Source organism: Aythya ferina (assembly GCF_964211825.1).
Source record: "Aythya ferina genome assembly, chromosome: 3".
Lineage (NCBI taxonomy): Eukaryota > Metazoa > Chordata > Aves > Anseriformes > Anatidae > Aythya > Aythya ferina.
In genome coordinates, this window is record NC_140298.1 from 78,756,894 (window position 1) to 78,901,072 (window position 144,179).

The 144,179-nt window shown below is 40.1% G+C and overlaps 2 protein-coding genes across 5 annotated transcripts; one reads left to right on the forward strand and one right to left on the reverse strand.

Moving 5' to 3' along the window:
* Positions 1 to 7,107: 7,107 nt before the first annotated feature.
* Positions 7,108 to 63,214, forward strand: TPD52L1 (TPD52 like 1). 4 transcript variants are annotated; one of them, XM_084512341.1, is made up of 8 exons: positions 7,108 to 7,195; positions 28,925 to 29,040; positions 34,840 to 34,988; positions 46,013 to 46,114; positions 52,480 to 52,494; positions 55,176 to 55,214; positions 57,226 to 57,286; positions 61,460 to 63,214. In XM_084512341.1, exons 1-8 carry the CDS (start codon positions 7,177 to 7,179, stop codon positions 61,589 to 61,591), a joined length of 633 nt encoding a protein of 210 aa, XP_084368467.1. In that variant the 5' UTR covers positions 7,108 to 7,176; the 3' UTR covers positions 61,592 to 63,214. The 4 variants fall into 4 exon arrangements, with proteins under 4 accessions (XP_084368467.1, XP_084368468.1, XP_084368470.1 ...); XM_084512344.1 differs by lacking the exon at positions 7,108 to 7,195 and adding an exon at positions 12,375 to 12,464; XM_084512343.1 differs by lacking the exon at positions 7,108 to 7,195 and adding an exon at positions 28,659 to 28,786.
* Positions 63,215 to 65,859: 2,645 nt separating this feature from the next.
* On the reverse strand, positions 65,860 to 75,475 carry HDDC2 (HD domain containing 2). The gene is made up of 6 exons (XM_084513887.1): positions 75,204 to 75,475; positions 74,877 to 74,998; positions 73,866 to 73,968; positions 71,486 to 71,554; positions 67,209 to 67,347; positions 65,860 to 65,998 (listed from the first exon to the last, which is right to left on the reverse strand). Exons 1-6 carry the CDS (start codon positions 75,264 to 75,266, stop codon positions 65,904 to 65,906), a joined length of 591 nt encoding a protein of 196 aa, XP_084370013.1. The 5' UTR covers positions 75,267 to 75,475; the 3' UTR covers positions 65,860 to 65,903.
* Positions 75,476 to 144,179: the final 68,704 nt, after the last annotated feature.

The following is a 144,179-nucleotide window of genomic DNA, read 5'->3' on the forward strand; positions in this document are numbered from 1 at the left end:
ACCAAGACTAAGAGCTCCCTGAAAAATCTTGCTCTGGTCTCTTCCAATGCTGCTCAAGCTAATTGCTAAGCCAAGGACCCAGAGTCAGCCTCCTTCCACGGGTGAGTCAAGCTGCCCAGGTAAGTTCATTTTGTCCTAGACTTAAATATAAATAAGAGCCTTGCAAATGGTGAGGACATGATGCTGATCTTGGAAATGAGATGATAACTATGTGGTAGACGTGCTGGCAGGGATGCGTATGAGCAAAAGGAGCACATTAGAGAGCTGTACGTGCCTGGCTGTCATTACCTACTGGATGTAAATACCCAGTCGGTGGGGAATCGAGAGGGGGAGGCCAGATGAATCACTGGCACACATACCCATTTAAAACAGCTTTCAGTGCTAAAGTTACAACAGGTGAACTGTAATGCTAAATCTTTAAATACCCATGATATCAAATGATAAGTGTATGTTTCCTACAAAAATGAAATACGACTCAAGCTTCAACTTGAACTGTATTTCAAACGGTGATTCCGTTTGTTAAGTGTGTTTATAGCATTGCTTAAGAGTGTAAAACATTTAGCACCATCAAGTGGTAAAACGGTGTACTGCTTATTCGTAACAGTCTCGATAAGTAAAAAAGCAGGCAACCATATAGTTGAATATTACAAATATGCCTAGAGAATCTTTGAATACAGTTTACTGAGGTTATATGAAGAAGTTCCTGAGCTTTTCTCAGAAAAATTTCCTGATTTAAATACTTGTGCTTCCACCCAATCTAACTTGTATCAATCATTGTTTCAGCTTTAATGTATTACAGTATTCAGTATTGGTGTTTTTCAGCCTAAAGGCCTGAGGCTGAGTTTATTTACAGGTGATCAACGTGGAAATAAGGTTTGTTAAGCTGGTATTGATTTCTCAGGTATTCTGCTCTTTGTGATGCCTTAAAAATGAAGTTATATAAAATGAGAACAGAACTAGTAGCCTAATGGTCATTAGTCTTGCTTAATTTTTCCCCACTGGCCACGGAATGTGCTTGAATGCAGACAGCTACTGGTAAAGGACATCTGTCTGCAAAAGAGACAACTGTAGACAGACCAAAGGAGTAGAAATGAAATATAGAATTTAAATCAGCACAGTTAATTTGGCTGCAGAGGAATAACAACAAAGTCCTTTGCTAGGCCAAACCCAATTCTGAAATCTGATGAGATTTTAAAGTATGCAGTAATCATGAATCATTTCAATTAGCACCAGCCTGGATACAGGTAGTACTTAATATATGCATAACTTGATTAAAGAAATAATTGACCTACCTGTGGGGTAAAATGATCTATAATTATCCTGGTTGATTGTTTCATAAATGTTTGTAATTTTGTCAGTGTGTGCTTATCAAATAAGAATGAAAAAGACCTTTCTGTGCTAAAAATAAAAAAAAAAAAAAGCTTTACTCCCATTAAAATAACATTTTTCATTTCTGAAAAATTCATTTTAATGAGAAACAGACCTTAGTGGATGGGATCACACAACCAAAGACAAAGAAGAAACAGACAGGCAGATCTCTGACAAGGAGATGGAGATAATTTGTGCTAGGCAGGAATTAAAATTGTGGCAAACCAACCTGAATAACAGTGAACAGAAAATCCTTATGTTACATCAAAGGTAGTTTTCCTGATATCGCTGAGTAACTCAAGGAATTTAATTGGACTGACTCCTCATGCTTATCTGATGGAGGAAAAATTTCAACATTTTGCTGTGGATATAAAAGGAAAGAAAATGATTTTTGTTACAGTTTAAATTCCTTTCTGTAAATCTACTCTTCAGTCACATAAGCACAATATCTTATTAACAGGTGAAAACTTAGTTCTCTATTTCTTATTCTTAACTAAACCTAGGATTCTGATAATGGGAAGTAGAGAGCATGCAAAGCCTTTATACACTCTTTGAAAGCTAGACAAGTCAGTTTTTCTTGTCTGCCTTGGAAAGCTTTTGCAGGAATACTCTAGGAATTGGCATGCCTCACTGGCATCCTCTCATGCCTTAGAGAGGAGAGTGCTTTATAGATCACACATCCCCCAGTTTGATCCTCACATCATCGTGACTCTTCCTGCATGCAGAATTCACAACGCCAGGGAGCGTGCAGGGGTGTCACATTTATTGCATGGATGAAAACATGGATTAACAAAAGGAACCTGCTTCCATTGAGAAAAACACAAAACTGCACAGACATCTCAAAAATAAAGACGTTGCCTGTGATGTAATTGTACTATATTTTGGCTTTAGTGATCCAGATAATAGGCAGGAATGTTTTCCGGTTGGTTCAGTCACTCCTCATCATGTGGCAGGACACATTTCCACTTCAGTCTGGAGATGCAGGATTTAAACCCCAGAAATGCACATTAAATCCATCAATACAGCAATAATTAAATGTGTTAGGCATTCCATCAGTATCAAGAGTGCTTCAAAGAGAGAACTCCTTTAAGAGGCTGAATTAAATGCTTCCCAAACGTATCTTGTGTACCAGCTTCCCAGTGCATACATATAGATGAATGCTTTCTAATCCCATAAAGAATCTAAACAGTCCCAGTCACGAACTCCACTTCTTAGCTACATATGAAAAATAAATTGTACCCTTGCTTTCAGGAAAGCTTATCTTTTGGATATTAAAAAAAAAGATGCAAATAACTGTATGAGTTATGCTGAACTAAAAATCAATTGCATTGGATCTCTCTGTGTCAGAGATTAGTTTTGACCCATTAAAATCTTAATTCTAATATAGATTCACCATTTTGCTGTATTTTTCAAAACAGCGAGTTTTTTGTATAACAAGAGTGACACATTGCTAGGTAAATGGACACAAAGGTGGACCGAAAACTGTCTGAGCTACTGACCTTGAGGTGGTGTGACCAGCAGCATGAAGCACGGGGACACCACAGGACAACGGTGGTGTCCTGGGCTGCCTGAGACAGTGTGGTGCCAGCAGGTCCAGGCAAGGAATCCTTCCCCTCTAATTAGCACTATCAATGCCACACTCGGAGTGCTGCCCCTGCAGTGCTGCACCCAGTGCTGGGCATGGTGCTGCAGAACACAGCCAACCCCACCTGCAAAACTGGAAAACACAGACAAGCTGTCACTTAAGAACATGTGCATGGGGACAGTGCAGGGAAACGCAACGGGATACCAAGAAAAAGATGACATGAACCAGGAGATCCAGCCACTGGGGCCATGAATCGGAAGTTATGCTTCAGGTTTCACAGAGGGTGCCTGGTAGGGGCACCTTCCTCTGCCCCTAGCTGTGGGGGAACGTACAGCTACCTGTGAGACTACTACAGGGTGCAAGCTGGGGCTAGGTGTGCTTCATTATCCTTAGGTCAGGATGCACAAAGGATTTGTCTGCCTGAGTTAAATCGATTGGTGTTTCCTTTCTCATGTATGTAGCAGCGGTGTCTCAGTAGACACATCTACATGTATGCCACTACTTCTGTTAAAGGATATTTACTGTGCTCTTGAGGACCCTTGGGGAGGACCCTTGGGGAGACTCGGGGGTCAATTGCTGGTCTGACCAGAAGCCCAGTGACAACCTGACTGGCAAACCATGACACCTACATGTTACACAAGGTGGCCAGAATACTTTTGAAAAGAAACGAGGTGACTGTAGCAGAGGTAGATGCACGATGACTGGCAGACTTGGTGAATATGTAAGTTTTCCAAACAAAGCAAGACATTAAATACATCTTGACAGTGCTAGACATATTTTCCAAGTGTGCCTGGACCACTGATCTAAAAGGTAAACTGGGTTCAATATAATCATGGTTTTAAAACAATCTGTAGCAGGGGACACATGCATCAAATTGCAGACTAAACAGGGAAAATAATTTTTGAAACAACCTTTAAACAGTTAAAGTATCTTTCTGCTCTGTGAAGGTGTCTCAGATCCCCCAGATGACACTGGATATTTATCTGTAGGTAACTAAATTCTATCTGTATGGAATAACTCAAGTGCCTGAAGTTGGACATCTAGTGGCATTTCAGATATCTTAGGGTATCCTGCCTGTCCCAAGATGCCACTTCACAGATCTCCCATAGATCACATGGCAGCTCTGTGTAGGCATCTCAGACATCAGTTTTGAAGCTCCTCCCCACATTTTGTGGGTTCTTCTTAGGTGTGTGCTGATTTTGGATGTCTTATCACACCCTTCAGGAATGACTGTGATTAATCTCTCTCTCTCTTGTCCAACCTCTGTGAGTCACCGGAATTTAGTCATTGTTTCTATTTCAGAGCTGACACCCATAGGTGTCAGCCACACATGCCATTTTAATAGCCCTTCTCCTGATCGTATTTTGCTCTTATGCATTCACATTTGCTCTCCATCCATATAAAAATATTTGTAATACAATTTTCAATAGCCCGAGATTTCTGAGCTTCTATATTCTAATGCATTGTAGGCACAATGGTACCTTCTGGAAAAATTATCACCTTTCAGCATTCATAGCTTTTCTTTCCAAAAGGCTCCAAGCTTTAGTATTTCAACAATAAATTACAGTTAAATTCCCACTTCCTCAAAATTACAAATGCAAATTAGAATCCAACGCTATACAATCACTTTGCCTAAAAAATGTAGTCTGATACAATCTTCACATTTTATCTCTCTATTTTATTGGATTCTGGTGAGCTTTCTGGTGTGCTTAGCTACTTGCTCAACATCCATCATTCACCTTATGTTTTATCTAAGAAAAACTGGGAAAAAAATGAGAAGGTGGGGAAGAAACACTTTCCATTGACAGGACAGTCAGAAACCTGCTGAGTGGTGCAAAAAAAATATTTATTTCACTTCTAAATATGAGTTGCCATAATACTCTGTTATTGACTGTCATACTGGCCATTTATCACAGACTACCTCAATGGCTAATCAGAATATTATTGGTTATAATAGAGATGTCAGTTGACATCAGATAAAGATCTTGATCCAGGTTCTTTATGCAGCATTTATAGTTGGAAGCAGCTGCTGATTTTCTCCTGATAGCAGTATAGTGATCAATGCCAAATAGCCAATATGAAGTTAAGTTCCACAGACCCCTTTTATGAGAAAGTCAGGATGCTGAAAAGAAAATTGAGCTATAGAAGAATCATACAGGCATTTTTATTTCTTACTAATAAGAAGAAAATAATTTTCTGCATATGGTTCCACCACAGATCATGCTTCATACAATGCTGAACGCTGGAACAACTTCTAATCAACAGAAGGTTTTTATCTTCATCTTACATTCTGCTAGTAGCAGCTGGAGAAAATACATTTCATAGGAAGAAAAAAATAAACTACTTGAATACTTTGTCACCAGACCATTAAACTAATTCTGAAAGTAGTTCTGTAACTATTAGAACAGTCATGAAAATTTGCTGATAAAAGTGTAAGAATGTAAGATTTCAAAGACAGACTAAATCACTGAAGAGCAACTTTTTCAGGCATTTTTATTGGTTAGAATTGTTGACATCCACTTCTAGTTATTACAGAGTTCACATGAAGGTAAAATAAATATATATTTTGAATGCATTCTGTATGATCTTACATGTCCCTAGCACTTCCCATGCAGCCTGGAAGAAACTTTAGGAAACCCTGTTAGACAGATAAGAAAATTCCATGCTGCAGAATTGCAACTTCTTAACAAAATCTTATGAATCAGGTACTCAGGTAAAAGACAATGTTGTCCCAAGGTAGATATACCAGTATGAGAAAATTAATGTAATACATCTAGTTTCCACTGTGCCTTTGGCTCCTGCCCTGTCTTTCCTGCATCCCTGAGGAAGGGCTTAGTATTTGGTTAATGTGGTGGGCTCACCTTATCTTGGTGCCAGGCACCCACGCAGCTGCTTTCTCACTCCCCTTCCTCAACAGGGCAGGGGAGAGAAATAAGATGGGAAAACAAAACAAAACAATAATGACAACAAACAAACAAAACAAAACAAACACCACCACCACCAACAACAACAACAACAAAACTTGTGGTAATGGTAAAGATGGCGAGATCACTTACCAATTAATATCGCTATTGTTATAGCCCTGTTAAAATCCCCTGCTCAGTTTCCATCACACTTCATAGTGTACTTTAGTGTCAAAGTGTACTTTATGGACAAGTACATGTTGTAATTATACCGATAGTTTCACCTGTTGAGAGAAACTTCTCCAGCTGTTTCATACATTTATTGCTGGACTTGGGATTGAGTTTTTTAATGCAGAAGCTGATGGCATTTCCAAGCTCAAATCTTGTCACGGTAGGATGTCTCATTATTTGAAATGATACGAGTACAGGAATTCATTCTTCTGACAACCTCCGATATGCTTTTGTAAGTGCTAAATTCCAGCCTAAGGAGATGTCAAATCACAATGAAGAGAGGCTTGCCTAGAGAAAATAATTCATGTTTTACAATAATTCAAATTCAAAACCACCAGCACACGCATATTAAAGCAAAACATTTTTAAATATATAGAGAAATCAAGGTTGCCTTGGCCTTAATTTTGTAAATTGTTAGAAAAATGAAGCTGGGAAATAAGTAAAGTTGACACTATGCAATGTTCTGCAGTGTTTTAAGGTGAAGGGCTTATTTTCTACCTCTTTAACCTCACTGCATAATCATTTTCTTTTGGATTTAACTTCTCTTCACCTAAAATGTTACCTGTTAGAATAAATTCACAAAAAAATGCCGAATGCTTCCTTGGTGTCTTTACTCTCTTCCTTGGTCACTTTTGACGTTAAAGGTGTCGAGAAGCTTAGGTGTGCTCAGTGTGTCCTGGAAGGCGGCTGGAAGCATCCGACACACAACGGGCTGCCCAGGGAGGTGATGGAGTCACCGTCCCTAGGGGTGTTCAAGGAAAGGTTGGACGTGGTGCTTGGGGACATGGTTCAGTGGGTGACATTGGCGGTAGGGGGATAGTTGGACCAAATGATCTTGGAGGGCTTTTGGAACCCTAATGATTCTATGACACGGAGGCCTCGGGAGGCCGGCAGGGTTCCAGGAGGCTCCTGGGCTGTGCCGGGCTGTGCCGAGCCGTGCCCTCAGAAGCCGTGCGCTGCCGTGCGGTGCCGGCAGGTGTCGCCGCCCGGCTCCGCGGCTCGGGGGCGGGGAGCGGCGGCCCGGCGCCGTCAGAGAGCCGCTGCTCGGCGCGGGGCGACGGCGGCTGCGGTGCGGGGCCGTGCGGGGCCATGGAGCCGCAGGCACGGGGTGAGTCCGGCCGGCAGCGGGACAGCGGGGACAGCGGGCGGGGGCGAGGCTCGGCCCGGTGCCGGGGGAGCTCAGCCTGGAGCCGCGGTCCCCACGGGGGAAGGCAGGCAGCGAGCAGCTCCTTTGGGGACTGCGGCTCTTGGGTACTCAGGGCAGCCGCTCTTCCCTCTGCGGGTGAAACTGATCAGAGGAGAAAGTTTTCCTGCCAGGTTTGAGTGAGGGGTGGGTCGGACGAAGGTGTGCTGCCTGCACAGATCTCGTTCTCCTCGAGGTCTCGGTTGTGTTTTCTGAAGAGCCCTTTGGCTTCGTCGCGCGTGTCCGCAAGCCCACAGCACTAAACAGGTGGTGGAACAAATGTTTCCTTAAAAGCAGGATGCTTGGAAACTGCGTTATCTCATCTGTAAAATAAATAGGGGGAAAAAGGAAGGGGGGAGACATCTGTCTACTGAAATTAAGTGTCAAGGCATTCTTCCAGGATAGGTAAAAAAACTGCATTAAACAAAAACAAAGGAGGCAAATGGGTATGCTGTTGTACGTGAAGGTTTCCCATTGGGAAGGTGCAGCTCCTGATGCTGGGGAAGGAGAAGGGCTTTCTGGCTAAAGCAGGCTGTATGTGCCATCCTCGTGGCTACATTGGCAGAATAAATAGATGTGTTGCTCGGTTCCTGGTGGTTCTAGAAGTCAGCATAAACATTGTAGCGAAAGGCTGTTATCTAAACCAAATGCATCTGTGCAGACAGCAGCGGGAGATCCTGTTCTTTAAGCAGGAGCTTCGCATGGTAAAAGTTCTGCTCATTTCTTGTTTTGTAGAGTTGGTAGAAAATGCTATATGATTCCAAATAGCCAGATAGGGGTATATACTCATTTGAATTGCCTTTCCCTGACTAATAAGCATGTAAGTAAATATGTTAGAATCATAGAATCAAGGGATTGGAACTAGGTGATCTTGGAGGTCCCTTCCAACCCCAGCCATTCTATGATTATGGTTGGAAAAGTCCTTCAAGATCATCTGGTCCAACCAGCCCCCTACCACCACTGTCACCCACTAAATCTAAGCACCACATCCAACCTTTCCTTAAACACCCCCAGGGACGGTGATTCCACCACCTACCTGGGCAACCTGTCCCAATGCCCGACTGCTCTTTCTGAGAAGAAATTTATTTTAATATCCAACCTGAAATGTTCTTACTTGTGTTAGTGTTCTTAATATTCTTAGTATGTGTTAAAAAATCAAGCCAATAAATGTGTCTTGCTAAACTATGTTTTGGTCAGTAGCTCTGTTACTGCCACAGGAAGGTCTTTGTCTTTAATAACTTCATATGAATGAGTATCTGTTGGCTAATAAGAGAATATAAAAGCATTTTGTGTTGCTTGGCTTCATCTAGTTAGAGATTCTTAATTCCCAGTGCAGGATTTTTTTCCTCCATTTTTTTTTTTGTTGGTAATCTTCAACTTAGTTTTAGTTGACAGTTGACAGAAAGGTGAATACAGGACTTTTCAAGGCTATGCAGTCAGTTCTTCTCACTTCTTAAGTCACTTTTTTTCTTCTATTTCTCAACTCTTTGTTTTATTCCTGCAGTTTCTCAGAACAGTCTTCCGTTACTTAAAAAAAATAAAATATAATCTTTCTTTGATACACTAGCTGCACAAGCTAAGAGTTTTGTAGTAGGTATTTGCAAGTCAGCAAGTTTCTGTTCCAAAATGTCCTTTTTTCCTTGTAGACTTAATTCAGCGCATGCTACTGCAGTTATGGAGCCTTTTGGCAAAAAGAGTTTAATATATATGTCTCTAATGCAGTTGAATTCAATGAAGTACATCTAAGCACCAGGCAGGAATCTGAATTTTTCAATTCCACTATGCCATTTGCAGACCACAGTTATGGGAGGTTACTAGCAAAACAGTAGCAATTTGCTTTGGAAAAAACAACAACAACAATAAACAAACAAAAAAAAAATGTTGAATTCAAGTAGCTGCTTAAGCAGCTGGAGAAATATTTATACATTTTAATGAGTTTATGAATTACTTCTAAAGAACCTTCAAATACCCACAGAGAAATGAATCCTGAATAGTTTGTTCCAGTGTGCTCCGCTGGGGGATTGCATTGCAATTGAAAAGACAAAATAAAATCTATACATTTGAAAGCACTGCTGAATTGCTCCTATTTAGCATTTTGAAGGCTTTCTTCAAAAGGACTTTTCTAAATAATTCTGTTTGTGCCATTTTATATCCTCCTGAAGGGAGGCCATGCCTGAGTAGATCAACTTCATGTTCAGGAAATATGAAACATGGATTTCTTCAGAACAGGAAAATATGTTTTGTCAGAATTTTTACATACTGGCATGAATCAGCCTTATAAATCTTACTCCAACTGTGTGGGGGGAAAAAAAGTATTATTCCATGTAACTGAGTCAAGGTACTGCATAGAGGTCACAGCAACTATCAGGAGGTTGTGTGGTGCAAGGCACAGCACGTTTGCCTATGGTCCAAAGATTGTGAAAGTTAAATGCTCTGATATTGAGCTGAAAGAAATAGAGAGGTTTCATGGACTGAAATGGAATTACTCTTATACTTAAATCACAGAATCACAGAATTTTCTAGGTTGGAAGAGACCTCAAGGTCATCGAGTCCAACCTCTGACCTAACGCTAACAGTCCCCACTAAACCATTTCCCTAAGCTCTACATCTAAACGTCTTTTGAAGACTTCCAGGGATGGTGACTCCACCACTTCCCTGGGCAGCCTGTTCCAGTGCCTCACAACCCTTTCAGTGAAGAAGTTCTTCCTAACATCTAACCTAAAACTCCCCTGGCTCAACTTAAGCCCATTCCCCCTTGTCCTGTCACCAGGCACGTGGGAGAACAGGCCAACCCCCACCTCGCTACAGCCTCCCTTGAGGTACCCATAGAGAGCGATAAGGTCGCCCCTGAGCCTCCTCTTCTCCAGGCTGAACAAGCCCAGCTCCCTCAGCCACTCCTCGTAGGACTTGTTCTCCAGGCCCCTCACCAGCTTCGTTGCCCTTCTCTGCACCCGCTCAAGCACCTCGATGTCCTTCTTGTAGCGAGGGGCCCAAAACTGAACACAGTACTCGAGGTGCGGCCTCACCAGAGCTGAGTACAGGGGGACGATCACCTCCCTAGCCCTGCTGGTCACACTGTTCCTGATACAAGCCAGGATGCCGTTGGCCTTCTTGGCCACCTGAGCACACTGCTGGCTCATATTCAGCCGAATATCCACCATCACTCCCAGGTCCTTCTCTGCCTGGCAGCTCTCCAACCACTCATCTCCCAGCCTGTAGCTCTGCTTGGGGTTATTGCGCCCCAGGTGCAGGACCCGGCACTTGGCCTTGTTGAACTTCATGCAGTTGACCTCAAATGTATTAAATATGTCTTGCAGCATTTGATGCCAGCTAGATAAGACAGACTACCAGGTGGAGCATATTAGTAATTAATGTTAAAATTATTTTCTAAAGAAATAACCATACCTTCTGTGTGAACAAATTCACACATAATAAACATAAATTGTACTTTACGTAAGTTGTACCTTTAAGCCTCTGGCTGCTTGTCTTACATCACTTTTTCCTCTGAATGGTCCTTGGAGCTCGGTGATCCTGGGAATGTCAGCTATACTTAGGTACATGCTAAAAAATCAGTAACAATTTATTTGTTTTTCTTCTGGCTATCACGCATTTTTAAAGAGAAAACTTTGGAAGTCAGAAGAGCAGTGCTTTTATCTGAGAGACAGGAAGATCAGAACTGTGTATTTGCATCTCTTGATACTTGTACTGCTTCATGTCTAGATTAACTCACTATCCTGTGTTGTCCTGCTTTCTAGGTTAAAATTGTAAATGTCCTCTAATTATGATAATACCAGGGATGTTTTTGTCTGGCCTTTTTCAGAGGATTCAATGTTACTCAACACACTGAAGCTTTGCTCTTAATACTTTTCTCTCCTTTTGCATTGCTTCTCCTTTTTTTTTTTTTTTTTGTATCCAGCTATAGTCTTACGTCCTGTCATACCCCTCTCGTGTCCTCTCTTGACTCAAACACTGATGAAGCTTTGAGGTGCAGCTTTCTGCTCTTTGCCCTTCTACCTACTCAATATCCTTGCAGCTGTTGCGGTTAAATCTCTGGCAAAACCTGGTCAAATGATAAAATCTTGTATGAAGTACATAACATGCACAGCTCAACTGGGAACTTGCAACAAGGAAGACAGGTAATAGCTCAATTGAAAGACGTAAGAAAACTGCAGCTAAATTTCCTTTTCAGTTTCCTCCAAGCTTGCAATTTATTCTACCGTATAGGTGTTCTTTCCCACCGCTGAAATGTATTTGCCTATCCTTGACAAGGCATCTCCCTGTCCTAGGAACTCTTCTTACAGCTGTTCTTGGCACATCCACTGCCACTAGTTGCGCATTTTAGCCATAGTGGTGTGCCCATCTAGAGTAATATACATTACCCATAAAGTACTGGGGTGAGAGCTGTAGTAAGTTTAAAAGTTAGACTCATCCTCATTGAGTCCTATGTCTCATAAGCCTGTAGCACTGCATTGCTTTCCTCTGCTGATGCAGCTGATGTGTTCCACCTGTGGTCCTCAGGCCAGTCACATCTGGCACATGAGGTTACAGGGCAGGACAGGCAGTACCTGGGCATATGCCCTTTGTCTGGAGCTTATGATCAGAACAAAGTTTTTAGAGTCTGCATCGTTAGCACCATGCCCTTACCCTGTCATACTGGCACATGCCATCACACAGTCTGATGGTGTTAGCCTGGTATGGTGTACAAGACTCCCCGGGACAGGGCATTGGCAACTTGGTCAGCATTCTTTTTCCCTCTTGCTCCTAAACAGAATCACAGAATCATTAGGGTTGGAAAAGACCTCAAAGATCATCTGGTCCAGCCATTACCCTACTAGCTCTACCAAGGAGCATTGACTTTTGTTCTGTGTTAACCTTTCTTGCTGGCTTGGGGCTGATTTACTGCAGAATAAAATCCCTCTACTCTGTGAAGTCCATCAGCGTATAGGTTTATCAGTGTTGATACATGAGCTGAGGCAAGGGGAACCTCAGTTTTCTTGCCCAGCAGCAGCTGCTAGTTCCTTCTGTTGGGAGCAATGCGTTTACATTCCCCACCTACCTTTAGAAGGGTTGGGCGTGCCTGCCTCTGAGGCTTCAGCATCAAATCTGTTAACCAGGAGTTTGTGCTATCTCCTTGCTGCCTCTGGAACTCATCATTGCCTAGTTTTGGAAAGCAGGAGAGAGGATGTACAAAAAGGTCAGGAGGATATTGGGATAATTGGACTGGCCAGTGATAACCTGTATATATGACTGCTTGGTGGAAGTCTCAGCTGCTGTCTTAATAAGATGGCTTGACGATGAGGTCGAGTGAAAACGATAGGGCTGTAAGTTACAGTGAGATTCTTAAATATTTAATGAGAGTGCCCAGAGCTTGAGATAATTGATCTTCTATCATTCATCCATTTTTATGCTAAATGGAGGGGAATGCATGGAATGATTTATCAGAAATAACAGATTTTAATCAAATAAATGTCTGAAATAAAATGCAGTGCTGCTATTTTACCCTTTTGAACCTGTACTACTTGCAGCTTAACGACACTTGTCACAAGAAGAGATTCTGTTCGCTGAGGCTGAGAAAAGCTGAGTGATTTCATGCTATGCAAGAGAACTGAGAATAGAACAACAGTGGGATTTGGAAAAGAAAAAAAGATACCTCCTCTAAAATCCCTGGCCAATCTTATGAGGCATTGTAACCTTGTCACTTTTACAATGATGAAGATATAAAATTCAGAATATAGAAAACCAAACATATCAGACCCCAAAACAAGTTTTTAAATGCTTGCTCATTTTTTTTTCTCCTATATTTTTTTATTTTCACTGGACTGCTGATACGAGTCCTACTATGAGGCAGCTCAAGTACAGTCTGAGTCTACTTTCTGTCAGTCTTCTCAAATGCATTTGTGGAGAGATTAGTTTGTTAATGGTATTCTGATGCGCCTTGCTGGCTTGTCCAGTACAGTACAGGAAAGTGTGGAGGTTTTGAGGAGCTGTGCTTAGGGCACGTGTTGCTTGAAGCTCAAGGATGTAGCACAAGTTTGTCAGAAGACTACAGAGTGGTTGAAGTATATTTTGTATGGACATATTTAGGAATATAGATGCGGTTCAGTAGTTTGTTCTGGGGTAATCCTGAAATTTGGTTTTAGAAAAACTATAGTCAGCTTTTGTTTCAGAAAGTGTTTTAAGGGTAAAATTAGATCTTTCTTACTAATCAGAAAATACCTCTTGGAGTAATACGTAAGTACTAAACCTGGGCAGGCTAATTTTGTCTGGCATTATTTTTATCTTGTAGAAACACAGTTACAATGCCAAATTTTAGAAATGGGGTCTACTGTAGTCATACTGTTGCTCTTTAAAGTATTTTCACTGCAGCATTGTCTAAACCCCTAACATACTAGAAATGGTGAGAGGGAACTGAAAAATCTGGGTTCTAATATAAGACATTGCATCGACCTTCTCCAAAATCTTGGGCACATTAGTTGATTTGTTTGATTTACTTGCCTGGACATCTTTGATATCCATGGATCAAAGTCATATTATAATATTTGGGTAGGCTATCATTACTTTTCTGAATCCAAGTATGGTTTACTGTTGCAGGTAGATAACTGTAAAAGACACGGTAACTTGGCAAGTGCCTGTGCTGCACTTTAGCATTAAATCTACTTCTCTCTCATGTCATCTCTCATTCCCTTTCTCTTTTGATTTGTAAAACGTAGCTGAATATTCACAGTGAGGATCTTTCTACAAATGATATGAAAATGCAAAATAAATGCAAAGAGCTGGACATGCGTGAAGTAACAGTGCCCCAAGTACAGTCTTTATGATGATGATAAAGGTCTTACACTGGGTCTCCCATTCTCCCTCTTCTGCTTGTCACATTTTACTTGCTTGCAGGACTTAAACCATCTGGATAATAATAAATGTTTCTGAAATGCTGTTCTTGTTAATTACCTTTGTGTAGGTTTTCTTGTACTTCTTGATCTTTTTTCACTTATTCCAGTAACAAGGTGTTGTTTGTTTGTTTGTTTGTTTGTTTAATAATGGCACAGCAAAATGAATGATCCGCTACTGGATCCCCTTTATGTTAAGCAAACCATAAAGTTCCCACTGTAAACAGTTGTATAAAATACTAGTTTTGGACTTCTCTCCACAGTATCTGTCAGGGAGTATTTTTACTTAAGGCTGGTTGCTGAAAGACATGTAATTTCTGAAGCTGAGAGCCAGGGCTTTTACAACAGCTAAATAAGAATAATACAGTAGTAACATTAATAAATGCAGGTTTACAGAAATAAGGGAAAGGCATGGTTAAATGTGTATGTCCTGTGACCAGATATAATAGCTTCTGTCGTTTAGTCCAGCTAATGGGCTAACAGATTGTTAGGAACTGCCTAGTCGGGGATCCAGTTCTTATGCAATTTTTACATCTTTGTGTTTTAGTCACAGAAGGAGAATCGGGGGAAGCTCAGCTAAGCAGGTAGTGGGTAGCTCAGATGTAGCTCAAATACCTTGTGTCACATCCAGAAAAGGGAAGGTGACAGCATGCCTTGAGCAGTTGGCTCTTTCTGAAGCAAGGAGGGCTGTCAGGACAAAGTGTTTGCTTCTGTTTTTAGTGTTGTGTTTGGTTTTGTTTTTAATGGTTTTTGTTTGTTCTATTTTTATTTTTTTTGTAAAGTTGCTCTGCTGTCACCATTAATATACCTTATCATGCCATCATCTTTGCTGTCCATCCAGAACCTACTCATTAAAGTGTTTTAAAGCAGTACAGTACTTAAAATCTGTAAAGGAAAACAGTCACTCTAGCTTTGTTCTAGAGGCAAAACTGGACTTTTAACATTTTTGTAAGTTAATAGAATTTAAAGTAATTTTAACAACAATAGATTCCTCAAAATGCAAACTCATGATTTGGCATTTAGTGTGACACAAAAACTGAAGGCTCTAGTGGAGCTTTTAGCAGAGAGATATAAAATTACACTGGAAACCTTGATACATATACTTATTTATGCAAGAATATTATTTTATTGATCTGGTGTTGGTTTACCCAGTAAAAAGTGTTTGTTCAAAATGTTTTTGTAGCAGGCAGTGCAATTGTAATTTATTTTCACATGCTTTCTTGCTGAGAGGACTACTTTTGTTTGCTGGTAAGTGAAATTATTATTTGCTTTCCCAGGCCCCCGGGGACCAGATCTTGCCAATACTATTTCTTCCTCTTTTAAGAGCTATCCTTTCTGTTTTCTCTTTTCATTTGTATGGCCTGACTTCTGCCTTGGTTTTGTTTTAACTTGTGAAACACTGTTCCTCTTTAGCCATCCAAACATATGTTGTCTCTTTCTTTAGTAACTGTGCCTCATTGTAAAGATACATTAATAGTTGCCAGTTACTAATTTATAAATCACAAGTAAAGTATGAAAACATGGTAAAAACTACATATCGGATGGATTTAAAAGTCTGTATGATTTATATTCTGTAAATGTTTATAAATGGTGTCTGAAGGGAGCTGATGCTTTCCATGTTTGCTTCTTCAGGAAAAATGTAGGTGGGTCTGTGCTTACCTGTTTATTCAGGTGTTCTGTGTTCACCAGTTTGTTCCCTGGACAATTGCCTTGTCACCTGGGTGAAACTAAGGTGGTGGATGCTTGTGGTTACAAAAGGGTTATTCATAACCTTCTTAAAGTTTTACAATACTTTTTCATAATTTCCTTGGAATAGTTGCTTTCAGTATGTTGTAGGTGAATTTGCTAATAATTTGTGCTGATGTTGCTTTAAGCATTTTAGGAGCTTGTCTAATTCCTCTTTCTATTCCACTTTAATTAAATGTTATTAACTCCACTGAGTAGATCTCAGGTCAGTCACTCTAGGGAAAGCCAACAGATTTTTAGAGGATGACTAGTTCTTTCTTTACTGGGTTGGTACATGGTAAATTTTAATTAAAAAGTGATCAGAGAGAGTTGTATTTAAACACAAGAAGACTTTCCTTAGAGAAGAATAAAATGTATGTACATTGCAGAGTTAGAGTGGCAATTATGCCAGGAACAGAAGATTATCTTCTGTTCAAAGTATTTTAATAGGCAGATGGCAGCTATTAACTTATTATTGTGGGAGGAAGGAATCAAAGTCATAATCAGGGAGAATGATGTTTGCCATGTAATTAAACTATCTAACTGGTGCTGTACACTATTATGTGCCTCTGAGCATACTGAAGAACCAGTGAAACCATGTAGTCTTGAAGGAGTAGGTCCTTCAGTCATGTTGGGGGTCAGATTGTGCAGAAACATTGATTAAAGGGGGGAAAAAATGATGGTGAAGAAGGAACAATTACTTGAATAGCCTGATTTAATAATAATAATAATAATAATAATAATAATAATAATAATAATTAAAAGTCTGCTGAATGTTGTTATTCCTGTAAACTGATTCATGGTTCAGTTTAGAAGATTTAAGTAAGGTCTTTGCAGATTTAAATAACATACATTGTCAGGAAAGTGGAAGACATATACTATGGGTGGAGAAAAATATTTCTGTCCCCTGTGGTTTTAAATTGCTTCAAAAAATAGAGAAGCATAGATCATGAGCAATGTATGCAAAGTCTGCATTAAGCAAAAGGAAAGGAGGAGTGCGTATAATGGTCTGTACCATTCCGGAGAGGTTCAAAGATGGTCTAGATCCAGAATTCAAAGGCTAGTTAGTTGTGTCCATGTGAACACAGAAATATGAGGGGAGTGGTATTCTTGTTGTAGTGAAGTGCCACAGGTGGGAACTGGACTGGAGAAAGGTGAGCAAGCAAGAATGCAATGTTAACATGTAAGATGAATAGAAATGAAGGCATGAATGGAAGCTATTAGCAGAGATGCAAGCATTGGAGTAAGTTTATTTCAGAAAATGACATCATGTTATGCCCATCCTACAACAACATCTTTAGAAGAATGTTTGTATATGAGGCGGCAGAAGAGTGCAGAAAAGACCAAGACTCTCCTTTGGTCTCTTCTCAGACTTTCTTAAGGTACAGAAGGTGCGATAGGGATGATAGCAGACAGGGTAATGTGTGTGGCTTGGGGCAGAGGTTTGGGTGATGCTCTTACAACTGTGATCTAATGCAATCGTGAGGGCATAGAAACTCCGGTGATGTTCCCAACCCCCTTCCTTCTCTTGTCAATGTGCTTGCCATTACCTGTACCCAGAGCAGCTGTCAGAGAAGCTGACCCTTTTTGGTTCAGGGTTTGTCTTCCCTGTTGATCCACTGTGGCCACAGTGGCTCGTACCTGAGTGTGAATCAGGAACCTGAAAGATGGAGGCTGTACGGTGTGGCTGGAAGCACCTGCCAGTCTCCGTATCCTGGCCTGGTAGGTGGTCACTCATCCTGGAACACATCATTTGTGTGACCCAGCCTGCCTACAGAGGCCTATCTCCTGTCCTCAAACCCTACCCAAGAGAAAAGGCCGAGCAACCTGTTTCTATGGGAACTTCACAGACACCCAGGGCCCTAAGCCCCAGATGCCTCCACCCACAGGCTCACAAAGCCAACACGTTTCTTGATAATTGCGTGCTACAAAGCACTGAGTGGGCAAAGGCACAAAGTACTGATGCCAAAAACTGTGAGGACCTTAGCATGGAGCTGAACATTAGGAGCAGAATAATAAATACCTCATTTCACAGTTCAAGGTGCTGGCTGAAAGACTACAGGAAAAACAAATGAAACTTTGGTTTGAACAGGCCCAGCTATAAGGTACTGTTCTGGTTGAGGAGTATTTTGTGGGGACTGTGTCCAAAGAAGTCATGCCACTAACTCCAGGGATAAACTTGAGGTTTATCAGGTCAGCCAGCAGTAGGAATGGCTGCCTGGCTGCAAGGCCATGCATTTGCAAGCAGTGAGGTGGCACAGATTAAAGCTACTTTTCAGTAGATTTGGAGTATTTGTTTTAACAAATAATGCTATCTTAAAGGGCCTGTGCAAGGGAATACAAGATAAAATGTATAGTTTTAAAATAATATTGACAAAATAAGCTTTATTTTTGTTGGTTTTAATGGGAGTGCCTTTCTATTGTAGATAGATGCTTCCAAGAGTAGGTCAAGTTTCTGCAGGTAAGCCTGGTGGAAGTCTGCCCTATGAGATAATGACCCCTTCAGAAGACAAAAGTGAACTGGCACCATGTAGCTCATCATAATCCCAGGGGGATTAAGGGTTATTACAAACCAAAGCAGGTGATGTTTAAAAACGGGTTTGTGGAAGGAAGGACACAAGAGCTGCCTGGTTTGTGGCCTGTGTTGATTCACTACTGCTTCAGGATAGCCGTGAGCTCTTACGTAGTTTAACATCAGCCTTTAAGGAAAACTTTGGTGGCAAGGTGTGTGCCTTTATCCCAACTTTGTGGGTGAGTTATTGTCAGTAATTTATAACTGCGATGCTGCCTACTAGGCTGAGTCACAGGTCACAGACCTTTTGTGCCAAGCAGTATGCAAAAGGCAGTCCTGGTCCTTAAAAACTGTAATCTTTACTCTCCCAACATGAGAGACTGAGCAGATGTCAGGAGGGATAATTTGTCCCTTTTATTTCAGCACTCCTAATTCTGTATTTTAGCGTTTGTAAAAGAGCTGAGATTTAATCTGTATTAAAGCAATTGTAATTATGAATTTGAGCCTGAAGTGAATAAGACTCTGTCATGTACCCAGTTATAATTGTTTGCTGTGTATTTTCCATAGGAATTTTACGAGATCAGAAGTGGCATATCTGCCTTATAGGTTAAGATAGCTAGTTTTGTTTAAAAAAAAAAAAAAAAAAGCTGCTGGCTGCAAGATTCTTCTCATTTCTAATTAGACTTCTAAAGATCTTGTTACTTATGCTTTCTGTGATCTAAAGGATACAAATTACAGCTACTTGAGGAATTTCTTCTTTAATTAAAAAATAACACTTCATCGCTTCTTGTAACACAGATACTTTGTTGGAAATTAATTGAGGAGACTCGTGTGTTTAATTATACTTCAGTTAGATTGCTATCTAGTGATACTCTTTTGCACCTGGATTTGGGAAAATACAGCAAAATGATCCTTTCTTGGGAGAGGAAGGTTATTAAATCATGCCATTAAGCTTCTGTGATTTTTGATTCAGTGAAGCAGATGTGTGAGCTTAATTATACAGTTGGTGGCATCACAGTCACTTCTGCCAGCTGAGGATGGCACCCAAAATGCCTGTCTGTTCTGAGATTGGAAAAATGCACCTCTCTGTATTTTTAGTGTGAAAGGGTGGGTTTAAAAATTTAACTGACAACTTCCACCTCTGACTGCCAGCGTTTCCATGTCATAGCTCTTATCTTTCCCTACATTTCTTATTCTCGAGTCTGATTATATATGCTTTATTTCTTCATTTCTGTTATGCAGTCTTAGAGCTTCTAGAGTACCTAATTTGTAGAGAACAAGTCTCCTTTGTGACTCAGTGTCATCCACTTTCTCATTCCCTATTATTCCATCGTGACTTCATCTTCTTTCTTTTTTTTTTTTCTTTTTTTTTTTTTTTTTTTCTTTTTTTTTTTTTTTTTTTTCTGTTCTGCCTAAAGAAAGGGAAGAGATGATAGCCCTTCCACTTGTGGCATCTTTTTCTCTCCCTTGACCTCATGGAAGGTTGTGCAGAATGATCAATAGAATGCACAGTAAGTGGTACAATACTGTCATTACTTTCAGTATTGACATAATAGAGGCATCTGCTGTCTTTAAACTGTTGCATTTCACAACAATTGCTTTGTATTTCCATAGCTACAGCATAGAAAGCAATGTCCCCGTTGTCTTCCCCGGGTAGACAGGATTATTATTTTATACAAAGCAAGCTAGATATTTTTGGATAAAATGCTTAATAACATGACAGCCAAACATTTCTGGATGTTTCAGCTAATTATTTTGTTTGGAAAATCAGTTTCTAGGTTGAAGCTTGGTACCTACTTTTAGTAAGTGATATGTATATACATATTTCTGCTATTATTGCTGTTCTCACTTATGTATTGCATTTTTTTTTTATTTTTTTTAGGATGATTATCAAATCCTTTGCCAATGTGTGTGGCTTCTCAGTGTAGTGGTCAAGCTGTGGAGATGGTTCTCTGCCAATTAATTTTTGCACAGGTTGTCTTCCTCCACTGGCCAACTGTGTTAGTGGGGAAAAATAACATAGTGAGATCCTCAAAGTATGATTACTTTTCTGTTTTAGAAAAAAAAAATGAAAGTGAAGAATTAGCACACTACAACTGGCTGCTTAACCAGGGACTTCAAATAAAAGTGTTCCTTTGGAAACCTGACAGACTGTTTCACAGTTAGGGATAGATGCCTGGTTTGAGGGAGTTAAGAGATGGGATGGAAAGCCTAAGGTCTGTAGTGAGCTGCTCCAGAGTGACTGAGAACATTTTTTCTAAGATAGTCAGCTGTGTCCAAGAGCTCTTGAACACCCAAAAGCTGTGCTCCCTCCTTCTCCTTCACACTATGCTGGGCCCAAAGCCCAGTGGAGAGAGGAAACGAAGAGATTTGCCCATCCATATCTACTGCTATGGGGAGCATACTTGAAGAAGGGAGATTGAGCCTCCTTGCTCACAGAAAGGGGGCTTTATGCCTTTGGTCAATGTGACCAGTGTGGCTTGAGTTCTTCCCTCTCTGAACCAAGATAAACCCAGCCTCTAGTTTTATTTCCCGGTCATAGCCTCAAAACCAGTCTTCCTTCTTTGAGTTCTAAGTCCTCTAGGAGAAAGACAGTCTGCATGGTAATTGTGAAGTTCAAGCAGTTTTAGACTTTTCCACAGACTGAACCAAACACAGAAAAGATCTTCCTTCATGTTCTGTCTTTTCTAGTTGGATTAAATGAAAGTGTATCTTCCCATTTAGATCCTCCTGTAGTAACAGAAGCATAGAAGAGGTCCTGGAAATCTTTGCAATATTTTTTTTTCTGATCTTTTTTTTTTTTTTTTTTTATGGTACAGGCTTCTAGGCCCCCTTTCTCCCCACCCCCCCTTAATCTATATATGTGGCATTAATTCTACATTATAAAGAAGATCAAAGATACTAATGCAATGTCTGGACAGTGCCTTTGTTCTACTTACCATTTCATCCCTTTGAAGTTTTAATTGCAATTTAAATTTGTAAACAATTTTTTTTCTAATATTAAATAAGACAGAGTTGTGCATACCTTGCTATGCTGTTAGCTGCAATATAATGACATGGCAAAAGAAGCTGAAATGTTATTTTGCTTAGTCCAAGAGTTAGCAATTAGAAGATGTTTTCTTCCCTTGATATGAATACTAGATAGCGAGGTAAGTATGCTATTTTTAACAGGTCAGGAAACAAAAAATTAGAGCAGTAAAAGGACTTCAATACTCGACTGTTTTGTTAAAGTAAAGGATCATGTTCTATTTATTTCCCTGAAATAAATGCTGGGGAATGTACACAAGCAAAAAATTTGTTGTTCTTGCCTTTAACTTTGTTGTCACTGTGGTTAATACAGCAGACATCACTGCCAATAATGTGATGTGTTTCTAACAAGGTCAATGTATAAGAATTAGCCTGATAGTTATACTGTAATAGTGCCTGTAATGGTGCCTCCTAGAGTTGAGCCTTGATCAGGCTTCTGTGTTGAGCCTGATAGTAAACAGAAGTACAGAGGAGGCAGTGAGGTCTTGTTAGCTGACCATGGAGTATGAGAGGTGGTAGGTTTGTAGAATAGGTTCCAAGATTGCTTCTGCTCCTTCAGTGTCTCTTGTGTGATTAATTGATTGATTTTTTTCCCCATGAAGGAGAATTGCTGGGCACCAGACACAGCAACTAAGATTGAATTCAGGAGAAACATGAATGGCTTGATCTGGACAAGATAGAGTAGCAAGTAGACGCTACTAAGTGGTGCTGTGTGGACTCCCCCTACCTCTTTTCTCATGTCCAACCTGTTGGTGGCCTACTGGAATGAGACTTTACATTAGCTGAATGCTCAGAGATCAGTGTGTAAAATATTGTTATGCTGGGAAAGGACATGAGATACAGGATGCTGTGAATTCCAGTGATGGCTGGTAATCTGCTAGGTAAAGCTCCAAATTAATCCTGGGAAGCTTGCAACACCTGTGCTATGAAGTGAAGTAAAAAGGCATTCAGCCTCCCAATAACCTCTGCTATTCTACACAAGTGGAAATTTCATTCCCAGGTCCAAATCTGGGTATTGGTATGATTTTGGAATTATACCAGCTGTGCATCTGAACATATTTAATAACCTTAACAATCCTAACAGGTTTTTTTTTGTTTTTGTTTTTGTTTTTTCTTAAACCATGGCTAGAAACAAGGCATGGTATTTGGTATTTCTTGGAAAAGTGGGGAAGGAGAGCTGGGAATTCAGCATGAATGCAATTCCTCCAAGAAGAAGCACATATATTCTAGTTGGGAAAAGGAAGAACATTGGGAACATCAGAGCAATCAAGACCAGTCTTTTTTTTTTTTTTTTTTTTTTTTTTCTCTCTCTCTGATTCTGCTGTGAAGTATCCCTCAAATTAGATTTCAATCTCAGCTGTGTTCAGCTCCCTCCCCATAGTGACCAATACTCCATGGCTCATAACTATGAGCTGTTCATCCTTATGAGAGTAGTACTTGTGGATGGGCTTATAGGCTTATATGACACCCTTAGAGTGCACTGGGGGGTGATAGGCTGCTTCTTGGAAAGCTGCCCTTGGAGGATAGCTCAGTTATCATTAGACACTCACAGTATTTCCATCTGTGTGGAGGTTCTAGTTGCAAACGTGAGAGATGGCAGAATCTGTAGAGAGAAAGCAATGATTGGGAGAAATTTTCTGCTATCCTTTGCAGAGCATGACAATGCAGAGATGCCCACAAACTCCAAGCAACTGGTATATGCCTTGATCCAAAGCAGAAGTACTAGTTCAAGGCTCAAGAGCAGTATATTATGTGATGATAGTATATGTGCCTGAGCTGATAAGCATCACTAACTACAAGAAAGGAAGTCTACTGATGCAGCTGTAGCCTGAATTTAAGCTGGCTGATAGAGCCATATGTTGAGCTCCATTTCAAAAATAAATATGTCCTAATTGTAACAACTCTGCTTGTGGTAGCTGTGTAATCGATGGCATTGTGAACGCAGACCTTGACTTTCATTTAGCAAGATTAATCCTTCAGCATAATGCATTATTATGGACTGGTCTGGGGACAATCAGATGTTTTATGGTCGTAGAATTACGTTAGATTCAGGCCAGTGAAATCAGTTTGTCCTGGTGTCAGCTGGGATAGAGTTAGTTTTCTTCCTAGTAGCTGCTGTGCTGCTGGGTTTTGAAATTGGGAAGAGCACAGTGCTGATACCAGAGGGATGTTTCAGGTGGTGCAGAGCAGTGCTCACACAGAGCCAAGGCCTCTCCTGCTCCTGGTGCTGCCTGGCCAGTGAGGAGGCTGGGGGTGCCCCAGGAGCTAGGAGGGGACACGGCCAGGACAGCTGGCCCAGGCTGCCCAAAGGGATGTCCCACACCATGTGGCATCATGTGGAACAATAAAACTGGGGGTTGGCTGGGGTGGGGGTAGGGAGCTGCTTGTGCTCTGGGTGGGCATTGGTCCATGGCTGGTGAGCAACTGCATTGTGCATCGCTTGCCTTGTATATTCTTTATTATTATTATTATTATTTGTCCTATTAAACAGTCTTTATCTCAACCCACAAGCTTTTACTTTTCTTTTTTTCCTGATTCTCTCCACCATCCCACTGGGTGAGGGGGAGTGAGTGAATGGCTGTGTGGTGCTTAGCTGCCTGCCAGCTTAAACCACAACGCAGTTAACTTCAACAATCAGAGTAGGAATCCTAGTAGAGTAGGGTTATTTTAGTGTGCCTACTTTTGTGAGCTTTCTGTTTTCAGCTTTAGTTTCCTGCACATAAAACCAGTTGGCAAGTTGTTAACAATAATTCTGACTAGGCTTTTATTTGTCAGTTCATGTGGAAAACTGTTAGCTGTTGGGAAATTTTGCAACTTTGAAATTTTATGCTTTCTATCTTTTGTCAGATAGGGTCCTCACTGGAAGTTAATGAGTAATAAGTATTTCTCTAATTCTGTAAATTAGGAGAAGGAGTAACTTACATTAACTTTATAGCTTCCCCATACTTTCTGTGGGCTGTTGTGAAAACAGAGCCTTGAAATGTTACCTGACTGGATTTGTGACCTCCCAACAAGTGGTCTTTTTGTCTGCATTTTGCACAACCGAAATCAAAGCAAACCATTCAGGGCCTGGGATTCCATTGCAAGGGAATGAGACTTGACAGGGTCTCCAGAGACTTGAGAGCAAACATGGGTAATTTAATAGAAAATAGCCTGCCTGTACTTTGCACAAACTGTTCATTGTGGTCATATAAAATAACCAATAAAACTGATATTTTAATAAGCAGCTAGTGATCATTTGAATAGTATTATTTAAAGTAATCTAAAGTTAAAGGAAAAGATGGGTTTTACGCAGTGGTCAGCAAACGCAAATCTAAATGCACAGCAAAGACTAGCATATCTCAGTGCTGCAGCCTTCTGGCGAGAAAGATTTGCCTGATATATCAGTATAGTATATACCTATATAGATGTTGATATGTTTAATTCCAGGTGAATTAGAAACCAACTAAGTTCTTTCTACCGCCAAAGAAAAAAACATGAAACAACCAAGAAAAGCTCTGTGTTTGTCTACTTGGTTGCAGCAATTTTCTATAAAGTGTATGTCTGTACATCCATACAGGTGAAGGTCTGGATTAATAAAATGCCTTTTTTTTTTTCTTGGGCAAAGTACGTAATTGCTGGAATTGAATGTACGTGGTCAAGTATAAAAATGCAATGTTATCGTAAAATTCTAGCTTTAGATGACTAAATATAGCACTTTATATTGTAGAATAATACTAGATTCTAGGATTCGGAAGGAACTGTTTAGATCAATCAACTCATCCTTGTGTATGTTTTCATGAGTTGCTAGATTAAGTGTGTTTAACAAAATGTATAGCTAGCTTAAACACACTAAATAGTATCGTACCTCATTCCTTGATTCTTAATTACTCAGGCAGTTAATTGGAGAATACAGGAGCTCACTGAGATTCCTAATTCCGTTATGCTTCTGTATCTGGTACATCTGTAACTGATGTCTGAAAGATGTATTGCTGCCTACTTGAAAGGACCCTACAGGCAAGGTGGGGTGGAGGCTGAGCTTCTTGCACAAAGCAGAAGGTGGAAGAATGCTTTGTGCTAGCAATACTAGCAATAGGAGCTGTTTTACTACCAAAATCAAAAGTCACTCTTACTTGTGTCGGTGTGAATCTCGCTGCAGGTTCCTTTTCTCCCTGGGGGCTACAACATTAAGCTGTTTTATGAGTAGGAAAATCTCTGTAGCATAATTTCCTGTGAATCAAGCTAATGCTGTAGTTTCCCCAGGGGCTGTGATGAACTCCCCTGGTCAGGTGCTGCAGGAACCTGGCAGGAGGCATGCTCTGGTGGAATGGATGCCGTGGTGCTCAGAAGTGCAAACTTGGCCATTTTTTCTGTTGTAAAAGAGATACTACGCATGGCCTTTCTTCTCTGGTTTCTCTGATAACTCATAAAAGAATGAGCACATCTAGTATTCTGTCTGTCTGTGAAATCACTTTACATCTTCTCTACCAACTGACTGTTTTCATTAAGCTTGTTATAAGAGAGCTCTAACTCTGTCTGAGGTCTAACACAGTAGTCAGTGGTTATTAGAGGGGAAATAGGGACGGGCACTTAAGTCAAAAAAAGAAAAGAAGGAACAAATTCTTGTGAACCCTACTTGCAGACTGCCTTGCAATTGCTTGTGGACACCCAAATCTCTAGGGGTTAAGTTCCTTTATTCTTTATTCCTCCATTTCCTAAGCTGAAGACTAAGAGAGACAAACTAGAGAGAGTCTGTGAGGGCAGCCCCAGACACTGAAGAGATCAGGTCAGATTCAAGAAAGGTATTTCTGTTGCTCAGGTGGGGAATAAACTGGGAAGTTCAGCTGAGGTAGCACCAGAATTGGAACATCCTACCTGTGCTGATAGGCCTGCCCCAGGACTGAAGTGGTTTGTCATAAATGGTGAGGGGATACCACTGAAGATGTCCACAGAATAGAGTGGAATGGCAGTGGGAGGTGAAGTTGAAGACTGAAAGCAGCTTCTTGGGGGGGAAACAAGATAAAACAACCAAGGATCGTGAAGGAAAGGCAGAGACTGAGAAGAGCAATGGAGGAGTCAGAGAGTAGGTTGCTAATAGGTTCCTTGTGCTCATGTGAGAAGTTTAAGAATTGAGATTAGTTGAAAGAAGACCAAGACACACAGTATGGTGGAGAGACGTTCAGACTGGTAGTCTGAGGTGACTGAAATAAAGCCGATGCAGAAGGACAGGGACCATTAGGGAGGACTGTGGTAGAGGCTTTAGAAAGAAGGTGGAGGCTGAGGGATCAGAATAGATTTTAGGGGACTTGAGGCTTGTGTGAGAAACAAGATCAGAATTGTGACAGGCACTGGATAAGGTTGCAGAGGGTCATTAAGAAGGTTGACGTGCATGTGCATTTTTTTTTTTTGGAATGGATTTTTATTTCAGTAATATTTTGAAGATCAAACTTGACCATTTGGTCTAATGAAATCTTACTCGATCTTTGGTGATTTTGGTCCGTGCTGGCTTCCACGTATCTGTCTATCCATTGTCTAACAGTTCTGGCCTCTTAACCTAGGCAATCCCAAACTAATACTGTCCCTTAAGTACAGATCTGTCTCCTTTTTAGCTTAAGTATCAGCTGGTCCTAGATCTCCTTATCTCATGTCTTCTACTAATTCAGCCCCAAGACTTCCCTTAAGAGTTTTCAACCTTAACCCTGTTGGCCCTAAGATTCACCCCAGTATTTCCAAGAGCTGTACTTGTACTGCTGCTCCCCCATCTGTGAAGAAAAGGAGACTGCTGCCAGGACCATGGGGGAGTAAGCTTAGCCTGATTCCCATAGCAACTCTGTTAATCCTCAAAAAAAAATAAATCAAACATTTGTGTTTAGGATGGAGTGGGGCTAATAAAGGTAATTTGGGAGCATTCCTACTGAATAAATGTGCTTTTCTTTTGTTGTGACTTTGGCAACCTAGGATATCCTGGCAAGTTGATTTTTTTGGGTAATAGCAAAGGTAAGAACTTCTTTTAAATGCTTTATTCTTTTTAAAAGATTTTTGTGCCTATGGGTGGTGCTCAACTTTTGCATATGGTGCCAGACAGGGGTTCGGCACCTGTGTTACTTCTCTTTCTCTTCCCACTCATGGGAGGTTGTAATTAGTAAGACTGAGTTTGCCACATTGTGCTCTGCGGTGAAGCTGCTGCTAAGAATCAAATCTGTTCTATTCTGTTAAATAGGAGGAAATCCAGGTACGCTGTGGGAGTCTATATGGAAGAAATGATGAAAGGCTGGAGGGAGTTTTGCTTTCTTCTTTTTATTTTTGCATACTGAATGAAGTACTCGGTTTCACGTTGTTGAATACTCTTGGCTTGCTGCTTGTAACCTCTACTCCCTAATGTCAAAACTTAGTTAAGGTCTAATCTCTGTGGAAAAGAGTATACGGATGTCTGTGGAGGCCTGAAATAAGTTAGTCTCTCCTGTATTAAAGAGCACACAGATGTCAGGAGTCAACTGAGATGGCTGGTTAGCCAGCTGAAGAACTGAAATACAGGGAAAAATGCTGTTTGATTTGTAGCCTGGAGGAAAACTTTCTTCTACAACAGGAACAGATTAAGAACTTCAAAACAAGTTCTAAAGGATTGTTTTCTGTTATGCTTTGCATTGTTTTGTTTGCAGACAATGAAGAATGAGAGGCTGCTATTTAGTGAGATCCCAGCTGCCACTCTTCTCTTCACTGAGTGTTTGGGAGATAGGTTATATTGTGGTTCTTCTGAATGTAATATACCAATTCCAGGTCTTGCAGACATTTTTTGTGAATAGTTTGGTTATCATACATACTGATGCTGATCTTGGACACACAGAAGAAGGTGGTGACTGGAGATACAATATAATTATTCTTCCTTTACAGGTTTAGATGAGGAATCAAGGTAAGTTTCTCTCTAACATTTAGAAATTTGCAAGCAGGAGGTATGGCATTTCCTTCTGCAAACTATGGCCACCTGCAAGGTTCTCAAATTGTCACAGAGGTATTCTTAAAGCAAATCCTGCTTGGTAATATACTTCCTGTATTGCTCAATGTGCTATTGCCACTATTCACATACGTGATCCACATTAATCAACTTTTTTTTTTTTTTTTTGAAGAAAACCAGGGCTTTTTAGTTATTGTTTTGTTTGGATTTGGTTGGTTGGTTTGGTTTATGCTTTTTTGTTGTTTGTTTTGTTTTTCTGTATTAGAAAAAAAAAAAAAGATGTCTTGCTATGGACTGGTGGGATCCAAGGTCATTGTCTTCTTGGAATGAGTGGTGCTTTAACATATTAAGTTGCTTTTATTACGGCAGTTACCATCTAATACTTCCAATTGTTTTTCAAAAGTAAGAAGAAACAGAATGCTCATGACCTTTAGCAGGCAAGCATTGTTTTGTAGTTAACTTCTTTTTTTCCTAGTGGGTGAATATTACAGCATTCTTTGCTTTTAGAGGATGTCAATATTACAGTTGAAATAACTGATAGCAAATGTTTTAACTTTTTAACTCTTTACTTTAAGGTCTATTGGAAACCCAGGCTTTGAATGAGGCAGATGAAGACATGGTCACTGATGTTGATTTCACCAATGTGATCTCTGAAGAAGAAAAAGAAGAGTTAAAAATTGAGCTGGCCAAGGTAATGAATTTGAATTTCTGTGAGTATTAATATTTCTACTTCCTTTAACTGAAATATATTCATTGTAGGGTGAAGTACACATCATAAAAATTGCTCTTCCTTTGCGTAAAACTCTTCCAGCGTACAATAATGTGAAACAATTATTTTCCTTAGATGTTTTTGGAATGTTAGCTATCTTTTACCTGATGATTATAAAGCTAAATATGCCATTTTAGTCAACAAAGGCCATTTTTCTTTATTTATAAACCTTCTACAAAAACTGGAAGGTGTTCCTCTATCAGATCTATGAAATTGTTGTTATGGTGGTGTGACACCTGATAGAAAAGATTCTTTGTATGGTGCTCAAAGGAAAAGATGCTGCTGCTGGTTACAGACAAGACTGATGATGATTGGCACAGTGGTTCTGTTTTCTTCATCACCGATGTGTCTGGAGACAGTTGCAATTTTAATTTGCATTTACTATTTTCCTAATTAAAGAACTTCGGGACACCATGAAAAGGTTTTAAAGTAGTACTTAATAAAAGAAATAATGGGAGAAAAAAGGTGTGAGCTCTGTGGTCTTTTGATTACAAAGGTTAAGGTGATTGCCTAGATTCAGCCTCTGATCAGAGTGCTCTGTGAAGTGTTTGCTGCTATTGCACATGGAATGGGCTCATCCAGGAGACAGCTCTTTTGCTGAGAATAGCTCCTGTCTTTTGTATGACAGAAATATTTAAATTACTGTTATAATATTAAACACTCTAAGAAGTCATATTCCTAGTGACTCTCAAGTCATTTACCTTTAGTGCTGATTTAGGATTTTCTAGTGAAACAAAAAACAAAAGATTTTTTTCACCTCAATGTTACATTGAGCCTTGTTTCTGTGTTGTTAGTTACTTTTTACTTCTGTGCTGATCCTGTTACTTCAGTAAATTACAAGAGGATGCTGAAATTTTATGTACTCAGTTCATCACATAGCAATGAGGTAGGAATTGGCATGTTCATTATTGGCCTTCTGTCGGGATGAGAGGCACTGGGCACAACCTGGAACACAGGAGGTTCTGTCTGAACATCAGGAAGCATTTCTTTCACTGGTGGGTGACTGAGCCCTGGCACAGGTTGCCTATAGAGGCTGTGGAGCTTCCCTCCTTGGAGATCTCCAAAAGCCACCAGGACATGGTCCTGGGCAACCTGCTCTGGGTGGCCCTGCTTCAGCTGAGGGGACCAGGGGGGCTGGACCAGTTGACCTCCAGAGGTCTCTTGCAATCTTAACCCTTCTTTTATTCTCTTCCCTTTTCTGAAAGGGACAGATGAGGTATATTAGAGAAGCAAGGAAGAAAAAACACTTCCAGCAGACATCTGAGAAAGATATGTTTCTCTCAAGGGAATTTGTCTGTAGCGTTTCTAGTTATATCTTGTGCATGCAGATTCCTGTGGGAGCTGAGAGTGCTCAGTAGCTCATGATAGAAATGCTTTAATTCCTGTACCAACACACAAATGAGAGATTGCCTTTCAAATATTGTAATCTTGGCTGACCTAGAAATATTATTTTTTTTAATTTGCTCACAGCAGTTTACTGGTATACAACTTATGCTTAAAAACAAAACTGATAATTATGCTAAGAAAGGTTTGGAAAACTTCAACTCAGTGAACAAAGTCAATATTTAAGTGACGCTTATGATTCTCAGAAAAGACTTACAAAAACTGGTAAGACTCTTTCAGAAAGAAACCTCTGTGGCAATTGGGTAACGTTTCCTTTTGAAAAGCTGCTTGTCTTTACTTTCAAGCCCTGAGCTACCGCTACCAGTGGTAGTTTTGTTTTCTTCCATATCCATATATGTTGGATAAGACTGTCTTTTTGAGCCTGTGGGATCGCCCTTTCCTCTTACTGCTCTGAAAGGTCCAAATCTTCCTTAATGCTGCAATCACTTAATATTTGATACAATGGGGAGCTGTTGTGAGGACCTGTTATGCTTGTATTTAAACAGCAAAATAAGTATCCGTGTTGTGTATCTGCTATATATATTCTCCGTGTTTCATCCCTTATTCTCCTTCCCCTCTGGAATTAGGAGGGGAGCTAAAACTACTGTTTTTCTGACAGGTTTATTGTGTCCTCTTTTCTCCTGCTAGTAGTCTTTTTGTACTGGAAGCTTTTCAGAGTGTGGACTAACTCTGTTCTTCTATTTGTAGCATGGCTAATACAGCAGGGTTCTGAGTCTAATCAGGCTTTGGCATTTCTACAATACAAGTAAAATGAATACCTGTTGTAGGAATTTATAAGAAGCATGTGAATTAATAGAGGTCAGTCTCGCACTTCAGAATAATAGCAGAAAATTGTAGCCCAAAAATTTTATGTAAGGCCAGAAGCTTGTTTGCAGAACAGATTTTTCTTCTCCTTCTTTGGTGTGAGGAGTGTGGTACTCCTTCGTCATGACTCCTGACTCATGACGAAGGCTGTGGTTTTGAGCTATTCCACTCACTGCTGTCTGTTGTCTTTCCATTAAATTTATCATTCATCTCCAGCTACTTGTTTCTGCCCCTCGTGCTGCACAGGCACAGGTATTTGTGCACCTCTCAGCAATGGATATAGAAACTGATGTGACTGAAAACAGCAGCTCGTATTTTCAGCCTGATGGCCTTTACATAGTTCAGTTCCCTCTGATGAGGAGGGCTGTGCAAATGCCCAGAACAGGATACTATGCATTGGGTGGTGGTGTGGTAGGAAAAAAGGATGCTTAGTCTAACTCAGAAATACATGATTAATTATGCTGTCTTGTCTTTTCTGCAGGGGCCCCTTAATATTTAATCACTTACTGCCTTGATTGTTAAAGCTAGCATAATAAATATTCAGCTTACTATTCAATTTACCATTCAAGCCTTTCATCCGTATTCTTACAAACAATGGCTGAATCTTTCCACCTCCACATTTTACATAGTACTATGTATGTTTCACAATACAGATAATGCTAATTTACATAATTCCTTATTAATAGCAGTTTATCCAAAATGTTCTGTTTTACTGCCTAAGTACTTTTTTTGAGCTGTTCTATGAATCTTTAATTAAAAAAAAAAAATGGGAAAGGGTTTATACTGGAAAATTAGTTTGCTGTTTTTTCTAGCATTCCACCATCTTAAAAGGATGTTAAACGCTTAAAATGTACAGAATCATAGAATCATTTAGTTTGGAAAAGACCTTCAAGGTCATGAAGTTCAACCATCAACCTGACCTACCAAATCCTATCAGCAAATAATTTGCCCTAAAATAATCAAGAAAGGCAAAACAAGAGAAAATGTTTTCTTGTGTTTCTTTGCTGGAATTTACCATCTTCCTTCTATATTATTAGCCATTCCCAGATTTCAGAGAGATGTCTGTTTTTGTGGATCTATTCCTGAGATCACACCTTTGTGTGATTTACATGTCAGCTACTCACGGGAACTGTAATTTCTTAGGTGGTCAACTCTTTGTTTTTATGCATGATAAATACAATAATACAGGAAAGGAAAAACAGTTATTAACTGTGTTTCTTAAGACCACAAAAAGGCAGAAGGGAACATTGTCCCCATAGGATGCATCTGTATCCTTCTGACTGTTGCACTTAGAAAGAAGGGAGGCATAAGGACTTGAAGCTTGTGTTTCTGTTGACTTAAGCCCTATTTTCATAATACAACCTGCATTTATAGTAATGGACTTTTCAAAAAAAGTGATTCCTGACTTCCATGGGAGTTAGGTATGTAACCTGCTTAAATGCTTTCAAGATCCCACTATAACTCCCTAATCCTTTCTACCTACTCCTGTTTTCAATCACTAATATCTGAGCACTTCAGGCCTCGTGTCCACTATTAGTTTAAAATGATGGAACTTGAGGAGGGCTTTGTCGGTTTTAAACAAGTCTCTAATCTCTACAGAAAAATAATTTGTTATCTTTAACACAGTCAAAAATGTTCATGGTTGCTCCATTGAGCAAAGGGTTAATGCTTGATTAAGGCTTTACAGCTTTGTGTGTCTATTCAAGTGAACAGATGGAAGGACATTTTAATAGAAGCCTTTGAATGTTTATATATCCAGGTACCTAATGATCAGCCTAGTGCTACCCCAAATGGAAAGCATTAATGTTAAATTCGTTAACAATGTTATTCAGGCAAACTTGTGAGAAACAAATAAAGGGAGCTGCCAACTGCCATCTTAGGTGTGCTGAAATTTGTGATTTCTCCTTCCTGTAAGAATTGTACCAGTTATCCTCTTAGAATAGAAACTCATGCTGCCTTCTTGACAGCATTTCATTTGCAGGTTAGGGATATAATGCAGCATAAAGTATATGGGGAAAGAATAAAGCAATTTTGGGTTGTTTGGTGTTCTACCAGTGAAGTATTGGCCTCACAAGACTTGGCGTATGCTGCTATCTGCTTTGCTGAGGTCATGATTTTGCTTTGTGTTCGTAGTCTTGCTGCTTAATTTTCCTGAGCTTCTTGAATAATTTAGATAGCAGGTAGTGACAAAGGAGAAGCTGATAGCTGGTGGATTAAAGGGTGAGATTTTTCAAAGAACAATGAGTTTGCAGCCAGTTTTACAGGGAAACAGAATGCATGAGTGTGTGAGATAAAAATAATGCTGGTATTGACATCCTAAACATAGCCCTGGAGGTCACAACTGATTCTACTGCTGCTTGCCTCATTCATTCCCTGCAGCCTATGGAGTTAAATCACAGGAAAACTGTCATTCCAGGGAACTTAACATAAGGTAATCAGACATGTTACCATATGTTATCCTATTAACACATGGAGGAAGGAGCACAGTTGGTAAGGGAACTTACAAACCTGAAGTGAAAGGCAGCTGGTCTCATGTCACTTACCCTTGTTAACTTCAGTACCTCTGAGTGCTGCTTGTACAATTGGCTTAGGAGAATTCACACCTGTGCTTTCAGGAGTGCTGTCCAAGTGATAGGCATCCTGAGTCAATAGCTGACTGTTTCAGTGGTCCCTCTTCTTAGTCAAGTGTTCTGGTCATTGCCATGCTAAAGCTCAATTTTGTTTTAAACATGATTGAAATAACATCCACTGCACGGAGAATTGTTTGGGTTGAATGTCATCGTTACAACTTGAATTTACATGGTTAGGTTAATGACTATGAGCTCTGAAAATATTAATTTGCTGTATTTTTTAAATGATTCTATACTTCAAGTAATGCCTGTTTCTTCTTGTTAACAGTCTTCCTGCTATATATTTTCAATTTAATTTTCAAGTATGTAAGGCCTAAGCTATAGGGATAAAACATATGATACCCATGATACTCTTAACTCATATGGTATGTTATGATTTTTTTTAACCTGCTCCTAAGAATTTGTATCAATTTTTACATAAGTGCAAGACTAGAAAAATGCACATTTGAAGTTAAAAGCCTGTGCATTCAAAGAGAAATAGCTACCTGAATTATCCAGTCTTCTTTTGTCCTGCTGATTCCCATTCCATTTGTGAATGAAAGGCTGATGTTTGAGATTCCTGATGCTCCTAAGGCAGATCTTGGTCAAGTTGATGAATAATGAATTACGGACTGGAGAATTATTTTGTCTTAACAGGTGCATGGGTACAGTAGTGCACGTGGGTGGCACATTTAGAGTAAGTTACTTAGAACAGTAGTGCCAAACTTGTTCTGGACACTTGTGATCTACACAAGTGCTTGAATCTATCTGCCTCTCTAGGCATCTACAAAAAAAAGCATGTTTGTGCAAAATTCATTTAATCTCCTAGCATAATCTGTGTTTATTTTGCCTTGAGAACAGGCTAACATTTCTTTCCTTTCTCCTTCCTCTTTGTTTTTCTCAGCTAGAGGATGAAATTTCAACTTTGCGGCAAGTATTAGCAGCCAAAGAAAAGCACCTGGTTGAAATTAAACAAAAGCTTGGCATAAGCCTGATGAATGAACTGAAGCAGAACTTTAGCAAAAGCTGGCATGACATGCAGACAACTTCTGCGTGAGTACAGACTGCACAAATTCCTTGTGATGTGTTGTGTAGCATGTTGTGGGTATTGCCTTGATGAGCCCTGGTATGAAATGTATCAATAGGAATACCTGCCAAAAGGGGTAGATGACAGGAACAAATCCTTCAGGCTTCTCAGACCAAAGAGACTTGAAAAAAAGCCTTCCACAGCAGCAACATGCTTTGCTACTGTGTCACACCTCACCCTTGCAAAATCACAGCAGCTGAAGCTGTCATGGAACTGAGAAGGTTATCTGCATGTCCCATGACACGTTCCTACAGAGTCCTTACTAAGGAGAGAAAGAATACTTCTTTATCTCAGTGTGTTATGTATTTTGAAATTCCAAGACAGACAACATAAAAGAAAGACTACTAAAATATTAGCAATCATTAAAAAAATATTACCATCTGAATTCTAAAGAACAACTGACAGAATCAGCTGACGTATGACCGTTGAATTCCTGGTTTTGTCTGTCCAAAAGAAACAACAAAAAAGGTTTTGGGGTAACTGTGCTATCTTTGAGGTTTTCTTAAGTCCTATGCACATCTTTTTTTTTGTTATTTGCTAGCATTGTGGTCTTTGGCAAGTTGCGTATCCCAGCCTTGGCTTACCACTGTGTAGAGTGGGTAACTGGTCCACAAGAGTTCAATGAAACTCGTATGTGTAAGCAGCTTTAGGTTCTCAGGGTGAAAGGTAATGTAGAAATGTGAATTGTTAGTCCACTGCTGATGTTGAAATGCTTTTAACTTGATTTTTTTTCTTCTAGAACAAGACCAATTATACTGTGGCAGTCTGTAGTCTAACCCAGTTACTGCCTTCCAGTAAGGTGCATTTGAAAAAAGTCTGAAATCTTGGGTGAAGAAGCTGGGGAGGGATGTTATTTGAGTTGCATAAGAACTCTTAGCACAAACCTTTTGTCTAGGTTAAAGAAGGAGTTAAAAAATACACATATGGAAATAGTGATAAAACCTGTCCTGAATCTACCACAAAAATGCTTGAGCCTGGAATAAGTAGTGTTTTTTCTAAGTTTCAAACAATTTCTGTTCTGTGTCACTTATGTAAAAGCTGATTGAGAAATAGAGCATCACTGAGAGAGATGGCAAATAAAACTGTGAGTTCCAAAGATGCAAGAAATCCATCATAACTACTGAGGGGTTGGTCTCAGCCAGTACTGATCTTTGAAAATGTGAAAACACCGTATTCTATATTCCTCTAAAACTTTTTTGTCCAAATTAATAACAACATTGGTAGAAAGAAGAACTTAACTTTCATGAATTGCTGTCTGAAAAGTTACTTGTTTTTTTTTATTTTTTTCACAATTGACAACTGGATTTGAGATTCTTAGGGAGAAGCAAGAGTGAGTTGCTCCATGCCAGAGGTGAGCTGGGAGGGAACAGCAAGGCAGGTAGGGCAGTGGCATCACCCATGATGGAGCAGTCCCACAGGACCTGAAGAAACAGAGCAGAGCAGGTGCAGTGACATTAAAAATGCTTTAGCAGATAGCAGAGTTTCAAAATCAAAATATTTTACTTTAAATTGATTTTTTTTTTACCAAATTCCAAGACAACTTTTCATTTTCCTTTCACAGTGTTGACATTTTACAGGAGGATAAAGTGACTTTAATAGACTCTATTAGTATGGTATCTGCTACTCTTTAAGATGAGCTTTAGAAACAGCAAGCCATTAGGTGTTCAGTGACCACCTCAAGACCACCAACATTTAGGATTGAGCAGGAGTTCATATGTGCCCTTGAAAGTCCTATTATCCATAGTCCAACTGCTCTATAATTCTGGCTGACACTTACTGTACAAGTCACGGTAGTTCAGCATTTTTGCGAACGGATGTGTTAAGTAATAGAGGTGATTCATTGTTGTTACACCAAAATAGTAATGGGGTAGTGTTACTCACCAATATTCTCTGACTTAGTACGGTTGAAAAGCTTGCTTTAAAAAATAAAAGTTCAAAATATTTACATTCTTTTATTTTAGGCTTCTAAATCCACAATTAGTCATTTTAAATTCTGAAGAGATGTGGTTTTAAGGAGTATAGTTTTGCTTTCACTGAATCTTATTGGGTTTTGTAGTTGCTATGTTTTTCTAGAAATTAAAACCACTTTTCTTTAACGGAGAGCTTTTCAAACCCACAAGGAACAATTAGGCGCTTTTTTTTTTTTTTTTTTTTTTTCTGCCAATAGTATTAATACTTCTTTTAAAGCCCTCTATTTAGGGATGTATTCTTAGGGCTAAAGTGGACTTAGAGACTCAGTACCTAACTCAAAGGATGGATGCCACCTGGAATGACTGAATATAACTGAATATAAACTTGAAATCCTGACTATTTTTAAGCATTTATGATTTAAAAGGTTGGCCAGGTAGTTTAAAAGTTAATAGTGTTACATATGTACGTCAGAAATTATCATTAAAGAATTCTGTTATGATTAAAAAAGGGGAAAAAAAATGTTTTCATGAAAAGGAGAGACAACTTGAGGTCAAGTAGGCTGATGTCCTTCATTCAAGATTATGGCAGGCTCAACATACAGTTCTGCACAAAGTCTGTTTCCTTGTCATTAATGCATGCTTTGGCGTATCCAAAAGCAATCCTAACCACTTCTAGTAAGACATTGTATTTGCTTTGTATTTCCAAAAGTAACGTGCAGCTTCTTCTGTATCGACCCAGGGTTTTTAGTCAGCTTTAGAGAAAAACAAAGAAAATCTTTGTTACAAACGTTGTTTGTAATGTTGTTTGCCTTTTTCAATCTTGTGTGAAATACACGTGGAAGTCATTCACTTATGATGTTGACCAGAATCATAATAAATTTTTCATGCTCCTTGTTCATTTCCTCTGCTATTCATCAATGCACTGATATTTAGTATAACGCATGTTAGGGAAGGTAGCAGGCTCAGCTGGTATGATTTCCCACACACGCCTTTTTAAAGATCAGGTTTTCAGTGAATAGAGGTGGGTGGATATTGTATTAACTTCAAGCAATTCAGGTTTTTATTTATGTTTTAAACATAGATAATTCATTTATTTAGATGCTAGAAGCAGGATAATGTTGGTAGATTTCCAGGTTATTTATTTTAGGTTAAGGAGTCATTAAAAATATCTTTGCAGTGATATTTAGAGACCACAATTGAGCTTTTCTACTTAACATCCTGCTACAAAGGAAAGGTTTTATCTAACCTAAATACAGTGTGTTCACTTAGCTAAATCTTTTTTTATTGGTGGTGCTTCAATAAAGCTTTCACAGTGCTTTCTAGTCTTCGGTACTTCAGATTTTCACTGTGTAGTGCATACAGGTAAGATGACTGCCTCGAACCTCAACTGTTCTGTGATCCTGTACAAAATTAGGTTAAATATTTACAAAGGCAAAGTATAGAGATTATTTAGTCCAACTCCCCCTCTCAGAGCAGAGTGAACTAGAACAGGGTGCTCAGGACTATATCCAGTCAAGTTCTGAATATATTCAAGGCTGGAGGCTCTACAGCCTCTCAGGGCAACCTATTCCAGTGTTTGATCACCCTTACTGTGAGGAACCTTTTTCTTATTTTTAAATTGGCCTTTCCCTACTGAAACAGAGTAAGGATCTCGTCTTCAGCTACTCACTGAAAACTCAATGCACAAGCTTAGTTCTGCTGGTAGGGAACCTGAGGACAATTGTATGGATTTCCACAAATAGTGGGAACTCGTGTTTTGTAATTCAAATTTCTGCCAGGTGATGAGAAAATAGAAAGTAATAGTTACACTGCATGCGTTTTGGACTTGAAATCTACAGTACTTGGAGTCTCCACTAATATAACATTAAATATATAGCAATGTGTGCCAGAGGATCAGAATCTTCTCAGGAAGTTGGCTATAATTTGTGGGCAGCCACAGGCCTACTGTGACTTTTAAGAACTTGGTATACTGTGTTCCCACACACATGCTTGTTATGAGTGGTAGTAATGGAAATGTGGGTGTTTCTGTTCATTGCAATATGTAATCACCTTTTGACATTTTCTTCTCTAAATTTGCAAGTAAATGCACTGGTTGTGTAAGTGAAGAAATAGGCGTGTTGGCTTTAGCAAGCGCATTACCTGTGTGTGGGTGTGAACTGTATGGAAGTAAAGGGAGCCTTTAACTTTCAGTGTTTTTTGGTGTCTTTTGGGTCAGGCCATTCAATATTCGTGCCTTTTTCAAAGATGTTCTTTTTTTGGCCACTTTTCTACACATACCTATGGCCTTGAAGTTGGAAGGGAGCCATAATGGAAAGTAAGGTTGAAGAAAGGACTTCAGGAAGTTAACATAGTCTATTCTCATTGTCCCATTCCTGAAAAATATATGGCCATTTGTTTACACCAGAAGCTTCATCTAATGGAAATTCCATAGTGACTTCAGGTGATCTGGAACAGATCATTAAATGTAATGTTAGCTTCTCAGAGAAAAATCCACTCTGATTATGGGTTTTGACCCAGAAAATGTATACGCATGTATTGCAGATGTCTGTAAATTTTATATCTCTCTATAAGAAGAGGAGACCCAAATGTAAACTGGAATCTCCGGAATGACCAGGATTTAAAATATCTAGGGTCAAGGGAAGGGAAGGTCAAGGGAAAGAGGGGTAGAAAAAATAAAGCAAGGGAAGTGAATGAAAATGGAGAAATAAGAAGAAAAAGAAAAAAGAGAAACAAAATGAGAAGAAAGGAAAAGGGAGGCAGAGATACATTTAATCTGCAGTTTTGTTTTTTTGTGTGTGTGTGTTTTGTTGTTGTTTTTTTTTTCTCTTTTTTTGATGTAGCTTACAGTACAGAGCCCACAGACGGTATTACTGGTGCAATTTAAGGTGTGATAAACTGTGAAGTTTTGTCCTGGAATGTCCTAAGCTCATCTGTGCTTAAACCAACATATTATGGCTTTTCTACCCAAGTATTAACTGTACTAGAACTGCTTGTTTTTCTCTCATTCTATGCTACACCACACAAGTAATGCCTTTTACCGTTGTATCCCTAGTGTTTTCCATGGTTTTGAAGACTACAGTGCAGGACAGCGCAGAATATTTGTCATCGTTGCCTGGAATCTTTCCTGACTCTTCCCCAGCCTGCTGAACAGCCAAATCTTCTGTGCTGCATGCAGATTTCTGGCTTGAGGCAGGTCCCCTGTGACCTGCAGAGGGTCGGTTCCCTCAGCTCTGCCCTTCCTCTCTCTGTGCAAGAGGAACTACCTGGGGCGTAGTTCCTTTGGCTCGTTTAGGCATACACACTCAACCAGGTGCCAGCACAGTTTCGATTCTCAGCATATCTGGGAAAAGAAAGAATGTCTATAAAATACATCTGTTGTTGTTTTTGAAGTTGGAATGAATTTCATGTGATAAATTAAAGAAAGTAGACACTTCAGAGTGCGTTTAGGAATATGAATGCTCTTAGAGAATGTTTTAAGTATATGTTATCACATACGCATTTATTTCATTTGAGCATTAGAATAATTTAATTAATACTGAGCTTTGCTTTTACAGAAAATTAGCAGAAAAAGTTTTCTAGTAGAGAGTTTCTCAGAGAGTTAGATGCTTTACGTTGATTCCAGAAAATATCGTTCTTAAGCTGACTAATAGTTTGAAAAGTAAAAAGAAGCAAGCTCCATGGGACATGACTTGTGCCACCAGGCTCTGCTCTACAATATGGTTTTGTTGTTAATTGTTTGCATTTTGTTGCATCTAATGTAATCTTTATCACAGAAGTGTGTTTCACAAATGGATTAATTTTGCAAGCAAGCATTGATGGAGAAGAACAACGCTTAGTGAAGATGTGCTAATTAGCTGTATGTGTTGTCATATTTTACAGAAGCTGATTTTAAAATCTCTATTATTCACTGTAGTAGGTCAAATATGCAGCTTGCCATGCAAAATACAAATATTATCTTTGTAGCCTACTTCTGTCAGTAGACCGTGTATTGTGCTTATGACGGAAGGTTAGATTTAACTCTGCCATGTAAAGGGCAGCTCTGTACTGAGCTGAGATGAGATCAAATAGCATACAATATGATTATCCTGTCTTATCCTGCAGATGATGTTGGTCATTTAAAAATCCAGTTCCCTGACCTCTCTATACGTCTGTTGTTTGGCTGTATTTTATATGAAACAGCATTTCGTAAAAGCTAATATGAAAAGAAGTAGTAATCTTCCTTAATTTGCTTTAAGTGGCTGTAAAAAATGAGGCAGTGAGACTTGGTTGTCATAAGATAATACAACCTAAATGCTATATACAAAGCTGTCAGGTAAAAATGCAGTCAAAATATGCTGCAAATCTGTTTTGTCAACAGTGTACATAACGATACTAGAGATGTGAGTTCTCTTAAAAGCTTCTTTTAAATGTGTTGAGGAGAGCATATTGTAAGAATATAACTGTGGTATGTCAATGTATTTTATGATAACTTCTAATAATATCCGTTTTATAGACATTTTATTTCTTAAAAGGAATTCCTTGTTTAAAAAAATATATAAATAACTAATCAAAGTCAACAGATAATTTTTTTTACTTGAAAGTCATCTGAAAAAGCTAATATTTGAAATGACAGTGAGTTTGATTTACAATTTTACAGTTGTGCCAGCAATTCACATATACCATATCTGTTTAAACCTTTTTTTGTCTACAAAATACACTGTAGGTATTAGGAAGTGCTAAATGAAGAGCATGAACCTGGATCCTTGTTAGTCACTATAACTAATTTTCCTGTGCTGTGGAATATGTTTAGATGCCACAAAAACAGAGCAGACATTCCTACTCTAACTGCCTAAATCAAGAGTCTCTTGTACCAAGTTAGCCTGTTTCTGCTTTTACTAATGCTACTGGGCATCTGGCATAATGCTTTAAAACTCACGACCATGATGGTGACATTGTATGACTGTTAGAAAGAAAGGAATGGATCCTGATGATGTATTTGTGTAAAATGCACCACACTGGTGGTATTTCTGGAACTTCTGTGCCCTAAATTCATGGAGTTCCAATTCCTGCTGGAGCCTTTTTGCATTGTGGTTCAGGGTCACAAACCTTATTTTAGCCAATGGCTAACTATTGAGATGCTTTCGCCTGTCCTGATGAGCTCAGTGATCAGTACATGCCTAATGTTTGCCACTAACGGGTGCCAAAAGGATGAGAATCTGAAGGTATTGTACATCACTTGGCACATCAGAGCAGTTGGTGTTGGCAGGAGGCCTTGAGAAAAGACATTCTTACAACACTTTTTTCCCAGGAATGAATTTCAGTAGTTCTTAACTGGAATAGCAAACTTAATTTCTACTTAATTTCTGAAAATTATGTAAGCTGTTCAGTGTGTTAAAACTACAAACTGCTGTGTGTTACCTGCAAATATGAGAATTGCTGGCTCAGATTATTAATGTTATTTTGACATTGACAAGGTTCCCAGAGGTCAGAAAGGATATGTTGGAGGTCACTGATAACAGGGAGGTAATAAGGGTATTGAATGAATGCTGTAAATACAGTACAATTATAATAAAAATATCTGAACCAAATGCTGTGCTATATGTCAATACGGAGTATAACTAAATGTAGTGAGGCAGTGTACTCTGGAAAGGTCATTAATTTATGAAGAAGACATAGTGATAAGAGTAATGGTGGAGAGGCATGGATGGCGTGTTGATTTTTAAGCTAGTTATCTGCAAGGTCTACCAAGATGCTAGTTATTTCTTGTCTCTGCTGGCAGGCATTACAAGTTGCACAGCATTTTTACCTTTGTTCGTTTTGTTCTTTAAAGCTGTTCTTCAGCATTGCTGGTGGAGGGAGGCATGTCAAAGGTCATTTTTGCAAGTTGATGCTGAAAAAAGACCAGTTGCATAACAGTCTTATCTGGATTTACGCTGTTGTGTAACATCAAAAGTATTAGAAACATAAATGCAGTCTCCCAGTCTTTCTTGCTGGTAAAAATACTGGGGAGGACATTGCATTTAGGGGTTTTACAGGGAAAACACAAATCAGAGTCATTTCAGCCAATTCCCAGAAGGTGTATTCTGACCAAAGTAATGTTCAGAACCACGTAAGGGGATCCACTGTTTCCCAGTTAAAGTGATGCTGTCTGTTGTGTGGGGACATTTGGGACTATTCTCTTAATGGTTTTATGTGGTGTGAAGAACCTGCAGCACAAAGGCAGGACATGGAGATACCATCTCATAAAGTTAAGCATGCCCTTGCATAAAATGAACTATGAAGTGTATTGAACAACAACAAAAACTCAGAATGAAGGCTGCAAAATACTTCACTATGTACAAGCAGCCTCTACTTAAATAGTGTTTGTTCCTATATAAATTTTTACATGATTATCAACTTCATTAAACATATATATATATGTATTTCCACATATATATATATATATATGTGGAAATTTGCATATACTTTTGTATGGCTAATGGGACACTTTGATCTTGACAATATTCTAATCCTTATTATGGTCCCAGTTCTCAGAGCATCCCTGTGGTGTTTTCTGATTTCTGACTCTGAGACCCCATAGAAGGCTGGGGAGGTGGCAGGGGAAGGGAAGTGTTGGGAGTGGATCTACTTCTGCAAATGCAACTTAGGGTAAGAGTTCAACTTAATAAAAAATTGTCTGATGATTAAGATTTGGACTGAACATTTCTTAATCTTAACGGACTTAAAATTTGAACTGAATAGCAACACAGTAATTTGCAGAAAGATCCATGCTCCCTCTTGCCTGTCTTCTCGTAGAACTAGCTGAGCCAACTGTCATCCTGAAGTCTGTGATAAGGCTAGGTGAGTATGGTTACAGGTGTTGTGACCAGACTGGATGGAGTGTAGATGAAACGTGCTTTGCCATGCTACCAAGGACCTTTCAGACCTGGAAGTCAAATTTTGGCCTTCATTTTTGTCATCAACAGAATTGTGCTGAATAGACTTGGAAAATTCTTCTTTAGGAAGATGTCTAAAGACATGTAAGCAATAACGTGGGCATTTTAACAAATGCCCATATGCATGTATAAGCTAACAGGTAATGGAAAGGTTTTTTTTGTTTGTTTTTGTTGTTTTTTTTTTTTATTATTATTATTATTATTCTCATAGGCAACACTCATGTTTGTAGTTCGAGTGAGGTATCATCAACATCTATTTTAGGGTCTCATTGCACTCTCTGAGATGAGAGTGTGTCCAATGACAGCAAGAAAAAGGACAGAGATTTAACTAGTCAAGCTAGAGAATGAGGCCTCAGTGAAATAAGAGCATTGCAACCTTGCTTTGTCCTGTGATAAATGGCAGGGCAGAGGAGAAAAGACACCCAGTAAAAAACATCTCTTAGGTCTTGTCTGTGCTCTGCAGTTGAAAAAGACAGAAAATGGGCATAACCAGCGCTCCTTCCTTTCTAATTACACTTTGTGCTCCCTCTGTTACTTTTGCAGTGTTTTAGCCTTTCTTGCCATTTAGCATTAGTGGTTGAGATTAATTCAAGTCATCCAACCAACTCCAGGTTTCTGGAGATCTGGTACCCTCAGCTGCCTCCTTTAAACTGCCATCCTAGTCAGTGGAGACAGAGAAGAACACCCTCACAGACTGACACATTTTGCTTGGCAGTTTTAGAACTTGTTAGGCAGTCTTCAAGGTATTTTGGGGGTTAGGATCATAAAATCAATGTATTTGTGCTGAGGAAAAAAATTGTTGATAGAATTCTGTCTGAGAGAGTAAGGCATTACCTGGCATCTGCTTCTAGCCCATGGTTTGTACAGCAGAGGCCTCATCGGCAGACTTCCAGCTGTAGGTACTACCAGGGCTAAAAGGACCTGACATAAAATCTGATGTGCCCAATTGCAAATGTTAATCTTTTCTTATTTCTCCTCTTATCTCTACCAAGTTATATTGCATTCATATATCTAAAAGTTAGAAGAAAATACTCTGTTACTGTTACAAGAATTAGGCACTGGGATTTTTGTATTAATCTCTGGTGTATTTTGGTACACATTTGCAATCTTACAGAACTTGTTCAAAGGAGAAATAGGACCAAAGGAGTTGTACTTCTGAATTTTTCATGATCGTTTCTGCAGTCCTTGTCTGCCAAGGCGCACCACAGGATACAAGGCTGATTGTAATATGCTCTCCTTCTCTTACTAGGCCAGTACTTCTAATTATGAACTTGTCTGCGTCACTGCTCCCAGTGCCAGATGATTTCCTTGGAAGGAGGTCTCTGACATGTTCAGAGTTAGTTTATTGAGCAAAAAAAAAAAGCATCTGTACAGAAAAGCTTATTGATTACTCTGAGAACATAACTTAACTATACTGAAGGATCTGTGTGATCAGAGCATATAGTCCAAATCAGTAAATTAAGATGATTCTGTGTTTGAATGTGTATGCTACACATGAAATGAATAACGTAAAAAAGGGATCAGTGATCGATGCTATTTAGAATATTCATTCACTGTCTAGATTGTTTTCATCTTTTTTTTCTTTCCTAAAACCTTCTTCCTTTATATTTTAAAAATAAAAAGGTCGAGTTGTAGCATGTGGAAACAGTTTTTATCGATGTTGTCTAATTTGAAATACCAATAAATAATTTTGAAGTGCATCTTTGAAATGTATCTAATTTGTATGTATGCATGGAAACGCACGTATCTTAGCTGATTCTTTCTGTGCTTTAGACCACAGGTTGTGCCAGAAAGTCAGTGTCTGCTGACAGAATGCTTATTTGATGTAAATTTACAGAAATTGTATCAAACGAGTATTCAACAAATCATGCCATTCTGCTTTTAACAGTTTGCGCTTACCCTCTTGGAAGATGTTATCTTCAAGGGGGACAGACAGTGAAGGATTGTTCTGAAGAGTGCTTTGCTCACATTAGGATTAAACTGCACTTACAAAGCTGTGCAGAAGTGGGCATCTTTGTAATTTGATTTGTGTTACGGTTACTGTTTTTCTTAAAGTTTTGATGGGTGGGACCTTAAGATGCAGAAATAAGGAAAAATAATTGCAGGGGATTCTAGTCTCTCTTTTTTAAACTTATCATTATTTCTGTTCTTCATTTTTGTTTCTAGTTACAAGAAAACACATGAGACCCTGAGCCATGCAGGACATAAAGCAACAGCAGCTATCAGCAATGTAGGAACTGCCATAAGCAAGAAGTTCGGAGATATGAGGTACAAGGATCTGCTGCTTCTCTGTTCTTTCTTTGACAGAATTGTTATGTTTTTTCTCCTCAGCCTTTCTTTTCCACCTACATTAGTGTTCTAAGCTTTCAAATAGTTGGTAATTGAAGTATTTTATAACATTAATAGTTTTGAACCAAAAAAGGGGAAAATGATGAATGAAGATGTAATTTTAATTGAGTCCTATTTTTAAATAAATAAAAAATCTTTTTGGAACAGCTTTGCAAGCTCAAGGAAATATACCAATAAAATGGGACTAAATACTGCAGTTAGATCTTTATTAACCCAGTTTTATTCATACATGGATTCTGGAGACAAAGATCGTCTGAAGAAAACAAGCTTGCCTTGGAGCTGTTCCTGGAAAGATAATTTTAAAAAGAAAAAACATTTCAAACTATTTTATATCATCTCTTTCAAGTGTACAAAAGATAAAACAAAAGTAGTACCACATTCTGAAGGCAGGCTTTATTAGTTAGCAAATTCTTACTCCCTTGTCTTTTCTTTTTCTTTATTTTTTTCTCTTTTATTTTATCTGTTTCCCACTATCTGCATACTTTCCATATATTTGTTTCTAGGTGTTTTCAACTTTTAATGTTTTACTTATCTGAAAGGTATTTGACTATTGCGTTTGAGCTTCATTCACTCTGGTAGTCCAGGCCTCCTAAAATAGGAGGCAAATTTTATTCTGTGGTTGTGTTGCATTAAAAAAATAAATAAATGAAAATCACAGGAATTGAGGGTAATAATTCCCATTTAAGTACAACTTAAATGCTGGGCTGTATATGTTGGTGTACCTTTAAAAGCGTTCAACTTAAAATTCCTCAAAATGGAAGCATAAATGAATAAATTTTACTCAGCAAATCACCACTTATGTTTTCAGCTTAATAGCAGCATTATAGAATTGCTTCTCAGGTGTTTCAGGGAGTTTATTTTTTGTGATGAAATAAATGAACTTGAATAACTACAATATACTGTCCGAGCTGCAGAATTAGGGTCTCATTTATTAACAATAATGGTATATATTCACTTTTTGGTAATTTTCACTGTGTGAATTCATTTTATAGTATTTCAAATACTTTATTGTTTTTTAATGCAAATGGATTTTTTACCACTCTCATTTTTAATTTGAATCTTCAGAAATCTTTAGAGTTGTATCTGCCTTTTACATACAGTTAATACACCCTCTGCAGAATTATTGCTGTTTTTCTAGGTGCAGGTGAAAAAAGGAAAAACTTCATCATGGTATGGTCTGCTTTACAGTGTCTTTTTCCACATTACAGTTTAAAACAGAAATCTAGTGAGTGACTTACAACCAGCTTATGAACATAAGCTAAGAACTTTTTGACTTAATAAAGCTAGATATATATTGATAGTATATGCCTAGGAAAGGTTATAAGAGTAAAATGGCATGCAATTACATTTTCCTGGTACATTTGTTTGGCATCCAGCAATCCAAGTTGAAAATTCACTGAAACAGAGGTGGAAGCTTTCATTTAAGAGTCTTTGACAGGTTGTTTTTCATAAATTTACGATTTATTTATTTGACTTGCATGAGCTTTTGACATTCATAACACCTCATGTTCCTTCAGATTAACAGATAGTTATGTGATAAAGAGGTGTGTGAGGTGTGTTTATTCGATCATTCATTCCCTATTTTGGATCTACTTGGTTTTTCCTTTGATGCCTTCTGGCTCGTCTATTATAAGAAATACTGAATGTAGTCCTACTGCTGTCCTTCAATGTCATTTGCTATTTCCTGAGATTTTATCCTGTTGTTCAGTTCCCTCTTTCCAGGCTGAGATTCCAGCTGCATGATTTGTTTTCACGATTCTTTTTTATGCCTTTGCTTATTCTTACCGCCTTCCCTTTTACAGTTGTATTGTGTATTTTTGAGAAATTCATGATGAGAAATTTGTGCAGCATGTGGCATACATCTATTCTGTTGTCTCTTCTGCTCTTTCTAACACTTCCTCATATAAGAAAAACAAGGCCAGTGCTCAGTGAACAGGTCATCATACTGCTTCATCGCTTTGGATCCTACAGCAGTGATCGAAGAGTTGGTGTGCAAATACCTAGTTTTTGATGGTGGAGGGAAGGATGACTAACAATTTAGTACTTCTCAGGTCATATCAGTCGTGCTTTGCATAGCATGTGAGATTTCTTCCAAGGCAGAAATGTCTTCACTGTAATAAATGACATCTTTCCTTTAATATTTCCCTTAATTAATGGCTGCTTTCTTTCACCTATGTATCAGTGCCAGCCCCTGTCCCGATGGTGATCACGCTTCTCATTCGCACATGGAAAGCAGATGGGTGGTATTTAACCCATTAACCCTTTAGCCAAGGGCTCTAAGTAGAAGCTAAGTCCATAAACGTTTCAATTAATTGAGAAGCTTGTTTCTAGTAGCTTTCTTTGATCAAAATGAGTATCTTCAAACATTTTTCAGGAAGATACAAACTTACTAGCACTGCCATTTTTTGTGGAAGCATGCTGTTTTCGGGTAGGAGAGTTTTCTTGGCACATGGCAATGAAGAAGCAGGTGGTATAGCCAGTGTCCCCTAGTTACATAAAGCATGGCATGAATTGGGCATTCTACATCTGCTGAAAACCCTAAATCTGGAGTAATACTTTGTATGTTTACCCCAGTAATGAAACTGGTGTAAGATCTTGGAGCAGGAACAGTTCTGCGACGGGTCACACTGTAAATGTTACCACATAAATGGCTGTGTTTAAATTCTACTCCTCTCCCACTCCAGCCCTTGCCATGGTTGGAGGAATAAGCTGTAAGGAGGCATGTGTCCTTTGTTTCATTGTTTGCCTTGTTGCTAATCCATATATTTTTATCTCATGCATAAGGATTATCATGGCCCCTTCCCTAAATGCTGGTTTAAACACACATCAGACTCTGGCTTAATTCTGTTGTTTAGACATTAAGGCTGATGCTCACCAGTGGCATCCAGATGCAAATCCCTGTTCTGCTTCTGTTCAGAATGGATACTTGAAACTGCTTTCTGAAATCCAGATGATCATCATAATTCCCCATATGTTGGGAGGTCTGGTGTTTTTGGCCTTTACCCCTGCTGGGGTGGTGATGGTTTTGAAAGAGCTTACAGTCATCCTGATGCCATTTTTTTTTTTTTTCTTGCCTTCTACTCCCAGCTCTTATCATCTCTGTTAACGTTTTCTGACATGGAGAAGGAAGGCAAACAAGAAGAGAGGAGTCCCAGGTCACTCGCAGGGTAGTAATGTGGAGCTAGATCTCTAAGAAGCAGAAGTTACACATTTCAACATGTTATTACATTTCAGCATGTCTCTTGCCATGTTGAGCAGATACGACATGTGGCTGAGGGTCTTTATCCCCAGCTCCTTTACATAATGGTGAACTTGGGATCTTGCCCTGCAATACTAATGGACTGCTCCACAGCTGTCTGTGCAGATCCAAGAGTTTCAGATCTGCTTATGGCCTATCTAGAAACAAGTCGTCATACCAAGTGGGAGAATTTCTGTGTTTTTTTTTTTTTGTTTTAAAGAAGAAAAAATAAATAATGAAACTACAAAGTAAGGAAACCACATACATTACTACTATGTGTACACTACCACTTACATTACTATCCAAGTAAATGCATTTAAAGATTAAGCTAACAAAGGTATGCATGCAAATTAGGATGTCAGCAGCTATACTGCTTATACATCCTTCATTCAGTTGTCCCATACATTCTCTTTAATTACATGATCACGCAAACCTCTTTCAAATTCATTGTCTGGGATAAGCAAACTCTGAAAATGAGTGAAGGTAATATAATTCCTCAGTCCTGCCAGGAGCTGAAAGGCATGTGTGGAAAGAGAGGGCAGGCAGGGAGAGCTTGGTGGTGTGAATGAGGCAGATGAATGTGCCTCTCAGAGGAGACTGGAGCCAGCAGGGAAAGCACAGGAGGTCCCAGAGGGGTGGAGGAAAGCAAAGTTCATCCCTCAGGAAAGGGACAAGGGAAGTTCTGGGAAATGTAAACCAGATACTGGAGGAAAGCATTAACCTGTTGCCTTCTAAGCATCTAGAAGATAACACAATGACATACACAAAAAAGGGTTTGTCAAGAAGATTATTTTGAACTGGCACCACCTGTAGTAGAGGATGGAGTGGAGGCACAGGATAGTGTTACTGTTTTAGCAGGAAGAGGGCATAGGGAACGGAAAATTACATTCAGGGAATAGGTCTCATCATAATACAGGATTTTGCAGGCATCTGACATGAGTCTGTTGCTCTTCATCACTTTACTACCTAGTTTAGGTGATGGCATCGTGTATGTACTTAACCCCAAGATGACTGCAGTGGGAGGGAATGCAGGCAACTTTAGACAGCAGGAGTAGAATTCAAAATGAAATGCTGAAATAAAAACTGATGAAGGAAAGTAAGGTGCTGTATTGACAGAGGGCAAAAAAATCAAACATGGAGATGTACAGACCAGCCAGCTGGGCGGTAGCTCTGCAGATATGGGCCTAGTAGGTGCTAGGCTAGTGGCTCACGAATGTAGCACAATTCAATGTTGTCATGCTACTTCTGCTACTACAAACTTAATTCCAACTTCCACAGTAGTGTTGCCTATAAGATCTGGGGGAGGACTGCTTTGCTCTGCTCAGTTGAGATAAGGTCTCAACTGTAGTGTTCAGGGCAGTGCAGGGTATGCACATGATCTGGAAGAAATGTGGAGAAATATCACAGTGATATTCAGAGCTTCAGAAAATACAGCCAGTGACAGTATGTGAACATAGAAAAATGGGACTGAATAAAGAACGAAGAGGGAGAATGTAGTAATGTAGTAAATTTTATGTGCAAGTTCAGGAAAGCATTCAGCTATGAAACTGGACGGTGGCACAGGTTACTTCTGAAGGCTGGGAACTCTCTCTCATTGGATGTTTTTAGAAGCAGGTTAGGCCAATATCTGTTGGAGATGGCTCAGGAATCATTAACCTGTTAGTGCTGTAGGAGCGGATGCTTGCTGTGCATTCTCTTTGTGCATTTCCATCACCTAGGGGTGTTCTGGACACTCAAGAACCATTGCTGAAGTCACTGAGAGCTAAATTCCCTGAAATAATGTAGCTGTCATACACCAAGCTATCATCCTTAAACCTCAGTGTCTCTTAATATCCCCTCTAAAGGAGATGTTGATATTATCTTATTTGAAAATATAATTTCATAAGCATTTCTTTTGGTGACAGGTGAAACAGCTGTTTTCTCTCATTTTTACTGTCACTTGCCCCTCCAGTCAAGCTGATTTTTAGAGCTCTGCAGTAATACAGATTCCCTTATCACCTGGCTGTGCAGATATCTGTGTTAGCATGGAGCAGGGGGTGGCTGGTACTGGGAGGCAGCAGGTAGTAGAAGGAGGTTATGACTGGTAACAATACTGCTGAAGCTGCTCAAAGCAGAAACGTGTTGTGGAGCTAAATCCATATGTGTATGAGAAGTGCATGTATACATGGTGATGAGCCCTGTAAATAACCGTGAATAAATCCTTGCTTTTCTTCAGAGCACAGTGTGAGTAGTGTGCAGTAAATAATGCATCACACCACACACTGGAAAAGGATGTGAGGAATAACTATTGGAGAGATGTTCATTAAGCGTGTGCCACCTATCTGGCTCACTGCGTGAGGCAGGTGTTGCCTTGAAGTGGGCATTAATTAAGGCTACATCAATAATACACTGATGAAGGAGAGGCTGTCTGCCTCATTTTGTGACTTCGGCACCTTAGTGACATCCTTTACATATTGCATATCAGTGTGACTGTCCCAGTGCTGCTACCTTCATTAAGTTTTTTTGTGAGCTGGAAAACAGTGTCAGAGTGTTTCAAGTATTAATTTAAACAAGGAAGATTTTAGAAAATGCAATTTTAGGAATTAAAAAGCTTTTTATTTTTTGCCATATCTATCTCAACTCAGATGATTAAAAAATGTAGAGGGAGGAGTGAGGAAAACATTCACTGATGTACATGTAAATTTCCAGTTAGCCTGTACTTCCTCCTTAATGAGGGTAAGGTAGGACTTTGGGAGGGAAACTGGCTAACGTTGATTAAATCTGATCTAATGAAGAGGACACATGGTTTAGCAGACAGAACTTCTATTCATTGCTGAGCAGAGAGTATACAACTGTGTGTAGTGAAGGAGTGTGTGAAAAATCTTGCCTTGAAGGAATCTGAACTGATCTACGGCCTAGTGTGATTTCCAGCAACAAGATTTGAATGCAAATGATTTTCTTTTTTTCCTTGGGCAGTTTGGCATACTACAGATACATATGTAAATTTTTGTTGCATTTTCATAATACTTCTAACTCTTGCTTTTCTTTTCTTGTGCATCCACCAAAGATCGCATTCAATTAGGTAAGACACATTATTGTCCTCAAAAACTGCCTCTGTATTTAACAGGATGTGTTTTATGAAATGTAACACAGTAAACTCTCTCCTTTCAACTTAGTTATGTATGATAAAAGCATTTGGTACACTACTAAGTGTAATGCCTCATTTTTACAGCATGGTGAGTACAATGAGGAAAGGACTGGGCAAAGTGGCTAGAGTATGTTTGCCTTGCTCTTGAGTAGATTAGTCTCAAATTCAAATAATGAATGCGTTCAAAAGATGCTCTTGGGGAAACCTGCTTATATGTAATACCGTACTCCTAACCGTCATTTTCTGTCAAAGGTTGGAACTCTGCACACCACAAAACTTCTATTCAGCCAGCACAGTTTTATAAAAATTCATTTAAAAGAAAAAATTACCACCTCATCAATAAAGCAAAATTATATTAGTCATGAAGCCTACATGCTGACTGCTTAAAAGTCTTTACCCCTGGGGAAATTTCCAGTGGTAAGACTGATTCTTAACCTAATTAAGAAAAGAAGGTATTTGTATTTTTTGGAGCTTGACTATACCGATGCTGTAAAGCACTTCACCATATGATGAATTATGGATGCTGAGAGATTCTATACGCAGTTTGGCTTTACGTCAGTACACCCAGCAGAGAGGCTGAACAGCCCTCAGTCCCTGCAGTCCATCTGGCCTGGTAGTACTGCCAATGCATGGGGCAGTTCGAGAAAAACTTCGCTCTTCAGCTAAGTGTCATCCTAATGAGGGCTTTTACTTCACTGAGAAAACTTCAAAATGTGGTATATAGATTGACCTTACTATCTCACTCTGACATGAAGCCAAAATGTAGTATCTGGCAGTTTTTGTCATGAAAGATCTCTGTCCTCTGCAGCTGCACTGAGCCTCTGAAATCTTTCACCATCACAGACAGGGATGTCTTTAAAAAAGCTTAGTATTATAAGTTTCCATTAAAACATTGTATGTATTGTCACTGTTCTTACAACTTGCATCCTCACCTTTTTAAGGAAATTAAAAGATGAACTTAGTAAAATATTCACTTAGTATTCAGATCGTCTGTCACATGCCATCTCTCAGCTGTGCAAATTTAATTTGGCACAATGTAATCTTATTCAGAGCTTTGTATTTGAAATGTTTTGCTGCTAGAAGAGGAGCAGTCTATGCTGAAATACTTCCAAACTCTTATTTTCTGCCTGTTCATCGTGTGTTACCAGACTAACATGACAAGCATGCTTGTTTCAATTAACTAGAATTGTTAAAGATCTGCACTCATGAAATGTTTGGGCTAGTCTTTCATAAATCTTAAATGTGATGTGAAAAATTGAACGTGAAAACTTTGTGTTATCTGGTGTCAGTTTCTGTCCATCTGAGTTTAGCAAAAGCTTGAAATGCACACAACAAAAAATGGTTTGTATACATCTCACTGCCCCACCTTCTTGCCAAATAGCTCCCCCCACCTTGAATCTGGAAAAAAAAAAAGTTGTTGTGTATTTATCAACACAGTGCCTCTCTGAATTTGTATAATTCAGAACAAGCACGTGCTGTTTATATGAGAGCTCTCCATTTTTTAATGTTATGATCACGCATTGCTTAATTGCAGCCAAATGTTGCTGTCCCTTAATGCTCTTAAGGGACAGCAACAGCTCCAATCAGACCAAGCTGCGGCTGTCACTCAACACTGAAAGTAGCCACACGTAAATTTTGGAAACAGCACTCTTGTACTCTTGTAGGGTGCAACTTACTCATAATGTTCAGTTGTAAATGTAGTTATGGAGAGTTCTTGTACTTCAAATAAAGATTATTCAGAACAGACTTCCCAGCAGTAGTGAAATTAGGACAGCGGATTTGACTTTGGTGGCTCAGGTAGAAGAATGTGGCTAGTTAAGTCAAGAGGTTAGGATGAGAAGCCAGCTGCAGGGGTAGAGGTGCAGAAGAGGATAAGGAGATTTTTTGAATGTTGTTGTAGAGACTCCATCATCTGCCTTCCAACATCCTGATACACACACTGCTGGGAAGCCTGAGGAGGGAAGAAGAGAGTGTGGCAAGGAAAGGTGGACGAGAGCTTTGGAGAACAGTGCTTTCTATGCTTGGTGATCCCAGAAGAGATAGGAAACTTCTATAGCTGAGTGGCTTTCTTTTCTGTTGAAGAAACCTCTTGTGTTAGGCTATACAAACTGGTGGCTAGTGCAGTCCATTTATATGCATTGTACATGCAACAGAGGCAGGCAGCTGCCTGCCTACCTACTGCTTCCAGCCAGCTCTGATCAGGTTCACAGACCTGAGGCGTGCTGCATTCACCAAGCACAAAGCTTATTGTCTGTGACCGAGGAACATGAATGTAGCTTTCCGTTCCTCTGTCATATCATGAACGTCTGTGTTAGATGGCGGGGTTGGTTCTGTGTCCTTTAAATGGACATTGCCGGGAACTTCATTGTTCTTTGAGCCCTATGCAACTGCAGTTTAGTTGACATGAGAGTGTGGTGGCAAGATCTTCAGTGCTGAATGTGAGCTGGAATTCACAGGTAAGTTTGACAAGCTGTTGCCCTCGAGAGTGGAGTACCAGTACTTTTATGTGAACTTTAAAAATAGATATATTCAAATAATAAAAACAGTATGTTGTGATCGTTTTGCAAACTGGATTTTACAACTTTTTTTCCTTATCTTTTGCTTTCATCCCACAGTTACTCTATTCGCCATTCCATAAGCATGCCTGCAATGAGGTAATACGCTACCCATATTGTACTTGCTATGTTGATGTTCAGCATTGTAATGAGGGGGAATTGCATACCTTGATCCTAGTCATGCAGTTTTTTAGTCAGATGACTTCAGTCAATTAAGGTTATTCACATAGATAAGGTCTGTAGGACTGGCCATCTGTGGCTTTCTTTTTTTTTTTTTTTTTTCCTTTTTAATTGTATTAACTGCTTAACCTCTTGTTTGATCTTTTTGAATGAATGATAAATGGAGCACTTCTGAGATGTATTTGGGTAGTTGAGTGTTATCAGATTTGTATTACTGCACCTGAAATTCAGTTGTTTTGCTGTCTCTAGAACATCATCCAAAGCCCATTAATGTCAGCGATGCTTTCCACTCCAGCAGCTTTGGATCATGCTCCTATGCAGGGATTTTATGAGTGCTTTCATATTTTAATGGCTATAATCATGCTTTACTTGACTGTCGCCAAATATCAATGTCTCTTCAAGTAAAGCTCTTACTGTTTTCAATAAAATTAGGATCCAGCTTCCTTTTTACCCTCCCAGTCTCTAAATATATTAGTATTTCGGCTCCCTGCCAAGCGTATGGGGAAAACAAACCTCTTAACCACGCAATGGATGCCAATTCATTCAACTTCAGCAGGTGAATAGTTTAAGGCAAACACTCACCAGAGTGACCCATGGGTCAAACAGAAATCATAAAACAATTTCTCAAAGGGTCCTTTTGACCCTTCAACAGAGACCCTTTGACCCTTTAACAGAAACCAAGAGTAAATAGGCATTATTTTTCCAACTGGCTTCTGCTTGCCCTGTCCTTAAATTAGAGCCAATTTAACTCTAATCTGATGAGGGATATGATGTAAACGTGCTTGCAGAAATAGAGGTCACTGTCATGCTCTTGGTAAGTTCCCAGTGCATGTAAACAGGAACATGCAAGTTTTAGCAGCCATTGGCTTCATCATTTTGCAGAGTAAACCACAGGCTGCTGCGTATGTTTGCCATTCCCCGTGGATGGCAAAAGTGTATGGATGGGCACCTGACAGGGAAAGATAGTTCCTGGCATCGTTTTGTGTTGTGTGGTGAAGAAAGTATAAGAGGAAGCCTGCAGGACAGCAGTTTCTGAGGTGCAGACTATTCACTAATCATGAAGCACAAAGCGCACTGTAATTGAGAACATTAGGACAGTATATATGTTATGTTCATAATATTAAGAGATAGATAATAGTTGTGGTCAGTGTGTTCTGTCTGCAGGAAGAAATGCAAAAACGGTTGCATGCATTTAAAATGAGAGAGAAGCTATGTTTCAAGTCATGGAGAAAAGAATGAGGTTGTAAAGCAAGCTAGCAAACCAGGTATGCCACATACTTTAAGAAGGAAAATCACAGCTGTTGCTCTTTTTAAGATATGTTCAGCTCACAGTTCTCCCACAACCAGAGCTGTGTTCTTTTCTATGGGAAGTGAAAGCTAAGCAATGCTTAGCTTTGTTAGACAGACACACTAGGAACACAGTCTCCCTAAGATCTTTGAAAACAACAGGTTAGACCTAGGTCACAAAATCATAGGCACAGGCAAGATTCCTCAAAGGCATTTGGGACCCACTTCCTATGTAGTTTTAATCTCCTTCATCATAGCCTCTGCAATGTTAAAGTTTGAACAACTGTCTTTTTAATCATGTTAATTATAAACTTACTCATCAAATGAAAAAAATTGTTAATTGCACTATGGCAAAACCACAAATGGATAAAACTATAGAAATGTAGGATTTAGGCCGCTGTTCACTGGTTCTTCCTTCTGAGAACATAATAAATTTATCAGAGGATAGGAAGGGCAGTCACTGCTTGGTCTCAATTACAAGGCAGGTTTTGCTTTTGCAATTGTTTATAACCTATCAGTCTACAGACCTGTGCTGCCAGCCATTCTTCATTTAGTCCATTGTTGCTTGGTGAAAATTGATGAAATTGTGACATTACCTCCTTAAGTTTGCAACTGACTTGCTTCAACTTTCTTCTTCTCTTAGGAATTCTCCAACTTTCAAGTCATTCGAAGAGAAGGTTGAGACCACTGTCACAAGCCTTAAGGTAATGGTTAAAGACTGTTATATGGCTATGCTTGAAGTGTGATGGCTTCATTGTCCCTGTCATTTGTACAGAAATGTGGTTGAATTTGCTGTTGAATCAAGAATTTCATGCAAATTTAATGCAACTTCAGAAGCATTATTAGAAAGTGAAGACAAATCAGAAAAATCATCTTTCTCTGCTTTATTGCTGTGAAACTACTTCTGTTGTCTGCCAAAGTAAACAAGTGGTCTCAAAAATGCCAAAAATATGCCCATACTAAAGTGGAAAACAGAGACATCTTGGGTGTAACCACAGTTCATTATGCTGTATGAGGCAGAGCCATGTGGAGACACAAAGTCCAGTTTTGCAAACAGTGTGGTCTCATGAGCTTTGTACTGTGCCATGCTAGGCAGACACAACTGTTTGTCTACAGACTGAAATTAGGTCCTGGCTGGAGCTACTCTCCTTGCAGCACTAGAGATGTACTCACTGAGTGCCCCTGACTCAGCTGATGGGAGCTGTCATGTAACTCTGTTTTATCACACCACCTATGCTCTCAGCACTGAAGTAGTCTTTCCTTAATGCAGGTGTCCATTCTCTCTCTAATATCAATATTTTGTCTGTATTTAAAATTTCAAAACTGTATTAACGTATTTGCTGTGGGACAGAAACATCTGATGAGAAAGTTATCAGGCATCACTAATAACACCTGTTAATGCAGGAAAGAGAATGGCAAATTTGCATCAAAAGTGGGAAAAAAAATGATGGTTCTCATTCATCTGGTAAGTGTGCCCATGAAATGGCATTTTACTGCTATAGAAAGATTCTAACATCTTATGTACAGTCTGTTAGTGATAAAGGGCCAAATGCAGCACCTCATTTTATGGGGAACTGACAATACTGGATTAATGTCAGTGGGCATTGCAGTTTGTAAAATATTAAAGTGTCAAGAAGATGGCCATCCACTGGGGAAGGGGCATTCCTTGTTACATAAAATGCAAATTACCACTAGAACTGAAGCAGCAGGTGCATGGTCAAGGTCTGTCTTTCCAAACCTCTGCGAAATCATACAGCAGGTAATATTTTCCAGTCAGTATCTGAGGAAAATACAGAGCAGTAGAGAACTTAATTTATTTTCATGTTCCTAAATCAGCATGTGCATCAAAGAGTGCTGAGCTGCACTATCATATTCAGCTTTTTCATGTTCACTTTTATTAGGAGATAGTCTGCTTTGGCAGCTTTAAGTCATGATAATGTAGGGTCATGGCATCTCCATTGCACCCTGTCAGAGACGGAAATATCATTCCAAGGTGGGAGTCAGCATCCCAAGGAAGTCTAGTGGCAGAGCTAGAACAAAACTCTGACCTTTAGGGACTCAGCTCAGTACCTTTACATACATTCCTGCTCATTCTTTCAACCTTAGCTGAAAATGCTTTTTATGCTCGATCTCCTTGTAAGAAAAGCTATTCATGCAGCAGGGTGCCGCAGCTTGAAAGATCCAAATTTCTGCCTGTTGCAGCTCGGTGTTATCACTTGCTTATGATTTTGTGTTCGCTCTACTTATGCCCATTTAGATAAGGGATGCAGCTCACTGGAATGCCTGAGGTCTGAAGTGGATTATTTTTTTTTTCCACCACTTGTCAGTTAGAAGAAACCATGTTGAAGAAGTGCAGCACTTTCTTTTAGTCATTCAGTCACTAAACCTACTCTCAGGGCTTTTAGTACTGTCAGTACATTCAGCTCCCAAGCTTGCTCTTGGACTCCTCCAGTCTCCACAAATCCACTCTTCTTACAGTTATGGCTAACCTGTGAGAAGGCAGCCCAAAGCCTTTTCACCTCGCGTTGAGGGCTAAAGAAGAATTGTGAGTGATGCTGTTTCTGCGTCAGGGGTGGGGTGGGGTGTCTGTTTCCATGTGTCACTTAGAAAGAGGAAAATCTGATTCTAACTGCTTGGCTCTGAAGACCATTTCTTCTCACAGTGATCAACTTTAGGAGCCTGATCGTATTTTGCTGATTGAGCCAAGGCATTCTTCTAGAGGAATTCCTTGTCATGCCAGCTCTGGTCCTGCCAGGTGCTCGGGGTGCCCTTAGATCCCCCTTCACAGAATCTTTAGTTAAGCAAGGCAAAACAAGAAGTCTTGAGTCTGAAGTCAGCTTCTGCATACCATGTAACTTTCATTTCATTGTCCAGCTTTATTGGCAAACCCACTGACATTTTCTCAAATATTTTTTTGTCTCTCTTCTCTTTCTTTCATTTCTTTGGGCAAATGGAGGAAGGGGAATGGAGTCATAGACCTAGGTTGTGACCAACACAGGCAGTGGGCAACTTGGAATGCCTCAGAACTGTTCATCCTTTTTATTTCTCTTCTGAGGACTTGAGGAAGTCCTATGAGGGAAAAGGACTGTCTTTTCAATTCTAGGGTCCTCCTGTGATCTGAAAAGGGGGAGAATATTCTAAAGAGGCTTCTGGCAAAAGAGACTAGCCTCAGCATTATATTTATTTATTTATTTGTCAGATCTTCAGGGTCCTATAGTGTTCTGTTGTTAGTGAAAACTGCCTTTCACATTTCATTCATTTAGAAGTTAAACTTCAAATTTGATTTCATTTGCTTTTGAGAGTGGATTTGGGTTGGATTTTGGGTTGCAGCTTTCTTGGGAGAGTGAATTCGTTCACCTTCCTGTGGAAATCAACAGGAACTGGATGCCTGACTCTTAAACTTTTCTGAAAATCAGAATTCTGAAGAACTACATGTTTGTTGTAAATACTGGGGTGTTGGCCAGAGGCATTCAGTAAGTGACTTGCATCATTCTTGTTTTCTCATGGAAGAGCAGGCAGAAATGTAAACAGAAAATGAAACCTCATTAATAGTTTTTAGGTACCCAAATTTAGATGCACCTTATTGGAATCATTTGAAATAGTGCAGGAATAGTCTGTACCTTCACGCTCACTATGATCAGTTTGAATCAACGTTATTTTTGTGGAGAATTTTAATCAGGAAACAGTCATGAGCTCTGCTATGAAAACTTAACAGCTTTACTAGGCAGTGGCTGCATATTCATTGCAAGTTCTGGGCCTGCCAGCATTTATCTATATATCTATATATCTATATATATTATTCTGTTACTTGAAAAAAAAAAAGAATAAACTGATACCTTCTAGTGGGCTGTGCTGACTCGCAGAATGGATACAGACTTACCTCTTGAGACAGGACCTTTTAATAATTGTGACTCAAACTGTGAGAAGAAATCATCGCGCATTCTACTACGTTATTGAAATTTCAAACTAGGCAAGTTCCTGTGCTAGCTGATGAAACAAAGGATTACATGGGATTAACCCTTTGGAAACTTAGTCCACAGTGTTCATTTAATTAAAATAATCTTCCTAAGCATTCGGTGGCTGGCAAGCTGGAAAAATGCCATCTTTTCTTTAAATCCTGCTGCAGTTGTAGGATGGAGTGAAAAGTTCTGTCCTATTTTCAGGCATGAATCAACTTAGATCAGGCTTGTCAGCAAGACAAAACCACAAAAGAATGCTCTCTTACCAAGACAACCCGGTCAAACCTGCTTTGTCTCCTCTTATAGTCTTTATCGTTTCCAAATATTTAGGTAAAGTTTTTTTCTGGTTTAGGAAAACTATATTTCAGACTTTCAGCCATATTTTTAATTATTATTTTTTTTATTTTACTTCTTATATTCACCAATTCAGCAAACTTTAGCATTTTGAAAGTAGATGACTTGTGAGCACAGTTACACCCATTAATGTAATTTATTTTTTTTCTCTCAGGAAAATGCTGTATATATACCAGTTCATTTTAATACCCATCCCTTATTCAGCCTGTGCAGAACTGGAAAAACAGAAAAGCAAGTGTGAGGCACTCATAAAGAACCACACTAAGGTCACTGGCACGATACAGGATCCTAATTCAAATCTACTTATGGGAAAAGTTCCTTTAGGTTTATGGTAATTCTAGACAGATTTGACAATTGCAGCTGAGAAGTTTAAAAGCTGGTGGAGGAAAGGGGTTGCTTTATTTGACTGACAAAAAAAAAAAAGCAACAACAAAACACCACCACCCATGTTTTTTGCCTGCTTTAAACATTTCCCAGCCCTCCGTAGTCATGGGGTGAAATGCAAATGGGACTTGCTACAGCACAAGCAGAGGAACTCACTGTTCTTTCTTTGCCTTGTTTCAGACCAAGGTTGGTGGGACAAGCCACACTGGGGGCAGTTTTGAAGAAGTTCTCAGCTCTACAGCCCACGCCAGTGCCCAGAGCTCTCTCGCTGGCACCCGGCTTCCTGAGAGCGAAGAAGAGCTCCAGTGCTAGGCTGATGGCCTTGCTCAGAGACTTGCCTGGACCATGGCTTCTAGGCCTCTCTCACTGCCTGACTTGTGCAATGAGGTTTTGTCAGTTTTGGAAAATTGCCTCCTTAGGCTAGCGCCAGAGAAGCGTTTCTTCTCTCTATTTGTATTTTGGATATGCCATTTTATCATCGGGTATTTTGTACGCCATAGGAACCATACATAAGTAATTGACTCATAACGCTCTAAAATCTATAATGTGACCAAAATAATTTTCATTTTAATATCCTTCCAAAAATTGCTCAGTCTCTCTTACTTAGTTAGGTATACTATTTTCTACCTGCTGGTTTCTAACGCCCCTCTCAGTGCCACATCAGACAGATGGACCTAGAGCTGTGCAAAGATTGCTGCCAGCAGTAGGCCGTAGACCAGCTGTCTACCAGCCATACCAGGTGTCCTTTGATCAGGAGTGTCTGTACATGATCTGTTTCCTAATGGAATTAAAATCACTTATTGTCACCCCAAAAAAAGTTCTTTGTCCTTCACTGATAGTGAAGGACAGTCTGGCGTTGCCCTTCTCCATCCGCTACTCAGTGGAGCTAAGGACAGGAAGGCACACCTGGTTATTCATACAGAAATCAAGCTGATCACAGCTGCTGATGTAAGCTGAACGTTGTAGCTGGAAAAGCTTCTATTTAAAAATATGTTCTGTTGCTTGCTCTCTGTGGTTTGATAAGACTTAATGGTGTAAGCTAATTACAAAGGGAAGTGGAGTGGGGGCAACCTCTATAATTTTCCCTCCCTATCTTCCCCTTAAAAAGAAAGGAAGGTAAATTAATTACGACTGAACAGCATGAGCCTCAGTCAAGACACAGCCTTAAGTGAAATACAAACCCAACAATTGAATAAAGATGTGCCATAGGTTAGAGAGTCCATGCCTTCAGTCCACATTTCAGAGCTGCTAGCTTGACTGTAATATCTTACAATGCACACAAGGAGTAAGTGCTTCACTTTTTGCACCAAATTTTGTCCTGCTTCATTCTCGGGCATAATTCTATCAACTGCATTACATCTACTTAATCACCGAGAGCCAGTCATCTCTCAGCTTTGATTCAGCATGTTTTCTTGCTTCCTTTTAGCACTTCTTTTTAAGAAAAGAGCAGCACACTTGTGACAGTGTCTTGCTGTCTTAATGAGCACTTGTCAGTCTGCATGTTGCATTACTCAGTTCGCCAGACTGAGATGAGCACAACTTCATCAAAAGTATAAACAAAATGGAAAACAGTCTGGCTACTTTCAAAATGGATGCTTGTTTTGAGCATAAGCCAAAGTTTCAAATCAGTGTTAGTGAGTTTGACATTACAGACTGCTTAAAATCTTGTGAGGAAATGTGGCTTTAAGTGATTTTTTTCCTGTGTGGCTTTTGTTACAGTTTTCACAAAGTTAGAAGTCCTTTAACTTATGCCTAGTAGAACATTAAGAACTTTGGACAGCTATCTCAAATGCCTCTTTAGTGTTATTTTTAGCATGGAAGCAAATTTAATTAGGTCTTTAGTAGTTTTCTTGTGCGTTTGCTAGCTTATTTTACAGTAGTTTTGTGCATAAACATGACTTTATTTAAATAAATAAAAATATTAATGGTCACTTAGTTTGTGTAAATGAAATTATTGATATTCTTAGCAAAAATAAATTTCTCTTACTCTTTTACTCCGTGATGTTTTCTTTTTAATTCCATGTATTCACAATTAATATTGCACATCTCTTTTCTAAGCCTTGTTGTCACAGCAGAGTATCAAGGTAAATTGCAAAATATAAATTGCCATTCCTCCAGTTTCTAAAATCTGTTCACTCCCATACAGATCTGAATTTCCCCATGGAAATCTGCAGCCCAACTTTTGAAAACTTTGAGATTCAAAAGAGAAAAATGATTCAACTGCGTTCAGTAAGTGTGAAATGTGCAGCAGAGAACATCTAAAAACATTGAACATTTGAGCAGGGTCAGTAAAGGTAAAAGGTAAGAACATGGACTGGACAGGGAATTAGCCTCATTTTTGTTCATGTGTGTATATATATAATATATTTTTGGGAAAGCAGTAAATTGTTTTTTAGCTACGTTCATTAAGACCACAATTTAAAGACCTTGTATCAACTAGTTGAGGTAGGTTGCCCAGAAAGTCTTTAGTTTTACGTGTTACTGTCATTACAACAGCTACCACCCTGAGTAGACTCTGTCCTGATAGGAATGGGTCACAAGAAATATACGAGAGAAGGAGATTTCCACACAGGTCACACATCCAGGCTGTAGTACGCTCTTCCTACATGTGAACGATACACTTCAGTAGTGTATTAGGAAGCCTGAAGCCACTGGCCTTTCTTTCACCCTGTCATCATGGCTCAGGCTTCCTGATTGCACTTTCTTCTCCAGCCTCTTTCCAACTAATTTCCTATTTCTATTAAAATGCAATGCCCAAAAAGCTGACATATGACTGCAGCAAGTAGATGGGAATGTAGCGTTACATAGAGTACATGCTAGATGTATTTAAGCAAAAACAAAATCCCACACAACACACTCAAACTATGGCTGTTTCCCAGGATAATATTTACCTTTCTTACAACAGTGTGCTGCTGACTCAAGCTCAGTCCCCCAGATCCCCTGCAGCATTGGGTATTGCCAGCCAGGAAAGCCTCCGGCTGCGTTGGAGGAACCGACTGTTCCTGCTGGGGCAGCACTTGCTGTGTGTTCTCAAGCGTCTTTTCAAGACCACTTTTCTGGTTTGTCAGGATTGCTCTTCATTCTGTCCTCCACTGCATCTGGAGTGCTTTTATGCTTGGCATTCAATACAAACTAATAAAGACTGATTGCACGCACCTCACTGGGATAAAAATACTGAAGAACAGTGGGACCTGGACAAAGCTCCACAGGCCTCACTCCACCTTCCTCGCAGTGCAACGATCAGCTACCAGTAACTACTATTCAGTGCTCAGTAAAGTGCAGATTGTTCCTTCAGTTACTCCACAGGGCACAACTGCTGCCCTGTGAGGTTCCCTGAGCAGAGCAGGCATCCCACACCTCATCCAGCCCAAGATACTCTGCAGCTCTTGTGAATTGTGCAGGTCGCTTGAGGCAAAAGCTCCCAGCCCCTCAGGGAAGCACTCTGTGTCTCTGCCACAGGCACCAGCTGCAGAATGCAGTGCGAGCTTCAGTCAGGCCCAAAGGTTTGCATCAAGGAGACATCTCCTGGAGTCACGGTGCCTGAAGACGTGCGCTCAGCTAAATCACCTGCCTTAAAAGGGGATTACAATTCAATTTATTTTCATGCTGCCTCATCTGACATGAGGCTGAATATAGAAAAGCTCACTCCAGGTCTCTACCATATAATTTTTCCAGGGGCAAACTTTCATTATCTGGTAATTGGTACATCACCCTAATCTCCAGCTGCATACTCAGTGCAACAGATAATAACACATACACTGGTCTTGCTTTGGCATTTAACACCACTACAGCTTTACTTTAACATACTGTACTTGAGCGTTGTTGCTTCTGCTAATAACTGTCACCTGCAGCAGAATTGGTACTGGTGTGCAACCGTGTGAACAAGGGAAGGCAAGCTTTACTCTGAAGTGGAGGTATCTGCACTAGACAGCAGCATCCTCAAAGGCCCCTTCCAATCTCAACTGTTCCTTGATTATCAGTTACCTCTGCAAGCGTCCGTAAAGTCACCAGCTTGAGGTGAGTGGGAGTTAGGCATACTGGTTTAATGTAAACCTCACCTCAGCACCAGTCCCTGATAAAACACATAGTAGAAAAAAAAAAAATGTATGAACAATAAATACATTGAGAAAATGTAACCATGAGATTACCAGGGTTTTATCCATCATCACTTAAGGATTGTACACATCAAAGAAAATCTCATCTTTAACTTTGTCAAGAGCTTACAGAGAAGTGTGCTAACTGGTCTTGCTTCCAAGTAGCACAGTGAACAGGTATTAACTTCTGTGATGCAGTGTCCTTAAATCCACACATACTTAGAAGCCACAGAACAAGACTACCTGTCCCAGTCAGTGTGCTGTATGAAAAGATTTGTTTGCAATCAGCTAAATTTTGAACTTACCTGAATTTTGCCAGCAGGGAGCCTATTTGTGAGGCTGCATTGATCAAAACTTATTAAAACAACAACAAAACCTGTTCCTAGCCAAGTGGTCTCAGGATTTTCAGCAGTGAATACACATTTTAAAAAAAAAAATATCTGCTGGCAGAATTATGTTATTGGAGGAAACACAGCACACAGAACGTAAAATAAAAAGTATTTTAATATACTACAGTATTTAGGAACACCTCAGGAATGTGGATGACATGTAGTAGCTGGTTTTTTATTCCTTTCTGTGTTGATCAGAGATACCAGCTGGAGTATTTCTGGGTGAACAAACTTTCCTGCAAAATAAAGAGAAAGTTAATGACAAATGCTCTCATTTTTCTGCATGTGAAAGGTTGGCAGTGATGCTGCGTAAGGCTCAGAATAAAGTCTAAATCGTTCTTTTAAGAAAAACAACAGTCCCATTTTATTTCTACTATGGAATAACTATTGAACTAGTTATGGTCATTTCCTCCTGTCCCTCAACCCCTCCAAAAAAAGCTTATACAGATATTTTTGCTCTATTAAGAAATTTAAGAACTAAAAAAGGGATGCTCCCTGACCAGGACAATCCTATGCTACATACCCTGCTACAAGTAACTACTCCAATTACAGCTGCACTTAAGGAATATGCTCTAGGCTCTACTGAGAAACTAGCTTAGTTTAAGTTACTGAAATCTAATAGAAGGGCAAAGATGCTGCTAAGAAAACAAAGTGTTCCAGCTCTGTTGATATTGAAGTTACATCATTTTTCTGAGAGCTTATTTCTGTGAGGAGCCACCAAGGTATAAATGGGACTTGTCGGTGACACTGGCCAGTCTGGACAGAGTATTAGGTCCTCTCCATACATTTGTTTGTTGTTTTTCCCCAGGACAGGATTACTTGTAGTCAGTCTTTTCGTGGTGTTCAAATCCCTTGGTAAAATTGTGAAGACAACTATTTTACCTATGTTTCCTTTTAACAATTATTTTATTTTAGGAAGGATGAGCAGTAGAATAAAAAGTAGCACAACTGTACTTAAGATTTTTCACTGAGCTAGTTCTCACACATACCTTGGGCAGGTCACAGCTCATGAAGGGATAACAAATTTTACTTCACTAGTTTGTGAAACACTAAATAAATAGGAACAACCTGCTCAGAGCACCAGCGACAACTGAAGCCTTCTTTACACCCCTCTGATGATACAAGGAGATTCTTAAACACATCCTAGTATAATAAAAACTGAGCCTCTCACTAGGACCAAAGCAATGTAAAAGGAACTTGGCATACATGAGATTCAGGTTCAATACATACAGATTAATGCAAGGTCTCTTCACTCTGCAATAAGTTCCCCCAGTATACTTAGGGTATTTGAACAATGAATAAAATAGCTAGTTCACATTTGCTTTGCACGTCTATCAGAAAAGAAGGCAATTTATATATTTCATTTACAAAAACAAACAAACCCCACAAAATAGAAATAAAAAACAACAACCCAAACCAAAACAAACACACAGACAGGTGTCATACCAGCAGTTGAATCATAAAAGTCCTGCAGCCTGCCAGGTGTGTTTTCCAATTCTTCGTACTCAAACGCTTGCAGTATCATCTCACACTGATCCAACTGTTTCACGAACTTGGCTTCTGCAGTACACTGGTTTTCGTACTCCTGAATAGATTTGCAGATTACCAGTTATAAGAAAAAGTTGTTATAGTCTGAAACAGTGTCAGAAACCCTTCATAGATCTAGAATTTTCTTCACTAGTACAAGACACTCCATAAATATTCAGTTACCCCTTTCACACTCAAATTTAAGAAAGCTATTCAGCAAAACACTTACCTACACTGTAAATGTCTATTAAATGTAATAGGATTTAAGGACAAATTCTTTTTGCATACTTTAGCTTAACGTATTGGTTTTACTTGCCAATGTTTTGTTTGCAGTGGGGCTGCAGGGGTGGTCTCTGTGAGCAACTGCCCCATGTCAGATCAGAGCTAGCACCAGATGGCTCCAAAAGGGACCTGCTGCTGGCCAGAGCTGAGCCAGAGAGTGATGCTGGGTGGACCTCTGGGAGAACAGATTTAAGGAAGGGGAAAAAAAATCCCCTGCAGCCTGTGAAGAGGCCCCTGGTGGAGCAGTTGGATGTGGCCTGAAGGAGGCTGCAGCCCATGGAGAGCCCCCACAGGAGCAGGCCCCGGGCCAGAGCTGCAGCCTGTGGAGAGGAGCCCACGCACGAGCGGGGGCAGAGAGGGACCGTAAGGGAGCTGTGGAGACAAAGCATCAGGGACTGTCTGCAGCCCCCATTGCCTGTTCCCCTGTGCCGCTCAGAGGAAAGATGTAGAACAGGGTGGACCGGGGGGAGCAGGGGAAGGTGTTTATAGTTTGCTTTTAGTTCTCACTGCTTGTCTGTTTTAACAGGCAATAAATAACATTAATCTCCATATGCTCAGGGTCTTTTACCCATGATGGTAATTGTGGAGTGATCTCCCTGTCCTCATCTCAACCCTTGAGTCCTTCTCCATCGTATTTTCTCCTGCTCTTCCTTTGAGGGTGGGGAGTGAGAGAGTGGCTGTGGTTGTGTTTAGCTGCCCCTCACAGCGAAACCACCACACTTAAATATGTACCAAAGTGCTTTGCTGAATCAGGGAGAATATGGAGACAGCCCTATAGGACATACAAGCTAATTAACAGGTTCCATTTAACAATGTTTTCTACATAAATATCTTTTTATGCCTTGCTAAGGCTATGAATTACCATAGTGTGTGCCTATGCATTACTATTACCTATTTTCAAGACCTATTTTGCACTTCTCTTCACCACTTGCTCTTTTTATAAGGAGTTGTTCTTCACATTTTTCCTGTCACTCCTCCTTAATCTCTTTGGTCTAATCCGTCTGAGCTGTTTGTCTTTATCTCTCTCCTAGGAGATGGGGAGGGCATTAATTTATGGGTTTCCTCCCCTTCAGACTTTAAATCCTTTAATCTCTCTGCTGTCTTTACCCTCTCCCCATTCACTGTCAGTATGTATCTGTGAGTCATTCACATTTCTAGGCAACTTGAACAATTTTGCTGTCATTTGCCGCTAGTGATGGTTGCAGACAGGCTCACCTGTCTTTTCTAAATCTACTGCGTTGAATTTGAATCCACCGTTGAATCTACTGGTCTTCTCCTGACTTCAGCTGCAGGAAAAGGCTTCTTTCTGTATAAGTTATCATTGCCATGACACCCTCAGCAGGTCTGACCCCACTCATCATCCCCACCACGGATAATCAGACCAGAGGCTTCAGTACACACCAGGCCCATCTGTGCTGCTACATTTATTTATCACACTTACTGCTTTACATTTGAAAGTCAGAAATCCAGATTTTAATAGCCACGATTGGTTAAATACACTACTCAAACTTAAATTATCCTTTAAGTTTTCAATTTAATTTTTATCATTATTTTAATGATCAATTTTGTTAGTGTTTTTATTTTCCTCTCCTCCATTCAACCTGAACTTTACCCCATATTTTACTTGTTTAAATACTGCAGTTTATTTTCTATTTATTTCTACCTTTTATTTTTTTTTTGGCCACTGAAAAGAACAAACACTTCTAGCAGCATTAAAAAGGACAACTTCAGGAGGAGAACGATGGCTTGTAAAGGTCTGTTCCACCTCCAGCAATTAACTGGGAGTATCAACCTCTTACTGATCTTTGTGCCACACAACTCACCCGATCTCATTCATACCTCAGCTTACATTAACCTCAAGAAATGCCAGCTATTATATGTGCAGCTGCGCACAGTGCTCAAATAAACACTTTTTCTTCCCCACAGGTGTTTAAGAATGTGAAATAAAAGCATACTTGGGAAAAAGAGTACCTGGTTCTTCAAACACCACAGCCTGGCTTTTAAAATTACTCCTCTGATTTTGTTCTTGAAAATAAAAAGCAGGACAGAGCTGAACTATGCACACCCATTTACTTTAATGTTTTTTTTCCAAACATATCCTGAACTAAGCTAGGAAATAAAATTATCTCGGGCATCTTTCTGCTACCTCTCCCCTGCACTACGCAGATGCACTTGAAGACTGCCCACCAGTACAAACCAAAGCAGCAGTCTTCCCAGGGCCGAAGGGGAGCACGGGCTAGAGACTAGGGCTGAGCAGTTCAGGAATTCCTCAGTAAGAGTCTCAACAGATCTCGTCCCAGCCACTGTTCTGCTCTGGGCTATAACTTTCTTCACTCACAAAGAGAGAAGAAAATGCCTCTGGCTACCTAAGAGCAACATATCAAACCCAGTGATCATGGGCTTCTTATTTTCTGCCTTTAAACAATAAAGTTTTCTTTTTAAAAAGTACCTACTTGTTGCACTTAAAATAAGACCAGAGGGACTGCATGTGAATATTAGATTTTTAGGTTGCACTCATTGCTATAGATTACACTCATACTGCTACATTGGAGATGCAAAACCAATAAGTTATCCTAAAGGTAGGAATAAAGAACAAAAGATCAAAAGCATGCATATGTTAAATTACAGCCAGTGAGCATGATATCAAGCTAACATGCTGAAGAACTAACTGAATAGAGAATCAGCTCCTATACAGTCAGAAGCCTGAGGCAAAGAAAAACAGTATGGAAAAGAAATTCTGTAAGATTAATCTTATCTAGCCTAAACTCCTGTTCTTCAATTTTAGCAGCTTCCTGAGGAAGAAGGAACCAGTGCTTACTAACCAAATGCACATATTTCCTAGATCTGGTTGTGCTGATTTATGCCCTTTACCTTGAAGTACAGAACCAAAAACCCAGCCCTGCTGCCAGCTTCACCACACAACTACAACAAGGAAAAAGAAGCAAAATAAGCAGGTGGTTATAATCCAAGGCAGAAATTGGCTGCCAGCATCTGGAATTTAAATACAGCCCAAGTGGAAAGGTAAGAATGCCAGCACAAAATACACGTACAGCTTCAGATACAGAGGCCAATTGACATAGCTGTTTGCAACACACTGTGAACAAGAGTTTGTGAATGCATTTGTCTTCGTGCAATTGCATGCCAGGAGAATATAAAGCACAGTAATTACAAACATGAAGTCTTTGGAAATAATCTAATCAACCCCAGTTTTTAACAGATCTTATCAATTAACTTTCTGACGCTTGAGTTCACATCAGAAAGTTAAATCACTTTCAAATCCAGAAGATACTTTCCAATACAAACATTTAAAGTACACAAGACCAGCCAGCAATTTGCATTGCTTGTAGAAAAGCACTATTCTTTTGTCAGTACTTCACAGTTAAGTTTAAGCCAAAATCTACTAGCAAATATTTTAGCTTAATGGGATGTCTAATAAAGAAATGGACGCCACATGAACCATTACATGCATAAAACGCAGAAAATACTCCAAGACATAATCAGTTGTCATTGTTTTTTTCCTCTATCATGAGCTGAAAAGAGCCAGATGTCAACAAAAGAGATAATGTGGTTAAAATAAATAAATAAATAAATAAATAAATAAATAGATCTTTCTCCAAGAGTGCTGGATGCAGAAGATATACCCTTTTTTCAGTTGTACAAACCATGCCCAGGGCAGGTTCATGTGGAAGTTTGAGAGGGCAAAGGCAGAGACTGGTTTTTCTACCAAAGTTTGGGGTTCCCTCTTAAAATAAATTTGTAAGTGACCTTGATTCACACTGTTAACTTCACCTCCAAAGCAAATCAATCTACCTTGTTTGAGATCAAAATAAGGGATGACAGTTCCATAGGTCAACAGAAAGAGCATAATGGGTTACTGTCAATTTTAGCAAAGGATTAAAAGAATGCAAACTTACTTCCCAGAGTTCATAGATTTCTTTTTTGAGGTCTTCTGATAGAAGCTGGGTCAGCTGTTTCATAGCTGCCTGAAAAATAGAAGCCATTTGTACACAGCCATTTTTGAGTGAAAATATACTCAATTTATCTTTTTTTCCTGAAGAATGAATTACCTATTACCAAGTTTGTAGAAACATATACTACACAACGTATTACTTGGAAGTGCATGTGTACATGAAATCTTCTACAGGAACAGCAGGACCCCTTGGTATAGGAAACTGTTTAAGTGAATTGCTAGAGAACTAATCTGAAAAACTAAAAAAAAAAAAAAAAAAAAAAAAAAAAAAATCTTAAAGAATCCAAAAAGAAGTCCAGAGCAAAACAGAGCGAGTCAAATGCCAGGCAACTACCACCAGCCACCAGCTCTGCCTTCCAAATTTAACAAGTCAAGGCAACATTTGTACTCACTAGGTAGGTTATAGGTACAGTTCATAGATGTAGCTTCAAAATCCAAACTCCTAATGCTGACAAACAACTGTCCTCACCCAAACTCGCCACTAGCACATTTGCACTAGTAGGGCTGAGAACAGCTACTGACACAGGCAATGCAACATAAGCCTTTAAAAAATCTCTGATTTTGAAAAACAGACAACAAAAATCCGTTTAATACTCTGAAGCAATAAAACACTGTACTCCCAGACTGAAATACCATCTGTTCAATAACAGTTTTGGTAGAAGATTTAACACAATATCGAACTGATGGCATAACTAGCAAGCAGAAATTGTTCTGCATGCTCTTTGTATTCTCCCAGCTAATCAGCCTCATTTCTACTGTTTTCCTAGCAACACTTAGGGCTGCTTCTGAAACGACCAACATCACAGGGAAGACAAAGGTTTTATGCCATAATTGCTTCTCCACTTGAAACATAGGACAGAGTTATACAATATGACTGAGCTGCATCAGCTGCTCCCCAACACTGGGGAGCTCCTTTCAGCTCAGATTTCATCAAAATTCAAGGTTAGCAGGGCAAAATACAGGTAAGGCCAAAAAAAAAAGGTATTTTTTTTTGTTTGTTGGTTTGTGTTTTTTTGGTTTGTTTGCTTCTTTTAATTTTCTGCTGCCTTAGCCTTAGTGAGACTAGCTGATTAAACAATGCACAAGCAGACCAGCTTGCTCTACAGCTTACACTGAGCTGGTTGTGAAAGGGAAAAAGAGAAGTCAGAAGCAGCAGCATATGGATAATTCAGTTCAAGCGATCTAAGCTCATGAAGCTGTTACCCTTACTGTGTTTTTACAGCAAAGTACTTCAGAGTTAATCTAAATGTTTAATGCTTGATGCTGCTTCCCACTAAGTCAACAACAACAAAAAAGTCTTCAGTGAGCTAAATGAGAGCTGCAAGGAGCTGCAAATACTGAAGAAAAAAAAAATATATATATTCTTAGGCATCAAGACATTTTTTTCATTTCCTAAATACAAATTAGAATTTCCTCTATTGAAATGTGAACCCTGAAGGCTTTAGGGAAAGAGGTGTTTTTTTGTTCAGTGTAAGGGCACACTAGAAAGTACACTGAAATAAAGAAAAACTAAAATTACAGTCAGTAAAGATAGTACTTCAAGAACACTGAACACTGCTTTGATCTTTAAGTTCCACTTCCTTAGCAAAAAGCTTACTCCTAGAATTAGTCATAACCCTTACTCTCAAGTTTTAAAAAGGTATTCAGAAAAGTGGAAAGGAAAAAAAATCATTGCAACATTTTTTACACTTTGAAGAGCTAATGGTAGCCTCACAAGAAATTCCGAGGCATCATGTTGCCCTCTAGCTGTGACTGAAGGAGTGGTTTACATTTTCTTCAAATAAAACATTAAAGTAGAAATGACAAGCCAAGAGTTTAGATATGTACAAGGCCAAAAATAAAATAATTCTGGCCACACTGCACTCAGGAATGAAAGACAAAAGAAATGATACCCGTGTTTGGAGTCCTGTGCAAATTGTTTAAAGCAAACAAACAAACAAAAAAAACAGTGTATGTCACAATCAAATTTTCTGGCACCACATGTCTGCCACCATGAGAACCACCATATGCTGTTCTCAGTGAACCTACTCCCTGCTCCTTCCTGCTTGATAAGGCTGTCAGCAGGACTAACTCAGGCTACCAAAAAGCCTGCTAGCTTGGAAACAAATTATCAATGTGATTCAAAGATTCTCCTTCTGTAACTTTGTACTTTATGTTACATGTTAAAAAAATATTTAACAAGCTGAAAACTTTGGTTGTTAGTGGCCTATTTGTGCAATGCCAATGTCAGTATTAGGTTGCTTAGAGAGTCTCTTCACTACCACCAGAGCATTTAAAACATTTGAAACACTTGGCAGATGTGGTTTCACAGCTTATGTCTATACCTCTTCTCTCCTGTGTTTCTCCTCTTTTGAGATGTTGTCTGCAGGAGCAATATCTCCAACAATGCATTCAGCCATATCGTGAACCAACGCTAATCGTATGCATCTGACAAAAAGCAAAGACAGAACAATCATTTTTTCGTCACTTTAAGTTATGTCTTATTATTCATAAAGCTAAGGGGCCCCATAATTTATCCCCTTCATATATAGGGAAAGATTTTACATAATACATTTCACTTCTTTGCTAAGGGCCTAAGGGCCTTGTTTTCCATTTAGACATGATTTTAATTCCCAGTTTCTGTCTCCTGCTGCTTATAAATATAGATTTAAGTAAAAATATAGTTTGCACAAGAGCACAGCTTTCAAAAGTAACAGATGTAGTTTTCACATCTCAGAAAATCAAGCACACAAGAGCTACCTACATTATATACGTTACATTCTACCTGCTGCAGGGATAATATGATCTGCCACCACCCCAAATTCAATTTATAAGCTGACAAAACATGCTTGCAGCTAAGCAGCTATGTCAGCCTGTAGCATGATACTCAAGAAAGCCCTCGCTGCTTTCATCAGCTCCTGAAGTGACAGAGCCAATATGACCCCACACTGTCCCTGACAACTCGTTCAATGCTAATGATGCTCTCTCTTCTATGCTGTATGATTTATGAGGCTCTGATTGCCGCTGAGTACTAACTCAGCCTGCCCAAACCCACCGAGCGTGCCTTTGCTGCCTGTTGCTTCAAACTGCCTTTTACCTGGCCACCTTCAGCTTGCTTATCTCCGGCTTGAGGGAAAGCCAGCTCAGAGCCTCAGCACTCTGGTTTTAGTGATAAAAAGCCTTCCTCCCGCTCACCTCTCCAGGTAAACAGCTCAAAGGATGGAGGGCAGGGATGTGGGGAAAGCGCTCCAAGCACCGCCCGCGGGCCTTAGGAGCTCCTCCTCAGCAGGACGGCTGCTCCCAGCGCCGTGCCCGCAGCTCCCCCGCGGCCAGGGGAACCAGGGGGTCTCTCTCACCTGTCCTTGTTAAGGTTTTTGTCCTCGCTCACCAAGGCCATCACCGCCATCCTGTACATGTGATCCGACACGCTCTCCGGCTTTGCCACGTTCCTGTACACCCATCCCGTCCGCGGCACCCTCTGCGGGAGGAGAGCACCGCGGTCGCTCAGAGGGGCAAACCTCAGGCTCTGAAGCCACACGTGGGGAAATCCCGCCCCGCTGCCACCTCGGCGCTCCGGGGCGCATGGATGCAGCCGGCAAGCCCCCGGCACCCCCCGGCCCTGGGCACCTCTCCCCCGCCGCCCAGCCCAGCCCAGCCCAGCCCTGCCCTGCCCGGCCCGGCACCTTGAGCTGCCCCAGCAGCCGCAGGAAGGCGAGCAGCCCGCCCCCGCTGCCCCCCGCCGCCATGGGTTGCCTGCTCCGCCTCCCGAGCGTCCTCCTCTTCCTCCTCCTCTTCTTCCTCCTCTTCCTCTTCCTCCTCCTCCTCTTCCTCCCCGGTCTGTCCCGGGGGGGCTGCCCCGGCAGCTGGCCGGCGCCTCCCCGAAGGCCGGGGAAGGGGAGAGCCGCCTGGTGGGGTGGGTGTAAGGTGCAGCGGGGAGTTGTTACACACAGCTCCCCGGCTCCTCTGTGGTGATTAACTGTTTGATTAACCCCAAGGAAGACTGATAACAACAGCTCAGGCCGCGGTTACGAGGAGGAAAGCAACGGGAGAAGTCCGGGTGCTTGCGGCCATGGCTGCTGTAATAACGGGAGCATGGTGACTTACCACGGCCACAAAAAAAAAAAAAAAAAAAAAAAAAAAAAAAAAAAAGAATAAATCCTTCCATGTGCAGGAAAGAACAGGAGTAGATAAGATTACAAGGGGATAATTACTGGTGGTGGTGAGAGAGGGGACAGGAGCCTGAATTACTCCAACAATGTGACACAAGTATACACACAGGTCACATAACTCTCTGTTGCGATGAAAGAGTCAAAATGAAACGTAATAACAGGCTGCACAATATTTGCTCACCAGCATGTTTTCTTCTGATTAAATTCCACATACTCCAGAACCTTTTCTTCAAATCTTAAAATTGCCACAAATGTAGAGAAGTCAGGCAACAGCAAGAACTGCTGGTGAGGCCTCTGGTCAAAACTGATAACATCAATGACCATTTAAGCATGTAGTATGCTTTTTTATTATTATTATTATTTTATTTTCTCCCCTCCTCCCCCCCCCCCCCAAAAAAAAAAAAAAAAAAAAAAAAAAAGCAGCATCATAGTAAATGGAAAGAAGCTAATGTAATTATTCAGAGAAAAGACTGTGGTTATCCCAGCTGCTGCAATAAATTTTAAGGTAAGAGACTCCTGAAATGTGGCTACAGGCCCTTCCCCTCACTTTTGCAAGTTAAATAAATACACTAAATTACTTTAAAATCTGTAACTTTTCAAAATGCATTGCATTTCTTTGCTATTTTTATGTTACCAGTTGAAATAGCAGATAATGGCTTAAATGTGGCAATTAAATATTCTGCTTTCAGAAAAGAACATCTGCAGTTTGCCAGATATCAACAGATGGCAGAGTATTTTTATTTTTTGCTCCCATGTATACTTAAACACACTCCCAAATAAATAATACAGCCAAGGCGCATTTTGATCACACTTTAAAAGCTATCTTCCGACAATAAACAAGGGAAGACATCAGTTTTACATTTGTATACAATCACAGAAATGTTGGTTGGAAGGGCCCTTTGAACATTGCACAGTCCAGCCTCCCCACTGAAAGTAGGTCTGATTACAGTGTTGCCTTGACAGCTCTCAAAACCATCCAGTCCCTAGTTCTCCCCTCCAAAACAAAACAAAACAGGACAACATTTTTTTTTATCTGGGTTAACTGTCTTCCAAGTAAATAATATCCTCCTTGGACATCCCAAGCCATTTCTGGCCATTGTGCGTTGTTCTATTGCCTAGTATTACCAAGAAGCATTTAGCTGCCTTATTTGTAAACCCCTTCAAGTAGCTGTAGGCTGTTACTATGTGACCCCTTGCATTCTTCAACAGACAAGATAGGCCCAGCTCCCTCAGCCTCTGGGGGAAGTGATTTAGACAGTGATCATCTTGGTAGACCTTCTCTGTAGACACTCCACTTGAACTGAAGCAGCACCCAACTGGACACTGTCCTGGCAGGGCCTCACCACCACCAAGCAAAGGGGGACAGGTCAACTGTCCCCCTCTGTCAGCTGGTCATGCCCCTAATGTAGGCCTACTCTGTGGTTTGCCCTCTTTGGGATGAGCATGCTGTTGCTCATATTGGACTTGGGTTTCACATAACCCCAGGTTCTTCTCAGCAGAGCTGATCCCCAGCTCCATTCTTCACAGCTGGTACCAACAGAAGGGCTTAGGTGCGGGGTTGCATATTTCTCCTTGAACCTGTTAAGCCTTCTGGCAGCCCAGCCCTTAAATTTCTCAAAGTCCTTCAGAACTGAAGCTCTATTTTTTAGTATGTCAATCATTCCCCCTACCCTAGCACTATCTGAAAGTAGGCTGAGGGTATGTCCTATCTCACTGTCCACGTTTCTGATGAAGATAATGAACCATGTGAGCCCTAGTATCAACCCCTAGAGTATTCAATTTGCTGTAGGCCTCCAGGCAGGTTATCAAGCCATCAATTGCTACCCACTGAGCCCAGCAGTACAGGAGGTTTTGTCCTTCATAAATTCATACCAGCTGTTTTTGATTGCCTTCTTGTCCTTCACAGGTCTCTTTCCACCAGAGCTTCATCAACTTTCTTTATCTTGCAGTCTTTGTGGCTGCAAATGGATTCTTTCTGGTTTCTGAGCAGTAGTTGCATACCTTCTGAACTTAGACAAACACAAAAATAACACAGAGTAATTTAATTTGTATTTTAAATAAGATGTTGTGTCTAGTTCAACAGTGCTATTTTTAAGTCTAACTAATAGCAGATATTTTGTCTTTTAACTCTTTCTGAAGGTTTCTATATACTATGTTAAGTATATACAGCTCTTTAAATCTTATAACCCACTTGTTTTTTTGCAATTTCTTTAACACTTTTTTAACACAGATCAGTCTTGTACTATACACATGAGGAGGCATGTTTTTCAGTTTTGTGTGATAATTTCTTTGCCACCAGTGTACTTAAGATACATTTCTGGAACTAATTCTCCTGCGACATTAACAAGGCTATGCTGCAGTCCCCAGGTGTAGCTGTCCTATAGGTTTAGAAAATGCTGTCAAACTCAGCATGCCCACATACACAGTTTGATTTTCTATTGCACTTAAGAACTCTGCTCCATTTGAAGCATTTGGAGCTGTGAATGCTCTGGAGACCTGAAGTTTCCAGCCATATTCAGAAGAACAGAAAGCTGCTATGTAACGGTTGCTGAACACAGCAACAGCATGATTTTACATATTGATGGGGAACAATTCCCTAGGCATCAGCTAAAAATAATGCCTTGAATTACTTTTTACAGCATGCAATAAATTTATTTAAATATATACATTAGAACATACTGCTTAAGTGGATAAAATATACATGAGATACACTTGTACTTAATACAACCATTGTAATTCTTTACAATTTTTAGGCAAACAGAACTGCTTATTTACAGTATTTTGCTACCCTGTCAGTACTTGCTCTCAGGTTTTTACCCTGGGACAGTACTAGAGCTATAATTCATGAGTATTTTCAAGTACTAATCATATGTATTGTGCGTAGTATTAAATACATACAACTTCTATAGGGCTGGGGGACCATAATATAGTACAGATTTTATCTCTCTTAAAATCTGACATAATTTTATTCTTGACTAAGTAGCCTGAAAACAGCAACAAATTTGGGATGCCCAGCTCCTTACAATTTTAATCGGTTTTATTTATTTATTTATTTAAGAAAATTTAGCAATGATTTGCCAAGTCTCTGTACAGGATATTCAGATAAGGTTTAAGGATATTGATGTTAAGGTTTAAGTCTTAATCTTCCATCAGATGGCTTTCTTTCCCCATCTTTCACTGTAACAGATGGCAATCCAAAGGAGAAATGATAAATTTGCTGCTGAGTAAATATTATTTAGTATCGGGAGATGGCGCACTTTGCCCACAAATCCTTCGACCACATATTATGTTATCAAATGCCAGGATAAAAATATGCTTTAATTTCTTTAAGGAAATAACACTGGGGAAAAGAGATGTTTTACACACTTGGCACAGTAATATGAAAATTATTTCCACAAATGCCAGATGAATGGAGAAAGAAATTTTGACTCCTTTGAAGGTGTATCTTAATCAGCTTGTGCTTCACTTAACATAATGCCAATAGTAGCACTTGGGATTTTGAAACCTCTTGTGTGTTCTGCCAGTTTGGATTCTGCAAGCTCCATGTTGGTGAAATATCTTGAGAAAAATTCATTAATTGATTAGATTCATTTGTCATCTTCTGGCAGATTGAAAAAAAAAGTGTAGTTCACTAGATGTAAGATGATTACGTATCACAGACTATTGAGGAGGAACAATAAACCCTGGTGTCCTCTTTAAGAGAAAAATTGTTGATAAACACTTGCCAGATGCTGTAAAATGTTTTATTTTTTTCCAAACCTTATTATATCTTCCTTTACATGAGGTAATCTTAGCAGCAATGTAGAAGTAGATAGTAAAAATCCTAGCAAGAATCCTGAGTAATGCTGCAGACAAGACCAAACAGCTGAACTTACCTGTGTGTGTGCCATGGGGCTCTTTCCTCTCTGCCACATATTTTAGCTTTGACTTGCTCTATAGTTCAAGCAGGCAAGGTTCATAGGAAGGAGTTCAACACTGATGGTGTTGACTATTGGCTTGTTATTATGTGTAAATATTGACAAAGTCCAGCCCAGAGGTAAGCAAAAGGGGTAAGAACTCAATTGTGCTAGTCATTAACACTCAAGACTGCACTTGACCAGAGAGCTGCATATTTCAGGAGGTTCTGGCCTTTGGATTTGTGCAGAAACTCAGATGTCTGTGTGTTGCCTGTAGGAGTAAAGGCCATGTTCAGGCTTTGTAGAGTTTTAGTTCCACATGCATGAAGGGAAGTGGTTAATACAGTTAAATGCATGTGGCCTAACAAATTGGTCAGGATCCGCTCATTCAGCTTTCCTTACTCAAAACTGCTGTGGAGGTCAGTAGACACAACCTGTGCTGATGGTCCCTCTGTTGGTGCTCGGATAGCTCAGGAGCTCTCCCATTGTTAATGTCAGCAAACCTGCCAAGTCTGACAGGCTGTGTTTGCGGGTCACCCAGCTGCACCTTTGCTCATGCCTGAATGAGGCAATGTCCACCGTCAGGTATGCAGCAGGCATATATATTCCCCTTGTTGCTGTTGTATAACATCTTAGTCTTTTTTTTTTTTTTTTTTTTTTTTTTTTTTCTGTCAGAACCCTTAGGAACGGCCTACCTAAACCTGTAAAATGAAGAAAAGACAACTGCAAATACTTTATTTGCAAATACTTTATTTGCGTAGAAGTAACAGATGTGAGGAGCATGGAACAGAACTTTGAGAATAGCACATTTAACAGAAAAAAAAGTCAGTTTAAAAGCAAACTGATCTTACATGAGCAGAACATTTCTAATGTAAAAAGGCATCTGAATTAGAGGATTAGGTCACACTAGCTGATTAACATCATTTGATCTTCAGCTATTGAAAAGCCACTGGGCTTCTCAGAGAATGGAAGCATTCAAACTTTAAATGAAACCACAAGCCTGGCTTAGAAAAAAACCTGCTAAACTGAAAACAACTTGCCTTGCTTCAGTAATTGTCATCTTTTCTCTGCTGCTAGGGGATGCATCCAAATCAGGATTTAGAAATCCCTCACATTTCAGTGTAACAAAGAAGAAATGCAAAACTGAATAAGTGCATCTGAGACACTACCTGGGAGAGGCTTGTAGCATGTGAAGCTTGCCTTGCTTTGCCATATCGTATTTATTTCTTGTTTCAGAATGGAAGAAAGATACTCAAGGATATCTCTTTTGTTTATTTACTTTGTAATAGATTCATTATAATCTGCCTTTTTAATTGTTTTTGGGGGGAGGAGAAAAAAAAAATGAAGCTCACCCTGGACCACAAGGCCCATTAAGGATCTGAGAGGGACACACTGTTGACATTTGATAAGAAAGCAAGAAAGGAAGGGAGTTTTCGTTATTTGTTATTTTCTAAAATTATATTTGTTTTAATATGAATGACTGTTGAGCATTTTTAATGAAGAAAGTTTTGTGAATATTTTAACTTTTCTTGGGAACCTCCAAGCAAAATCATAACATACCAGCCTTGATCTTCTGGAATTCTCTAAGGTAAAGCAAGAAGAAAGGAGCCTTTATATGGTATAATTAAGCCCTTTGTCATTGAAAACACCAAGAACAACATGAAAATCCATATTTAAAAAAAAAATACTCTGGCTACCTCTCATTTCTTTTCTGTTAAAAAGCTTATAATGTTTTCACTTACTAAACTTAAATGAGTTTTGAAAGGATTTTTACAGTCCCTTGCTACTGTCAACACTTAGTAAGCAGACAGAAATTAAAGAATTTATTTCCTATCTCTAATGATCTGATGATCAGATTGCTCAAAGGTTTTTTCTCTGATCTTTAGAAAGTATTAACTAGTACAGATGAGCATTCTCTCTCTCTGTCCTTTTTTTTTTTTTTTTTTTTTTTTTTAATTTGAAAAAAAATGCTTATTTAAGAATCATGATATTATTTTTGGCCATGGTTGTTATCTCAGTTGCTTAATCTGGAGCAAAACAGTATTTAAAAATATGGAAAAACAGTGAATATTCTTGTTTGTACCCCCTCCCAGAGTCACGCTGTTGGGTACTGCGCATTCATATAGTAAGTTTAGTTTAAGCTCAAAGTTTACAGCATTTTCAGCAGTCTCCCAAATGCCAGCCAAGTCAGACCCTGCTTAACTTCCAAAATCAGATGTGATCAGGCATGTAACAATGTAAAGAAAAATAAACCCTCAAAGGCACTCTGAATTATAATGTATTTTTTTTTCTGACATACAAGAAAGTACAAAATGGAAGTTTTATCACAGCTTCGCTTCCTGCTGAGTTCCCCCACCCACCCTTATTACTGTGAGCAACATTTTTCAAAATAAAGGCACACTGATTTGTTTGTTATTTTAGGCTCTGAGAAGGAGGTCAGACTGGAACACTGTCCAAATATATGCCTCCAGTCCCACTAAGGACCTATAAGCACGCTTATCTTCATCCGCTGTAAACCAGTTCATTGTCTTCCAGGGAGAGCTCACGATACCATATAGCTTTGCATGCAGCATTATAGCTGTAAGTGCACGTGCATGTTTGCAGGACCTGAAACTGCTTCATTCCTCTTGCTTCTCACAAACAAAGCTGCACGCAATTAGCCGCAGCCGCACACTCTCCTACCGCCAGGCTATTATTTTGCAGAGTAGGGAGTGAGGCAGCTCCAAATACTCCCTTCTCTTCTGCGACCTCACATAGCAGCCACAGTTGGATGGCCCGATCTGTGCTCCACCAGTCCTGTGGGTCTACAGCCCTGTGGCCACCATGCCCTACTGTGGGGCTGCAGCCTGGAAGGAGACTGCTAAGGGCACAATCTGCAGCAACAGCTAGGGGCTGTGGTCCCTCCTCTCTCATGTGACTAAAGCATCATGTGCACTAATAATAATAAAAAAATAATAATAATAATAATAAAAAAAAATCCACTTGCTATATTTGTCTGAATATTTGAGCTCCTCAGATATCCCAGGAAGAAATGCACCAGCTCTTGGCATTCTCTTGCTAATCCAAGGAAACCTTTTGCACGGGCCTCTGCTTTCTAACCTGAGATTGACTTTAATTATCCATTATTTTGTCTTCCTCTCTGTGAGCCTCCAGCTGAATGCATTGTGCCACCCAGCATATTAGTCAATCATCACAGCTTACAGAGCGCTCTACTTTACATCTTGGCTTCAGTGTCATTCATGTGCACTGAGTGGAGACAGCAAGCAGTTTTAAGACGCTGGGTAGATTTAAGCATGCTAGGGCCTGTCTGCCCCGATAGTAAATAGCTTTTCTGACATTTAAGCTGCACATGGCTTGATGTTAGGTCAAACAAAAATGTCACATTATAATCACTTTTTAAATAGCTGTTTCCGGCTCAGTTAGTACTGTATAGTTCCAGAAGAGAAAGCACTTACAAGCTGACAGACAGAAAGAGGAACCGTCTGTATAGGATGTTTGCCTAATCCCATCCCTGCCCTTGCCTGTCAGACTCGGAGGCTTTGTTTGTTTAAAAAAAAATATCTGTGTATACAGTTTAATGCCACCGCACTTTTCAGCCGGGCAAACTCTGAAGACAACTCGTGAATGAGCTCTGGGGAGAGCCCTTTGATGTAGCTGAGAGGGGTTTGGGTGGCCCAGGCAGCACAGTGACCTCAGCAGCATGGGGCGCCCATGCTGAGTCTTGACGCGGGGACCCTGCACTGCTGAGATGCTGCTGCTTGGAGGATACTTGTAGGCAAAATCCTAATGAGCTCTGACAGCAGAAAATGTGAGAGTTTTCACATTCCATAACACCACTCCTTAAATTAGGCTCTGCCTCTGAATCTCCCTGTGTAGGACGTGGACCACGGGGGAAGCCATGCGAGACTAACTTCCTCTCCCAGCCACCTCAGCTCAGTGGCTAAAGTTAGATGGTGTGACCGTCTGCATACCGTTTCAGTGAGGCTCTGGCATCCTGCACTGCCCTAAATGGCCCCTGTCATCCCCACAGGGCACAGCCATGCCTTGCCAAAGCACACAGCAGTACTCCCTGAGGGCCTGCCCCAGCCCACCCAGACCAGGCAATGCATTGGAGGAGCCAGTGAGGAGGCAGAGATGTGGGCATGGCTTCCCTCTCCACAGCCCCCAAATGGCTGGAAGTGAGGCCTGCACCCCGCCACCTGGAATTGTGCCTGAGGTGGCTCCTTCTTGTCTCTCTCTCCCACTTCTCCAAAACCTGTGTGAAAAGCTGCCCACCTGTGTCTTTTGTCCACTGTGTTGCAAGCCCTGATGGGGGTTATGGGTGGTTTGTTTTGTGGCAATGGATGGCACCTTTCAGAAGGTGACAGCATTTTCCAATATAGAACAGGTCTAGAAGGTAAAGCATGCTCCAGAAGTACCTGCCTGCCACCCGGAGAGTCCTGCCCAAGCACCGCATGCCCCTGATGCTGCTTCAGCAGGGCTGCTGACCCCAGCCTGTAAGCCTTTCTTGTAAGGCATTTCCTTCCCCAGTTAGATCATAACTGTGGCACCAATCTGAGCTTGTCAGCATAGAAATTTCCTGCTATGGTGATTTTCCTCAGTATTCTGAAGCCATGCATACTCGATACTAAGTCAAAAATCAAGTTTATTTCTGTAGAAATATATTTCCAAGCTTCATTTAGACATTCAGCTGTAAATCTTCACAAATTCCTCATTTCACTTCAGAGTTACAGAGTGTGGTAGCTACTGTCTAATCACATAATAATGAACGTGAGAGATAAGCAAAATTCTTCCACTTTCAGACTGTGGAAAATAAGCTTTTGCCAAATGTGGTCACAAACTACAGGGCATTATAAAAGGGGAGCTGGAAAGAATATTATAGCCACAGAAAGGATGATCTTTTGTTTAGAGCCCTCCAAGATTTCTTTACCAAGAAGTAACTTTGGTTATGCCTCGAATTTGTATGAAGAATTCCTTCTCTTTTTGGCACAGTTTAACATCTGTGAATGAGGAGTGCACCCACTCAGCCACGGACATGAAAACAAGTAGTTGCAGCTGCATGTGAGCTTGGGGCAGATATTTCGGGGCTGGTGGAGACTTCAGCCCAACTAGGAGATGGGAAAGGAAGACAGGGGCTAGGTGAGGATTATGAAACAGAGGATATATGGTGCACAGTATATTTATTAAAAATAATCATGCATTTGAAGTCCAGGCTCCCCGGTTTAAGCCATCTGCCAATACAACGAATGAAATGGGATGAGAGGAGCCAACTGTGGGTGAGGGCTCCTGAGACAGCATGAAAAATAGCATGCACTGAAAAACAAATGTGATTTGTGATCTTACGTGGTACAGATTAGCTGACCAACAGAACTTGGACTGGGAAAAAGGAAAGGCCTCATGGAAGGTTCAGATAAAACTTTCTAAATATGAGTTTACATTTTGTTTTGTGTGATTCTTTCTTCTAAAAAACACAGTGCAGATAGTAGTGAGGGAAAGGGAGGAACAGCTTCTTGCATTACTTTTTTAATGACCTTTGAGGTGAGATCACTGTGAGCACGAACTCCAGCTGTTCAGCTGATCACACCTAAGTGGATGGTAGTTTGTTTGCATGCTTCATACGCTCTGTTGGTTGCAAATGCTTAGCAAAACTCCCTGGGTTTCACATATGTCATGAAGACATATTTGATAGCTCAAGACACAAATTACCTCACCCTTAGACTGTGATCTAGTGTTACTACCTGACAATGGCAGTTATGTTATGTTACATATAAAATCAGATCTCATGTCCAGGTTTTCACTATACAATTAAAATCTGTGCTATGACACCATAGGTATGAGAATATACACATATGAATGTGTGTGAGAGGACAAAAAGCATTTTTTTTTCACCATTAATGATGTCCGATATTGTGGTATTTACACCTGACAAAACGTGCCAATCACTGAATAATCAACTTCTGTGTCTACATTTCTACAGATTTGCTTAGACTTAGTTGTTTGATACCAGCATCAAGGCCTGGAGAAACCAGTAGAAAGATGCACAGGGAAATTTTTGGGTATCACTTCAAAAATCATAGTGGTAGAAGAATTAAGCTCCATATTTCTTTGTGTTGTGAACACAAAAATTGTATTTATCATAACTGGTGATAATTATTGAAATTCAGTTTAGCTTAATAGAAAGATGTGAGTTCAACAGGTGAACAGAAGTATAATGTATATTTTGGAATAACAAATCTTCATACACTTTGTAAATTTAATGATACATAGCAATCATTGATTAGATGATGATGATGATGATGATGATGATGATGATGATGATGATGATGATGATAATAATAATAATAATAATAATAATAATAAAAGTTATCATGGGAGTTAAAGTTACCTAGATGGGAAAGGAGATCTTTTTCCTGTGTACATTTTGAATTAAGTTAACAAGACACACACACAAAAAATCAGCATGGGTGTCTTCAAAGGCGTAATATCACCCCTTTGTCTCATCTTTAAAACAGAGGAACTTCCCATACGGTGCTGTTTAAATTAGAAAAAGTCACACTAGAATGAGAAAGAAAAAGATGTTAACATTTTCACGTTTTGCTTTGCTGACTGCACATTCTTTAGGTATATGTAAAAAATTATGCAAGGATTTTATGAAGTGCTTCTTTACACCCACAATTTTACTGTTTCTTTGCAAGTGGATCATAAATCCTCCAAAATTTTTAAAGCTAAGACATGCAGCCATGCACCATTGAAATTTCCTGGGATTTTTCAGTATTATGAATTGTCTTCTGTAGTAGATCTGAGGTACCATTCATTTCATATCCCATATTTTTTATACAGGGAATCAAATACTGTAGTACCATAATGAGTTTCTGCTGTGCAGAAACATACTGATTTTAACTTACCTGCCTTTTAAACTAAGTTTTTATTTTAGGTGAAGAAAATGTTCAGACATTTTCAGGGTCTTTTTCCTTCCTTCCTTCCTTCCTTCCTTCCTTCCTTCCTTCCTTCCTTCCTTCCTTCCTTCCTTCCTTCCTTCCTTCCTTCCTTCCTTCCTTCCTTCCTTCCTTCCTTCCTTCCTTCCTTCCTTCCTTCCTTCCTTCCTTCCTTCCTTCCTTTCTCCCCCCCCCCAAAAAAAAACAACTCTTTATTTGGACACCCGTATGCTGTTTCTAATTTCTTGGTCTTGAATATTTTTTCTATTTTAATGCAAATTTATAGTCATTTTACAAGGTTTTCTGGACAGATCTATATCTATATCTATATCTATATCTATATCTATATCTATATCTATATCTATATCTATATCTATATCTATATCTATATCTATATCTATATCTATATCTATATCTATATCTATCTACCTATTGAATATATATAGAGAGAGAATATATATATATATATATATATATATATATATATAAAAATACAAGCTGTTTTGTGAAGTGTCTATCTCATTGGCTGAGAAAATTGGCAGGTGTCATATATGCCTTCCTGTGTGCACTTGCTGAGAATATGCTTTTTTTTGTTTTGTTTTTCTAAGTGTGAAATTACTGAATGTTTTCATAAGCACAGGAGCAAGATTCCTGTTAGAGAGCTCTCTGAATGTGAAAATGGCATAGCAAGAATACAAAGACTCAAGAAAGCATGTCAAGACTGCTGCTAGTTACAATATTCCAGTGCAAGGCACTCTGATAAACCGCCATGCAAAAGTGTTCCTTTACAGCATACTGACATGTCAGTGTGGTGACATTAGGAAGAAGACAGCAATGCTTGGATGATGATCCAACATGAAAAATATTCATTGCTTTTTGGCTATTTGGAGGGAATTCCACATAATGCTGCAAAAGAGGCACGTTATCAAATTGTTGGGGTGAGATTTGCAATTGTCTTGGATAACGTGGTTGGCTGACCTTTGTAAGCTTGTTACTGTGCAATTCACAATTCAATAAGCCCACCCCAATAAAATGTCTATCTGTTGGCTTCTTTGTGGAGTGCTTTTTTTTTTTTTTTTTTTTTAATAGGTTTGATTTTTACAAGGCTTGTCAGTAAGACTCCTGCTGTCTCAAAGTTCTGGATTTTTATTTTTATTTTTTTTACTATGTGAACATTTCAATCAAACCAAATATGACAACTTAAAGAGGCGCAGATGGCTGTCAAGGAGGAGAGGACTGTCTGAATTAACTGGTAGAAAGGGGAGCCTTGGCTGACTAAAGTTCGGCTCTGCTAATTTAGTAATGACTTTTTACTTGGCCTCAGTTCATGGCTTAAAGTTTTATGCCTTCCCTGGTGTGGATTATTACTCTACTAGTGGTAAGCTTTTCTTTTTTGTTGTTTAATTTATCCTGAGGAACAACTGTAAATTCCTGCCCAAATTCCCAATTTCATACATATCTTTAATGTTACTTTTGACACTGGGGTATCAGTTATTCATTGCTGTTATTTGACTTTATCTCTCTTGTACAGCTATAAAAAGGAAAGAAAGAAAAGCGTTCATTGAAAGATGCAAGTTAAATCCTTACTTTCCTGCTAGCCTTGTTTTTCAGAATCTGAGATTTATCTGCTTTTTCATGCTGACTCACCATTGTTCTTGTTGATTCATAACTTAGCTCTTACTAGTTATGTTGTAAGGTTGATCATTTAGGTAGGTATTATTTTGAAAGGAAAAAGTCTCCTGCTCAAGAAAAGCTGCAGTCGGGTTTGTCGGCAAAGGAAAAAATGTTGGTCTCATCCTTCATCATTAAGGAACATCATGAGTGTTTTAGCATCCAAATTAGAAGCCTAAAGAACTACCAAGCAATAATGTTATTTACAATTTTTTTCTTCTTTTCTTTTCTTTTTTCTTTTCTTTTCTTTTCTTTTCTTTTCTTTTCTTTTCTTTTCTTTTCTTTTCTTTTCTTTTCTTTTCTTTTCTTTTCTTTTCTTTTCTTTTCTTTTCTTTTCCTTTTTCTTTTTCTTTTTTCCTTTGTCAGCATTGGGTTACAATTAAGGGCAGGTCTTTGATTTTTATTTTTCAGTGTTTCAATATGAACTCTTTTTATACATGGATTAATTGAACATTCCTTCTCTTCTGGCCAGTGGCCAAGATACTCAATTCATAATTGAATTACATATTTAGATATAGAGTTACAGCTTCATTTCATGCAACTTTTTGCTTTGAATTTGTGATTTGCTGCCTATGAAAGGGGAATACCTTCTATGGCAAGCTACTTCCATATGATCCCATATTTCACTGCTATCATGTGCTTACGTAGAGAAGTTAACCTCACTGCTTTAAGCTCATTCCCTTTTGAGGAGCCCTTACAAGTTTCCCGACAGTACGCCAAGACCTCACCGAGAGAAACATTTTCTTTACCTCTGGACAGAGCTGTAAGAAACAGGCTGTACTATACTATACGCAGTTTGTGCTTGATTCTGTTTATTTTTCTGTTTTCTACATGGAAACATTTTAGCAAACCTTCCTGTTGGCTTCTTGGCTATAATACTCCTGAAAACAGTTGACATTTGGTGGCTTGCAGAAAGCAGAGATGAGAAATTTCAGTTAACACAAATTAACTCCAGTGCCTCCAAAAATCTTGATTGCAGGTGTTAAGTCAGTCACAAAGCAGATGCCACAATCATTGTCTGCGATGAACGCCGCTCAGATAGAGCCTGGACAATACTCACAGTTTGTCATAATCTCCTGACCAAAAACATTTTGGAAAATAGGCTAGGAGTAATTTTTAGTCTATGTGAAGTGAATGGTTCACAACAACAAAAGACAAATGTGTCACTTTTTGAAACCAGTCATTGGAAATCATTTTCAATCAGTCAGCCTTGTCAAAAATAGCCTATGAAAATAATGCTAAGAAACACTTTTATTTTGGGAATGGTCTTCACTCCCCAGCCATCAGATATTTTCAAAAAAATGTCATAAAGAAGGATCCAAAGCCAAAATCTTCAGGATGCTTCCAGTCCCACTGGAGTTGTGCAAGTTTAATTCAGTGCTATTCTATTATTATACATAGCATAATACTCACTAATGAAATAATACATTTAAATGCTTTGTCCAAAGCATTGCCATGTATTTTTCTTTGCTGTCCAGATGCCTCTGTTTAAATATCTCCTTCATTCTGTCCTTAAAAACTTTTTATGTTCTGGAGAGGACAGACACTGGCAGCATGTGCTATCTATTACCACTCTAGCTGGGTGTGAGAACTGGAAAAAATATTTATCTTCAAATCAACAGAGTACTTTGGACTCAGGAATTTATTTTTATTTTTCAATTAAAATAGGAACATTAGGTCATGATCTTGAGTTCCAAAATTAAATACATCTTTCTGAAAATACATTTTTCTTTCTCAATTCTATCTCTGTTTTTTCATCCAAATCTATTTGCCAAATATGATGTACATACCTGCATAGTTTCAATATGTCTCTGCTTGTACTGACAGGTAAACTCTTTAGGTTAAAAAAATAAATAAATTAAAAATTTGACTCATTTTAAAGGTATCACTAGCATATTAGATATGTATCTGTTGCTTAAACAATTTTTAAAATGACAGTCAAGTTTTCACTAAGTCCTACAACACAAAACCATGTTATCTTTTTTTGAGAAACGTATATTTATATATGGTTTGCTATTTGCTTTCGAATCATCCATCACTGCTGCTTGGTCACAAATTTTAATTACAGAGATGGTCTCCCAGACCCTGCTAGTAATTAATTGCTGTAACTCGTGTGTGCCTTTGTGAAGCCTGCAGCATGCCTTCAGATAAACAACTAATTAACGCTTTTATACAAGTGAAATGGATTTCCAATTATTACTGTCTTCCCTCTCCCCCCTGTTTTTCACAGGCATTTTGCTCAGGAATTACGGATGCCTCATTGCTTACCAAACTAGATAGCCTCGTGTTTCTTCCTCCACCATTCAGAAATGGCTTAATCACAGCCAGAGCTGCTGCACCTGCCCCCATGCTGCTCTGGCTATGAGAGAAGCCTTTTGAGTGGTAGAAAGAGCTTTTTATATAAAACAAAGGAATCATAAAGAGGGCTGGGGCAAGAATAGCAGTAGCAGTTTATAGTCAGTGTAACAGTGCCAGGGAATCTGCGGTGATGTTGGGAGTCTGTAGAAGTATCTCGGGTCACTAGATTAGCTCAGGCGACTAAAGTGAAAAAATGTGACCACAAGCATCCAGTGCATATGGGTACAACCCAGGAAATACAGAGGAATCTGTAACATGGTGTATTACAAGCAGCAAATAGGTGCAAACTAATCCTGTGACCTGCTTATCTGCAGAAAGCTGGGACTTGATCCAGCAGCTTTGATCCTCTGAGAAATGAGGGAATGCAGCACCGTGTACAGCTAATTTGGTCGAGTTCACCCGGAGTACAGCTGGAGCCCCAGTGTGGCCAGGCTGCTGACCCCAGCTGCTGGGCAGCCCCAGCTCAACTCCTCTGTCAGGAGCTCAGGCACCTTTCAGTCAAGGCAGGTTTTGCTTTCAGAGCTGCGTGACGGAGAAAAAATGAAAGCCCTGCACTCCTTTTGCTCCAAAGAGGGACCCACCTCTCTAGCACAGTAGTTCTCTGTTTCCACCAATGTGTTTGGAAACCTTGACAGCGTTGCACTGGAGCCAGGGGAACTTCGATGCTTTATTTCTCCAACGCACGGCGAGTATGGAACATATTACCTTACCGGGGAAAATCCTGACTTGTAATACTGCTTTGGCACTTCCCAAGTGGTCTTCATGTGCTGTATCCCAAAGCGCCTCCCAGGGTAATAAATTATGTTACCCGCAACCATTATGACCTCGGTAAGATCCACCTACAGTCCAAAATAGCTGCATGTTACTGTCAGCTAATTAGTGGTGGGATTCGTTAACTGAGGAAGTGAGAGCCAGGAAGCTATCCCTTACTCTCTGTGGTGCTATGGGATGCACAAAAGCCATCAAAACAGTCACTGACAGGAGCTCAGACACCCCCAGGAGCTCATTCCCCTGGCCCAGCGAAGGGGCACAGGCACACACAGTCACCCCTAACGCACACCACGTGTGTGGGGCTTTCATCTCGCCCTCCTGCAGCCGCGGCCAGAGCAGCCAGCATGTTAAACTGACTTTAAACCCTAACCCTGAGTAATCTCTGAAGGTGACCACCCTATCTGACTGCCCAGTCCTGCAGCCTGGCACCCTCCTGGCTTGGGATAAAGCTCACGCAGGGCATGTTCCCGGCACAGCCAGGGACTGTTATGTCCAAGCACACTTGGTGGCTTAATATAGCACTAGGCAAACCCAGCTAAGCTGTTTGCTGCCTTTCTGTGAGTCATCTAAGGAGCCCTTCTGGAAAAAGAAATCAAATCGTTCATATTCAGATGTGGAGTGAAAAAAGCATTTGTGCTTGTGCGTGCTGACATTGTTAGTGCCTGGCCTTGATATTTACATGCCCAAGTGATTGATGAAGAGAGGCTGATGCAGGGCTGGAGGGGAAGCATTCAGTTTCTTGTGCTCCAGAGGAAAAGCACTGCCAGCAGCACACAATGGGGGTGATGCTGCTCATGTCCCCCACAGGACATAGCCAGTGCCCCATGATACCCTTCTGGCTGAGAGTGCCCTTCCCTGCAGCCAGAACTGGAGCTGAGACATGAGGGGGATTAGAGGCCATGTGAAAGGCAGGCAGAGAGCAGGGCAGGGACAGGTGTGAGCCTGAACAGCTGTCAGTTGCAAGATATTGCAGATATGCAAGATATGCTCTTGTGGATTGCTCCCTTCATGATTTTGTCTTTCTGCTCCTTCCCAACTTTTGACACCTCTCTGACAGCCTACAGGGCTCTTTGGTATCACTCCTTCTTGAATTTAGAGTCCATCCACCTCTCTTACCCTCCTTTACTCTGTCAGCAACCTTCCCCACCCTCCCACAGGCAGCAGATACCCAGATCCCTGCTAGAGCATTTGTTTTCTCCACATATTAAAAATGCCTTCATGCTTTTTCTTCTCTTCCTCCACTCCGCTCCGCACTGCATATTCTGGAAGTCACCTTCAGACCGCACTTGAGTGTTACCTCTATTGCACAGGACCGGGATCACGTTACAGCTTTCCCCTTCTCACTGAAGATGTGTGCTCTGATTTGAACTTCTCCAGAGTTCAGGGATGTTTGGAATCCAGGCGTTTGGCTTGGACGCCTCTCAGTGCCTCATGTCAGCATCTGGGAGCTGATAGAAGTTGGTCGTGGGCTGGGAAGCTGGGCCTGCAGGATGGACGTGACAACAAATCAAAAAATAAAAATCCTACTACTTTTACAGACAAATTAAATCTGGCCTCACACTGAACTGTGTGGCTTTTTTAAGCACTTTTTGGAGCACCAGTAGTGCCCACCTGGTTGCTGGAAATCCCAACAAGCAAAAGGATCCGGGGGGGTGGGGGGGGGGGGCAGGGTGAGGCCATGCACCCTGGCCTGATGGCAAAGGCTTTCATGGTCCAGTACAGGAGAAGGTGGTGGAGATTGTCACAGAGAGACAACACCAGGCTCCCAGGGACATAGTCACAGCACCAAGCCCCTCAGAGTTTAAGAGTTTGGACTGTGCACTTAGTCACATGGTCTGAATTTTTGCGTAGACCTGTGTGGTGCCAGGAGTTGGACTCAATGATCCTTGTGGGTCCCTTCCAACTCTATGGTTCTAAGCGAGAAGACAATGGGCAGAGCCAGCATTTTGGTTTCACCAAGGCAGGGTTGGACAGCTCAGCTTCGCCCTCAGCTCAGGACCCAACAGGCACATGGGAGGAAGAGGAGACACATTTCCACACACCTTTCAAGCCACAGGCTGCAGGCCCTTTTGGGCACACCCAGCCTGGGCACTGTGGGGTGGCTGGAGCACTGCTGCCCCACGAGGTGCTGGCCCTGTGCCCCCAGCCCAGGCGGTGTCCGTCAGGATGCTGAGCAAACACCTGCCAGCCCAGACAAGCAGAGCTGCAGTTTTCTCTCCTCCTGCTCACAGGAAAGGAAAGCTTCCTTCCTGCCCCTTTCCTTGTCACAGAAAATAGGCAGCCAAGATACTGCCCTGAGACGGCAGAGCACACCGGCGCCCACACAGAGCTGTTGCACCACAGGCTATTTTTAACCTATTTTTAACCTATTTTTGTTGTACACTGGCAGCCGCATCCCCTGCTACTTTCTTCCTTCTCTGTGTCTCTGTATGTCTTTGCATCTCCTTCCTGCTACTGTGAGATGTGTGAACTATATATGGCCTGGGAAATCTGTGGCAGTCAGTATTTTTAACCCGCCCAGGCCCCCAGTTTGCACGCTGCTGTGACGCAGATTACCCAGCTTTGCAAGTTTCTCATGGGAATCCAGGGTGCCCAGCAGCAGCCTGCGATGCTTGGGTGTTTATTTTTTACCCTCAGTGACACAGCTGACATCTCGAGACCTGAGAAGCAGCAGCCCTTCTGCATGACCGGGCAAGGGATGAAGCCTGGCTGCTGCAGAGATGTGAAAGGAGGTGGCTTTTCCATCTGGCCACTTGTCACCAGCTCACCTGGCAGGCTGCAGGCACCCAGAAGTACTTGGTACATAGGCTGCCCTCTTGCACATTTGCTCTGCTCAAAACCTGACAGGAATATGGGCGATGAAACCCTGGTCAAGATACATTCAGAGTATAAAAGACTGAATAAAAATGTAGGAGAAAATATTTGGGAGTCAATCCTTTGAGGAGCTGCACTTGCACAACAGGGCTTAGTTCTTGTTCCTTCTTCCACAACTAAAATTCTCCCTGAGTTAAAAAAAAAAAAAAAAAAAAAAAAAAAAAAAAAAAGTGCTGATGAGGGCAAAAAGTTTCCATATAATTTTTTTTCTTGTTGTCACCTTCCAACTTCTAGTTTATATTAAACGGAGAGAAAGTAAAAGACTGTTTTGAGACTCCATCCTGTCCAAAAGCATTCTTCCTGTAAGAAAGGGCAGGAGCCACTTATATACAGCATGAAAACACATTCTTCTCATGGTGTTATTTCTTTGTTGAAGTTCTTTGAGAAGATAATGTTTTAGTCATTCACAACCTTGTACATTAACAGTCCCTATCAGATTTTATTCTGTGAAGAAATATTGTCTCTCTTTTTCTTTTAATGTTTTTGATGCATAGAGACTCAAATTAAATAACTGCTACCTGAAGTACCTTGTGCGTGAATTTACTACTATAGAAGAATGAACTTGCCTGCCAGCATATATTTGCACATATCTCTCAGTTTCTCTATAAACATGTGCCTTTATTTGCTATTGTCTTCCATACTGTGTTTCCTCAGCAAGCTTCATAACTCTGGTGATGAGGAAATAATTCCCAGTTTCCTCTAAGCCTTTGGGATGCAGGAGATTCTCATAAAGTTTAGTGGGCTTTGGACCAGGCCCTTCTAAAAGCTAATTTTATTTGAGACATTTGATTTTAGGTTCATGAAAGCAACTGCAATTTGTTAAGATTATCCGTTCAAGCTTTAAGTATTTACACAGTTTAAGGAATGCTAATCAGTGTTTATATGGTAATAATTTGACCCCTGCACTGCTCCATTCAATTTATTTTAATTGCGAGTAAGGCACAATATTTCAGTCTGCCAAAAAGTGAAGGGTCCCAGTTATTTTCAGAAAAACCCTAGTTTTAGTACAGTTGCACTAGGCAGTATTATGGTGAAGGCTAATTTCTCAGGGTTTCGATTGGACCTGTGCAGGAAAGCCTCTTGTCCAGGAAACTGTTTTTCATGGATGATTAACTCCTTGGATTTATAAGCATTCACGTAAAACAACACTGAGGACAAGAGTTTAGCAGGATTAAAAGAAAGTGTGAGGTGAGGGTACCTGACCCCAGCAGGTGAGGAACAGGAGACAGATCAGTCCTTGGGATTGTGCTGGCGAATGATACCTCCAGGAATGACATGGGTGTACTGAGTAAAATGCACTCCCAGGTTAGTAAAAAAAATTCAGAATAATATTCTGTCAAAGCTGGAATACAGGATTAGATAAAGCAAAGATTTTATCTTGGGAAGTGGTGATTTTCAAGTGATTTTTACTCATGAAAACTGAAGTTTTTCTTGCTGTATTGAAAGTTGCCTCTAATTGTCATCTTTCTATCAGAGAAGCCCTTAGTTTAACCACACATTATTTTGGGATCAAAATGGTTTTATCATTCCAGAGATACTTTCCCAAGTGTTCCCATGACATGGAGTGGTCAGTGGACTTTTAATTCTGCGGATGCCAATTATAAAACAAGGCACAAGAGGAAGTTCATTTCTGGGCAGAGAGAGCACATCATGGGTGGCCGCAGACGCCACAAAGCCTAAGACTTCAGCCACCTGAGAAATTAAATAATGAACCCTGACTGAGGAAGCTTGTGGGCATTACATCATTTGCACATAAAAACAAAAAATAGATTTATAGGGCACACGGGTGGCTGTGACATCACCAGCAGCCAATCTAGAAGCCTTAGCTACATCCAGCAGTCTAATGCCCTTTAATACCAGTCTTTGTAGACGGGTATCCCGCAGACCTACCTCTGCTTCGGGTGTCTGCTTTTCAGTCGTAGCTGCAGATTGGCTGTGACACGTTGACTTGGGGCTGAATTGCCTAAGCCGCAGCTGCGTGGAGCGTGCTTCGCATCGGAGGCACAGGATGTGTGCTGAGTGTTTTTCAAAGCAAGCATAGCCCCGGAGAGATGAACCGCTGCTGCAATTTTAACGGGGATTGGGAACTGACTAAAGGGGTTTCTGGAGATCTGATGTGCTCGAGACATTTTATTACAGTGGTACTGGCTGCTCAGAAGTGGCGATAGGAGCACTATGGTTCATAAATTAACCTAAAGAGTTTCTAACAGCATGAAAAGCAATTATCTGTAAGAAAGGATTGCCTGTTACGGAAGCCAGAGAGCAGTGCCGGGCAGCGTCCAGCCCGCAGCCAGCGGTGGCAGACGGCATTGCTGCGGTGCTGCTGCTGGCAGCAGAGAGAGGGGAGCCCTAGGACAGGCGTGGAGTGAAGGAGGAATGGTGGGGGAACCACAAGGTTTCCGGAGAAGGGGCATCATCAGGCATGGGGGTAGCTGCTGGCGACAAGAGGAGGGAGGTGGGAGGCACTGCGGTTCTTGGGGACTGTGGTTATTGCTCCACGCACACAGAGAGCAGCTGTAGAGTCCACGTGCAACATGTCTGTGCCGCTTTAGGCTCTGCACAAGTGTGCCCTCGCCCTAAAACACTCCCTTCATCTGAGAGAGCGTGCTGGACCACGACAAGTTCATATTCCTGAAAAAGCCCCCCCGCACACTGACCCCCGGCCGTCTTGCTGAAAGCGTCTCCGAGCTTTCTTTAATTAAGACTTTGATTTGGGCTCCAGCATGAGAAAACAGACACGGTCCAGTTCCAGCGCCCAGATCCCCGTGCGCTGCCAATGCAAACCAGATGTCAGGGCTGGCTCGTGGCATGCTTGCCGTGCAGCAGCCATAGCCTCCTCCCGCACGCCACCGCAGGGCAGCAGGCAGGGCTCAGCCCGCTCACTCCTGCCGGGATGTGTCTCCCTGTCACAGTTAGCCTCAAAACACGTTCCCTGGCCTTTGATGTCCTAATGCCTCTCTCCTCACAGTACCAAAAAATAAAAAATAAAAATAAAGGAGGAAGGAGAAAAAGAAGCGCGGTGCCAAGGCCCGCAGGTACCCCGTGGGGCCTGGCGGCAGGCCACCCACGATCTTGCAGGGTGGCTGAAGGCCAGCTCAGGGACAGGCGGGTGACACACGTGTCTCAGGGGGCCAACTGAGCGGCCAGGACATGCTCAAAACAACGGGATGTGAAATAAATGACTTCCTCCTGCCGGGGCTGCTGCTGGGTCACGCAGGAAGGGGGACAGGATTATCACTGCAGGAAGGAGAAGATGCATTTGCTGGTTACAAATTTTACAGGAATAGATAAAAGAAAAGGCTTTTCCTTCAGTTTTCCTGAACTTCCTCCACCTGCCTCCATCCTTTTTAAATAACCATCACAGAAGGGCCCATAAAGCCGTGGTCACAGTCCAGTGACCAGGGCAGGAGGACACCCAGAACAAAGTGAGGTGAGGGTGGGCAGAGCTGGACGCAGCTGAGCTGTGCAGGTGCTGCTGGAGCCATCCTGGTGATCTTTCAGAGGCTTTCCAGGCTTTCCTCCAGGTGAGGATTGGGGAACATTTTTGTGGTAGAGGAGGTAGCTGTCAGTAGGGCTGCTGGCACAATCCGGAACATGGCAAAAGAAGATGAAGTCTGGGACCAAACTGTGGTGGAAGTGTATGAGGCAAGAGGAGACTGATTAGCGGCAGGCTGTGGGGGCTTCACCCCTTCCCTGCCTTTCCTTCTCTTGCCCACTCCAGCACCATGTGATGTGGGAATGCAGACAGCCCCTACCCCATTAGATGGAGATTGGCGTCACTGTCTGTCCCACTGACTGTGACCTTCATGCTCCAATCCTGGAATTGCCTGCATGCTTCTGATTGTTTTTGGAAATTTATTTGAAAAGGTTTCATTGCGCTGACCTGCCTCCATCTTCAGAGAAAAGCCCCATCAGTTTCCTCATCACTTTTTAACAGTAAATTCATTTTCACCTGGCTCTAGGTGATGTCAGCAGAACCACCAATGCCTGCAAGAAAACTAAGTAGTTTGTAGGATCCATAGGGAATGCAGGAATACAATGCCCAGCAATAAGTAATTACATGTCCAGACATTGCTGGGTAATCTATGAAAACAGAAGTGGTACAGGTTAATGCTTACATGCTGGAGTTCTCTGACAGCCAGTTGTTGTGGCTTCAGAAGCTGCAGTAGGAGCCTCTCCATAGGCAGGTGTGCTGAAATCCTAGAGTTACTGTCAGGGAACTGGAACACTCTTGCAATGCCTGACAATATTCCTTTCCTAGATTATGATGGATAAATTGAAGCATGAGGCTAATAAGTCACATCTTACCAAGTTTACTTTAGGCTTCCATATTTAATAATGACTTTTGCAGGCAGACAGGTTTAGGTTTTGGTAATGAATAACTGGCAGCAAATTTTCCAAGATTGTATCTGTATATGGATGTGTGACCATGGCTGTGTGTCTGGAAGGTGTGAAGCACGTGTGAATTTGTGCTTGCTACAGGGGATATTTAATGGAAACAGTGGCAATAACAGCATGTAAGAAAAATACCCTCTAGGTGAAAATTATAGAGATCCACCTACATAGCTGCACATACATGCTCTTCTAGGGCTTGCTATTATGGATGTTGTACCCAGGCTAAATTAAAATAATTGGTTGCAACTAACCTTATAACCAACTAACCTTATACAAATAGAGAAAAACACAATTTTTATTTATTTTTTATTACATTTACTTATCATTCTTTGATACATGTTAGAAAGGTCAACAAGTAATTCTTGGACCAGTAAAACTTGGCTTATTTTAAAAGTTTACTTGTCTTACCAATGTAATGCCTTCTATTTCTAATTTAACACTAAAAAGACATACTTAAATATACATTTTAAAACTCCCTTAGGCCAAGTTACTTGGATTTATGAATTGGAAGCAAGGATATAACACAACTTAATTCAGGCTCCAGATATAGTTTAGCAAGCTTCTTCAGAAAGTCAATAGATATGTAAGAACAGCCTATTGCTCACAGAGATCTAGAACTTCAATTGATTGGCAATATAACATAAAATGCTAAGATGTAGTGATTTTGTTTGTTTGGTAGTACTGTTTTGTTGTTGTTGTTTTGTGTGTGTGTGTGTTTTTTTTAATAACATTTTGTAGATAATGTGTCCCATATCTGTTGCACCTCATCTTTATTTCCATCCAAAACTCATGTTTCTGTGAATCTGTTATTCTGTAGTGTGGCTCCTTTTGAAAGAAGCGTGATAAGAGAAAAGTGAAACCCTCGTATCCTCTAGTTGTCAGAGGTAAAAAATATTAGTTTTTATTTTGCTGTATGGAGCAAGATTGCCTCACAGAACAGTTTACAACACCGAGCTTTCTTACATTCACACTCTCTTTGCCTCTGTTTTTCACTTTCTGCCATGGGATTGTTTTAGAATTTCCCATTTTCTAACAAATCTGCATGTTGCAGACATGTTGCAAACACTGCCTGCACCAAAACAAACAAAAAAAATCACAAGCTGATTTTTCTTTACAAGACATATAAAAGTAATTCAGGGACAAATGTGCTAAGCAGTAACAATATAATTGGAAAAAATGTGATGTTTTACATGGTAAGAGGTAAATTAAAAATTAGTCTTTGCCCGAAACAATACTCACAAGAGACACTTGCAGAACTCCTGTGCAGGTCTGCTTGGGGATCAGGCAGAGGACTTCACGTCTGTGCTATCCCATTCCTGAGAGACTCCAGCATAACCTGAGCAGCTCTGAGTTTCTGTTTTCCATGGCATGAGGAGAGGTAGCAACTGGCTTTATGACTCCAAACTGAGGAAAATGTTGAAGTGCGTCCCAAGTTAAGCACTTGAATAATCATGTTACAAGTCAAATGTTCATACAGAACTGCTTTACAGTTCTCATAATATTTGGCTCATAATATTTGGTGTTTGGCCAAATGCATAAATTAAAAATTACTTATCCGGACTCCTAAGGACACTTTTTTTTAATTATTATTATTATTCAGAGTAGATATAATTTATATATCTTTTGATTGCCTCAAAGACCTGTCTTTAAGAGATGCTGATTCAAGGTGTCGCTTCAATTTCACAAATAAGATGACACAGGAGGGCTCGCTATGAATCCAGTGTACAAGCACCAGTGTGTTAAGTTCACTGTCTGTACAATGACCATAATAGAAAAAAGGTTTAGGGAGAACCACTGCTTCTAAGACAATTCCCCTTCAAAGTCTGTTAAGAGTCGAGAGTGTCTGCTGGTCTTCTTAAACCAAGGAGAGTTGCTCAAAAGTCTCCACGGGCAGTGCCTCACAGCTGCCCAGGGTGTGGGGGGGGTGTCCTCTCTCTTACCCTGGGCAGTAGCGCTGGGGCTGAGGACCTCTTTGTGATGCACAGTATAAACAGCATTACTGCTCCTGCCAGCTTTGGGGCTGTGCAGACCCCATGGCCAGCTCAGAGGTAGCTCCTAGGATGCTCCAGCAATGGCTGGGAACCCCGAGCTAACATGCCCATAGCACCAGTGTTTTTTTGTTTTTGTTTTTTTCCCAGTGAAGACAAGGCACAGTACAGAATGTCACCCAGAAGGATCAGCCCAAGAACATCATTCCCCTGAGAACTGAATAGCCTTTTGAGCTAGACAAGTGCCTTTGGCTGGAAATGCCCTGGCAAGCACATTACCAGCAGTCTGCTCCCACACTGGCAATGGGACCATCGCTAACAGAAGGACAGCCCCCTCCCCCTGCCCCCTGCATGTCCTGCTTTAGGTTTTACTGTAATAGAAGTAAACTTTAAACTCTTTTAAGAGTTAAAATAATTTCCGGATCTTGAAAGATGAGAAGATGAGAGACCAGAGTCTAGTAACTAAGGCAAATGCAGCAGCAGGACTTGCTTTTGCCCCTTCTTGCCCTCGAGCCTCCACCTGAGCTACAGGGACCAGCTCTGAGAATGAAAGCCCACTGGTGTTTCCATCACTGCTTTGTATCAGCTGAGCTCTCTCTGAAGGGACAGGGGGAAGGCAAAAAACTTCAGCTACTATTATGCTTGTTACAGGGATTTTCAGAAACTTGAATGGCTGTTTCTTCACTCTATAAATTGCCTTCTATTGCCAGATTATAAATTACCAGTATTATTATACCTCTCCTTTCAACATTGACTATACTCTTTGCCCGCTGAAATTAAGATGGAAAAATAGGGGGAGGCACAAACACTGTTTTCCAAGGCCTGTTCTCATGTTCTCAGGATTTTGTGCCCAATAGCTTTCTACTCAGTGAGGCATTAAAATGCTGAGCTTTCAAGCCAGTAAGTTGCAGAAATGATCCGCTAGTCCCCTCGGCACAGAATGAGCCTGTCCAGCTGGACCATTTCTACATATGCTGTCAGGCAGAGAAAGATGTCCACCAATTGTCACCTCCTCCTTTGGCTTCTGAGGCAACTCTGCATAATTCACTGAGTGTGCATAGATGCTGCTGGCACTCACAGCAGTGCAAACATCAGGGAGGAAGGCAGGCACTACCAGAGGAAACAGAGCATAATGAGAGCAAAGCTTAGCACCCTCCCACATATGTGTACGCACGCACACGTATACACCCGCGTTGTGAAATATAAGAAAGGAGGAATGGGAGGGCAATGAAGCATAGCGGGTGTCCAGGGAGAAGGGGCTTGACTGTTGTGGCTTCTTTTCAGCCGCGAGGATTTAATGCAACGTTAATCTCTGGTGCTCTTGACGTCTCTGATCACAGTGGTCTAATTGCATTCGAGTCGGCGTTCCTAGCGCAAACATCTTTTTTTCTGTGGGAGAATTGGTTCCACGGGAAGAAAGACCCTGCAACTCAGCTGGATGCTGATTTTTATTCTCCAGTTAATTAAAGCAGAAAACTCTTTCCACCCTTGAATGACAGGGGAAAAAAAAAAAAAAAAAAAAAAAACAACTCAGGAACTCAGAGATCCCTGAGGTTATTTTTAATTTGCTTGATCTCTGGCATTTAAAAAGAAACATAAAAGTTACCAACTTAAGTGTGTTAAAAAAAATAAGAAATTGAACACAAGGAAAAGATTTCAAATAGATTATCAGCCAACTGCCTGAGAATCAAACCTTCAATCAAAGCCAATTTGGCTCAGCAGCAGCAAGCAGCAGTCTCTCTGGATGGACACAATCTGGTACCTGTTGCTGCGATCACATCATATTCCCCAATTTATCCAGGACCAAATAGATCCAATACTTCACAAAAGTCACCAGTGAAGCCCGAGACTCCTGCCTTGCCTTGCTGTGACACCTGTCTCTGCCAGCAGTAGGCTTGCACTTTCAGGGCTGTGTGCTGAAGCAGCTGCTGCATTTTGCACAAGGTGTAAAAAGTGCTTTTTCTTTAGAAAAGCCACTGTAATGGTTGGAAATACAGGTTTGCAGCTTCTTTTCAGCCACAAGAGCACTGACCAGAAGTGTGACCAAAAGAAGACCTCAGGCCTTTTAATTGTTTTCCAAAGCAGTACTATTGCCCTGTAAGTTTGTCATTGTCATTGAAGAAAACAGAACTGTAGGGTCTAATTTAAAAGCAGGCAATGCGTAGATATGCTGAGCTGTCAGATAAAATGAGAGGAAACCAGCTACTCTAATTTTATCTTCCTAAAATGTTTTTCTCTGCCTGATTTTCAATAGGACAGCTGTAAGGCAGCAAAGCTGGATGCCCATCTAGCTGTGTTCTGACCCCCTGCTCTTACAGAGCTCGTGGCAGCAGGCTTTGGAGTTAAGAAGCTGCGTCCCTACTTCAAGGGATGAGCTACTCATCAATACATTTCTGCTGCATGTGAGAACTGATGAGCAAAGTGACATTTCTTAGCACCTCTGAAACATGACTGGTAACTGTTTGCAAAATCCCAGTGGAAGGAGCAACTTATTGGGAATATTATACAGCAATAACAAAACATGAGTACTTGCCTAAACCATAATCTTCTTTGATCCAAAATATTGCCAGTAAATATGGTTTATCCATCAACATGGTTGTTATGCGTGGCTGACAGTGGAAGTCCAACTGCTGGAAAATATCCTCCATGCATGCTAAATAGCAGCTATGTATAAGGTAAAATTGTTTATTGTTGAAACAGTCATAGAAAAATGTCCAAATATTTATTGTCCAGAAAAATGTACTTATTACAATGTATTTACTGTGCAGCTTAATGTTGTTTTAGCATGGTCATATGAATAGGATTTAAAGCCACATGGAAAAAAGTTCAAATGAGACAAAAAATCATTACTGTATAGAATAAATTGAGAGTGCAAAATCATTATTTTTCCCTTCAAGCTGTGGTTTCTTATGGCCTGCTGGAGCTGACTAGTAACCTGAAAGCTGAAAAAAAATACCATGCAAACTTAAAATGTGTATCTGAACACTTGGGGTAAGCCATCCCTTGTGCCAAGTTCTCTTTCACATATGTTTCATGAGAATTGATTGCCTTTGTGATTTTTATCCTAGCTGAAACAAATGCACATGCTGTTCTTATTTGTATGAATGGCTAATCCATTTTAATATGCTGTTTTGACACATGTACATGACTTTTGCAAGTTAATAGAGGTGACTCACATCTGTCATGCCTTCCCTTTGGTACTTTTTCCTCCATACTGGATTGTATTAAGGATAACAGGGAACTATGTCCTTGTGCCAATGCTAGTGATGTGATTTTTTTGAGGCCTGATATGGATCAGCTTGGTACAGTACCAGTAACCCCGACTTGCATCCCTTCTGGAATGACCCTTTACAAAATCACCAGTGTATGAAATTCCTTTAGGCATTTTATCTCACTTCCTCAGCTTGCCCCCAGAATGTCTTCTGCTGGAACTTCCTGCATGGGAGTAAGGATGGGGATAATTTTTTGTACAGGGAATAGGGAGATTCATAGTGACTCCGCAGAATTGTTTCTTGCCTCAAGGCAAGGGTCAATCAGGCATAAAGTGGCAGCTGAGAACATTTCTTTCATGTTTTATTTGTACATGTCTATACCACCTCTCTGGACGTTAAGTATTTTCTCTGAAAACAACTATCTGTCCTAGCAAATGTCCCTCAAGTTGGTCCATTAGCCAATGGAAAGAGTCAAAGAAAAATGCTGACTTGGCCTTATCTTATGCACCTAATTTTGGTGTCAGATTCAGAGCAGGAGCCTGCAGTGGGAGCTGTGAATCAATGTTTGGAGGATCATCTGCCAGTCCCCAGATTACAGTGGGAGTCTGTGGAGATTCACCTTGGGCAAGATGTGGGTTTCCTCTCTGAAGAAGTCAACGGTTTGACTGAATTCAAATCCGTGCTCCTAAACTTGTAATCAAGATATTCTCAGGGAAGAAGGTAATCTCATGCTGCAAGGGATTGGAGAACATCAAAATAAGAGTAATCAAACTATAAGCTTTGGGGGGGGAAAAACTGCTAATGGAAACTGAATATTTTCCTGAGCCCTGATTGTTTCCATCTGCACTACACCCTGGCCATCCCATGTAATTGTAACCGATTAGCAGGGAGGAGGAAAACAATTTTCCAGAAATATTTTGCTTCACTCATGCAATAAGTACATTCCGGTTCACGATTACTTTGTATGTAAAAGCCAGATCCTTCTGTATTTGTATGAAAAGAGTTATCTAAACAGGGGCTGCGTATAATGTATCCGCCAAGGTGCTGACCACATGAATACCCTGTGACACAGATTTGGCAAGAATGAGATTAGCCCTATTATCTTGGCCAGGTTCCAGAGTAAGTAACTAAAGCTGGACAAACTAATTTTCTCGCAGTTTTTGTAGGAAAGACGCAGAGCATGATGTGCTGCTTCATGTTTTATGTAGTTGTTCTCAGTATGCATGGAGATATAGAATACTGCAGCTCTCCAGTAGTAGAAATGACAATGTCACAACAGGGCAAGCACACCTTCACGTATGCATCCTCTGACACTTTCCTAGTGCTGCTTAATAGCTGCTTCTGCCCAGTCACACAAGGGGAAGGTATCTGTTCCCAAAGCAGCCTTCACCCTGGCATACTTTCTACTGACTTCAGCAAATTACCTGCTTGCAAAGTTGCTGAATGGATCTAAGGGTAAGTTTGTCCTAGGACTCTTCGGTATAAGAGATAGCTTACAGTGTGCTGAAACTCATAATAATATAATATACATAATATACACTACTAGATTTGAAGTTTCCATTTAATTTTTTCCTGGTGTTGTTGGGCATCTGTCAGTTGGATAGGTTGTTAATGTTGTGGTAGGTGGCACTAAGTGTCTGCACAGGGGGGTCTAGGATCCTTTAGGCAAAAGGTCCACCCCCAAAACACACCCTGCATGTGCCTTTGTGTAGGTGAAGACTTCATGCTAATAGCACATGCAATTGGCTCTGTTAGTTCTTTTAAGAGAGCTGCTGGATAAATGGAGCTGGGCATGAACAAGGGAGACTCTGCGTTGGTCCCTGATTAGAATCAGTGCTTGAGACAATGCTGGTCTTGGAGAGCAGGCATTGGCATTGAGTTAGGATTCCTAGGAGATGGAAATGACTTTTTTTCCCAGGGCTACCACTCCCATTAGCTGGAGACACGAACCCCCCCCCCCCCACCCTTGCTACAAATTTGACTTGATATCAGACTCATTACTCAAGTTTCCTTCATTCAGGCAGTTTGACAGGCAGCAGAATACTGGCCAAACATCAAGCAGTGGGTATAACCACCCTGCAGCTAGGATCACCAAGTTTACTAGCCAGTCTCTCTCCATAAACAAAACACTTCCAAAAGCATAGTGTTATGCCTTTGCCAATTAGCTACATAGATAACTGTACATATTTCATATGTATGCACAGTAACCATTGTGTACAAAAATTGTTGACCACACAAACATCCTCATCATTGCTACTGGAGCTCATTCATTTCGCAGGCATTTTCAGCTAAAGCTGCAGGTTTTGGGCTAGCTGGTTTGTAGACCTCTTGCTTTCATTAACCTGTCAACATCCACAGGACTCAGCATTACTTGGCATCACTGTTTCACGCAGAGCCTGTAGTAGCTGACAGGTTCCCTGCTAGTTGTCACATACCATTGTCCTGCGCAGCAATGCCTCAGCTTATGTCCCAGCCGGTCTTTTACCAAACTAGTGTTTTCTGTGCAAATAAAGCCTAGATTTTATCCCAAACCTGTACTATTTGAAAATCAAATTGCCATTAGATGCAATGCTGCAGCACAGCATGGGACAGCCTTGTCATGTCTGGCACAGGCTGCTGCTCTGTAAATCCCTCTGTCCTGGAGGACGAGTGCTCATTTCAGGGCAGGTCAGCAGTGGCTCTCCCTCTAAATGTCCCCAAAGGGAAGGAAGCACGGGGCTTCTGCCAAGCCTCCCATGTGAATGCTGCACAAGAGCCTGGAGCAGGCTGCTAGAAATCAGCCCACACTCGAGGTGGACTCTACCAAATGTTTCTTGTACACTGATGAGTACCCTGGGCTAAGCAGCAGGAAAAAACGGGGGAAAAAAGAAAAAGAAAAGAAAAAAAAAAAAACACACACGAAAAACAGTAAACAGGAACCATGCAAGATTCACTGTTCCATACAGTTCAGTTAAGCTTCATCCTGACAGTGAATTTGTTTTAATATGATGCCAAAGAGGAAATGCAGAGGTACAAGTTCACGTGAACCGAAGTGAAAGAAAGAATCACAGAATCTGAGAAAAGCCCAGGTTGGAAGGGGCCTCAGAGCTCAGCTGATCCAACCTTCCCTGGTGAAGAACGAAGTTTGGTTTTAGCAGTAATGATGATAAATATCACACTTTAGCACAAAACTTTCCTAAACTCCCTCTGACATGAAACTAAGTATTAAAAAAATGTCTATTTTAAATGTAGGTTTTAAAAACTTGGAAGTGGCCCTAAACCAGGATATGCTATAGCTTTTTAGTAAAGAAACTTTTGGCTTACCTCTATATATTTCTTAATATTAAATCAGTCAAGGCTTTCACTGGGAATTGTCTTGAAAAGTCATTTTACAAAGGCTGTAAAATCTGTTTGATTTGATTAATTTTAATTACAAATAAAATAAAATAAAAGTCATCTAAGTCATCTTTGCTTCAGTCATGTTGTAACCATTAGTACTTCTTAATACTGCTTAAGCAGGGATTTAGATGAAAGACCGTATGGAATATGGCTTTTGTTAACATTAGGAGAGCCACTGAAATTCCATTCTTTCAGTTTTAGATCTGACACTTCGTGCAGGCTAATACAAAGTCCCAACGCGTACATGCAAGTACATGCAAAAAACAATGCAGTCAAAAGAACTGGATTGCAAATTAGTTAAAAATTACTTTTTAAAAGTAGAGCAACTGTGTCAGTTCATGCCCATTTAGTTTCCCACCCCTTCCATTCATATATTTTATTTGCAGTTCAGGCTCTCTGCTTTTTTATTTAGTTAAATAGAATATTTTATTCAAAAATTATCCATGTGCCAACAACTAATGAAATCCAAAGCTTTTCCAGCTATGGACAAACATCCCATTTTCAATGGGCCAAATTCACCTTCTGATGAAAACCCAGGATGAAATTACACCACACATAAATGTTATCCAATATACACAGCAATTTTGCCTCAGTGTCATCAATTCTAAGAGGCTTGTGCCAAACACAAAAACACAAAAAAGGAACTGATGTAAAAAAGGCAGTTTTCCAAACGTCCTAAAAGTTTATGATGTCAATTTATTATACAACCAATAACAGAGAGCATTTCCTTGGCCATATTATTTTAACTTCTGGGGGCACGTGTTGCATACTCGAATCTCAGCCTCCATCTCAAGTCAGAGATGTGGCATGATTTAGATAAATAATATTCAAAATACTGTTGGCCACTTTTTCTCTGACATTACTTTATCTTAATGGTATGCTATACTTATTGGTGAAAGAAACATCACATTTTTCCAAGTGCTAAATACCTCTGTGGTGCACATCTATCCCTTGTGTATTATTTCCTGCTTTGCTATTCTTTGTTTCAAGCAATATTCCCTTGTAGCTGCTGGAAACCCCAGCAGACTGGTAAGATACATCTCAAGCCTTTTTTTTTTTTTTTTCTTTTAACTATGAAATTATGGTAATTTTTAATGCATAATTTCTTTATGTGAAAAGGCAATTCCAAATACTGAAAATATGATTTTGGGTATGATAAAAAAGTTCATAAGTCTTACTCGAGGCTGAAAGTGACAAAGCATATTTGGAAGCTGACTTTTCTAAGCTTTGCTTCTTTTTTTCTGGTGGAAGAGAAATCAACCACAGACTTCTGACTTTTGCAGAGGGAACACACTTGTATTTCATAATGTAAGTTCTGTTTTCTTCTGCTGATATATGTTTTCTTTTTCAACCCACTATCAACATTTCAATAATTTCAGATTAAAATGATGCCTTATAAGAACTTAATTTTTATAAGGCTTTTATTTATTTATTTATTTATTACTTATCTTTTGTTTCTATGAAAGCATGCTACCAAATCAGATCTCCACAATAAATCAAAAAATATACATTGTAATAATTATTCATCTGTTTAGTTTTTCTCAGAGTTCAGGAACACATTGATTACTATTAGCATGCAATTGTTAATGCACAGAAAGACAGACACGCAGAGAAGAAGCATGTAAAGACAATAAGGAATACAATTATTCATAGTATCAAAGTGGCTGAGCCATAGCAATCAGAGAGCAAAACTATATCATGGTCCATGTTTCCATATTAATAACCAGAATAAAATAGATAGAAGGGTTGCTCAGGCCATGTCTAATTGAGTTTTGACTACAAGGGTGGAGATTTCACTTCTCCAGATGCCTGTTTCAATGTTTGATGGCACTCGGAAGGGAAGGGAAGGGAAGGGAAGGGAAGGGAAGGGAAGGGAAGGGAAGGGAAGGGAAGGGAAGGGAAGGGAAGGGAAGGGAAGGGAAGGGAAGGGAAGGGAAGGGAAGGGAAGGGAAGGGAAGGGAAGGGAAGGGAAGGGAAGGGAAGGGAAGGGAAGGGAAGGGAAGGGAAGGGAAGGGAAGGGAAGGGAAGGGAAGGGAAGGGAAGAAAAACACAACTCCTAAATGGAGCTTTTCTTCTTACAATTTGAATCTGTTGCCTCTCATCCTACCAGATGTCCTGTGCTCCAGTCCTTGACCAGCTTGGTGGCTTTTGCTGGACTCAGTCCAGCACATCCATGTCTCCCTTGTACTGGGGAGCCCAGAACCAGACCGAGCCCTCCAGGTGTCTCATCAGTTCTCAGCAGAGAGGAAGGACCACCTCCCTCAACCGCTTTGCCTAACACAGCTCTGTACGAGGTAGAGACATTTATGTACTACTGCAGAAGTCAAAGGGTCTATTGAACTGTTCTTTGCTTAGGTAAAATGATTAAGCAAGGGCAAAAAGTAGGGGTGAAAAATGACTTTGAATACAAGACAGAGTAGGATTACTGGAAATATAAACAAAAATGTATTTGCAACAAAAAAAAATGTTTTGAATACCTCTCAAAATCACTTCAGAAAAAATAGCAATGTTACGTAAAAACAATATTGCAAAAGTCTGATGGACATATAAATTTTATTCTGATTTCAACATAATAGTATCAGAAGATGAAAGAACGATACTGTAGTGAAATTGGCATCAGGATGATCACAGCTGCAAAATATCCAATAATTCAAGTAGAAAATAAAGGCCAGAATCTTAATGAGCAATTTCAAAGCAAAAATATGAAACCTGACAAATCAAGAAACAAACAAAACATACTTTCTACATGCATACAAGAAATGTGTAATTTTCCTCATGAGTTTTACCTGGAAAAATCAGAAGTTTCAATGTCTCTTTTTTCCTGCTTTCAAAGAAAATCTTCTAGGTCATCCCATTCAACTGTTTACAGAGAGTTTGTGCTAAACAGATGTTAATGACAAAAAAATACACAATGAATTAAAATCAGCCCCTTCAAATTGCTGAGACGCCTTAGAGATGCCTTACAATATTTGTTCTCCATTCACACAGATGGTCTTGGGGAAAAAATATAGTCAACTCTGGGTCGGTAATGTGGAAAACGTGCATGTGTACACACTTGTGCACACGCAAACATATTTAATGAACCTTTTAATATTGGCTTAACTGTCCTTTTCCCTCTTTGCCTCAGAACACATAGGGGAAAAAAAAAAAGATGACAAACCTTTTAATTTCATTACACAATGATGACCTCTACCATCACCTCTCTGTTGCCCTCCAAAATAGAAGGCCAAACTCTAATCAGGTTTGCAAACCCCTTAGAAATGTCTGAGTTACTGAAATCACTGGTGGTAGAATCATTGCACAACCAAATTACATGAACTAAGATCCCTCTTAGCCCCAAAAATCCTGGCTTAGGGAGGGCTTGCCTGCTTTCCATGAGACTTCACACTTTCACCAGCTGTCAATATCAATTTGCCATTGCAGCAATATGAAAGACTGTGAGAGCCCTGTATGCATGTCAGTGCATAGTGAACAAGGCAAGGGGGGGTGGGGGGTGGGAATTATATAGAAAACGTCCCTTACGTGGACAAGGATTTGGAAAGTGAAATGACTGGCCTGGGGGTTACAAACCAAAGGCAGCCCAGTCCCACTGCTGGTTGGGCCTGTGTTCAAGCCTACAGTCACGTATTTCTTGCAGGAGAAGCTCCTCCACTATGGTCTAGAGACTCTCGCAGACTCTTTGATTCAACCAGTATGGTTGCTCATAACAATTTCATTAAACTATTTCTGTGCTGTCTCTTGCTTGTTAGCCTTTCCCCTGGTAGAAGACTATGTTGAAAATAGCATGTTCTGTGCTCCACTCCTAAAACAAACAACATGCAGATAAATATGGTGCAAAGCACTTACCACAACTGAAAAATAAACTTCTAACCACAGTGAGGGAGGGGAAAAGAGCTGGGTATTTTGTGGTCCTTGAAGGAAATTGAAATCTGCTTTTTGGTGGAGACATGCTTCAAAGGATGAAACCCATCAAATGGGGAAAAATGTCTCTTTTTCTTGGGTATGCACACAGCACATATTAATGGTTGCCATAAGTTAAATGGGAAGTATTATTGATATTATTGTCTGTTTGTTATTAAATAAAAACATTTAAGCTTTGTTCTCTTCTCCAGTGGATTAAAGAAAGACATCACCCTGAATCAAATCCGATCAAGTTGCTTTTTAGCATATCATGCCTTTCTAAAATACACTTCAGACAGTGGCTGCTGCAAAACATTTTGTTTAGTGCCTTGTTTATTATTGTTTTTCTAGAGGAAAAATTGTCCCAACTGTAATTTATTTTTCTCCAGAATTCCAATGGTCTGCTATACTTTAAAAGAAAGCAGATGATAAAGCCTTCTTATAAAATTTGGGGTCTTCTCTAAGATACTTCACAAGCAAACTGAAAGAGTGAAAGAAATAGAAAGAGAGAGAGAAAGAAACACAGGGAAGGAAGGAAGGAAGGAAGGAAGGAAGGAAGGAAGGAAGGAAGGAAGGAAGGAAGGAAGGAAGGAAGGAAGGAAGGAAGGAGAGGAGAGGAGAGGAGAGGAGAGGAGAGGAGAGGAGAGGAGAGGAGAGGAGAGGAGAGGAGAGGAGAGGAGAGGAGAGGAGAGGAGAGGAGAGGAGAGGAGAGGAGAGGAGAGGAGAGGAGAGGAGAGGAGAGGAGAGGAGAGGAGAGGAGAGGAGAGGAGAGGAGAGGAGAGGAGAGGAGAGGAGAGGAGATTTTAGTTCAGTTGATATAGTTAATGAGGTTAGGGTTTTTTTTAAATCTAAAATGACTAGGTTTTCTAGACTAGCATTCATGTAAACATTCAGAAAGATGTTTGTGTGTGTACTTCAGAAATCCCCAAAAGGATTATAAGAAAATAATTTATATATGTTATTGAACCAGACATTCTCATGTCTTCACAGACTCTCAGATGATTCATGTCCTTTCCTAATTACAATAATGCAGTAGACTTTTAGCCACTAGTCAGCAGGGCTGGCTTGGGCTGGTGACCTGGAGATGAAATGTTTACTGCCAATCTCCTGGGCAACCATCTCCCCCTACAGGCACCTTTAAATAAATCTTCCATTCCGTATTTTCAAAAGACACCGGAAATATGTCATTTGAGGCTACCAAGAATACTTCCAAAAATCCTTTTGTGTAAAGTTTGTTTTCACAAGTATTCTGCATAATGCAGTCAAAGTTTTCTTTCCTTAAATTTTAAGTAACTTGCAGATCTTAACATGGTTTTCTTCTTTTCATTTCTCAATGTCTTATGCCATAGACTGTGGCATGGCACTTTGCCCGTGACCATTCCTGCTTTAGACACCGCTTAGGCGCATGAATCCCAGCTGTCATCTCTGCTACAGGGAGGAACCCAAAAGGCTCTACATGCTCCCCTTCCAGCTTCCTCTCCACACTGCCTCCCACACTGCAGGTAACCATACATCTGCAATCCCCATATTAAAACTGAATGTTAAGAGAAGAAAAAAAAAAAAAAAAAAAAAAAGGAAATATAAAACAGCTTCTAGTCTAAGCTACTAAATACAATTTTAAATGAGGTGTTATGGGAGTAAATTGTTCTAGCCCAGCGTACATGCACACAGAGTATTTATGCATAGAAAAATCAACATGAGAAAACAGAACCCAGCACCAAGCTATGTTCTTGGAGATCAGCTCATAATCTCCATGTTTAATATTCCCGAAAGGCAATGCTTAATGTTCCTATTGGTTTCATTTAAAGACATACCCAACTGTTTGCAAAACTGCCATATAAAAACTATGGTTCCCGTTCTCTATGCCTTACTCAGGCTTTTGTGAAACTAGTTACTGGATTTTTTTCTATCTCTGTTAAGGAATTCAAAACAGCAAATTCATTTTATATGTGCAATCCACTCACAGCTTTGTTTTTTCTTAAACTTCTGAACCATACATACCTATCACAGACAACTGTAACTCTGTGTGACTATGGTAAAAGCAACAGCAATGCTCCTTCTGCCATGTGCAGCGAGCTCATCCCTGGGTAGAGGAATGTCTCCGCAGACACTCCCCCATCAGGATCTGAACTTTGAGTTGACACCCATCATGTTTCCCTTGCCAGTTCAAAACCTGTGTTCTAGGCTCATCACATCGCTGCATCAGGACTATCCATGGCATCATCTCCATACACTAGTCAAGCTTGTCTGAGGCAATGCAGCTCATCAACCAGTCAAATGTATGACAGCTCCACATTTGGAGGAATTGGGCTTGGCTGGTACCTGAAAATCCAAAGTCTTTACATGACTTTCATTGCTAACAACCACCAGCACAGACTTGCACATCCCTCATCTCTGATAAAAACAGGACATTTAAACCAGAGGGAGAAGGAAAGAAAAGCTCTTGCTTTTCCCTCGTCTCCCAGCTAGATGTTTTCAGACTCCCGTGGGGAAGTCAAAGAGCTCTCCTGAAGAGAAGGTTCTTCAGAAAGTTCTCTTGAAAAGACCCTGTTCTCATTAGGGTCTGGGTAACCTGGTGCTGCTTCCTTGCAGCTGGAGGCAGAAATTACTTCCCAAATGTGGCTGAACTCACTAATTTACCCTCCCAGGTTATGAGCATTGCTGCTGTAACAAGTGGTTCATACCCTGTGGTGAGCAGGAACTCAGAGGCATCAAGGAGCAAGGGAACCAGAAGGAGTGAGCTGAAGGGAAAGGAAGATCTAGAGCAACCCTCATTTTGTTTGCTACCTGTGAGTGGTAACTGGGGAGTGCTGCTGGAAAACTGGAATTGTTTCTAGCGGTCTGATACTCCTAGGAAACACCATATGTGTCTTTAGAAAGTGAGCAGTGATCTCCACCAGCACCATAACATGCCAGAAATGTATGCACACACACGCACACACACACACAAAACACACACACACACAAACACAAATAAATAAAAAAGTTTGCCAGCTTTTTGTCTATAAGCATGACCATATCCACTGTAGGGAATCTTCATGAAGTTGGCTCCTCTACTCAAGAGGTTATGAGAGCCACCAGCATCCTGAAGCAGGAGATTCTCAGAATATGAATTGGATTCCTTGTTTTCATTCAAATCTCTGTACTAAAATGAGAAACCATGAGACCCAAAGCCTGATATCCTGTTGTGAGTAAGCATCAGAGATGGCAAACAGCTTCTAAGTCTTCCCTTAGATATGTAAGAGATGCCAGAAAGAACTCTTGAGCAGAATATCGCACTCTGGCTTATGGTTATTTCAGCAAAAAAGTTCTCGTAGGATGTTGTTGCACAAATGCATGACTTGATTCCACTACCCATGGACATGGATGCAAATCCTATTTGTGTTTTCTTGCTGTGACTCATTTGCTGAAATTATTAGGAGTCTCTCCTGGTGTAGAAACACAAGTAGGTGGCAAAGAATTCAAGGCCTACTATACTGTTATTTTCTCTGGATCCGATTTCTAGGATGATAAAGCAACCATATCTTTAATTCACATTTCTTCACTTCTGACAACTTTTACAACCTCTCTGACAGATTTGGGTAGAACAGAGCTTTTCTATGATAACACAACACATAGTCTTCTGGTGAATTCCCGGACTATTTCTATTAGTCATCTAGACTGTACAGACCTGTTTAATCTGCTGTTCTGCTGAGCATTGTCTGTGCCGGATATTCTGGAGTGAGACAATTCATTGAGGATGCCTTTGATATAAAGAATATGGAAATGGAGATTTGTGGAATATGTGGATACATCATTTGAATTGACAATAATTTTTAGAGTTCACTTCATAAGGATCATTTCTGTAGTTCAAGGTGACCTATTTCTGAGCAAACGGCAACCACTGATCAAGGTCTCATTCTGAATGAGAAGATCTCTGTCAAACCCAGAGGAAAGGATATTTGCTGATACAGTGGAGTGTGAATGCTGCTGAAAGGAGGGAGCAGCGGACAGAGAGTAAGACTATTACAGAGAATCCAGAAGAGTGGTAGAGTGGAGAAGACTGACAGGTAGCTAGTCAAGAAAACAAGAATAAAATGTGAAGAAACTTCCACAGAGAAAGTGTACGGGAATCTCAAATCCTAAAGATGAATGGATGGGCTATAGGAAATTTTTCATCTTGACAGACCCATTTTCATGTATTGGAGCATGTTCTGAGGCAAAAAAGAAAGGAGGAAAAACAAGGAAAATGTGGCATATAGTTACTGTGAGTAATTTTTTGCCTACAGTGAGGTGACAGTAATACAGCAACACATTAAGGAATTTGAAATGATGAAACAAATGTAGCATCCAAGGGCAGAAAGCTACAGAATGTGCTTGAATGCTGCCTCTGGAAAAAAGGTAATGGATTTTACTTTTTAGGGGAGAATCAGGTATTTCATTAAACTTCCTGTGTATATCATGATCGAATGAAGAGTTGCGCAACCTACAGCTTGCTTGAAGGAAAATTTGAAGAGATCGGGCCAATGGCTGTTGGCTGGATTTATTAGAAATCCCATACTTGATTGCTTAACAATGCAGTTGTAATTAGAAGAGTAAAGACAACTTTATGGAATAAGAAACAATTTAAATGTTTTATTCCCCCCAAAGGGATGGTGAGAACTGACAAAGCAGAGCTTGGTGGCCTCCCTACATTCTTTCTCATGAAGCATTCCTGCATTCTCTGTTATAGGCCCGGTGTGGGACTGCAGAGCCTTTTGAGACATCCCCAAGGCTCACTGCAAGCCAGGAAAGCATGGACACAGGTGGGTATCAAAGACAGTGCTGGAAAGGAAGACAATTGCTGAAATTTGAATGAGAGAGTTGGAATCAGTCCTATTCACAAAGAATATCAGGAACTCCTCTAATCAGGCAAGTCATCAGGGATCTGGATGCATGGAAGGTAGCTGAAGGATATTCAGTGATCTGCACTAGTGACAAGTTTCTTTTCAACACTTTTTTGTTCCTTTTTGACCAGCAATACTAGATTTTGATCAAATTTCTATATTAATATGTTTTCTAGGTTTTGGTAAGTAAAGAACAGGTCTGTTTTTGAGGTTACTAGAGAGAAGGAAGACCTAGGAAGAGAAAGACACAATTCTCAAAAAAATATCTTTCTTTATTGACCCTCAGGACTTGAAAACCAAACAATTTCCTTGGCTCCAAGTTCAGTTGTTTCTAACTGTGCAGCAAGTAGAGGAGCATGAGATTCCTCCTTTACACAGGGCATTTTTGATATTTTTTTTGGCAATAAGTCAAAGTATTGGTAAGACAGTAGAAAATGGAAGCCATAAAATGTAGGTTTTCATTCTAGGCAGAAGTCTGGATAAAGCAGCAGGGAAATCTTTTTGTCCTAGTTAGATGAATGTGGTCAAGGCTTCTACAGATTCTGGATGTAATTTCTAAGAAGGCTTTCAAGGTGGACAACCAGAAGAACAGGTTTTGTTCACATCCTGTGTCCTGCCATGCTGTTTGTAGATTAAAAGAATAAGGTTCTAGCTGGCTGTCTCAAAATTCCATCCTCATGAATTTTATTATGCATCTGTGGGTCTTTTGTACGTAGTCTTTCACAGGTGGTTGAAGAGAAAAGATTTATAGGGCTGCAAAGTACCACAGTGGGTTATCTGTGCCATCCTTTTACTCAGACATAGGATGACATTTACCAAGACAATCTGAGTGGGAGGTTTATCTTCCCTTCTTTCAGAGATCTCCAATGGATGAAACCCTCTACTCTCTAGTCTGTCTGCTCCAGTGTTTCAATATTTCTATATTGGAAAGTGTTTTTTCCTATTGTCTAACTTAAACCTCTTCACTTAATATTAATCTGATTATTTCTTGTCTTAAGTCTAATGGATATGGGGAACAATTAATTTATCTTCTTTATAACTGTTTACATATTAGAAAACTGCCATGATGTCCTCCCTCACTTTTGTCAATTCTAGACTAAACAAATCCCTTCCTCTGACCCTTCCCATAGGTCAAGTTTCTTTAACCTCATTATTTTTTCTCCTTTGTATTCTTCTTACTAATTCTTTTACAGGGGCCAGTGGGGTCCCAGGTTCCTTCCATTTTCCTCAGTGTGGTCTGGACAGCTGAGGTCTCACCAGAGGAAGAGGACACAATAAACTCTTACCTTTGACAAATGCAATCTGAAGTTGCATTCCAGGTGTATTACACCTTTGCAATAACACTGTTTATCTATGACACACAACAACAAATTGTTGTAGGTGAGAATTCAGAGATCCTCCTTTGTCTTGCTGGGAGATGTAAGGACCTTAATGAACTCTTCTCAAATTGGGTTGTAATTTTGTAATATGTATTGGTCACATTAATATTTTAGGACTTATCTTCAGTTGTGGGTCAGGAACTGAACTGTACTGTGAAAATATTTTTGCCTGCAGGTGGGGTAAGATGGTAGAATGACAGAGATAGACTGGTAATACTTTCATGAAGTCAGTCGACGTTGTCTTACTTCTTCATATTCCTATAGCGTCCTACACACAACCACCATAAACATGCTGCCCAAATTTGTGGGGGTTTTGATTATTTTTCAGGTTCTCTCTGTCAGTACAGGTAACACAGTAAGGAAAGATACAATCTATCTGGCAGTTAAGGAAGGAATGGCATGCAGCTTGGACTTTAATTTTCAGACAATTCATATGGCAAAGAGTAAGAAATGGGCACTCAAAAAAAAATAAAAAAATAAAAGGAATTTCTACAGAGAACAGCTCCTCATACAAAGGTTTTTGTCCTCCAGTAGCTCACCAGGCTACTTTTACAGGGGACTTTTTTACAAGAGGTTTCTCTTTTGGAAAAATTCAGGCAATTGTATTCTACCACAGGGAGCAAGTTCAAGAAATAGCTATACTCAACAATCCTCAAGGAATATTTTTCAGAGTGCCATCAGACAGCCTGGTATTGACTACATGGCTGTCTCAGTGGGGCATTTTGTGCATTCAAAATGTAAGTGCAGGGATAATAGTGACAGACATTTTTAAGGCAAACTGTTTACCAGAAACAGCCTATGAGAAAAGTGCATAATAGACAAGACTGTCCCTAGGGCAGTTGCTGTGGATTGAAAAAGACTCAGAAGGTTTTGTTCTGTTTTGTGTTTTTGTTAGTTCTGCTTCTTTACTACCCAGGATGAAACTGAGAGATCCAAGACTCAACTTGTAACTTTTGGACTTTTTGAGCTCTCACAGGACACCTTCTGCGCATTCAATGAAGGAGATATTTTTGCCAAGTACTTTCTTTCAGATCCTCACAGTTATTACGGAATTTATCTTACCTGTGGCTGTGTTGTCTTAGTTCAACTTGGGTGTTAGGTTAGCGGCTAGCAAAATCTGGCAAAAAAGAACTCCAAAGAGGTTGGTAGACATAGGAGCAGAGAAAAAGGGCAACAGATTTTTACACTCTCAGTGTGAAAACAGAAAGTATTTGACATGCTGCCCTGGCATCTGTGTAGTGTCCATAGCTGCAGTTTTGTCTGGGGCATTATGTTTCCATGAATGTGAAAAAGAGGGAGGGAGGAAGAGAGGGAAAAGAGAGAAATATTCTAATCAGAGCCTCCTACAGTAGGAAAGAGAAACAGAAGACATGCAATAAAAGCCTGTTTCAAAAGCAAATTATTAAAATCCACAGAATGCTCCCATTTACAGCAGTTGATGCTGGGCCATGTCCTGAGCACATTGATACAGGGATTTATTCATGAGTGATTTACAAAATCTCAAACATCATGAATTAAGTAATCTACCAATAAATCACCCAGATGGGAGAAACGGGTATTTATTTGTTTTCCATGATTAGTTGTGATGTCAATCTGCAGTAACTTCAGGTTTAATCTTACAGAATTGAAATTAGTGATAGTTCTTGTCATTAGTGATAAAGGAGATGGGGATTGAGCCTTCCTCAATTCAGAACCTTGGCAAAGGCCATATAAAAGAGAGACATTAAGCAGGATGGACGGGGACAGTCTGAAGAGTGTAAATTAGAGTCCCATTTAAGCCCCTGCATGATTGCTTTTTATTTTAAGAATTTTCTGTTTAAACAACATGAAGGTTGTGAGACTAGAGGAAAGACACTCAAAGGAAGGATGTAAATATTTTTCCTCTGCTAAAGTTTCTCTGGAAAAACAAAATTCCTGCAGTAACATAAGGTGAGTCTTCTTTTTCAATTTCTTACATTTTCCTTACATTTCCTACATCTTAGTCTTTTATATTATTATATATCATGATGTTTACCATAAATCAACATATTAGTAGAAAAGTTGCCTCCTGATGTTCTACTAAAGATGCTGGTGTATCTGGTAAGAACCCCATAACCAAAACTCAGCTTCTTTTTCTAGAACCCCACACGTACACTTCTATCAGACATACACATTTGCATGTAGATTGGCAAAGATGGGGTAAAACTGACTTTCAGTGCTACATTCAGATTTTCTTTTGCACTCATGAAATTTGCACAGAGGAAACACTGGTTTTCAGGTTGGTGGGTTAGACAATTTTGCATTTACCATATATTACACTTACCAAGATTTAAGGTAATGTTGTTTTGAGCTATTTAATGCCAAGTGATTTACAGTAGGGTATGAAGGGAGTACTGGGTTTCATGCATTTTTAAAATTAAGTTTTTAGCCTTTTCAGTACAAAGAAAGACAATGAAAATATAAATTATTCCCCCAGGGAGAGGCATAAACAAATAAATGGGAATAGAACATTAATTACAATGGTAATATTAAAAGATAATTAGCATTTGTAAACCAAGGGTGAGGTTTCATGACTGGCTTAGTTCAGTCTATGAAGAAACCTGTGCCAAAGCCACGGTCCCTCCTTCACTACCTCCTATGTGTTTCCCAACCTCCCTTTACTGCCAAAAAAGGTCACACACCAACTTGGATCACTTAGGTAAGCAAAAAGAAAGTGAGAAAAAAATATATCTGCATTAACTCTGCTCCCTACATAATGATTTTTGAGGGTGAAGGAAAATCTGCGGAGCTTAAAGAAAAGCATGAAGAGGGGGAAAAATGTTGAACCATTCAGGCAAACAACTTTGGCTGATATAAATCTAACACCCATAGATTCAAGCATATTTGTATCAACTGAAGCTGATAAAAACAACAAACAAACAAACAAACAAACAAAAAAAAACAGACATTGTTGTCAAATGACTCCTGCAGCTAATCTCTACTAAGTACTGCCTTTATCAGAGCAGTAATTTCACATGCTTCTACACATGGTGATGTGTTTTAATGTCTTTCTTTACCTAACATCACTTCTTTTCCAAACTGATTGAGAAAGCAGCATTGGATTATTTGACAGTGAAATGAATCTAAGTATAGCAATCTCACCATGAGTCATCTACCCTAATACCTAAGTTATTCACCTAGATCCCCAGGTAGTCCTGGTAGAAACCATCACATGAAGGTGGTAGATCCAGGTTTGGAGCAAACAAAAGGAGATGGTTCCTCATGCAACACAGATGTATAGCACTGCCCTTACTAATGTTTTAGTCATCCATTTATGGATTGTGCAGAAGGAAGACCAACAATAGGTACATTCGCTCTCAACTAGTACTGACATTTCTGTGGCCACTTCTATATCCCACATTGATAAAATGTCAAGAAGGCACTACACAAGTGCCTTATAATTTAATTTTTTAGATTTATTTTTTTTTTTACACAAATAAAGTAGGTTAGGTGAAGCTCTTGTCTTTTGTCTGTAAGATGTAGAAATCTGCCTTTTTTTAAAAAACAAAACAAAACAAAACAAAAAACAAAACAAAACAAAAAAAAAAACGACTGGTGATTCTCTCTTGAAAAATAAATTAATCCTTCTTCCATTTTCAAGCAGTTCACAGGGTCACAGGATCTTGGACTGTCCTTCCCATCTATTTTCCTCATGTTTTCTTGTTAGGCTTTGGGAGATTTTTTTTTTTTTTTTGCATTGTTTTTTTTTTCTCAGGAGAATAATTTTCTGTTTCCAAATTTTTCAATTCCAATTGACAAATATTATTTCAAGCAGTATCTATTTTTTTATACACAAGGCAGTCTGATGCTCTTGGTTTTCTAGTGGTTCAGCCCTAAGGATTCTAACAGCATGGTTCAAAAGATGTACTTGTTTAAATGTGTTCTCCCTCTCCATGAAGTAGAGGGTGTGAGTGTGTGTATATACACCTGCATGAATCTGCAGAAGATTTCTTCTTCAGCTCTTGCAGCATGTAAATGCATAATTGTGTTTGAAAACTGTCAAGATTCTAGATTGCGAGGTAACAGAAGTTTTCTCACAGAATCACAGAATGGCTGGAAGAGACCGCTGGAGGTCATCTTGTCCAATCCCTTGCTCAAGAAGGGCCACCTAGAGCAGCTTGCCCAGGACCATTATCTCTGCCATGATATAATTTAAAAAGTCATTTATATTCAAAATTCTGCATATTAAAGTCACTTTTTTCTACAGGTCGTCAGAACAGGAAACACCAGCTACTTGAAAGCAGTGTCAGAGTCAGGACACGTATTTTTTTTTATGATAGATTTGTCAACAAGTCATAAAATCTAATTTCTAACCCCAATAGACTATATCATGAAAAAGCACTGATTAGTTAACTATATACACATGTGTAGGCAGATGACTGTCAATGAGGAAATGTATTTTAAAGAACACTGCAGGTAAACCATAAAGAATATGACATGACTACAGAGCTGAACAAATATACAGGGGGGCTTAAATCATTAAAAAGAACTCCAACTTCACTTAATGGTTCAGGTGGTTTTTTTTCATTCCTTTCTTGTGTGGGTGCATGTGTGTTTATTTCATTAGTTCCGGTTGGGAATATTTTTGAAAACTGAAGACTGTATCTCCTTGATAAAAGCATACACTCTCCAAAGTGAAAATTTATAAAGCTTGAGGTGTTTCTTTCCCTAGCCCTAAATTTCTCCATCTTTCTTCTGCTGCTAAGAATGTCAGAATTCTAGCACAGAGACATTGATAGTATACAGTAAATAGGTAAAGTCAGTAAAAGCCTATGCATACGGTTAGTTGACATCAGCAACAGTTCTCATGCTCAAAGTATGTGCAAATAATGTGCATAGGACTGTGCAGACATCTGGTAGAGAGAAAATTTTTTACTTACATCCAGTACTGAGACAGACAGTAAGATTGCTGTCTTCAGAGCTATAAAAAAAAAAAACTCATATGGTTATGCGGAACATGTGGTTGCTCAAGGAAGATGTTTCTCAAAGACTGCCAGGACAGGGAAAACACAACCAGGAATTCTTTCGTATTTCCATGTTTAGTGGTTCACAATAGTGGAATTCAGGGCCTGCTATCTATTATAATGGAAGGAGAATGTAAGTCATGGCATCATCTGGTTTAAAGACCCATGGCTGTTGTTCTTTTCCATCTAGGATCAGACAAAGCGGCATGAGGCTCCACATAATTAAGAGCAACCATCCCACAGCAGCAAGGAAAGCAGAAGAGATTTCATTGGGAAGCAGAACTGAGTACAGTACTTTAGAGACATGATTGTAAACAGAAGAAGCAAACCAGAGAACGTTTAACAGGAAAATAGTACCCTGACCCTCTCTGGATTAAACGCTATCAATCAAGTTTAAATTTAGCTCCTACATGGTCCCAGATGAGAAGAAGGCAGTCAGGGCAAGGAAAGCTTAACGCCTGAGAATATTTGTATTGCATGGCAAAGAAAACAAGCCTAATGTCAACAAAGGGCAGCCTGTAAAAACAAATAGGCCTGATGAGAACGGTGCTGCCACCAGAAAGCTCATTAGCAACCAGAAGCAGAAGAACTGTCTCTCCACTGTTTCGTTGCTGACTGCCCCTAGCCCAGCGCTACCACACTGCTTCTGACTCAGCTGCTGCCTCCCTCCTAGCGTATCCCCTGAGCACTTGCCAGTACCCACACAATGCACGCCCTCAGCATGAGAAGTGTTTCCCCAGGGTGGGCTGGGCTGGGCTATAGTGGGAGGCAGGAGTGGAAAAAGTGCAGAAAATATCTAAGCTTTTTTTTTTTTTTCAAAATAATACTAATATATATATATATATATATATATATATATATGTACACATAGTAATTGCCTTTATCTTTTCTAAGATAAACCAGCAGAGGGAAAACCTGGGTGTAAAACGATGAGAATAAACACTGCCATGCCCACCAACAGGCATATGGGATTTCAAAAATCATGTGAATTCCAAAACCAATGTCCCATCTGTCATCACCTATTCACTGCAGGGGGAGTCACAGCTGCAGGGCAATGAGACGCTCCATTTCCTCCCGGTGCATGGGAAAACACAGTCACGCATTTGGACAGGGCTGAGATATTTGGTGAGCAGTTAGGAACAAAACACATATTTTTTAGCCTTGAGAGACAAAATATAATTTTCACAAATCTGCATTCAGATGTCACCTGAAAATGAGCAGTTTGATGATGTCAGAGCCCATTTATACAGCAGTTTAAGATTTTGCACCTGTGGTTCTCATGCTGGTCACAAAACTCCATGTCAGAGACCAAGTTCATCTTACCATGTGGTGGTGAGTTATGTCTCCCAGGCTAAAAAGTCATACCTGCAAAGGTTATAAAGGACATCCTACATCATGTTTTTGTTTGCAGATCCCATTCTGCCCTCTGTTCAGACCACCAAACTGGACAAATGGACAAAAAGGCAAAATTTCCTAGGAAGTTCCTCCAATGTACCACCTTTGACCTACCCATCTCTACTGTACTACTTTACTACTTTTCCTACTCCAAGCCCACTCCCTCACATTAAGCAGCTAACACCTGGGAAGTGTTCAAGTGCCTTAACCACTGGTATATACAAGTACATAAACTCATGACCACACAGAATCTGTTTATTTTTATGAGCTTTGTGGTTTTGCCTGTATTAGTAGAAACTAATTTTAGGAAATGCATTGCCCAGGTCATATGCATTGACCTAGTCACCACCTATTGCCTAATGAAGAAACTCACTTGATTGTGTTTAATCTGGAATAGGTGACAGAGAAAGAGCCTGTGCAGGTGGGAAAATGCTGGTTCACATATGTCACTTCCAAAATCAGTAGCAAAATTCCAGTCAATTCAGCAGAGAAAATCCAGCTCCAAGGCTGACTTTTCAATTCCCTGCTCTCTACCTGTTCTCTCAGGGAACAATGGCAAGATGAAGCTCAAGATAAAGCTCTTGTACTTAAGCACCTGTATGGATATAACACACCAAGCTTTGAAGTTGGCTTCAAATGAAGCTTTGAGTTGGCTTCATTTTCTTCTGTGTCATTTATTTGTCTACTTTGATGCATACAAAGCAGAAAGAATATCCATCTAAAATGGAGGACCTATCCACCATATAGACAAGTGCGTAAATAAATTCCAAGACACAGTACAAGAAAAAAAGCAACTAAGACTTGAATCTGACCTCTTGGAAAACACAGTTTAAGTGAAATAGTAAGAACTTAGATCACTCTTGTATAAGTTTTCATTGTATGGAAGACATAAGCTACAGCAGTATAACTAAAATTCTGCAGGTAATGTGTCTAGCATTTCTGACAATAAAAAAGAATCTTTGAAATTCAAGAATTTGCAATGATACTGATAAATCTATCACTTTAGGACTTTGATTTCATAAAAGTGCAATCCTCAACTGATTTTCTTAATGGTAACATCTACTCTACAGATTCTACAGTTAAAAAAAATTATTCTGACTCCATTCACATTCCTTTGGGTTTTTGATATTGCTTTCTGTGGCACTGGAAGATATAACAGAATCACATTTTCTTCTGCAAATGGAACAAGGAAAGAAAAGAAAAAAATAAACAGGGACAAGTACCTATTGTGCTGCATATGTAGAGATGACTTGAATAGTTTTTGATGACTTTGAATGAGACAACTTGAAAAGAAGAAGAACAAAATATACAGTATTCATTCATTCATAAATACACACATATATATATGTTCTTCAGTGCTTTACAATATTTGCATGCTTTTGCTTCCGATTTGTAACAGCAGTTCTCTGAAAATGAATCAGAGGCTCTTCCTCCAAAAATATGCATATAATAAAAAGAAAAGATGAAGGTAACAGGGAATAAATGTTGAAAGTTCCCTATATTGCCATGAAGAATGTGGGAAAATTAGACAGTACTAGACTGGCACTTTACTTTCTATGGATATTTAAAATAAAGTCTCCTTCGAAATCCCACGAGAAACATCCTTGTCCTGCTATGTCAAATGGAAAGAATGCTGGTAAAAGTCTTCAAAAGGTCACTTTTGTGGTAAAATGTCCATAGGTAAAAAACATTAGGTGTGTCCGTACTCCCCTTCCCAGCTTGGCACCATGATAGCAAACCAGTGTTTTCCTTCCAAATAGGTCCTTTTCTGACTTGGCAAATGCAAAGATGAAGAGGATGAAAGGAAAAGAAACAAAATTATAGGTTGAGGTTATTTCAGACTCCACACATGCTGATCCGTGATTGCTCAATGGTGGCTGTGAGCAAACATGCTGGCTCACCTCAGACCTAGTGGCATACACCATGACAAATGCTGAAAAACACTTCTAGCTTTTCAGGGCTTTAACCAACTCCTGCCATCCCACTTTGGTGGCAAGCGCTGTACAACATGTACAACATGACTGGAGGGGTGACCACCTCCTGTGGCCCTGGTTTGGAGGCCGCCTTTTGCAGTCCTGAATGGGAACAAAGGAAAAAAAGAACAGAAATGGTTGAAAACCATGGATTTTCAGGATCATGGAAATTCAGGATCGCATGCTGTTTTACTGGAATTAAGTAGCCTTCAAACAGCCCTGCAAGTTTGGAGGTGTGATTGAAGGGGTGCAGGGTGGGCATACACTGCTGAGAGGGTGCAGAGTGGGCATACACTGCCGAAGGGTGCCCCAGGCCAGTCTCAGGAGCAGTGCTGGTGGCCCTGACCTCCCTCTATGTCCTCCCCATGGGTCTGATGGCCACCGCAGGCAGCCTGACCGCACTGCAGAGCTGGGAGGCTCCAGGAGCGTTTCTTGCATTAGATCCTTGTCACAGGTCAGTTAACTTCCCCGAGCTGTGCTTCCCCTAAAAATACCCTCGTCTCATGGCTTCTGTAGTCACATAACTGCATGTCTCTGTTACTCCTTCCCCAGAGGAATGAGGTATGTTGAGCTGCTGGCAGTTACACTGTATTTAAAGACATTTTTATTTTCTGAATCATATTCAGAATGATGCTTGTTTTAATTATATTTTATGCAGAGTGCTGTCAGATGCATGCATGAAAGCCCGTCCATAAATAAACATGTCTTTAAAAGTCCTTATTTATTTTCTTTGAGTCAATCCCTGCTCTTTTCCCGAGGTGCACAAAAGCCGAGATACACTCTCTGAAGCCTGACCGCAAAACCCAGACACCACACGATGCAGAGCAGCCTTTCCGCCCGTCAAACAGCCTGCTCGCTGCTGCTGCGAGCCCTCGGCAGTGCCACCACCATGGGGGACATCCGCTCTGGGGCTCCACGGTGGGCATGAGGTGCAGGGCGCAGACCTCAGCCCCGCTCCCAGCGGAGGCCCCGCTCCGAGGCGCTCTGGGAACGTCACCTGCTGCCATGCCGAGGCCAGGGCCAGGGCAGGGGTGGTCGGGTTGGCCTGGCGAGCAGGGATCAAGCAGAAACGCCAGGCGTAGGCCTGCCTGTAACAGGCCCCCTTTGAGGTCGATTAAAAAAAAAAAAAAAGCAATTCATTTTCTGCTCCCGGTCTGGCCCCGTGGCCGAGGCGAGTCTGAGAACAGGCCTGTGAACGGCCCTGGCTGGAGGCTGGCCAGCGGAGGCTGCCCCGCCGGCTTTCACAGGACCTTTCGCTGCCGCTGGCGACCCGCGGGCAGCTTGGAGCGCGGCTCACGCCCGGCGGCCTTTGTGGCCCTCCTCCTCCTCCTCCTCCCACCCCGCAGCCCGTGCCCCTGCAGCTGCACTGCTGCCAAGCCAGCTGTCTATGACAGGAGAAAATAATCCAGGATCAAGGACGGGAAACTGGATCCATGCACTCAGGCAAGATGGGAAACATGTTTTGCAGCAGCCCTCTCTGCCGATGTGCTGCCCCTGACAAGAAGCGGCAGAAAGGGAACAAAAACAGTTATATGTGTAGAGAAGAAAAAGAAAAGTCTCCAAATGCATTTTCTGTGACATCGGCGTGCCCTTGCTCTCCGCTCCCACAGCAGCATTCCCTTCACAGCACGCACCCGGCTGCCCAGAAAACACTCAGCCACTGAGAAGCATAAGAACAAAGTGAAAAACTACCCACGAGGGCCAGGGATCTGCAGTCCTGAGCTTCTTGCTCCCACCACTCGCACACCCGTGTTTCAACACCCCACTGCCCGTGAACGATCCCTCACACTGCTGCTGTGCCTGGAAGTGTTTTGAGTGACAGCATGTGTTGTGTAGAAGAAGAAAATGGCCTTTGATACGTTTCTCAGGAAGAAGCAATTAAAGAAAAGCAACCCACAAGCCGCCTGAGCTGGACAGCCCATTAAAAAGCCAGCTACCAGTCAGTCCTGAGTGGAGCGATAGCCAAGTGCTGGGAATGAGTGGAACCATCTGGTCCCGCTGCCCTCCACCCCCGTCACCCTCCAGGGGGATTTTTAACAGAGATGTGCTCACTGCCACAGTGCTATTTCCCTAGCAACAGCATCAAAGTATTTGTCAACATGTGAGCAACGTGAATGATGGTGCCTTTTCCGAAGGATCTGGATTGCGTGTGTGATCCTTGTTCACAAAAGCCGGTTTCACCATTCGCCTCACAAAGAGCCTGAGCGGGAAACCAAAAGCTGGGAGGGAAACTTGCCTGATAGTCAAAAACATATTTTTCTTCTAATTGCACAGGAACTGCCTGGGCCTTTTGGAGCCAGTGGCATCTAAACTAATAAATAGTACAAGTCTAAAGCTAAGGAGAATTAACCACAATTTTCAGAAGTATCTTTTATTTTCAGGTAATAACGGATCTTCCAAAGAAGTGCTGGCAGCCCATTGCACCCTGCCACCAGACTGTATCGGGCTTCTGAGGGCCTTTCTATTTCCTTAAACTTTTACTGAATTAGGTCTAAGGAAACTGCCTATATCTCCTCATTGTCCTCCTGTCACTAGGTTTAAATGGTAACCTATTCACTGAAATCCCTTTTTTCATTGGCCATTTTTTCCCAGATCAGATCAGATGTCAATACTGTCTTTAACAGAAAGGAGCAAGGTCATGCCTGAACAATGTTGTGTTCTTTTAATGAACAACACAGGTTTCCGCAGCTTACTTTCCACCATCTCTTGTTCCCACCAAAAAAAAAAAACAACAAAACAAAACAAACCAAACAAAAAAACAAACAAAAACAAAACAAAACAAAACAAACAACAACAACAAAAAAACTTAGTTCTATGCCTTATGATGCTTTCTCTCCTCCTTTTCCTGCTCTGGTTGATGTCAAGGTGCATATTTTCCCATGACCAACTCATCTTGATGCATATCGTTGTCAATTAATAGTGCAGTTTCTCTCCATAACATTTGAAAATTTGTGGCAAAACTGTTCATAAAAAAAGGCACAAAACATGAAACATTTCCATTACCTGGCAGAAAAATGTCACAACAGATGAACTTGGCAAGAACTCTTTGCTTCTGTGAGATACAGCCCAATCCTTCCTCATTCCATTAGAAAATCAATAGCAGACAGATCAGATAGAGAGAAATACAATGGATCTTGAGAAACAATTGATCAACTAAGTTTCAAGATAAAACCTTAAAAAGTCCTTATTCAGCTTCAATCTAATCTAGGTGGCGCCTAAACTTAGAGAAATATTATGTCCTAAAACTGTATACTCCTGAAAGCTCTACCATGGGGAATGAACAGAAGTATCTTGCCTGTTGGGCAGCCAATTTCTAATTCACATGAAAGCCTGCTTAAGACCCTGAGATGTATCTTTCCTCTGTTGAGGTCTTTTGAGATGCTCAAAAGCTTCTTCAAGCACCCTCAAAATTGTCTTATGAACTGACTACCTACAAAAAAGCTCTGGGTTTGGGGTTTATTTTATTTTTGCATCTATTCAATATTTCTAACCCAACACGTTGTTGGGTTAGAAATTGTCTGGATAGCTGGGCCCAAAGAGTCGAGGTGAATGGAGTCAAATCCAGTTGGAGGCCAGTCACTAGTGGCGTTCCCCAGGGCTTGGTGCTGGGGCTGGTCCTCTTTAATATCTTCATCGATGATCTGGACGAGGACATCGAGTGCACCCTCAGTAAGTTTGCAGATGACACCAAGTTAGGTGTGTGTCGATCTGCTCGAGGGTAGGAAGGCTCTGCAGGAGGATCTGGATAGGCTGGACCGATGGGCTGAGGTCAACTGCATGAAGTTCAACAAGGCCAAGTGCCGGGTCCTGCACCTGGGGTGCAACAACCCCAAGCAGAGCTACAGACTGGGAGAGGAATGGTTGGAAAGCTGCCTGGCGGAGAAGGACCTGGGAGGGATGGTGGATAGTCGGCTGAATATGAGCCAGCAGTGTGCTCAGGTGGCCAAGAAGGCCAACGGCATCCTGGCTTGTATAAGAAGCAGTGTGACCAGCAGGTCTAGGGAAGTGATTGTCCCCCTGTACTTGGCCCTGGTGAGGCCGCACCTCGAGTACTGTGTTCAGTTTTGGGCCCCTCGCTACAAGAAGGACATCGAGGTGCTTGAGCGGGTGCAGAGAAGGGTGACGAAGCTGGTGAGGGGTCTGGAGAACAAGTCCTACGAGGAGCAGCTGAGGGAGCTGAGCTTGTTCAGCCTGGAGAAGAGGAGGCTCAGGGGCGACCTCATCGCTCTCTACAAGTACCTTAAAGGAGGCTGTAGAGAGGTGGGGGTTGGTCTTTTCTCCCATGTGCCTGGCGACAGGACAAGGGGGAATAGGCTAAAGTCGCGCCAGGAGAGTTTTAGGTTGGATCTTAGGAAGAACTTCTTTACCGAAAGGGTTGTTAGACATTGGAACGGGCTGCCCAGGGAAGTGGTGGAGTCACCATCCCTGGAGGTCTTTAAAAGACGTTTAGATGTAGAGCTTAGGGATATGGTTTAGTGGAGGACTGTTAGTGTTAGGTCAGAGGTTGGACTCGATGATCTTGAGGTCTCTTCCAACCTAGAAATTCTGTGATTCTGTGATTCTCTTTAATAGCGATTTAGCAAATATATTACACAGCAGAAACATACAAGACCTGAACTTGGCTTTTTCTCTTCTGAGCCCCACTCCCCATGAGGCTGTGCCGACTGCCAAACTGTAGTTTAGGGAGGTTCTCTCTCTGGCTCTTCGGGGTTCATAGGGCTGGGAAACAAGCAACTGCAGAGCTTAGATAGCTGATGGGTCCTGCTCCAAGGGCTGTGTTTTACACGATACGTGTTTCACAGCAGAAAGCTTGCCCTTCACTCGCTTGCCTCTGCTTGTAAGTGTAGAAGGGTTAGCATGTTAACTTCTGGCTGTTCCCTGCTTTGTCTGCCAAAGGGTGGGAAACCAAGATGTGACTCCAAAGTGTTCTGCACCATGGGCTCATGCTCTGTGTATACAGTTCAGGTAGTCTGAGGTGCCACACAGGGATTCTGACTTTGTCTTTGGGGAAGAAAAACTGAAAAGTGTTATGACTGAAAGATTCTTATGTATGTAAGGCCAGCACACAGGTATTAGGACCTCACTCCAGTGACAGCTTAACAGCTGCTGTGAGGATGGGGCAGCCACCGGCATCACCCAGTGCATCACTCCTCAACACAGCCTTCTCCCCACCACCCTCCAGCTTCATGCAGTCCTGTAGCTTCCACTGAAATCACTGAGAGCCAGGATTTATGTGCCTAAATACCTCCTTTTCTGCAAATGTGCCAAAGTCTCTGTGGGTCCTCCAGTACCATGCCAGAAGTTTCTAGTGTCCTTGTAATTTATACTGTAAACTCCCTACAGTGGAGCAGAGGGCTGAGCTGGATGCAGAGAGAGACAGAGAGCAGAGACTGTCAGTAGTATTTCTTGGTAGTCATCAGAGCGCAACATGAGATGTTCCCCATAATGTCCACACTAACATCTGTATACAAGAAACAGAGAGAGTTGTGGCCACAGAGGGAGGCATGTTTTATGTGGTGTACTTCTGTTTGGAGTCTGCTGTTCTGGATGACTTCAGTGCATTTTCGCAAGTAAACGATCTTCTCGTGTTTGTATTAAAATGTTAATTCATCTTTTTTAAGTTTTAAGCCACAGTTTTAAAGAAATATGAGAAAGACCTTGCCCCCTGCAGATGTGTATCAATCTACAAAAGATGTAATATGGTTTGCGATGCCAGTAGGGCTAGTATAGATTCTTTGATGCTTAAGTATGGGAATTTATGAAGCATATTTAGTGTTCTCCCTTGTGGTCTGGTGCAAATAATGTCAAAAGGGTTGAAAATGGGTTTTGGATGTGATAAACATGGTACAAAAGGAGAATCAAGTCTTCAGGATCCTTAAATTATATGAACAGATTTCAAAAACAGGGAATTACTACAGCCAGAGAAATACCATAAAATGTAGAAGGAAATTGTAGAAGGAAGAGCCGCATACAATGAAATGACATGACTAGGTAGAATGAAACAAAAGGAAGAAGAGCAATACAAAATAATTCAGTGGATCCAATTTATTTAGACTGAGAAACAAAACAAAGGGATGGCAAAATAATCGCACCGTTTCAAAAATGTTTTACCTCTTCACATAAGTAGGCAAGCTAGAAGTGATAAAGCAATTAAAAATTTTGCGTCACTGTCTTTTAACTGAAAAATTAAATTTTAAGTAGATAAGTACACCTAAAAAGGATACTATCCTAAAAATGTGGACATTTTGTAAAACAAAAATAAAGAAACAAAAAAAGTACAGACTTTGCCATGGTTAGGATAAGAGGAATGTGGGAAAAAAAAAAAAAAAAAAAAAAAAAAAAAAAAAAAAAGATTTAAATACTTCTAGGACAAAAGTAACTCTTGCAGAGATTTTGTTGTTGTTGTTCTTGCTACAAAATGAATAGGAGATATTTTTTAATGCTTTTAACATTTTGACTATTTATAAAGCAGATAGATATTTTCAAATTTCAAAAATAAAACACATTTTTACACAAGTGTTACCTTTCATGCTCCTTCAAAAGTCCAAGGGCATGCCTTAAAAAAATTAAAACACCTTTGAAAATAGGTGAATGTAGTGCAAAGTTGTCACTAGATTTTATTAGATCTTGCATTAAGTTCTAAGCTATATAAAGGTATACAAATACATTTTTATTATACAATAATAAGAAAGCCATTGTCTTATTTGTCTACCTAGCATTTGTCAGCGGTGTCTATAAACCGTGTACGTGTGCATTTCATGCTTTGTACAAATGCTTCTCCATAGATGAAGTGCAACCATAAATCATACTTTTGGACTAGTTGGCTTGTGCTTCAGAGATTTTCTTCTGTGAGTCAAGCACTGCAAGATGAAAAACAGATGATTCAAGGTTAATATAAAATTTTATTCTGGGTGCAGAGGATGACCAGAGCTGAAAGTAGCCCTGAATCACCCATGAGAAAGATAAAGTGAAGAAGCACCGTGACAGTGCACACTCCCTCAAGGGAAAAGACAGGGAGAAAATGAGGCACCTTTACTAGGGTGGAAAATGCTGCCAGAGAGGTATAAGTCAAACCAAGAAAGAAATGTGCTTATTCCACGCTTAAGATGATAATTTATTGTGAGTACTCATGAACTACAGCTGCAGATCTTTTCCTGATCAGAAAAGTACATCGGTAACATCTCCATGCCCTCTTTTTCTGCCAGACTTTTAGCTTCTCTGTGTGCTATACTTTCTTGAATGAAGCTCTTTTTGTAGGTGAAGGGCTCCATCACTGTGACATTGTTTCTGCTCTGTTTTTGTTGTATGAACTTTATGTCTGAAACCACAAATCTTTGATTAACCTTTGACAAAAACATTTTTTTTTACTTACCTGGATTTAGACAGTTTTCTGTCAAACATTACCAGGACTGATCTTTGTAACAATCCTTCTTAACCAAGGCATAGTTTTTCCCTGTTTCAAATACCGTAATTAATGGTCTACTAAAGCCCTAGTAGATTTTAAAGTGCCCAGAAAACTGCGGTCAGACTGCACTATTTGCTAAGGGACTTCATCTCTTACTTACTTGCTTACTGTCCTTCTGCCCACATAATTCAAATCAAATGTTAATTATTTTAATTCTGTTTTGGTTCACTCTGTATTTGACATTTGTCTTAAGTATAATCCAGTTCTTCTACCCATAATTTGCCACTTTTTTATCGTTCATGTAGATCAACTTCTATGAAATACCTGCAAACTAAAGTTCGAAATGTGGCAAATTTTGAGATTTCTTCCATAGAGCTTTATCTGAATTTTCCTAGCTAAAGAGGCAGAAGAAGGTGCCTTTGAATCTTTAAATAAAGATTTCCATTTTGAAAAAGAGGTTGCCAAAAATTTACCCTTTTCAGTTCTCCTGGATTTCTGTAAGTTTCAGGAGTAAAAAAAAAAAAAAAAAGTAAAAAAAAAAAAAAAAAAAAAAAAAAAAAGAAGTAAACATCGGTGTAAACTTAAGCAGTCCTGTCTTTGTTAACTCCTCCCCTGCCACTGGCTCTTTACCTTGTAGAAGCATGGGAATTAGCTTTCAGTTCCAATCTTCCTTTTATTTTTACTCTCCCAACTTAAACATCAATGTGCCTGGTTCATGGCTGTCCTGAAAAACACTGTTCACCTTTACTACTTGCAGGAGAAAATGCTATTTGGAAAACAACCATGTATTTCCATTCTTCCAGACTTCAGTAAATCTGTATACAATATGATTTGTCTTTCATTTTTCTGTATCTATCTTAACTCTATCCTTTGTACCCTACCTTCTGTCTGCTTGTACAATAATTGCCATCTCCACTTCTAAACCAAGACATAATGCAGGCTGCTGTAATCAATTAAACCATGTTCTTTTTAACTAGTAAATGGGGATATTTAAGAGATTGATTTCTGAGTCAATCAATACTTCTTAACAATGGGGTCTTATATCTCCTAACGTTCATGAAATTATAGTGCTAAATCCTTATTCTTGGTTTCATTGCTCCAGCAGTCTTAAACACATCAACCATATGTGGTTGGAAAACTTTAAAATTAAACATCAGAAGACTAGGGGGAGGAAAGTTTCCTTTTGCTTCTCAAGAAAATGCATTGTTTAATTCATTCAAATATAAATGGAATGCTCACACTAAGCCACTAGGATGTTCCTAATTTCTTAAAGATGTTTCTTCATGTGATGAAGTATCATCTGACCCAATAAACCAACACTAGCCTGAGCTCGTAGGTTCACAAAAAATAAGCATTGCCCAACAACCTTCCCACTTCCTTTCCTTTTGGTTTTCTGTATGAATGAATCCCTTTCAGGGGAAATGTTAGAATGATATTTTCAGATCTCCAGACAATATAGGATCAAACCACGGAATTAAAGTATTTTCTTTGTCTTAAGATAGCTTTCCTTTCTAAGTATTAAAAAATACTTGGATCCGATCAATTGTTTCCTTTGAATGCAAGTACAAATGGAACGAAGTGTTGAAACATTGTTTGCTGGCATTATTTTTAGAGACAAACAGTTTCATCTGATCACTTTTTAAGCTTCATGTTGATTAAAAGGCATATTCTAAAATTAATGCTTAGAATATAAAGAGGATCATTTTGTGATCAGGCAAAAAAGTCAGGTGAACTAATAAAGTAATATCATTTTGTGTACAGTACAAATGATGAATTTAAAAAAAAAAAAAAAAAAAGTAACTAAAAAGTGCATTAGCTTAAATTTTCTGTAGAAAGTAGAATTTCCCCCAAGTGACATGAAAAGGTTAAAATATTGTTCACTGCACTCTACTGGCTGATTCTTCTCCCTTATGGCTTCAGTCAGGGGTAACTGTGATTTCAAACAATAACGTTTACATTTAACTTAGTGGGACTTGACAAGCAGCTCTTTCCTAATGATGTGACTGAGTTAAATTGCTTTGCTGCTCCTGTTGTCATGCAACTCTTGTGTTATTGACCATGGAAATAGGGAATGCTTGAATGAGCCTGGCAGCTTGTATGGCTGTATTTTCTATTGGAGAAAGGTGCATCGCTGAGGAAAAAGCCCAGGAGAGACCAAAGGGATACATTTTAGAATTGTGGATTAATAAAAAAGATGCCTGTATAGCTCTGACTCTCAAAGTTGGATCTCTAATTTTTAATCTCATATACTTGTGTTTCAGTAAATTTTTGCCCAATTTAGTCAAATAACAAGACAAGCAGGCCTCCAAAATCCAGGCATGTTACTTATCTACATGTAAATAGACATTTTTTTATATCCAAATACTAAGGCCACTCTTCTAACTGATTTGTGCTACTCTGCACTTTCAAAATAATCCATCCTACTGTCTACATCCAGTATATCTTTATGTTGACATCAAATTAATAATCATAATTAGCATACTGTTAGAAATGTATCTAAATATAAAAAATGTTAGAGCTCAAAATTTTTCTCTTTCTTATTAAAATAAACTGTTGGTGCCTAACTGTGGGCGTGAGAAGCTTGGCCACAGCTTTGAAGCCTGGGCTTCAACCCATGCAAAAAAAAGACAAGAACCACCCTGGTGTAAGGGATGTTTGCTTTTGTTCTTGCCTTAGCACTCTATACTGAAGAGTGAACAGGGCTCTCCATAAAGCAAGGGCTCCAGAACAGGGACATAACACCTCCTTTTGTGCCTTGGCAGACCTCAAAATATTCGATCATCACAATGCAGACAAATGTCTCTCCTCCTATCATCCTTTCTCATGCAAGGTGAAAAGACAACTTGAATGAGCAGAGACATGATGGCCAGAGTTGCTTTCCCTCAGGGAAATCCCTCTGTTATCTCCTGTTGCATTTCTGCTCATGCCTGGGTTGTTCTTTCCCTGGAAGCAGGAGAAGGTGGCCAATCTTAAGGGGCTCTTCTTGTCCAGTTTCAAATTGTCTGAGACCTGAACTGAGACCAAGTTACTTCCAAAGGAAAAAAATGGTGAAAAGTGGCATCGCTACATGGGGATGTGGCAAAATATATACATATACATATATATATATATGTATAAATAAGGGATTCCTCTGCCAGACTTTTGCTAGGTTTGACTGGGTCTCATGCTGTTAGTTTTCTGTTTTCACCAGGACCACATGTAGCTATAAAGGTGGCAGAGGACTGAACAGCATTTAAAATAAGCCAATCTAAAGCCCAAGCTTTTGCTGAGCTTTTATAATCTGCCATTTACTGAAATTATCTCTGTGTGTGAGATCTTTCCCCCTAAAAACATATATCCTTCCTGCTTGTTCAGACTCTGATCTTAATCTCCATAGTTTGATGTCATAATCTGTTGTATGGGAATGCAGAGAAATGTGTTCAAAAAACCTCCAGTGCTAACTGGGAGAAGGTGCTTTCTGGGGTTTTTGCATGGGGTGTATGCAATAGTTTCAGGAATGATTGGAAGAAAGCATATTAATCAATTTTGCAGATGACTTGCAGTGGGAAAAGATCATAAACCACTTAAAGGGTGGGAATAATGCAGAACACAGCTTTCATAAAACAAAGAAAGAATCTAACATCATTTGGAACACACTGGATGTCCAGATCACTTCCCATAGCTATTCAGCAAACATTTTTGAAAACATTTTGAAAACCAATATAGAAGTGAGAATGAGTCGGTGACAAAGAAATAAATATATTCATGACTCAGTCTTTGGAAGCACTGGGAAGAAACAGAAGTGCTTCAGGATTCAATGTTATGCTCCTAAATTCCAGAAAAGGCTATCCAAAATGAATGTTGCTATGCTGTGTGGTTATTTTCAAAAATAAAAAGACAATAACAATCATATATCCTGTTCAATGCTATTTTATTACAAGTGCCATTTTCTTTATATGATAGTAGCAATGAACATCTTTAGCATACCTTTTAGTTTCAAAACCCATAACAAGATTTACTGTCTTCACTTCCTAATTTTTCTTGTAATCTGCAAATCAATTTATATGTTATTAACATGATCTTGTCAGGATGCATAGAGTCGGAACAGTCTAGGCTTAAGTAACAGCAGCAACAGGATTGGTAAAATATGCTTTGAGAAACAATTTCAGGCCTCCAGATACCACCATTGGAATGTTTTCCTACTACCTTTTATTTATAAAATATGAAATATTTCATATAACCTTTTTCTGACTTTTTATCATTTTATATCATCTTTTTTTTTTTTTTTTTTTTTTTTTTCCCTATGATAGCTCACATTTCATAAGTTCATAAAGAATTACAGCTTCTGTAATTGCTCTGATTTGACTAGAAAATAAAGCAAATCTGCATTACATGGTATACTTTAGACAGGTCTTTTGATTAGTGCTGCATTATCACCTAGGGAAACAAATGCAAGGACGAGAATTAAGTGGTTTCATCGTATTATGTGGTCCCCAATCAAGCCATTTTAAGCTTCTGGTTTAGTATCCTGGTATATAAAAAGAGAATTAAAAAATGTACCTGCCTTGAAGAGATATTATATGGAAGTTAATTTATAATGCACTACAAACATCTAAAGAACAATATGTGACTGATGAGTGTTAACTTAGTCTATTTATGTCTCACATTCATTTTTATTTCTCTTCTCTAAACTCTCATTGAAATAACCTTTTATTTCTAATATTGAAATGACCAAAATCAGCTTCTTGGTTCAGTCTTGCTGGGCCTGGAAAATTATTCTCTGGGACTTTGCTGGTCTTTTTATGCACTTTGTGTCATACTGGGTGTTCTTTCATAATTTATTTTTATTAACAGAGAAAACCTTTGTTTTGTCATACTTTTTGCCTTTTCTCAATATTTCTGCTATCTAAATTTATTCTCATTTCTTTTCTAACTTTCCATTTGCAATAGTTTTCTGAATATACTGAGTACGGGATCATCCAAAAAAATAAAGTCAATTCTAGCTTATGCATTTACAAGACTGAGAGAATTTTGTATTCCTATTGTGTAAGATGGTTCTCTTATAACTTAATTATGGTAAACAAGAAGGATCAGGCCAAATGAAGAAAGATGGAATGTTTTGTTTACTAATGAATTTCACACAGACATAGCAGTTTCTCTGCTGCTGGCTTAAAACAAGGCAGACGCAAGTGGTATGAACAACATTGTCGGCAGCAACATCATTTGCTTAACCTCAGTGCATCAAAAAAAAAAAAGACAGAGAAAAAGTTTTTTGGAATGCAAATATTATTGTGAAATAGGAAAAAAGAAAGAGGAAAGGAAAAAATATAGGTTACACATGGCTTCTTTTAATGGAAATAGTATGATGTCGTTTCTCCCTTTCTTCATGGTTTGAAGTCAGCAATCCCCAGAGAGAAAAATTCTGAAGTTGTAATGAAAAGGGATCATTTCAGAACACATAACAGGCAGTTCCCTCTTCTTTTATGTTCTAGGGAGAGAGAATGTTTCCATTGTATGTGGGTTTTTGATATATGACTTTGAAAAGAATACTCAATCCTTCCATGAAAAGGTTGAATATTCTTCTCTTTGCTTAGTTCTCATTCCTGAATTACATTGAAATCCCACTCTCTGGTTATTCATAACTTGTTAAAGTTTCCCTGTGAGGCTCAAAATTGTCACACTCAAGTCTAGCAAAGACATTTTTAAAATAAATACCAAGCTAAAATAAATATTGCATTGCAGAATAAACAACATCTGAGACACAGAGGAGGGAGACTACCCCATACTTCCCTTTTTTTACCCGCATGGTGAGAAAAGAAAAAATTATGCCAGTAAAAGGGTTTGCTGACATTAAACTGTAAGGCCATTTGTTGGTGCAATGCATTTCAACCTCAAAGACTACTTGGAGGTTGAACTTGAGACATTCACACTATGCAGTAATTGCATCGTTTAACAATTAAACCTTAAGCAGTTCTGTTATTGAGTTACTCTTTCAAAGCCTGACTTGAAAACCAATCCAATTGCCTTATAACAGTCTCTAAAAGAAAACTGGAGCTTCAAGAAACCCGTGTAGTAGATCTTTCATTGTTATTCTTCCTGAGCTGGCAGTACAGTTTATAGTTCATCTGTGTGAAGAGTTCCTAAGAATGACTGAACTAAAAATAGATCTCAAATAGCTAAAAGGTGAAGCAAACAGAGGTGTACGCTTAGAGAAGTGGAGCCATATTGATAACATCTGTGAATATTAGCTGGATTTTTTTAATCCTCTCTTGATTAGGCTACTTAGAAATAAACTGTCTTACTAAAACTTGAAGTCACACATGACATTCCTCAGCTGCACAGTCAGATGCTTGCTTAGCAAGTTCTTCCATCCTGGAAAGATGAATAGTCTGTCTTACCTGGAATTAGGTTCACTATCATTTACTTCACCTATACCTTCTTAGGCACCTCAAATCCTTAGTAGAAGAGAAATAGGAAGGGCTTTCCAGTCATTTATTTTGTATGCCGTTTTTAGAATGTGATGGCTCTCCTTGTGAATTTTTCTTGCTGCTGACAAGGAAAGAAAATTAGGTGATCAGCCCAAACATAGCTAACTAGTATTTCTGTGCTAATTCATGGCAGAATCATGTCTTATCAGATCTTGGACTTGGACTTGGAATACTCTTTACAAATTCTTTTCAAGCAATGTCGAAAGACTACAGACCTCATAAAAAATCTGTGTAGAGTGTGAACTCAATGTTTCATGATAGGGAGATGCATTTCATTCAGAAAGAGCAGGGAGCACAGTGAGTCATTGCTGACAAAAGTTCCAGTACATGGAGGATGACTTTTATGAGCATGCTTCTGTTTTAATGGAGGATTTATTGACCTTAGTAGTTTTGTGAGATTTAAATTATCTTTTAAATCAAGTATGCAGGATTTAAAGTTTTAGCTGACATGCCCAGGCAGTTTACAATTGCATTAATTGTTTCGGGATTTTCCAGAAATGTTTTGTGGTATTCATTTTCCATTGCTATAGTAAATAAGCCAGTGGCTGTTACTGAGACACCATACGTTCAACTCCCCCAGAAGGACTTTATTCAGAGTGACTTCCTAACTTTCCAATGCATGCTGGAGAACAATATTCACAGTAAGTAAACGGTTTTGTAAATTCCAGCTTGAAAATGCAAACATCTACTGTCCCACACGCTCTGTGAGAGCTACCACAATGACCCTTTCAGTGCAGGATTCAGCTCTCCTAACCTGAGACACAAAAAGCAAACACCTTGCTGAAGTACATGTAAATCATCTACTCAACATCTATTTTCTGTGGAGAGACACAGGCAAGCCCTTCTTAAAGCAGATGTTTGAGATAGGTGCACCAAATCACTTTCCTGAGGTGCCGGTGTCACTCCTTCACGAGGAGCAGAGTTAGGAGTCTCAGACAAGACATCCAACTTGAAGTGAAGTCAGATGAATCCTAACACAATGAAGTCCGTAATCTATATTTTTTATGGTGCAAAGTCCTTTAAGGGTTGGTTGCATGGAAAACAGTAAACTAGCATTACGCTTTTCTGAGAAGAGCTCTTTCTGCTGAAAAGAGAATATTTCACAGATGGGTGATTTTTTCCTTTCTCTTCTTCATTTCCATCAAGCAAACCCCTCTTAGTATATTCTTTTTTGGTTTCCTAAGAAAAATTGAGGAAGGGTGGTATAGACTAGGAGAGCAGCTCAAAGGTAAGTACCTGGGATTCATATGGGGCTCATATACTGCTGGGCAGTGAGGGTGACAGAAGGATGATTGCATTTCACAGCAGAGAGTGGGAACATCTGGGCTAGTAGAGTGACACTGAGTGACGGGGAATGACAAGAACCATTCTGGGTGTACCTTGGGCTACCAGCTTAGAAGGAAGAGGTAGGACTTGTGTAGGACTGCTGTTTCCCTATATCACTTTACACTTCAACCACAAACACTTAAATTCATCAATACTACAGGTTTAGCTCATTCCCAGCCAGTAAAATGGGTTGTTTTGGCAAGACTCCACTTAGTCTCATACACTTCAGAGCTAGATTTGTACTTAACATAATGTATTTCCTTGCATGGTTTCTACAACCAATTCATTTTGGTCACTGTGGTTTGGGGATAGACTTGACCAAATTCAAATCTGTGTCACAGCCATTTTCATCACAGAGCAGCTAGAGATTACAGCATTTCCAAATGGCCCACATTCATGACTAAAGTCCAAAAGGCCAATACATGAAAATCTGCAGCAATCAAGTGGTTAAACAGCATTCAACAAAATCATCTTGCATTTGGATAATGAAAATTTGAATCAACATGCTCTGGTAAGCAATAATCATACACTGAATGCCAGCTGAATATTTAAACTGAAAATGCAAAGCAGAGAAGCATAACAACTCGATTACCAACTTCCTTTCTATAAAGGAAATATTGTTTTAAGTGAGCTGTTCTAATGATCAAGTACACCACAGGAATGTGTCAGCAATTACAGCAATCAACGCAGCACAATTTTTTCAACTTCACTTTATCTAGCATCTCCTAAACACTAAGGGTGGCTACGTCCTTTGGACCCAGGCTATATGCAAGAAAAAAGGCTGGAAGCCAACTTTAAATAATTAGACCCAAAGGAACACGTATACTCACTGTGTGATCTCCTGTCTCAAGCACTCTCAGGCTTGTGTAAGTTTCATGCAACTAGGGGACAGTGTAATCTGCTGAGGAATACATAGAGAGAACTGGAATGAATCATACTTTTTGAGATCAGACTTTGAGCTTGTGACTAGATAACAAGAACCTGGTCAGAACCTGCCAGCAGCATGGGCAAAATTGATGTCTGCTGCTCTAAGCATGAGGGCTTGTGCCAGGCAGGGGCCTGATGGTTCCACTCATGGTCTGGGCTGGAACAGAGAGCAGCAGAAGGAGGCCAGGAGGCCCAAGATAGGTACTGCTTCCAGGGTGTGGGAGGGATGAGGGCAGAAACAGACAGTATTGCCTCAGCAGATACTCCAGGCCTGGGCACTTGTTTGAATTAATTTATCTTCTTAATTACAGAGACCAATGTGATGGAAAGACTGCTGACAGAATAATTTGAGAACGGCTGGGTGTTCTGCTGTGGGGCTGTGTGTGTCTCTAGGAACAGTAGCGCAGTACTGTCAGGTTTTGCTTTCATTATAATTTTTACTGATATTTTAAAAGCCAAGACTGTCCAATTAGCAGATAAACCCAATCTTCCACTTCCCAAAATCCACCCCTATGCTCCTATATTAGCTAGAAGAGGTACACAAATATTAAATTAATGTATTTTGTTTCACAACAATCAAAATATCAATGAATTGCTGGAGAAGAAGGCAGCTGTGTACCTAGGTCTCTTACAGTGGTGCCAAAGACAGACTTTACTGTGTACCAGTAACAAAGAAAGGCATGCACAGTTTATATGTATATATACACACACGAAATTGTGTACATCACATCAGCAATATACAACTGTACTCATTCAATTAGACTAAAACGTTTAGATCTTTGCACCACCAAATATCTATCTTGCATAGAAAAGAATGAGGTTAAAGCACAAATACACATTGAATATGATGGAAGAAAGAAGGTATTTTATGTGCATACTTATTGACTACAGCAAATCAAGACAGAGGAATACAAAGCTGGAAATCACAATTCAGATCTGCAAGGGGTGCATCTGTAAGAGAAATATGACCATCTTATAAGCTATGGAGCAGTTCAAAGCAGACAAATCAAAGTGTAAGCAGTTAGGTGACTTGGGCCCTCAAAGTATTAATTGTGGGCTACAGTTCCAAGGATGCTAGACCCCTGATTTAGGCATCTAAAGAGACAGATAAATACAAAACTCTATTTGAGGAACATCAGAATCGGTAAAAAGAGTAGAAAGGAAAGGGGAAGAAAGTGTTTCCTAGGAACAAAATACTCTGTGGCACCCTGCTACCATGGTGTCTGGTAAATAGCACAGCTTTGTGTCGGGACGAATTCTGAGCACCTGCACACTCTGGAGAAGCAAGCCCAGCAGGTCTAATACCATTTTTGGCCTAGAGTGAAGAGCATTTACCACTTCAGCTTTTGTAAACCCAGCTGGAGTGCTAGAGAGCATCATTTCTATAAGTCCAGTGACTGCCATCTTCAGCAGCTGCTGAGCAGAAATTACCATCTTTAGCAATTATTTAGTGGGTTTATGGCACATTGTATTGGCAATTTGGAATGAGTCACTTGTGACCTAATTAGGATTGGAAGCCAGTTTCAGTTGGGGGTTGTCATGCCATTCCCCATATCTATTCTACGTAACCACTTAGGTATTTCCAAACCATATCTGTCTTCACAACTCAATGGATGGGCTAACAGTCCACTGACCATGCTTTTGAGTTATCACTTCATTGTAACACAACCTTATCAAAAGGTTGCCCAGGTATTAAAAGCCTGGGGCACTTTAAAATGATAATCACGATACTTGTGCAACAGTAATCTTAGACTCTGAGTTAACTGAAAAGGTAACAATTAAATAATTTACTCCCTAAAGGTAGGATACAAAGAAAATGGATGAACTCCACCTAAGGCAACAAGAAAATCCTGGTACAAATGCTGTTATATAAGTATGCTGCTGTTACTGGAGTCTCACATTTCATGCCTTTATGCAGCTTAACACTGTGCCTCATTTTTGACATGAGAGGATTTTAGCATGTGAACAGGCTTGCAGGTGAGAGAACAAACAGATGGCAGAAGGAGTAGGGATGCCGTTGTAACAGCTCTGAACAGTGGCATTCCAGATTTTTACCACAACATTGCTGGAATGCTGGGAGATGTTCCAAGTTACCTCACTAGCTCATCATGATTATATATATATATATATATATATACATATTTTTTTTTTTTTAAGAAAGTCAGGGGAAATGACATGAGCCTGGGGCAGCAGGCAAACAAAGAAAATGGGAAAGAGGCAGAGATGGAGAAAGAAAGAAAGAAAGAAAGAAAGAAAGAAAGAAAGAAAGAAAGAAAGAAAGAAAGAAAGAAAGAAAGAAAGAAAGAAAGAAAGAAAGAAAGAAAGAGAGAGAAAGAGAGAGAGAAAGAGAGAGAGAAAGGAAGGAAGGAAGGAAGGAAGGAAGGAAGGAAGGA

What these genes read in the sequence shown, in the direction of transcription:
- TPD52L1 (XM_084512341.1), top strand. An exon ending in TAAAAATTGAGCTGGCCAAG is followed by an intron (nt 29,041 to 34,839) that starts GTAATGAATTTG and finishes TGTTTTTCTCAG; the next exon opens with CTAGAGGATGAAATTTCAAC. An exon ending in GACATGCAGACAACTTCTGC is followed by an intron (nt 34,989 to 46,012) that starts GTGAGTACAGAC and finishes TTTTGTTTCTAG; the next exon opens with TTACAAGAAAACACATGAGA.
- HDDC2 (XM_084513887.1), bottom strand. Translation starts at nt 75,266, where the DNA reads ATGGCGGCGGGGGGCAGCGGGGGCGGGCTGCTCGCCTTCCTGCGGCTG. An exon ending in GGCTGCTGGGGCAGCTCAAG is followed by an intron (nt 74,999 to 75,203) that starts GTGCCGGGCCGG and finishes CTCCTCCCGCAG; the next exon opens with AGGGTGCCGCGGACGGGATG. An exon ending in AGAAACACAGGAGAGAAGAG is followed by an intron (nt 71,555 to 73,865) that starts GTATAGACATAA and finishes TCTATTTTTCAG; the next exon opens with GCAGCTATGAAACAGCTGAC.